The sequence below is a fragment of the Cryptomeria japonica genome, chromosome 7 (genome assembly GCF_030272615.1).
Source record: "Cryptomeria japonica chromosome 7, Sugi_1.0, whole genome shotgun sequence".
NCBI lineage: Eukaryota > Viridiplantae > Streptophyta > Pinopsida > Cupressales > Cupressaceae > Cryptomeria > Cryptomeria japonica.
Window position 1 is genome coordinate 1641746 of NC_081411.1, and position 144179 is coordinate 1785924.

General features: G+C 37.6%; 1 protein-coding gene across 4 annotated transcripts; it reads right to left on the reverse strand.

The window, feature by feature from the left end:
* Positions 1 to 9206: 9206 nt before the first annotated feature.
* LOC131052436 (E3 ubiquitin ligase BIG BROTHER-related) lies at positions 9207 to 86750 on the reverse strand. Of its 4 annotated transcripts, none has more exons than XM_057987110.2 (8): positions 81746 to 82070; positions 73933 to 74175; positions 57783 to 58059; positions 57519 to 57559; positions 50747 to 50791; positions 50493 to 50614; positions 11569 to 11677; positions 9207 to 9525 (listed from the first exon to the last, which is right to left on the reverse strand). In XM_057987110.2, the coding sequence occupies exons 2-8, from the start codon at positions 74131 to 74133 to the stop codon at positions 9472 to 9474; spliced, it is 849 nt and encodes a 282-aa protein (XP_057843093.2). In that variant the 5' UTR covers positions 74134 to 74175; positions 81746 to 82070; the 3' UTR covers positions 9207 to 9471. The 4 variants fall into 4 exon arrangements, with proteins under 4 accessions (XP_057843093.2, XP_057843091.2, XP_057843090.2 ...); XM_057987108.2 differs by lacking the exons at positions 9207 to 9525; positions 81746 to 82070 and adding exons at positions 9682 to 10148; positions 86489 to 86750; XM_057987107.2 differs by lacking the exon at positions 9207 to 9525 and adding an exon at positions 9682 to 10148 and having other exon boundaries at positions 81746 to 82078.
* Between the last annotated feature and the right edge of the window lie 57429 nt (positions 86751 to 144179).

Consider the following 144179-nt stretch of genomic DNA (forward strand, 5'->3'; position numbering starts at 1 on the left):
CAAAGTTGGTGAAATCCCAGTTTGTAGCTCACAAGGCAATGCCAAGTGGACAAAAGGCCAAAGATGGTGGTACATGACCTCTAATTACGTGGTTGAAGGCGCCATTTGTTGTGATGAATTGCATAGGATGTGATTTCTAATATTACAAGACCGATTTTGTAGGTTGCCCTAAAAATTACATGCTATAAGCAACTGAAATGTAAAAAAAACATTGTATTGGTGTTGTATTGTTTTACTGGATAATAAGAAATGGTTGGATGGTTGTGTTTTGTGGATGTAGCCCATCTTGGTTGAACCATGTTAAATCTCTATGTTATTTGTGGTGTATGATTCTTCATATTTTGTGTATTTGAATCTGCATATAATTGTTAATTTGTGTTTGCTCTAGATCTGCCTAAACCCTAACACCTTCACCTCCACCCTATGGCCAATATCATGCTTATATCCTCCCTCCCAGTGGTCATTACAATCACAACATTCCTCCTCCTCCTCCTCCGCCCAATGGCTCAAGTAGATATGGAACAATCCAATGTGGATTTGAAATGTGTGAGAATTACAACAACAAATGGCTAGCATACAAACATGGACCCCTATCAAGAACTACACACTTCAAGATATTTGTCCTTATCCTTTTGATAGGTCTATACCCATGCCACCTTTTCCCCCCAATTTTGATGTGCCTAAATTTGACAAGGATTGGGGAAAAGGTTATTCTAAGGATCATATTAGAGAGTTCTTCACTGCTTGTATAGAGGTGTCTCATGATGACTCTTATTTAATGTGCCTCTTTCCACATAGCCTGAGTAGACAAGCTATGGAGTGGTTTTCACAGTTGCCTCCTAGGATAGGATTTTGGGGTGAGTTGGCTACGAAATTATTCACACACTTCTATAATATTGAGTACAAGGTCTCCATGACAACTTTATGTAACACCAAACAACATAATGGAGAATGCTTTACTTCTTTTTTCACAAATATGGAGAAGTTTGGCTAGTCATCTCCCTTGTCATGTTCCACAAAACCAAATGGTTGAGATGCTAACAATGAACCTAAATTGTGAGATTGTATTTGAGCTTTGTAAATGATGTTTGACTACATTTAGACAACATTGAAAATGACCTATCCATTGAAAATATCCTCCTTGAGCAAGGTACCATCAAGATCTACAAAGATAACAAGGAGTGCCCTAATTCAAGTAATAAGGGAAAACCTCTCTTTTGAAACAACAACAAGAACACCATTAACGATTGGGTTGTAGAGGGCATCCAAGAGGACCACAATTGTAAGTTCAGATGAGGACCCTTTGAGGAGCCTATTCCTGCTCCTAAAACTAGAAGGCCCACCCAAAAGAGGAGGAAAGTTGCTCAAAAGACCTATATCGAGGCATCTTTTGTTGAAGCCCCACATACTACAAAGAACATTCCTACTACAGAGAACCCTCTTGCAACTGAAGCTGGAACTGCCCAAGAAATGAACCTTCAAGAGAAGAACCAAGAGGCTACCCCTGAGAAGAAAATTGCTCCCAAGGCTGCCAAAAGGCCTAGAAAAACTATTGCTAAGGGAGAATCTTCCTCCCAGCCAAAGCCACCGATAAAGTCTACAACCCCTCTTGCTCCAGCAATGACACCCGATGAACTACAACAAGATGTGGAGCATAAATTGGAGGAGTTCGCACAGAGGCAAACAAGGCAAACTAGGAGCCTAAACTAGGACATCCTTGAATTATTTGAAGGCTCCACTATGCAAGAAACATTTAGAACTCCATTCGGAGATAAGGAAACATGATGCAGGGATGCTCACACTAGTGATAGAGGATGGGATATCTTCTACTACTTTTACGACAATAGTGACAAACCCATTCCAATGTCCAACCCCTGGAAACTGAATTTAAGAAAGCTAGTAGAACCTAATATTTTTGTAGAGCCCATGTTAATCAGAGAATTAGGAAAAGCATATGATCCACCAAGCTTAACTGTGAGGACTAAGAGTGGCCATATTTTGGTGGATGTCTCTCACAAGGCAATCATTGAATGTTTTGGTCTAGATGGGTTAGCCCTAAAAGGCATTAACAAGACAACATTGCAGAATGAATATTCTTTTAAAAGAGACAAGTACAAGAAAGAGTTCATCCCCCCATTCATGAAGAAGATTTTTAAGAATTCTCAAAACTAGATTCTGCCTTTAGAGAAAGAACCTTTCAAGTTGGACTGTTTCTGTTTTGAGTCCTACTTCAATAAGACCTACTATGCCTTATGCCAAATTTTTGGAGTGCACTATGGGTTAACTCAGATGCCCATTGATTTTATGATGCTAGCAACAAAGATCCAATACCCCTCCATCAATGAACTATATGATTTTGCTAGTGTAGTGCAGGATAAGATCCATGAGGGATTGATAAATGCAAAGAATAAGAATGAGAAGCTGGATTTCAAGCACTATTCTTTATTGTGCCATCTAATTCTGTATTATAACAAAACACTTTGGGGAGAGGAGTTGAGAATAAGGGTCAATGACCCAAACATAGGCTATAGTTGGCCAGTGCGGAGATGGACCCAAGTTTGGGATAAGGGATCAACATATAGAGACTATTGTACATTCTTTGATCATTTTGTCATGAGGATTTTTTCATGGTTAGGAGTTGTAATGCCAAGATTGCCGCAACACATCATCAAAGTATTGAGAATAAGGAGTTGTGGGGCTGAGGGAGTGGTGTACCCCAAAGGGGCCTTCACCCACAATTTTGGTGACTTTTTCTTCTATGAAAATTGCACCTTGATCAGTGTATGGGTGGGATCAGACACCCCATGTCCTTCCAATTATTGTTTCTCCTCAATTACATTCATTGAGTTCATATGGCAAATAATGTGGATGGAAAAGGATCAAATCAAAACAGACAAGAAGGTAAGCACCTCCCCATGGTCACCACATACAAGGAATTCAATGTAGGCTGTCATACCTTGGATAAGGTGCAAGACTTTTTGGTCAAGAATTAGAGGTTAAAGGTAGCCTGGGCTAGACGCTTTGATCTTGAAGGTTGCATTAATGACCCGAGGGTAAACAAGTTGAAAGAAAGGGGTTTCTTCCACTCCTTTGATGTAAGGTAAGATCTGATAAAAAAATGCCCTCCTAGCAGAGGCAATACAGAGGAGAAAGAAATGGGAATATCTGAAGAAGTTGGAGAGGGAGAGAAAAGAGGACTCCAATTTTGGGGGATTTTATGCAAACCTTTGTAGTGATTTTGGAAGAATGTCATTCATGGTTAGAATGGTTGATGAAATCATCAAGAATGAAATGGCTAGGAGGGAAGCTAAGGAAAAGGGGGTGAAGTTTGAGAAGCCTATTGATCCTTCCCCTAAAGTTTCCAAGATGAAAGGAAGCACAATTGTGATTGAAGAGCTGCCTCCAGGAAGATCTCAACAAAGTGCTTAGAAAGAAGGACAACCCACAACTGAGGAAGTAAAAAAGATTGAGAGAGGGAAACCAAAGATCTCTAACTTTGCTGATGTGCCAGAAGATTTTGATGCAAGTGTGCCACCATCCTCTCCCCCTAGAGATACATACCATGAGATGATTAGGCAAGAGAAGTCTTAGATGACATGGGCAGGGCCATCATCCCAAGAACAAACCTTGATGAGGAGGCCAATGATGAGAGGATCATTGCCTCTAAACGTTTTATCTCATATGACAATTTTGTGAATATCTCGGAGTTTAAATCTTTTTGGCTCAGAGAGAAATTGAAGAACCTTTTTGATGAGGAAATCAGAAATTTTGACAGAGACAACATAAGGTGTACCCCTGAGGAAGGTAGGGAAGTGTTAACAAAAAGTGATATGCTTCTTGTATCGGATTGGGACCTTGAGAAAATCTACTTGTTAGACCAGATCATGACGCAAAAGGATTGATTATTTGCTTGAGAATTTGAAGAACATGGGTCAGGCGTCCATTTGAGCCTCAAAGCATTTGCAGTATGGGTCAAAGCTCCAAATGTTCAAAAGCCCTTCGTCTTACAAGGGGTAGAGCAAAAGAGAGGAGATGCAATAGTTAGGACACTTGAGGATACCACTGCTTCTGAAGCTGCAACCATGACATCCCATGCAACTCAATTCACTCAATTGGTTGTAGAAGACTTGGAGCAAAGGCATGAGAAACTCAAGGACATGCATGTGGCTTTGAATGCAAGTCACAATAAATTATTCATTGCAAATGTAGCATTGAAAGAAAAGCTGTCCAAAATGAGTGCAATGTCTCTAGGAGGCATAAGGCCTGAAGAGCTTGAGAAGATGAAAGAATTGCAGGAGGCTAAATATGAAGTTGGAAGAAAATATTTTGCAGATTTCTAATAAGGTCATGAGCAAGTTAGGAGAGGTTCACACCTCTTATTCTTCAATGTCACAATTGTGTGACAATTGGATAATATTGTTTCATTCTTTCAACCAATTAGAGTCACTTGGTTTCCCAAGGCACAACAATTAAGGGAGGTTTTATTGGCCACTCAAAATAACCTGGGTGCACCCAAAATGATTGGTCTGACGTGCAAAAATTACAATATTTTGATTAAAGAGCTCACTCGTGTTAAGAAAGAAAAGAAGGCAATGAGTGAAAGGTTAGACTCTTTCAAGGGTCTACAAAAGTGGGACATCCCCACAATTTTGACTCGGGAGAAGCAAGTAAAAGAACCTGCCACATGGCAAGCAGATTTTGAAACAACAATCCACAGGGTCCTAGAAGCACTTACCTATTAGCATAACCAAAGAAATGCTCATCACACAATCATTGATAGGATCATGGACGTTGATGCCTTGTATCATAAATTCACCTTGGATGCAGCAATTGTACCAACCCCCAAAACCAAAGATGCAATGGACAATCTGCAGAACTTGAGGTCCTTCACATGGTCGATAGATGATGTGGATGATTGGCATAGAACGTACTAATCTTTTGTAGAGCAAAAGCCCGAGGAAGAAGAAGATTAATTAATGATCATATCCATTTTTGCTTTTCCCTTTTTCAATATTGTTGTAGGTTTCCAATTTTGGCAAGCAGGATGGAGTAAGAATCAAACGTCGTACCCATCAAAGTAAAATTGCTCTAGCATCATAACCAAGGACCACCTCATAAGATTTGAAAAGTACAATGGGACCACTTGAGGAAAACCACCAGAGTTGCAGCTCCAACTTCACGATTAATTCCAAATGGCTGCAACAATTAATGAAGAGAGAATTTTGCAAGCAGTTTTGTCTTGAGCTACGTAGTAGCATTTCGTAATCCATAGTGAATAGGATTTTGACAAGTGTCACAGCTGGCCTGAAGCTTGTTTTGCTCCCTTATGCTTATAAAGGGGAATTCAAGGCCACTGTGAGAGGATTCTGAATTATGAAGTCTAGACTTTGGAGATTGATTGTAACTTGTAATTGGAGCCAGTTTCAGAGCACATTTGAATGAACATTTCCTTTCTACAAATGTCCACTATTTTTGATGTATGCAAACTTTACGAAATATTAATGAAAGAATCGTCTTCAATTTCGTCTCCACTTTCTTATCCATCAGTTGTATGATTTTATATGTCAATGATATGTAAAATTGTCTCTTTCAATGAGGAATGTGTGATTATGAGTGTGGGTTTCTTTCAAGCAAGGAGTTAAATTATGTATTCGTAATTACTGTAATGAATGTTTGATAGAAGTGGTGGATGAGTTGTATGATCTTTTGAATATATTGTGCAAGTCATAGTGTGTTCTTGGAAGTTTCAAAGGTAATACATTTAAGTTAGTGGTGATATTTGCATATTGGACTTTGTTTGCCCAAGATTTAAGCATTTGTCCTCATTCTCCTTCAGAATCATCAAATCATTTCTAAGAATCATTTTCTCATTTGTAAGTAGGAGGAAGTTTTGTCTTAGATTATTATTTGTCTCAAGTGCTAAGTGAACGTTTAAACCAAGGCTTTCCTTGGAATATTTTCATTGAGACATTTGCTCAATGCACAATGTCATTTCATGCAGTCAACATCTGAAGACATTGTTGAGGTATACCCACCTTGGTTTAGTAGAGCCATATAAGTGTAGAAAACTCTGGTTGTGTAACCAGGTCTTGTTTGTTGGCCAAGCCCGGTCTCAAAGTATGTTGATGAGTCAATGGCTATTTCTCTAGGATTTGAGATCTGCTGATTTGATAGCCAACACCTTCAAGGCCTGATTGCAAGTAAAAGAAAATGCAAAGGCATTTGGTTAGAATCAAGTTTTACCACCGTCATCCTTGATTACAATTGCAAAAGAGTAATAAGGATAAACTTGCAATAAAGAAAGTGTGAATGATATACTTGCAATCGGGTCTTAGAGGCCCGATTGCAAGCTAGCAAGAATTGCAAGAAAGGCACAAACTTGCATTTGGGTCTGTGAATAACATACTTGCAATCGAGTCTTAGGCCCAATTGCAACCTGATAAGAATTGCAAGAAAGGCACAAACTTGCAATCATGCTTTTGAGATCCAAATGCAAGTGTGAAAGGTTTGCAAGATAGACTCTAACTTGCAATCGGGGTTTTGAAACCCTATTGCAAGTAAACATATCAAAATGATCACAAAATGGTGACTTGCAATTCGGTTTTAGATCCCTGATTGCAAGTGCAATTGAAGTATGAAGACAAGGCAATGAACTAGAAGAACATACTTGTAATTAGGTCTTAGAAACCCGATTCCAAGTAAAACAAACTTTATAATAATGAGCTGACTTGTAATCAGGTTTCTAAAACCCGATTACAAGTAAAGTTCATTTACTTGCAATGACATCCAAAAGTTCCTCCTCGCAATGAATGCAAAAAGTTTACTTGCAATGAGGAACTCAAAACACAAAATTGCACAAAAAGCTAAGAAATTGAAAGCAAAAACCAACCAAAACTTGGACAACGATGACAAAAACATCCATTGATGATTCAACAATAACAAATACGAGTTTTAAACTTTGTAAAACGTGCGTTAGAGAAGAAAACTGCAAATTTTGAAATTTGTAGGGGTTGTCAGTTTTTTGAAAGTTCAAAAATTGAGACAACAGAATTATATCCAGAAATCAAGAAAATTTATAACAAATAAAATCAAATATAAGGAGCATGCTGATCAAATAAGAAAGCAGGATTTTGAGTTGAAGAACTAGTGTCAACCTATTTATATAGAGAGAAGTTTCCCCAAGGAACCTATAACAAGCGAAAGTGGAAGATCAGGCCAATGCGAGATCTTGGAAAGTCTGCAGAGAATGCCTATGAATTAGGACACTAAATAGTATAAATATTTCACCAATTTTCAACATTACTGATTTATATCATAATTACCAAACTGAAATTGTGAAAAGGTACAGCTTCAGAGGAACAGAAAGAAAGATGAAGGAAAGATGGGTACGACAATTGTCTGAGTTGACAAAGATGTAGTTAAAACTGTCATCGATAATCCAAACAGCCAATAGAAGAGGATAAAAATATACAGAGTTTCTCCTACATTTGGATTTTTTTGGTTCAGTTATGATGGCACAACCTATTCTTTTCCTACCCCTCTAATTCTTGTTATGGCAGGGATGACTTTGGCCATTACCATTTCTATTTTGGGTATCCTACCTGGTGGGCGTTTAATAAGTTATTCTGAGACATTTGAACTAACATCGGTTACAGCTGACAGTGTTTATTTCTTGTAAAATCTGGCTGTCAAAAATAGACTGTTACCTGCAACATACCTTTAGGCAGCATCTAGGATTTAATGTTGATCAATAGTTTAGTCTAAGAATATTTGAGAAATACAAGTTGGAGGTCTGAGTTGTCTAGATGTTGATCAGTAGTTTAGTCTAAGAATGTTTGAGAAATACAAGTTGGAGGTCTGAGTTGTCTAGGGAGGTTGATCGCAGTATGTAGGTGAGCTGAAGGTAAACTGTATATGATGATCTGAGTTAGCTGTAACCTGTAGGCAGATTCGGAAATCAAAAATGTCATTTTGATTTATTAATTATTGTAAGCTAAATGTCTCAGAGTAAGCAATTGGACAGGATAGTTGGTACTAGAATGTTGAACTGTATATGACGAACAGAGTTAGCTGTGACCTGTAGGAAGATCTGGAAATCAAAAGAGTCACTTTGATTTATGAATTATTGTAACGTAAATGTCTCAGGCTAAGCAACCGGATGAAATTGATGTACTGTCAGACTATAATTTTTTAATTCTCTGTTATGTTCATGTTGTTATTTTGGTTCAGTTTTTGTAAGGAGTTATCTGGTTCGTAGCCCTTAACTAATTTCCGTACACCAATTTTCTTCATGTTCTTTTCTAATCACACAATTTTTAACTTGGGATCTCAAAAATCCTCTGAAATGAGGAAAATTTCCTACATATCGCTTCATAAAGGATTTCTTTAAACTGGAAGTTGTTTTTAGAACCTATGTTATACCTCTGAGATGAGAGAAACTTTTGAACAAACTTTACAACTCTGCTTGGTTACTTTTAAGTATTGTATCAACATACTTCAACATATTGAATTTAACTTCTGGCAAGAAAAGGAATAAAATTAATCAGTTATTAATCAGTTATCAATGTGTCAAATCCCTCACACTTTCCTGATTGTCGTTACAAAAAGAATCTATTACACAATGAAAGAAGAGTCTTCACTTTCTGATTTCTAACTTATATTTAACTTTAACCAGTAATTGAATTTCTCACCAGACAAGGCACTTAAGCCTGTGTGAGTGCTTCAATATCTGGATAAAACTAATTATAAGCTGTTCCATAGAAATCACTAGACATTTAAGAAACAAGATGCAATTGTTCAATAAATAAAAAATTTGAGGTTATAGAAGCATATTTGATGTCTGTCCACTGGTGGTTTCCCAGCCACTATAAATGTCCAGGGCACAAACCTATACAATATCTACCAACCATACACAATATGAAAGAGTAGCTAATAGAAAAAGTAAGGATTGCCCATGTATGCTTGAGAATAGAATCAGTGGACACTGTTTCTTGTTTAAGGCAGTTTAAACTTTGCAGTCAGGTTGTTCTATTTTAATTTCAGTGGTGCTTTGCAACACTTTTCTACAGAATATATGATCGAATTTCTGAAATGGGAATAAAAGAGCATGTTTCCTTGCTCTGAAGGCTCTTCATATACCATAAATATACAAAATTGAATAGACATTTCAAGATGCCCACAGAACAAATAAAAAAGAACCAAAGTAATGTCAAAAACAGCATAGTGCTATTAACTTACTGATCTCATTTCTATGATGAAGTAAAAACCAATTTGCCTATGTTATTGGCCATTCAGCCATCCCAATGTACAGTTTCTTTACAGGCAAGCACAGTTATAAACTTCTGATTATGCTTTTGGCAGAAGAATGTGATGTATTTTTCACCTATATTTCAAAGTTCTTGAAAAATTAAATTAAACAATGTAGGCAAACATAGATATGAAAGTTGATTTGCTCGACCAGGCAGCTATTTCTCACGTTGATGTCAATTTATCATTGGAGACCTCCGTGCTACATACTGGGCATATCTGCATCATAAACACAAAAATACAGATGCATGATGTATGTGGAAAGTAAAGTCATTTTCAGAAATCATGCACTTAAACTAGCCTTCAAAGTGTAATGTCCCATCTCTGAAATAAGATGTAATAATAAATAATAATAATAAAATTAAAAAAAAAAAAAATAATGATATTCACTAACATAGCAATATAATCAGAAATAAATGAAGTAATAAATAAATTCATGAATATATAAATTTATATTATTAGAAGAAATTGAAGAAATTATTACATTAAGAGAAGACTTTATTATCTTTGAACAGAAGTAACTCTTTAAGAAGATTCATTAATTATCAGAAAGACAATACACAGCAACTTAATTGGTCAGCATTCATTCATACGAAGGAGGACGGCTTGAAAGAGCATCGATGATAATAGAAAACACCAAAACTATAAAGCAATGACAATGTTTTCTAGTTATATTAGATCGTTATATTTGACTCTTCGAAGGCGACGTTGTTGACCATGATTACATTAACATCAGTAATCTTATTTATCTGACAGCCATGAATTGTTATGCAATGAAACGGTTTAGTAAAAGAGAATAACAACTCGCTCCAAGAATCATTGTTGGCAAATAGAGACATCCCCTGCATGGGCCAATCAACCATAATCTGTGATTAGATGGAAACTCCATGAAGCAGTTATAAGGATAAAGCAGTGATTAATGAAGAGGCATCTGGTAAAGACAGCAACAATCTTTGATAGTAGTGACTTTGATTAGCATTTAAAATAATAATATGCACTCTACGAAAAGAGGTGACAATGTTTAGAAAAAATATGACCTTTGATTATTGATTAGACACAACCTTTTATGAAAGGGTATGTGAAGGTATAAAAAGAGAAAATATAGAAGGGGATATTGATCGAATGGATCAGAAATTATTATATATAGTATGTGCTCATAAAGAAGTTTGGGTTGCATCACTGACAGTCACCATCGATCAGATCAGATCTGTTATTAAGTTCCACAGTAACATCCTTGTTCTTAGTGGTATGCATAGGGATGCATACTGAATATGTGTGCTTAATATATGAAGTCTGTTAGTATTCTTATGCAGAAATTTGTACTAATATAAATAATAATAAAATAGACTGCAATATGTACGACAGTCATAGTTATTATATATGTATATAGAGGACAATTATATAAATATATACACAAGAATAAATTAGTAATCCATTATGAAGAATAAAAGGTAGACAGTACTTAACCAGATTTACAGTGATACAAATACATCAAAAATAAATAAATAAATTCATCATAGAACATGACTACTAACTAATTTAATACATCAAATAAGAGTTAATCAATTATACAAATCAGGAGTTCATATATAAATAGATAACAAGATAAATAAACAATTGATAAACAGAATGTCTTAAACTGTCCTAAACCATAATCAGTTCTGTATTTCCTGTTCCCCAAGTGAGATGGGTGCTGCCAAGGAGGGGCGGAATAAAACCACTTCAATAGGAAGCCCCAAGGGTGAAAGGACTCATGAAATCTGGGCTGCAGGCCCCAAGGGTGAATGGACCGAGTCTCAGTAATCTGGGTTGCATTAAGGAGGTGGTGTCAAGCACCCTAGGTAGCCAAGCCCTCTTCTGGGAATAGGGTCAGATTGGTTTAAGTTAGGCATGGTTTTTAATAAGTTATATTACAAAGAATTAGTTAGTTATGCTCAATTAATGGCAATAGAAGGTAGTAACATAGATGTTGCTCTTGGTAATTGACAGTGTATGAATAGGGGACATTACACAAAGTACTAGTTACATGCAATAATCTCTAACAAATTAATAGTTTCTTCGTTTGAGATCCCCACATTAAGAACTAATATATGGGAAACCATTTACTTCAAACACAAAAGGAAAAGACAATTTATGTGTGCCTAACAAATGCTTAAACAACTCCTAATAATAGGCCTTTATGTTAATTATAATGAGTTTTCGAGTTCATTCCAAATAATGCATTGAATAGCAATAATATTCTCTCCAGAAGTTTTGTATCACCTTATTTATTTTAAGCCAATCTTTGATGCAATCAGAATGGTACCAATGCTTGCAGGGAAGTGTCAAGATTGTATCTTCTTCTTCATATTCCACACGACAAATGACACACCTGAAAAGGAAAAAATAAGTAAGGTTGTGCAAAACATTAAAGAGCCTAAATAAAACTTCAGATTAATAACATTACTAAGATTTATTTTAATGTAACCCAATTCAATATGGCAATGAAGGTCTGAAAAATAATGCTCTTATTGCCAAATGAAAGCTAATTTTTTTAAGGAAGGTGAAGCAAAAAATGACATCATGTTTACTCATAAAACTTCAGCAGACACTCATACCCATGGAATGTCAACAGTAACTTGATAAGATATTAAGGTAAACGCTAGAACAGCCGTGATTTAAACATGTGAACAAACGCAACTTCTTAGTTGCAGCAGAAAGGATTCTTTAAAGGTTGGTGTCATTGGTACTTCACATACTAAGGCAGTGGATAGTCATTTGGAGCTTGAAAAAGATGTAAGGTGATTGTGTGGCACAAGAAGATAACTACTGGGAATCAACAGAGATATCAGACCGAGGTTAAGTGGAACAGAAGACATTTCCAACCTATAGGTCCTTTACCATGGTGTAGAAATCGAGCAAGTAAACTCTAATTAAGATACTCAGTTTAAGTGTCTGCTGGTAAACAGATTTGTCACCACCAATTCTATTTAAAATTGACTCTAAAATGCCCAGTAAGTAGTGGCAAATGAACTAACAGTTGGAAAAATAGTTAATATTTAACAACTTTCCCCTGAATTTCAGAGGGACAGCCCCCTCTTATGACGAATTTTGGATTTTTGAGGTTTGCTTCCAACTAGAAAGAAGAAAAGGCAAAGACTCAGCTACAACGAAAATAAAACAAAGATGCAGAAAGAAATAAAACTCTAAGTCTTATTCTTTCTGAACTTCAGAGTACAACACGCAACCAATATAAAATTTTCAAATGATAGTTAAGCTCACAGACCAACAGGGATAATAATCCAATTCCAAATTACATAAACTTCGAGAACAAAATTGCATACCAATCAATACAGAAAATTGAACACTTAATATAGCAATCACACCCACATCAGAAGGAATAATAACGTCACAAAACAATTGTCAGCACACAAACTCATACAGTTTTCCTATTTAAATGTTCAAAATAGTGAAGCACACAAACTTTCCAACTTCCGTACCAAAATTATCCAGTCTTTCAGCCACTTTATGCTAAACTAAGTCATGCTAAAAAATATCCACCTTTTTACAATTTGTAGTGTATATATAGTCTTTGCAGTTGTAACTGATTCTTTTAATAAATGATTAAATAAAAAGGTTAAAGTTTCTTTAAAATTTTGGAAACTTAAAACACTTCATTAACTTTAAAAAGGTCGATAAAAAAATTGTGTCGAACTTTGGGGGTATGATATCTTTTTCTATGTTGCATTACTTTTGAAATCTCTTCTCCATAGTCATCAGGATGCCTTTGTAATTCACTCTCACAATTCTGTCTGCTCTCAATGAATGCTAGCGAATGAGCTCTTTTATATTACAAATAGTAATTGGTAAAATATTGGATTTATTATTTACAAAGATCCAAAGATCTTATAGAGGTTACAAAGACGACGTTTCTTTCTAACATTTTAATTCACCTATCGGAGGTTTTGAGGTGTTCTTGAAACCTTGTCGACTTCTGACAATGATTTCAAAACCATGTTAGGATACGGAAATAGTAAATTTGCCTTGTAGCACATCTTCGAAATTGCCTTTTATATCTTTGTTGAATCATCTATGAAGTCTTCCTCTTAACCTTTGCAATGGTTGTGAATAACTTGTTGGTTTCCAAGGGGTTGTGACAACCTAGTCAAAAGCCGATATATGTTTTGTAACCAACACCAAGTATCGAAATCTCATTACAAAATGTTCATCTTTTCAATTAGTTTCACAATCATGTCATGTCTATACTCAATCAACTATGAGCTTCTCTTTCTTCATCTCTTTAGTAATGAAGAAACTATTAAGCTCCAACAAGGATGTGGGAATCTTTTGAGAGCTGACAACAATCTCGAAATCATGATAGAATACTGATACTTAAAATTTTCCTTACAAACATCTTCAAGTCTTTCTTTCAACCTTTACAATAGTTATGAAAAGGTTGTCAGGTTTCAATAAAGCTGTGACAACCTTATTGAATGCCACCATAGGTTTCAAAACACAAACATAAAGTGCCAAAATTCCTTTGCAAGGTACATCCCTTCAAAAATAGATTTTCGGCTCCAACAACGATTTTGAAAACACTAAGAACTTCCAATGCTGCTGCCAGGAAAACCTCTTTGCTTCTTTGGAGATTCTAAACAGTACTTTGCACTTCGAAGATGTGATATCCCCGTTCTTAACATATAAAGTAACAAGCAATGTACAAATACTTGATCAAGGGTGGCAGCCTTGATAACAAAACTTTGAATAGTAAGGAGTAGAAAATAATAAAATATACAAAATGGAATGTAGAAGGATAAGACATAAAGACTTGCAAGCATCCAAACTCAATATCATCATAAGGGCATTGATTAAAGAAACACAATATCAAATAGGAGTTAGTATAGCTAGAATAAAGAGGAAACCGTGAAGTCTTATAAATAAGACGGTTTCCTTGAATAAGCATTCCAGTTATCAGAGGTAATCAGCATAGCATTGATTATGATCAAGTGTCCATAAATCTATAGAGACTTCACTATATTGATTAGCAAGAATAAACATCTCCAACGATTACCACAGAGTGGTATCGATCCATTAAAAGAGATATCGACAACATGAATATACTGCCGCCAATATGAGGAATCGATTACTAAGTAGTGGATTGAGTACAAAGCCAAATATCATTTGTAACGAATATGTTAAGTGATAACAATGGGTATGAGATAACATAATCATTACCGAAGTGATGTCATTAAGTAATGATAATAATTAAAGAGATGAGATGCATCCATTCTTATGCCTTTTCATCTCTTAACGTGGGTATAAGAAGACATTCAGCTTGTCTTCTCAAGGCATCGAATTGGAAACTTATCAACTCTTATTCATATACTTGATTCTGCTCTTTGAGCATCTGCCTATTTGACTATAATTGGTTGCAAGCAAATCAATTACAGATCAAACACAGCATCAGATTGTTGCAAGTTTACAATTCTATGTTTCCTAAGTCTGAACATAAGAAGACATTGCAAGTGGTACCAGAACTTTACATTTTGTGGTTATATTAGATTGTTCCTAAATCAGGACATTACAAACAAGGTTGTGACAACCTTGTCGAGAGTCAAAGATGGTTTTAAAAAAATAATGATTTTTTGACACCAACATTCAAAGCGCTCTCTTTCACATTCAACAAAGAGGTTGAAACTTCATCGACAATTGATATAAGATCTAGAGCCAAGACTGACTTCGATACAAACTTTTCTTTTAAAAACAAAGTTTGTGAGAGGGTTGTCGAAAATAGACAAGGTTATGAAAACCTTGTCGAGAGTTGACAACATTGTCAAAATCTCTTCAAACATTGACACAAGTTTTGCAATCCCTACTTTTGCTGATGACTTTGCACTTAGACAATTTTCCAAAGAGAAACCATGGCTAGAAAATGAAAATGATTAAACGAGAAAAAACATTATGATATTGCTATCATTGACCCATGATTCATGAGTAGTGGTTCACAAGAACCCATATCTCATGAGAATGAATGATACACTTAGCACTCATTGCATCTAGGTGATGCTCACACTGTGTAGTTTTTGAATCAAACTCATTGACCCATGATTCATGAGTAGTGGTTCACAAGAACCCATATCTCATGAGAATGAATGGTACACTTAGCACTCGTTGCATCTAGGTGATGCTCACAGAGGTGAAGCATTGGTCCTTCCCAGGAGGTCACCCATCCCAGTACTACTCCAACTCGAGTGCGCTTAACCATGGAGTTTCCTCCAAGGTTAAACCCACTCAGCTTGCACCCTGTTGTGACCATTTCACACATTGCCCCATTGCAAATGGGGACCCCTACTTTTTGCTTTTTAGGGTTTGTTTTCTAGGTCTTTTAGGGTTTTGTCTGTTAGCCTTTAGCTTTCGAGTGTTGCCAATGGGGTCACCTGGATAGCAGGTTCTGCTTGACTTAGGTCAAGTTGGTGAGTGATGAAGTCCTAATCCTGAGATTTGGCTAAGTCTGGAATGTCCTGATCTTGAAATTTGACTAAGTCTGGAAACTGAAAAACCTCCAAAAACTAGATTTTGCAATATAACTCCTGGAGGTCTGAAACCACTCTCAAACATCCTGAAAGTATATATGGAATATAACTTAAAGTATAAGAAAGACTTCTATCTTTCTTCTTTCTTATACTTAAATGTTATATTCCATAAAATTATCCTGTTGGAGAGTTCAAAAAAGTCAAATTTCGCTCCTGACCCTTGCTGAGGATCCAAAGCGGATTTCGCTCCTAACCCTCTCAAGAGGGTCCAAAGCGAATCTCACCCCTGACCCTTCAAGAGGGTCCAAGGTGAAAATCAACCTAGGACTCATTCCTCACCTTATTCGACCAAATTTTGATTTGCAAAGCATTTTGTTTGGACTTTGGAATTGATTGAACACCTTGAAGAAAATGATGAATTTTGGCCAAGATTAGAAATTTTGCTCCTGACCCTTGCTGAGGGTCCAGAGCGAAATTCATTATGGACATCATATGCCAACTCGCTTGAATTTGAAACCTTGTTCGTGGCCTTGAAAATGATCTTACCTTGCCCCGTGAAGTGGTCTGAAACTAAAAGATTGAGCAATTTAGCCTAGATTGTAAAAATCGCTCCTGACCCTTGCTGAGGGTCCAGGGTGAAAATGTTGTTCAAGTTTAAATGATTGAAATGAAATGAGGGAAGGTGTGTTTTGCCCGTTGAAGATAATTTGGAGGGCTAACAAAAGATGGATAAGCTTGAATTTGCAAAATCGCTCCTGACCCTCTCTGAGGGTCCAGGGCGAAAAAGTCCTAATAGCACTTTCCTCCTAGAGATCAAATGAAATCAAACTCAAAACTCCAATTAAAAATGCCATTTAAATGTCTAGATGAAGTTTTGGGCGAAAAAAGGGAGGTATGCAAGGTCTAGATTGAAAAGTCACTCTTGACCCTTGCCAAGGGTCCAGGGCGAAATTAGTGATATCCTTCATTTTTACATTATTTGAGCGTGATATTCTTAAAAAATTCACCAAATTTGCTAACTTTGAGGCCTTTGGAGATATTGAATCAAATTCGCATTAAATTAAAGGCGTTTCAATTTAATAAATTAATTTTGTACCTTGAAATAATCAAAATAAACATCTTGGAGGTATTAAAATTAATTTAAATAATTAAAAGATTAAAGGTTGAGCACACAAGGCATTATTTTGTCTTCATTTATCAAGTCGGCGTTCTTCTTGGTGGTTTTTTATTTTATTTTAAGGCTTAATTGCTAGGTCGGCCTCAACAAGAATCAAGGTAAGCGCTCTACATAATGGGAGAAGTTCTTTAGCAAATTCAAATCATTCTTGCATTATCTCTCATGCGAACTTAAAGAGCATATTTTGAGGAGCGAAATCCAGAAGATTGAAGGTGAAATTAAGCAAGTTTGAAGGTGAATTTCCAGATTTTGGAGAAGCTAGTGGAAGGTGAAGCTCTTTTGAAGGCTAAAGGAGGCGTACTTCATCCAAGGGAGGACTATAAATCTTGCCCAACAAAATCCGGCCTTCTTCCTTCATTTTTCAAGGTTTTGTACTTAAGTACTCAAGGGAAGGTATGAAGAATTACTTTTTTGAAGATCTCATTCAAGACTTATTGTGATCCCATTGCAATTTTGTAAAATCTAAGTCTTGAAAATCCAATTTCCATTAATGATTAGTTTGAAAATGTATAATTCTTGATTTATCATGACTTTTTTCAAGTTAATATCTTAAGTTTTACCTTTGAAAGGTCTTAAATTTCATGCTTTGAGGTTTGATGCTCAAAAGACTAGCTTTAATATTTTGTGTAGGCATCAAATGGAGATCCCGGAGTTGGAAAATAAAGCAAGGATAAGGGCGACTTCCTCCAGTCTAGCATTGACAAGGACGACCTTCTTCGATCCAGCATCATCAAGATAAGGGCGACCTCTTACAGTCCAGTATTCCAAGGCGAGGTACATCATCATCCTGCAAATCAAGGACACAAGAAGTCAAAGCAAAGGGTTCGTTGAAGAAGCAGATAATTCCAAAAGAGTTAATTAAGGCTAACTTCTCAACATTACCAAATTGAGTATCAACCAAGTGTCAAATGAGGTGGCATCCCAGTCATCACTCCTCCAGTCGGATTGATCCACCTCAGCATGTCCAGATTCAATGTACCTAACTCATGGGAGACGGCACAAAATTCGATGTACCTACCCCGACTATTCATTGGTGGAATTTTCCAAAGAGGACATGTGTCCAAGCAATACAATTATTTCATTGGTCAACATTAAATTTTTTGTAATAAACCCTAATTAGGGTTTTCATTGTAAAATCTTGGCCATTGATCTCGAATTGATCTAAGCCATCGAATTGTATTGAGGGCACTATATAAGCCCCGACTCTTCATTTGTAAAGGCTAATAGAAGAGAGTTAGAAAGGAGTTAGTAAATAGAGAGTAGTTAGAAGGTGATTAGCCAGTTAATAGAATAGCAATTAGTGTAGAGTAGAGAGAGAAGGCAAAGATTGTTGCCAAGATGTTGTTGTAAAAGACTTGTAAAACTTCATTGAAGAAATGGTGAAATTTATGGGTCGATTCGACAATTTGCATGGTCTCTATACTTCTCATATTTGATTTCATGTTATTAGATGAGTGGAAGAAATGTGCTTGATTGATGGTGAAATTCGTATATCCATACTACTAGCAGTTTGTTAATTGCAGACTTGCCTTGTGTAGTCAACTGGAATCATTCAGCTTAAGCTTAACTTCAATTGTCGCTTCTTCATTGATATGCATCAACCTGATGGTGTCTATGCCTGTAGTGATGATTTGAACATCATAAAGCTTTCCTTCGAAGATCGCACTAACCTTGTGGAGATGGTCTTGTGATGTCAAAACAAGACTTAGTTAGAATTTCATCAAAGATCATTCATTGCTCCTACATTCTTAGTATCAGAATTAGATCTTTTCCTCACCCTCATCCTTTTTCCCTTTTTTTCAAATCTAAGCCAGTGAAAGCCTATGTTCCAGCAATATTCAAAGCAAATCAGACGTTCAGTCGACAAGTGTAAGTCCCCTTGTGATTCCAACAAATCCACAAAGAGCTTATCCACACGTAGAGATCCTACAACAAAGAACCTTGAAGTCACCCTGATTGATCCTTTTTGCGATATCTTCAGCATTCAGAGGCTTTATTCAAGAGAGGATAAGGTACCCTTGGGTATTTTATTCTGTGTTTGATAGTGTACAAAATACATGTCAACACAACCCCATTTGCAAAAATTTCAGCAAGTGTTGTGCCTTATGAACCATCCATTATAGAGCCCCTTTAGCTCATCAAGTGATAAGAAGGAGATATTTTCCACACCAAGTCAAGTTATGATATTGCTATTAGAAAGAACATTGACAAAAACCAAACAGACAAGATCCAAGACACAAGACGACAATTTTTGACAAGATGTCAACTCGCTATTGGTGTCAATCAAACTAATAAAATATGAATATTATAAATGTAATGTCCCCTCTTTCCTAGAAGATCACTCAAATATTGAGATTTGCCTATTACCCATCTTCGTAGGCAAATCTAATGGATAGGAGATGTTATTCCCAAGTGTTCCACGGCCATTGGGGACGGGGGATGTGGGGATGGGTTTCAAGGACGGGGGGGCAAAGGGCCTAAGTTTGGGGAGGGCAAGGGGGTGGCGTGGTGGTGGTGCTGATATAGTTATACATATACTTATAGTACTTGAAAAACTAGTTGTGAAAAGATGTGCAACAGTATAAGAATTACATTTCAAATGAAACTATAGAAAATTAGTAAAATTATAAAATACCAAAATTTGGAATACTAAAACTAAATACGAAGATTTCTAAGTTTTTTTCCCTCTTCAACTAGCTAGTAAAAAAAATCAGAATTAGAAATGTGAATGAAATCAGTAGTTTTAGTGGTTATGTATTGCATTGGGGGAAGGGGTGGGGCCCAAGTCAAATTAGGGTTACCCCCCAACCCCCAAAAATCGCTCAAAATTAAACAAATAAAAATTTCAATTGCTTTTTGACGTGTTCAAACGGGAGTGAGTCTCCCCACCCCTCAAGAGATGCCTGGGAGTTTCCCAAGGATTCTTGAAGACGTCAAGACATCTCTAAGTCCCCGTCTCCGACAGAGCACCGATGGCGGTGGTGAGACAGCAAGAGATGCCACATCCCCATCTCCCTATCCCGAAAACGCAGGTCCGAGGGAGGGGGACGCATTCCTGTGGAACATTGGTTATTCCTAGCATGGGAGGACTTTATACACTAGAGATTGTCTTTTTGATGCTTATTTAATGAGCAAATAATGTTATTTTATTATAAAGTTACTTTTTTCTAAAATGGAAAATTTCATTAAAGTAACTTTATGAAGTTAAATTATAAAGTAAAATTATTTAATTCCCCTAATTTGGGTACACCCCTTCTTGGACACACAATTGGATTTGAAGAACAAATACAATATGATTTAGGGAGGCATTGGAGTCCAAAAGTGAAGGGAGATTATTAATGGTGAATTCATTCTCTTATTTGCTCATTATGAATGTGCATTTTTCAGAATTCTCTCTCAAAGCAGCTTGCCAGGTATTTTACAAAGGACGAAAACCCATGGAGAATCGTGAATTGGACGATAACCCAATTCACCATTGAGGGAAATCTACTCAGGGTTTCCATTTGTGCTTCATTGAAGGAAATTTTAGGCAGATTTCTCAGATTTCTTTCAGCAATAAAACATCAAGGGTTTCATGCATTCAGATCGGTCTAATTCAATAAAAATATATGCTTCTTGGAGGTCGATTAGACATTGTTTGGTAATAATTTCTGCAAGGGACTCATTGGAAATCGATTGCAGCAATTATTGGTTGATTGGTGAGCAGATTTGGATGATAAGAATCCTCTTTTTGCCAGCCGCACTACTCCCAACCTAGCAATACCACTTCTAGGCCAACTGTACCATCTCTTTGTTGGTTGTAACATTCAAGAGGGGCATTGGGATTTGTGCAAGCTTTCTTGATTAGTAATTATCAGCGGCAAATATGGAATTCATTCAAGCATCAAGAGCATTCTTTGATAAGTTGGTTTAGGCACATTGGGGATTACCAATTTGATGCAATAATTTTGCTTGCAGGCCAGGCGTAGGACTCAGTAAATCCTTTGTTATTTTCAGTATTTGTTTTCAGTAATTATAGTTAGGCAAATAAGGCCAGATGGCACCATTGTAGCAAGTTGGACGCATCATTACTGTGATCTTGAATTCTTCAATAAAATACCTAACCTAGTTGGGCACTGGACTCCAGGTATACTATTCCTCATTTGCGGTGTCTCAATCTTTTACCGTTGAGTATATGTATTGCTGTTCTAAATAAATCAGATTCAGAAATTTTATATCAGCCCTTCATAATTCCTTCATTTGGATTCAAAAGTATTATCTTTGTTTCATTTTAAAACTCAATACTATCATTAGCATTGAAACTCAATCCAAATTCTTGCAAACAAGCATTAAAAACTTCAACCAGCAAACCAAAACAAATCAGAAATAATTGGATCATATTTGGGTGGGGATATTTCAGTGGTATCAGCAGAGCCATGTTCCTGCCAGCCTGAGGGTATTTTGATCATATCTACATATCCTAGAAGGATTGGACCATACAGATATTATACTTGTAGAAGAGAACAAGTGGAATTAAATTTTGATACGGGTACTCCACCAGGTGCAAATATGGGTGATATGTAGGATAGTAATAGGAGTCCTCATTAGAGGGAGAGATAGAATCAACAAGATGACCCTGATTAAGAGTTATTTAAAACTCTTATTAATACACAGCCACAGATTGCACAAGCATTAGAGTGGATAAGTGGAGCCCTTGATTGATTGAATTTGGACCAGCATAGGGATATGTGTGGTAGACATGACAGGCGTCATAGGCATGACAGGATTGATAGGTCTGTGTCAATTGCAGGGAGCCGTGGGGGTAGCAGAGCTCCATCTTCAATGACTGGGCATTTGACTCTCCTCCATGTGATAGGGCACGTACTCAAACAATTGATAGACCTATGCAACCACATTTCCTGCCTAGAGAGGAGCCACCACTAGTTGACCCACTTGAGGGTGTGGGGTTTCAGGATTTTTTATGGCAGCTAGTGAAGAGTGGGCATGCCTTCCAGAGCATGTTAGAGATGCTTTTCCTCTACATCAGTATTGTTTATAGCGTAGAGGCAGTATGACAAACTGTGGTGATAGATGGCCTAGGCAGCAGCATATTGGTGACCTAAAACGAACTACTAGCAAGCTCACTTTACTTCCCTTGATGGAAGTGAAAAGATCAATGCACAAGCCTGGGTGCACAAGCTTGACATCTACCTTTCACTTAAGTTGATGCCCGAGGACGAAGCTATTCAGTTTGCAGTTCTACATTTGGAGGGTGTGGCTTATGACTGGTGGCACCATGGTTTGGTTAACCAAAACCATGGACTCATACATTCTTATAGGGAGTTCATTGAGCAGTTGATTGCCAGATTTGACCGTAAGGGTCTTGAGTTGTACTACAGGGATTTATCTTTGTTGCGTCAGAATGGACAAGTTGAAAAACTTATTAGAGTTTCAATGCATTGCTGTTATGGTTAAAGAAATGCCTAATAAACGTGTGGCGATGTTGTTCATTGAGGGTCTACATGATAGGTTGCGAGGTTTGGTCAAAGGCTCTTAAGCCTAGGAATGAGGCCATTCAAACTACCTTGGTCCTTGATACTTCACCACCTCCTACTTCTTATCAACAAAATAAGAAGTTTCCTAGAAACTCCAAGCCATTTCATGGATCTTCTACATAGCACAAGAGTACACCAACTCCTCCCAAGATGGATCAGAAGACACGTAATGAGTTGAGGACGAAGAAGCTATGCTTCTCGTGTAAGGAGCCTTGGGAGCCCGATCACTGATGCCTTGGAAAAGGCAAGATGCATCTCGTGGAGGTTATGTCAGATGTGGACGATGAGCATATACAAAATATAGGTTCTAAGGGCAGAAGTGGTGAGGATGAGCAAGAGACCCCACAAGTAGAGCTTGGAGAGAATGATGAATTGAATACATCCCATCCTACCATTGCCACTCTTTCAGGAGTCCCTAGATACCATCCCTTTCACTTGAAGCGAGTAATTAAGGGATAACATGTGACTTGCCTTGTTAACAATGGTGCCATGCACGATTTCATTGATGAGGGATTGGTTGTTAGGCATGGATTGCAGGCAAAGGATATTCCCGGTTTCAACGTGACATTAGTAGATGGATTTTCTATGAGGTGCACCAAGAGAGTTCCATAGCTTAGCATACAAATGAGAGATCACACCTTGACCAATGATTTCTATGTTGTAGGTTTTGATGAGATTGATACAGTGTAGGGCATCCAGTGGTTAGAGTCACTTGGCAAATACATACAAGATTTTAGGAGGATGGAGTTAGAGTTCATGGTTGATGGTAAGAAAATTGTGTTGAAGGCTCTCGAGAGGCATACAAGAAACACTAAGAGAGAGGGGGTGAATCAATGTTTCATATTTTTACACAATTTATTAGAAGGATCCCAAAAGATATGAAATAAGATAAATAACACAGTAACATAAAATTTCTCGTAGAAAACCCTTTCGGGTAAAAAAACCACAGCATAAAGACATCATATTAAACTTGAACAACTGGGCACCAACCCAGATTATAGAGAGAACAATTAGAGAGAGCACCAACTGAGAACCACAGATGCACCAACCCCACAACAAAAGAGAGCTCCAACTCAAATGCCAACCAAAAAGGGAAACTCACGGCTCCTTCAATACTTTGCTAAAAAAACATCTGTTCTTAAATTGGAATTTTTAAACCTCACACACACAAGCTGTTCTCATATGGTTCTTTGCAATCAGCTCAACAAAACAGCGACATAATTCTGTCCAGCAGCAACACAAACAATAACTTGTCTCAATTCACCTGAATCAAAACATAAGCCAAATCTCCGACACGGATAACCTTAAACAAAAACTCAACTAAGGAACCCAAAGCAAAAATCCGAGAAGAATATTTCCCAATAGTACTATGCCAATCTTCTATTCAGCACACACTCAAAAAACTTATGGCTTTGAATCCTTTCCATGCACATCCAAGGATGCGATGCCAATTCACACAAACTCTTACTTGGATAAGAAATATGAAGGCTTCTTAGACAAACCATATACTTTCAGAACATTAAAATATCTTTTATATATCAATTGAAGGCACCAAAATATCATATTTATCCCACACATCTGCAACTTACTATCGAACTTCAAAAAAAAAAAGCACACACAACACTTGCCGACTAATATTTTTTATTCATCATTTCAAGAAGACCACACTATTGTGACCAATTCACACATTGCCCCATCACAGATGGGGACCCCCTATTTTTGGCTTTTTAGTGTTTTTTCCTAGCTCTACAGTTTCGTAAATCCATTTCTCTGAGAGTTTTGAGTTAGAGTTTCTGAAGTCATCCTGAGCCAAGTAGATCATGCTCAGAATCATATTTGAAGATTATCAAAATACTTATAGAAGGTTTGAAGTATGAGGATTGCGATTGCTTTGGGTCATTTCTGACAACTTTCTATTTTGAGGAATTTATGCTTTTTTGCTTTTTTCTAAATTTAGAAAGTTTTGTTTTTGGCTCTTTTGGGCCCAACCTAAGAAGCAGCTTTTTTGGCTTCCTTTTTTGGCTTTTTGCTTTTTTTTAAGTAATATTAGGGTTTTATTCCTCATGTCATATCATCACTGCCCATGTCCTCAGAATTGAATTTTTTGCCTCTTAAAATGTAAAAAGAAGGGTAAAAACGCTATTTAGGGTTTTGTTCCAGAAGATCATTCCTTAGATCATATGATCAATGCCCATGTCCTTAGAATTGAAACATTATGTCTTCAAGTACAAAAAGCAAGGTGGAAACCCTAATTAGGGTATTGTTCCAGATAAACATGGCATGAACATGGCTGATCAAATATAAGGGTGACAATGGAAGTGGGCACATGGCTGTCCAAATGAAAAATTCGCTCAAATTGGAAGGCATGGGGTAAGAGGTTCAATCAAGCAAAAAGCAAACATGTCCAACATGATGCACTCAATGCCCTCAAGGCAAGATTGGACAGAGAAATTGAAAAGAAGAATGAATACATAGCAGAGAATATCAGACTTATAGAGTTTATTACAGGGATGAGGCATAAGAATCCCGCCCTTGTCTCTCCCATTGTAGTTGATCGTGGACTACATGCTGATTATGAGGCTGCAAGGAGTACACATGCAGAATTTATTGAATGGATCGAAGATGTAAAGAGACAAGCGGATGATTTCCTTACTTAGTTTGTTTAGACATTTGATCGAGCTACGGGGCTTACATTCAAAATCCAGTATCAAGAGGAGTAAGAGAAGAATTCTGGTACACTCAAGAGAAGACTATTCCTTGCCTCAGAGTTTTGAAGAAGATTCCAGTGTCCACACTTGTTCAGGAAAAGATCATTCAGGATAGAGACAATTACGATTTCCATGGATGGTATTGTTCATTGATTATCGGGAAATCCACATATGATACTGCAGGGAAGGAATGTGAAGTGATGCAAGGATCAATTCAAGAGATACAATCAAAGATCCTTACTTCTATTGAAGAATTATTGGGTATTGATGCCAGTGTTGCTAGTGGCCTACCCTTAGCCGAGTTGAAAGATAAAATGAAGATTATGTATTTCAATCAGTTGGATTCTTTTAAGAAGAATCAAATGAATGATTTGGTTTCCTTGCTAATCCATGTCCACAATTCACAGAAACTTGCACCAGATTGGGAAGAGACTTTAGATGCTTGTGTGGATACTTTGGATGCGATTGATATGCAACATGATACTTTGCCTAGCATCTACATGGAAGAATTAGATTCAGTATCGTCTAGATTCATGGAGTATGCTATGAGAGAGAAAGATGTAGGGAGGAACCTTCTAGAAGATTCCCTATTTGATGATTAGGCAATGTTTTAGTGGGTCACATGTTGGTGGCTACCTTTTTTATGTAAACCCTAATTAGGGCAATTTTAGGGAAGTGTTGGCATGATCTTGGCCCTTGATTTTGGTTTGATCTTGGCCATTCATTTCTGTTGAGGCTCTATATAAACCCCATTGCCTCTCATTTGTAAGAGAGATTTTTGAGAAGCTGTTGGTATATGCTACAATATTTGAATACAATCATTATTCAATTTGTTGGTGATTTTGTTTAGTTTTGTTTGCATTCATGGTTCTCATTGCCTCCAAAGTTAGATTAGAATTTTAGATTTAGAATTTATTTCGAAGTATTGTTAGATTGAATGAGGAGATTTGTTGAACGTATTTGTGTGGAATTCATTAGTCCATACTACTAGCCTCTTACTGATGGTAAGTGTGCCTTGCGTAGTCAACTGGAATATTTGTATGCACTTAATTTCAATTGTTATATGTCCACTCTTTATGCATCAACTTGGATGATGATTAGTGTGTGGTGGTAACAGTTTGAACATCTTTGAGTATTACCTTAGATAATTGCACTGAGCTTGTGTGTAGTTGATGGTGAAACCTTGCTTGGTTGGATTCCACTAAGTCATTCACACTTCTTTTACATTCTAGGCTTTAGAATAGATTTCCTAAACCCTATCCTTTTGTCCTTTTTTTAAAATCCTTGTTACAAGTAAGTCAAGAGCTTTCATTGTCAAATCTAAGTTATCAGGATACCTATTCCACACTTGCAATCCAAATGATATGAATCCGAACGATTACTTAAGTCCCCAAGTGAAAACAGCAATTCGCATCAATCATTGAGTTACCCACATGTCAAGACCTGACCGTATAAACCTTGGAATCATTTTAATTGATCTTAGCATTAGCATCTGAGATGATTATGTTCAAGAGAGGGAAAAATACTTTGGTATTTTGTTCTAATGTTTGCATGTGCCTAAAACACACATCAACACTGCCCCTAATCTTGATCCAAGTCAATGTCACTGTTGCTGCCCCTAATCTTAAAATAATAATAAATTTTTGAATTTTTTTTATTGTTGTATGAGGTGGAAATGGCTAGCCATCCCCGAGGAAAATGTTGACCATCACCGAGTTTTCAAGACGGCTTCCGAAAAAATTTCGGGGATCGGGGACGGCTAGGAAACGTTTCTTCTGTCCCCAAGTCCCCGAAACCGGGATGGCTTAGGAAACGGGTGCCTTGAAGCCAGAAACGCATTTTTGGGTAACATAGTATTGATGAACTTCAAAAATTTGGCATAGAACAATCATGCATTGTTCTGATAATGAAGATTTAGAAAGAAAAGAGGGAATTTGGAGAGCAAAATCTTGAAATTTAGCCCTTCAATTGCTTCAGACCTGCAAGAAATAAAGGAAATTCTCAAGAGTGTTGATGATTGATCCTTGAATGCCTTGAATTCCTCTTGAAACTTGCAATAAAACTCCTAAATTGCCTAAGAAAAACTTGGAGAGACTTAGAAAACTTGAATTCCTAGAAAGAAGGGTGAATAATAAAAGGCCAAGGCCCATACTTACAAAAAATTGGAATTCATTCCTGAATTATTTTTTTGTTTTAATGGATTTTAAGGCAATAAATGTATTTAGTCACAATTTGGCCTCTAAATCAAACTTTCCCTGCTTTATTGTTTTTTTTATTTTAAAATTTCTTCCAATTCTTTTTTTTCTGAAATTTTTGCCTATGCGGACTTTGATGCTAGCCAAGGAACTTTTGACCATGGCGTGGGCGGACTTTGCAAGTGTGCAAGGAAGATTCACCATGATGTAGGACAGACTTGAGGCTGGATTAGGAATTTTTCACTTTGCTTGGGAAGACTTTGCTCTTCCAAGTGCCTGTAATTAATCACCTTTATTACCCCTTCTTGGGGGGACTTCATTAGAAGTTTTCCACTTTGCTTGGGAAGGAATTTAAATCATAGATAGAGAATACAGTAGTCTGGTAGTATGCAGTGAGGACAGACTTTAATACAATTACTGCAGTGAATATGTGTTAATTTTGATGAGCATATAAATATAATAATTAACCTTCAATGTGATATCGACAGTGTTGCTGGTCTTTGAACTGCCGCGGTTATTGGTTCTTTCCCAGCAAGTGTCGATGGTCATATGTAGACTGACGGAGAGTCATGTCCACGTAGGGGCATGACTTCTACGTGGCTTATGCCACGTAGAGTCATGTCCCTACGGGGACATGACCCTTCGTTGATGTTTCGGATTTCTACCAACCCCGATAAGTATTGGGATTATCCCGCTTTATTATTCTTTGAATCATGTCAATTTAATAATGATTATATATATATATATATATATATATTTGTATGTATGTATGTATGTATGTATATAGTATTTGCTTCAATCCGAATGAAGCTATATCCTTAACATTCCCTCCTAGCAAAAGAGGATTGAATTTAATTAAGTTTAAGGAGCAAAACATTCTAGATATACATATTCGTTTGACATGATCATTCACTCAGTAACACTTACTAGTGAAATGCTTCATATCTCAAGGAGATATGGGATATCTGATATCCAACACACTGGGACACCAACTACTTGAAGTCTTATCAGATTACAACCTTGATTCTATTGACAATTGTAACATTTGTCATAATCACAGGTGAAATAATTTCAGTATCATGATATCCAGCACATTTCGGGACAGCAATTTAATGTAGTCAATCATGACATGATTGTTATCATTATTTATGGCATATTTCAAAATAATCATTTAATGATAACAATTCAATAACTCATCACAACAAATTTAGTATCAAGATTTCCGGCACATTCCGGGACAGCAATTTAATGTAGTCAATCTTGATAACAGATCAGGCTATTGTGAAAGTCGTCACCTTACAATAGTGATCTTTACATCACATGGAAGATCATCACCTTCCATAACACATACATGCAATATTGCATTCAAGATATTCATGAATATATCAATTACATATGATTTAAAATTGATGCTAGAAATTTCCATTATAATTTAGTCTTACCAAGTTTACCTCTAAAGTACTCTACTTTCAACTTTGCGAGAGGTTTGGTGAATATGTCGGCACTTTGCTCTTCAGTGCTGATGTAGGTCAATTTGATGACATCTCTATCTACCATATCTCTTATGTAATGATATGGGATTTCTATATGCTTTGATCGATTGTGAAAAATTGGATTTACAAAAAGTTTGATGCAGCTTTGATTATCACAGTGAATCACAGTGGGTTTTAGGGGCTTCCCAAATAGTCCAACTAGTAATTTCCTTAACCATATTGCCTCATGTGCTCCCATGGAGGCAGCTATATATTCGGCTTCAGTGGAACTCTGAGCAACTGCTGACTGTTTTCTGCTAAACCAGAATATCATAGCTAATCGAAGACTAAAGCAACACCTTGTTGTACTTTTACAATCAATGGAACTTCTTGCCCCGTCGGAAACAGAATACCCTTTGAGTTGTAGCTCAACATTTTTATACTTTAGGCCAAGTCCAATAGTGCCACGCAAGTATCTCAGAATATGTTTAGCAGCCATTAGGTGATTTTTCTTAGGTTCACACATGAATTGACTCAACGCATTGGTAGCATAACAAATATCAGGGCGAGTATTTACCAGGTACATAAGAGATCCAATAATTTGCCTATAGTATGTAGGATCTGTAGGTTCTGAGTCTAGTGCTTCACTTTTGAGCTTATGAAGATTTGTTTCCATTGCGATAGATAGAGGCTTACAATCTATCATATCAAATCTGGTCAGAATATCAGTGGAAAATGTAGTTCTCTTTTTGCTATACTTCTAGGCCCAAAAAATAGTGTAGTAGACCTAGATCCTTCATATCGAATTCAGCCACAAGATCTTGTTTGCATTTTGCAATGAGATGATCTTCTCCTGTTATCAATAAGTCATCAACATAAAGAACAAGTATTAACATGTCACCATCCGATATTTTGAAGTATATGTTGGAGTCTACTTGATTTTTGGAATATCCTAGTTTGGATAGATAGTTATCTATCCTTCCATACCATGCCCTGGGAGCTTGCTTAAGGCCGTAGAGAGCCTTTTTTAGTCTACACACAGAGATTTCTATCATGTGTAGCAAAGCCTTCAGGTTGTTCTATATGAACTTCTTCCTCAAGAACTCCATTCAAAAAAGCGATCTTCACGTCCATTTGGTGTATCTTCCACCCTTTGGAAGCTGCAATGGCAATGATGGTTCTTACAAAAGTATATCGGGCAACTGGAGCAAAAGTCTCTTCGTAATCAATTCCAGCTTTTTGAGAGAACCCCCTGGCAACGAATCTGGCTTTGTGTTTTTCAATACTACCATCTGGTGCATATTTGATTTTGAATAACCACCTTGATGAGACAACTGATTTGTCTCTTGGTCTAGGTACAATGTCCCAGACATCATTTTTTAAGATAGATTGGTATTCTTCAATCATTGCATCTTTCCAAGCTTGACAGGTTAAGGCTTCTTCAACATTTGATGGTTCAGATTTTGCGAGTTTAGTCATGAGTGCAACATAGCATGATTGACTTCTTGTTTTCTTATTCTCTTTGAAGATTTCATCGGGTTCCACATTATTTTCTTCAATCATCTTCCTTGCCCATAGTGGTCTATTCTTGTTGTTAGGATTTTCAGCATTCTCAAAATTAGGTGATTGAAGTTCATGATTTTCTATGCTATTATCCCTCTGATTTTCAATTGTAGAATTTTCATCTGATTTTGCGATTAGATCATCTTCTACACTTAGAGATAGTTTACAAGCAACATCTTCTTCAAATTTGACATCTCTACTGATTTCAATAGATCTTCGTCCCGGAATATAAACTCTGTATCCTTTAGTGGTTTCACTGTAGCCAACAAATATGCCTTTCTTCCCGGAGGGTTCTAATTTGGATCTCTTTTCTTTAGGAATGTGAATATACACATGACAACCAAAGATTCTTTGATGGCTTAAATCTGGTTTATTTCCTGTAAAGGTCTTATTCAAGTGTTATATTCTCTAGGATTGAATGAGGGCATCTGTTTTGAATATATACAACAGTATTTGAGGCTTCAGCCCAAAATGAGATATGCAGATTTTGATCTTGCATCATTGCTTTAGCGGCTTCGACGATGGTTCTATTTTTTCTTTCTGCGACTCCATTCTGTTGAGGATTATAAACAATACACTCCCTCTTAATCCCAACAGAAATGCAGAATTCTTTAAAATTTTCAGAGATGTATTCACCCCCATTATCTGATCTTAGTCTTTATTTTCTTCCCAGTTTGATTTTCCACTAAGGCTTTAAATTCTTTGAATTTGATAATACTTCAGTTGATTCCTTGAGTTTTATGAAATAGATCCAAGTTTTTCTAGAGTAATCAACAAATATCACATAATACAAGAAACCCCCTAGTGATGGTAATGACATTGGACCACACAAATCAGTGTGGACAAGTTCTAGTACAACTTTTGATTTGTGCTCACTTGAGGGAAAGGACCCTTTTGAGTTCTTCCCTAGAGCACACATCCTTTACAAGTTCCAACATGATCAGATTTTAGATTTGGTAATCCTGTGGTAATCTTTCCTATAGAAAGTAGGGCACTAAATCGAAGATGTCCTAATCTTCTATGCCAAATTTCATTAGAGTTTGATACTTCAAGATTTAGTGCTTGTTTTTGAATATTACATAATTTGTATAAACTACCATCTCTAGATCCTATAGGAATAGCATTTTTTATATTAGAATTTTTAGGCTAGAGTAGGACTTTATCTTCATGGAAGGTAACACGATATCCTTGATCAGGTAGTCCTGAAATGGAGACCAAATTCGTTTTGATACCTGGTACAAAAAGAGCATCTTTCAATTGTAGGGTAACCCCTGTTCTTAATTGAATTGAGCAAGTCCCAATTTCTTTCACTAGATAGGTAGAATTGTCTCCTATTGTAACTTCTTCAGTTGAGTGGCCTTCAAAGGTTTTGAATTGATCTTGAAATCCGGTTATGTGTCGAGAGGCTCCACTGTAGATTATCCACATATGCTTGTTTGAGTTTAGTTCACTTGATAAGGCTAGGAAAAATAGAGGATTCTCTACTTCCTTGACTTCAGCTATGGTTGCTTGAGCTTTCTTTCTTTCTGGATAGAATTTGTGAGTGTGTCCAAATTTATCACACTTGTAGCATTGAATCTTGGAGAAGTCTCTTCTTTTGTGGTTATTTCCTCTCTTCCGTTTGGAAACCTCATACCTCCGCTGCAGGTGGTTCCGGATCAATGGATTCAACCGGGTAAAATACCCGCCTTTGGTTCCTCATACCTCCGCCCCTTTATAATAGTAGGGGGTGGTCAACGGGTTAGGGTTCAACCTTGTTGGCTATGCGCTTTGCTCCCGTGCTCGCAGATAGGATAGATAGGGCCCTTGCTTTCTTCGTTGCCTATGAACATTAATAATATGTGGGAACATTACATCCAGGAACCGGAACTTATGCGGGCTAAGGAACTGGACTTGGAACTCAATATCGATACAGAACTGGTTCTGGATCCATTCGGTCAATGAAGTAAACTGGCTATGGAATTGGATCTTGAACAAACTATCGAGCGGGAATGGATGCTGCCTCCTATAGATGGAAATATAGAAGCGCTCCCCCTCCCCTCTGCTTTTGGCGTTGTCGATGATGTAGCTTTCAGACGGTGGATAATCAACCAATATGTACTACCGAGTGAAAAAAGGCCCAATTGAACCCGAATCACCAAGACAAAAGGCGGGGAAGTTTTTAGGAAAGATAGGAGCAAAGGCTTAGTGAACAGAGGCAAAGGTAGTAGTAGAGGCGGTGAAGGTGGATGCAGTTGAAAGACCGGATATAGATTATGTTGATCCCGTTGCTCGAGCGTATTCAAATCCAAATCGAGATGCACATGCCCTACTATTATAAAGGGCCGGGAATAGAGTCAGCTCAAGTTCGACCAGCATCTCGCCTAGCATATGAAATGCAATCTGCCCCCCCAGCCCCATTTGCCTCTTTCCACTGTGCTGCCTGTTGTGACGTTTTCACACATCGCCCCATTGCAAATGGGGACCCCCTCTTTTTGCTCGTTTTGCTCGTCCTTCTCTCTGCTTTTTAGGGTTTTGGGTTAGTGAGTCAGTCGTCTGGACTAGGGTTAAGCCTTTGGGTTTCCGTTTTGATGTTTTCAAGCCAGAGTCCAGTCCAATTTTGAAGAATTGATGAGCATCCTCGCATAGATGCAATTTTGAAATAAGGTGAATCTGTCAGCGTTCAAGAAAGTTGGTCTAGGTTCAGTCGGAATCTCGAATGCGAGTCCAAATTTTGCCTAAGTGTTGATGATGGGATTATGGAATTTTGTCTGATTAAATGATTTTGACCAAATTTTTGGAAATTTTGATAATTGATTCCGGGCATTGGAAATGGCTTAATTTTGCCTTGTCAAGTGACCAAAGCCTTAAAATCTTGATATTTTGGCTTGTGGAAGCAAGTTCGCTCCTGTCCCTCAGCCAGGGACCAGGGCGAAATTGATGTTTTTATGCATCTTGGTCATTAATTTGTTTCACTTTTCTTGTGCAGGATTGCCAGGAGATGCAGTTGAACGTAAATTGGAAGCTTTGAAGATTTTGAGATTCGAAAATGGCAAATTTTTGAAGTTTGAGGCCAAATCGCTCCTGTCCCTCAGTCAGGGACCAGGGCGAAATGTCTTGTTTAGACCACTTTGACCTCATTTTGATCAAACTAAAGCGTTAAGGACATGATGAAAGGTGAACTCAACATGATGGAACATCCAGACTTAGTCGTTTGCGACGAAAAGATGAACATTTGCCCTCAAGGACAAAAATCGCTCCTGTCCCTCACTGAAGGACCGGAGCTTAAAATCCAAAATTGCCTTGTCCTTGAAAGATTTGAACAATTTCGTGATTTGAGGAGAACAAAGGAGGTACATTTTATCAGTTGAATATAACTTGAAACTGCCATCATAAGGAAAATTGGCCCTAGAAGCAAAATCGCTCCTGTCCCTCTGCCAGGGACCAGGGCGAATTTTAATGTTAGCTCCCGTCCCTCTCCCAGGGACCAGAGCGATTTTCTTTATAAGACAAGTTTTGGGCAAAGATCAAGTAAGTGTTAAGTTTGAGGCAAGCAAAGGAGGCGTAACGAACCCATTGAAGATAATTTGGAGATTGCAAAACGCCAAGTGAAGCCCATGTTGTCCAAGGCGCTCCTGTCCCCCAGCCTGGGACCAGAGCGATTTCTTCCTAAGGAGAATTTCTCACCAAGTTGAAATGAATTCCATGCCAATGGTGAATGAAAGGGAGCATGACGAGTCCGTTGAAAACAAGTTTGAAAGTTGGCAAAGCAAGAATGAGCTTACAAGTGCAAGATCGCTCCTGTCCCTCAGCCAGGGACCAGGGCAAAATCTTGGTTACTTTGCCTTCCATCCAAGTTTAAACCACTCCAAACCAAGGTACAAGGGGCAATGATGTTTGGAACGCCTTGAAGAGAAATGAAGTTGCAAAGACCGCAAAATGTGATGAAATTCCCCAAGTTCGCTCCTGTCCCTCTCCAAGGGACCAGAGCAAAATAGTCAAATATGCTTAAACTTTGAAGGCCACGTTCGTTTTAAATGTTCAAGAAGGAATAAAGGACATCATTCTACGCCTTGAAGATTATTTGATATCAATATGATGGAGGATTTGCACCATAGATCAAAGTTTGCTCCTGTCCTTCAGTCAAGGACCAGGGCGATATTCACAAAATCCATCATTTTTCTTCCTAGATCACATCAAAGCAAAGTTATACAAGGTTGAAAATGTCATTTGAAAGGTGATAGGCAAGAAGTGAATGTTAAAGGATCACAAATTTGAGCTAGAAACTAAAGTTCGCTCCTGTCCTCCAATCAAGGACCAGGGCGAAAACCACTTGAAGGACAAATTTGCTTTGCAAAGAAGAAGTTTGGCGTGTGTGAAATAAACAAGGGGATCATTGCCTACCTCACGAATCAATTTGGCAACTTAAAGAGACAAAGGCCAAGGGGAAATGCAAAGTTCGCTCCTGTCCCTCAGCCAGGGACCAGGGCGATAATGATCTTAAGAGGCATTCATCTACAACATTGATCGATCAAGCTCAGGATTCCCAATGAAGATGCCAGTTTCAAAGTAGAGGAAGTGATTTTAAACGTAAAAGGCGAGGAATTCAAGAGCAAAATGATAAATCGCTCCTGTCCCTCAGTCAGGGACCAGAGCGATGTGGTTAGTGTCCCTTATTCCTCCCATGCTTATGCGCCAATATTTTCGAATTACATTAAAATGCCAAATTCGATAAAAATGTGAAAGATTTAATTAAATTGGTATTTAAAAATAGCGCATGGACATTCAATAATTAATTTAAAGCCTTTAAAAAATCGAAGTTTTTAATTACAAAGGCATTTAATTAATTATTATTAAATTAAATTTTAAAAAAGGGAGCGCTTGGGGTATTATTTTGCAAGGTCGGCCCCCTCTTTTATTAAATTTTATTTGTTTTTTGGGCCTATTTTCCAAGTCGGCCTAGGGGCAATTATCAAGATGAGCGCCTATATAGGAGGGGTGTGTTGAGCATGTTAATCCATCTTTCAATCATTTGTCCAAGTGCGATTTTGAAGGAGCAATAAAGGAGTGCGAAATCTGGTCCAAGAAGGAGTGCGAGTTGAAGGCTAGAGGTGGAGCGAATTTTCCTCAAGACGTTGAAGGCTAGAAGTGGTGAAGTTGATAGAAGAAGCACATTTTGAAGACTTCGATCCACATTTTGCCTAGCAAACTTGCTTAATTTTGCATCTTTTCTTAGAGTTAATTCCCAAGTGGAGGTATGGCGAGATTCTCCTAGTCTCAATTTTCAATTTTCAATTTTCAATCTCAAGTGGCTCAGTTAAATTTAGGAAATGATAATTCAAAGATTTATCATGAGGTTTCCTAATTTAAAACTTAAATCCTCTTTCTAGTCTATATTTCCACGTTGCAAAACATGTTACTAATTTTGAAATGTTGTGTAGGTATCAAGATGGCGACTCCCAAGCTCGAAGGATTTACAAGTCGGAAGGCTCTCATCAAGGAAAATCAAGCCAGATCAAGGACGATCAAGCAAGGACAAGGGCGACCTCCTCCAACCTAGCATCGACAAGGACGACCTCTTCCAATCTAGCGTTCCAAGGCGAGGTACATCAATCATCCTGCAAATCAAGGACACAAGAAGTCAGAGCAAAGGGTTCGTTGAAGAAGCAGATAGTTCCAGATGAATTAATTAAAGCTAGCTTCTCAACAACATCAAGTTGAATATTTACCAAGTTACAAGTGTCAGACGAGGTGTCATCCCAGTCATCACTCCTCCAGTCAGTGTGGTCCACCTCAGCATGTCCAAATTCAATGTACCTAGCTCATGGAAGGTGGCACAAACTCCGATGTACCTACCCCGACTATCCATTGGTCGAATTTTTTAGAGAGGACATGTGTCCAAGCAATACAATTTTATCATTGGTCAAGCATTAAATGTTATGTAATGGTTGTAACAAACCCTAATTAGGGTTTTCATTGTTGAATCTTGGCCATTGATCTCGAATTGATCTAAGCCATCGAATTGTATTGAGGGCACTATATAAGCCCTGGCATTTCATTTTGTAAAGGAGTCAGAGAGTTGAAAATAGTTGGAAGCAGTTAGTAGATAGAGAGTAGTTAGAAGGTGATTAGAATAGCAATTAGAATAGAATAGGAGGACAAGGCAAGAAATTGTTGCCATTGATTGTAAACAAACTCCATTTTCATTGAAGTAATGGTGAAGTGTGTCGTTTCTTGCAATATGCATGGTTTCTTGTTGAATCTTCAATCCTAGATGGTAGATGATTAGATGAATGGAAGAAATGTGCTTGATTGATGGTGAAATTCGTACATCCATACTACTAGCAGTTTGTTGATTGCAGACTTGCCTTGTGTAGTCAACTGGAATCATTTAGCTTAAGCTTAACTTCAATTGTCGCTTCTTCATTGATATGCATCAACCTGATGGTGTCTATGCCCTGCAGTGATGATTTGAACATCATAAAGCTTCCCTTCGAAGATCGCACTAGCCTTGTGGAGATGGTCCTGCGATGTCAAAACAAGACCTAGTTAGAGTTTCATCGAAGATCAATCATTGCTCCTACATTCTTAGTATTAGGATTAGATCCTCTCTTCGCCCTCATCTTTTTTCCTTTTTTTTCAAATCTAAGCTAGTAAGAGCCTGTGTTCCAGCAAAGCAGATCAGAAGTTCAATCATCAAATGTAAGTCCCCTTGTGATTCCAGCAAATCACATCATACCACTGGAGCTTATCCACACGTAGAGACCCTACATACAAGAACCTTGAAGTTTCTCCGATTGATCCTTTTTGCGATATCTTCAGCATTCGGAAACTTTACTCAAGAGAGGATAAGGTACCTTTAGGTATTTTATTCTGTGTTTGATAGTGTACAAAATACACGTCAACACTGCCCCAGTCCTGAGTATAGGTTCCGGAGCTCCCCCTGCTCTAGAGAGCCTGCACTTGAACTCTGCGGTTCCCCCCGAAGGGTAGATTAACAGAGAGCTTTTGCAGGCAAACTAGAGCGTGGGTCCCTTCAGTTTGTCCTTCCCAGTCTGAGTATAGCAAGAGTTGCCTCTATCGAAAAACGATATCCCATAGAGGAGGCCGATATATATCTATCCTCGGATTTCAGGGAAACTTCTGCTTACACCCGAGGAGTCGCGTTCAATATATATCTAAAGATCACATGGGACTCGAACCCAACCCTCGGAAAGGAGGTGTGCCTACCTGATCTAATAAGTAATAGATTTATCCCTTCTCCTTCCTATTAGTAATAGAGAATTATTGTATTATCCTAGTCGGCCTGCCCTGATGGCTGAAGGGAAGGGACCCTCCCAAGAGGGGCCCTTACCTGAAGACGAAGGGCAGGAGCTTGTCCGTCCCTTCCAGCCAAAGAGAAAAACTCGTCCCTCGTCCCTTCCTTCCAGCCAATAAAAACAACTGGTCTCTCGTCCTCCAGTGGGGTCCCTCGTCCCTTCCTTCCTATTAGCCAATAAGAAAGAAAGACCACTTGTCCCTCGTCCTTGTCCTTTATTAGACAATTATAACTATTCTATCCATATGTAATGAATTGTTGTCCCTTGTTCTTGTCTTTGTCTCTCGTCCCTTGTCTCTTGTTCTTGTTCCTCGTCCCTTGTCTTTCTTGTCTGTGTCCCTGTCCTTGATTAGACAAGTCTAAGTATTCTATTAATATGTAATGAATTGTTGTCCCTTGTTCTTTGTCTTGTTATTGTCCCTTGTTCCCCGAGGCCAAATACCCCGACTTTAGGAGGGGGATTGGTTAGGCCTCGTCATTCTCAAACTTTGTTCTTTGTTTAGAGGCCGGACCAAGAACCCTCCTTCCGAAGGAGGGGGATTGGTTAGGCCTCGTCTCCAACTTTGTCCGTCCGACTATGTTCTTTGCTGAGAGGCCTTAGTTGGATTTTTAGGATGAAGCAGAGCTAACAGAGTTAGATGCTAGACTAGTCATTTATGATTATGATCTAGTTGATGCTGCAGTTGGTTTAGAATTTCTTGATAGTGATCGAGGTTCTGACCTTAGTGACCGAGGTAAAGAGTTTGAGTGTTATGGTCAAAAGATATATTAAGTCTTTCAAGATTGAGATCTAGACCTTACTAATCAGGGTTCAATCTTTTAGGATCGAAGGGAGCAAGACCTAGTTTCTTATGATGGGCATGGTCTAGACCTTCATGATTGAGAACCATTTCCAGAATGAGACCCAGTTGTTGAGAAGCGTGATGCAGCTGATCGAGACTAAGACCCAACTCCAATTCAAGTAGCATATCCTCCACCCCCTCCAGCTTATCTACTAGCAACACCATTAGTAGAACCATCAGCATCAGAGCCATCATCTCATCTAGATATATATCTACGAGTAGCAGATCCAGAGATAGTAGCAAAAGTAGGATTAATAGCAATTGCAAAACCAGAAGCATATCTAGTAGCATTAGCAGTTCAGGAGCTAGAAGTAGTAGTTCCAAGTTCACCAGCATAGACATACTAGTGATTTTAGTAGCCCTCATTTCCAGACCCATATGTCAATGTAGTATCAATTTTGAGTTAGTATGTCAGAATAAAGCACAAGGGTAGTGCTATTCGTGGGTACCATAGGTATGCCTATTACCATGGACACAGAAGCTAATCATCTCATGAGTATGCATCTATCACAAGTACATTTCCACCTATAACAGCAAGTGAAACTCTTTTATCCACTGGGTAGCAAAACCCATTACAGAGCCATGAGCATTTCCAGGTATAGATGAAACAACACGAGTAGGGGTAGTTCGATATGTAGGAGTAGTTTTAAGCAAACATCTTAAGCTAGTCATTTATGATCTAAAACCAGTTGTTTCTGTTGCTTTAGTCGATGAAGCATCAATAGCACCAGTTGATTCAGCAGACGATCCTACAGACTCATGCATATCCTACAGTTCCAATTCCAGGTACAGCAGTAGTTCCAGCATAACCAGTCAAAGTACCAGTAACAATAGAGGCAAGAGTAGCAGCACAAGTAGCATATCTATAGGTACCTTTGTTGCTTGTGTTAGCATGTAGTGCTTGAATTTCTCCCTCTTTGTTTGGACCCAATCCTCTTGTGATTAGCCGAGATTCTTCTTGAGTGCAATCATTCTTGAGTTGATCGAATTTTGGTAGTGTCAGATGAGTACTAATGCCTTGAATAAAAGATTCCCAACTGGATGGTAATCCCTTAAGTGCTATTAGAGATAGCTCCAAGTCATCTACATTATTTCCAATAGTTGATAATTGGTCTTTTAACTCTGAAATCCTCATGAAATAGGATGTAATTGATTCTCCTTTGTTCATGTAGATATGCATTAATTGCTGCTTTAAGGTGAGCAACTTGCTTGCATTATTTATTTCATATGAGTTTGAAATGGTCTTGAACATATCATAAGCTGTAGTAAGTTTTGAGATGGTGGGAAGAATGTGATCTTTAATAGCATCAATTATGATTTTCTTAGCCTTGTTGTTGTGTCTTTTGCAATTTGTTTTCTCTAGCTTGTCTTCGGGCATCTTAGTGTCTTCTTCTATGTATGCATCTAATTCAAGTTCTTGAAGAATTGTTGTTATTCGAATTCTCCAAGAGACAAAGTTGGATGCGCCTTCAAGTCTATCCTCCACTCTAACGCTGTTCACCATGATTGTTTTCCTTTGATTCTAAATGCAAGTCAGAAAAGAGTTGTCTTTTATTGTTTTTTTTATTTTATTATTTCTCTACCAACTTGGCTCTGATACCATGTTAAGGAATTTAAATCATAGATAGAGAATACAGTAGTCTAGTAGTATGCAATGAGGACAGACTTTAATACAATTACTGCAGTGAATATGTGTTAATTCTGATGAGCATATAAATATAATAATTAACCTTCAATGTGATATCGACAGTGTTGCTGGTCTTTGAACTGCTGCGGTTATTGGTTCTTTCCCAGCAAGTGTCAATGGTCATATATGTAGACTGACAGAGAGTCATGTCCACGTAGGGGCATGACTTCTACGTGGCTTATGCCACATAGAGTCATGTCCCTACGGGGACATGACCCTTCTTTCCAATGATCACCGTTTTGTTAACAACGATGATGTTTTGGCTTGCTAACAACCTATTGTGACGTATTCACACATCGCCCCATTGCAAATGGGGACCCCTACTTTTTGCTTTCTGGGATTTGCTTTCTTGGTCTTTTAGGGTTTTGTCTGTTAGCCTTTGCATGATGAGTGTTGTCAAGGGGATCACTGGATAGCAAGCTCTGCTTGAGCTAGGATGAGTCAGTAGGTGCTTCAAGTTAGGGTTTCTTTCAAGGTCTTCCTTAGGCTTAGTTTTGGTGGTTGTGTCCCGTTTGAGTTCGAGGAAGGCAGTGAATAATTTGAGCAAGTTTGGCTAAGACATGGAAGGAATGAATCAAGGATCTAGCCTAAGGCAAAGTCAAGTGGAAAAGGAGGTGAATTAAGTCCAAAATAGGAATTTCACTCCCGACCCTTCCAAAGGGTCCAGGGCAAATTTCTCTACAAGACACTCCACCTCGACCCGGGCTCTGAGCTAACCCTTTCCTAGGTTTGAATGAAAGAAAAAGCACTTGTTTGAATGAGGAAATGTGGAAATGGAGTTAGGATTTGAGCCCAAAAGAGAATTTCGCTCCTGACCCTTCCAAAAGGGTCCAGAGCGAAATTCATGTAAAACCTTATTTTTCACCAAATTCTTGGGCTACATGTCCGCTTGAAGAGCAAATTCATGTGATCATGAGGGAAGGAGGCCTAATGAAGTTTGTCCAAGGTATGAAGAGGAGAAAATAAGTGAGAAATTAGCTCAAAAGGTGAATTTCGCTCCTGACCCTTCCAAAGGATCCAAAGCAAATTCCAAGGACACACCCATTCTTCACCTTGTTTACACTAAGAGTCTTGTTCCTTAGACATGTGGCGAAGGTTTTGATATGTTCTTGCCTAAGAAGTGTTTGAAAACATTTATGGATGAAGATTATGACCTAAGGCATGGATTTCGCTCCTAACCCTTCCAAAGGGTCCAGAGCGAAATCCAATTTTCCTCCACTTTGCTCCAGGATATGACCAAAATTGTAGACTTTTGAGGCATAATTGAGAGGGTTTGATGCAACTTTGCCTTTGAAAGGAGATTTTAGACCTTGGGATGATGAAAGCTAGCCTCAAAAGAGAATTTCGCTCCTGACCCTTCCAAAGGGTCCAGAGCGAAATCCTCCATTTTGCCTTCCTTTGGCCTTGAAAACCTAGTTGGACCTTGCCTAGACCATGTTGGATGATGGATTGTCTTGATTGTGAAAGGAGGAAGTTGATTTGATGAAGTTTGGAGGAGAATGAAGTGAACCTAAGTGAGAAACTAGCCAAGAGTGAGATTTTCGCTCCTGACCCTTCCAAAGGATCCAGAGCGAAAATCCTTGAAGACCTCAATTTCTTCCTTGTCTAGGCCAAATTCTTAGTTTCTAAGGCATGTTTGGAGGTGTTTTTGAATGTTCTAGCCTTAGGAGGTGAGTAAAGGTGGATGAGATGAAGGATTATGGACTTAAAGAGAATTTCGCTCCTGACCCTTCTAAAGGGTCCAAAGCGAAATTCTTGAAAACACTCCTTTTCCCCTTAGCCAAAGTCAGGTTCTTGGTGGAGATGCAAGAGGAAGGATCTATGTTTGCCTCCCAAAGAGGATTGGAGTTGGAAAAGTCAAGAACCAAGCTCAAAACATGATTTTCGCTCCTGACCCTTCGCGAAAATCCTTGTAGCTCTTAATTTCTTCCTTGTTTTGGCTAGGCATTGGCATGATGGAGGATGAATTGGTGTGTTCTTGCCTTGAGAGGGAGTTAGACGTTTTGAAAGATGAGGACTTTGCCCAAAGGGTGAATTTCGCTCCTGACCCTTCCAAAGGGTCCAGAGCGAAATTCACTATAAACCTCATTTGCTACCTTGAATGGGCTTAGAACCTTGTTCCTTAGGTGGAAAATGATCTATGTTTGCCTCCCAGAGAAGATTGAAGTTGGAAAATGAGCAATCAAACCTAAATCATGATTTTCACTCCTGACCCTTCCAAAGGGTCCAGAGTGAAAATCTACCTAGGACTCATTTCCTCCCTAGTTTGACCAAATTTTAATATCCAAGGCATGATGAGAGGGAGAATGGACATGTTGTTGCCTTTGGGAATGTTTGAAAACGTTGAAGAGTGAGTGTTTTAGCCAAGAAAGGAAATTTCGCTCCTGACCCTTCCAAAGGGTCCAGAGCGAAATTCCTTGCAAACCTATTTTTTAACCTTGCTTGAGCTTAAAACCTTGTTCCTTGGGTGAAGAGGGATGAAATTTTACCTTGCAATGAAGATTGGGATTGAAAAGATGAAGAATCAAGTCTAGAAAGGGAAATTCGCTCCTGACCCTTCCAAAGGGTCCAAGGCAAAATTTCACAAAACCACCTTTTTTTTCCCAATTTTATGCTAAGTCAGATGTGGCTGGAGTATTGTCAAGTTGGGAGATGTTTTGAGGCATGACTTTGACTTATTGGTGATCATTAAGTTTGGAGGAATTGAGCCAACTAGTGAATTTCGCTCCTGACCCTTCCAGAGGGTCCAGAGCGAAATTCCTAATATCACCCACTTTCCTGGCAAGGTGAGTCAAACTTTGTGTTTTTATAGCTTGGATGAGTGAGGAGAAGTGTTTTCTTGCCCTTTGAAGATGATTCAAGTTGAAAGGATGGAGGAAGAAGACTAAAAAGTAATTTTCGCTCCTGACCCTTCCAAAGGGTCCAGGGCAAAAATCCTAAAACCCATCCTATCCTCCAAAATTTGTGCCAAGCCATGCCTAGACCAAGGTGAGGGATACCCTTGAGATTGCCCTTGAATTGATTGTTGTCTCCAAAAATGATGATTTTGGGCTAGAGGAAGAAATTCGCTCCTGACCCTTCTAAAGGGTCAGTCTTGTGCCTGGCCATGATTTCTAGCGAAATTCTCTTTTCTAGTCATTTTGAGGTCAAAACTTTGGTTCCTATGGCGTATATGGAAGTGGAGTGATGTATTTTTGCTTGGCAATGTAGATTGGAGTTCAAGAGATGAAATTTCAAGCCTAGAGTGTGAATTTCACTCCTGACCCTTCCAAAGGGTCAAGAGCGAAATTCTCCAAACCTCTCTTTTTTCCTCAGTTTTATGCAAGTCTAGTGTGGATCAAGATTAAAGGTGTCCTTAGGCATGTCCTTGAATTGCCAAGAGTCATCAAATATGAAGAAATGAGCTCAAAACAAGAAATTCGCTCCTGACCCTTCCAAAGGGTCCAGAGCGAAAAACACTAAAACCATCCTTTTCTCCAAATTTTGAGTAAGGTCAGGCCTAGACTAGGGAGAGAAGCTATTTGGAATGCCTTGGAAAGAATTTTGACCATTAAAAATGCAAATTTTGTGCTAAAAGGTGAATTTTGCTCCTGACCCTTCCAAAGGGTCCAGAGTGAAATTCTTCAAACTACCTATTTCCTCCTTGTGTCAAGTCAAGACTTTCAGTCCTAAGTCGTGGTTGAGGTTGAAATGATGTTATTTTGCCCTGCAAGATGAATTGAAGTGAAGGAGATGAGGAATTGATACCTAAAACTTGAATTTCGCTCCTGACCCTTCCAAAGGGTCCAGAGCGAAATTCCCATTTCACCTAAATTGCTCATGATGATGATCAAGAGATGAATGCTTACCTTGGAAGGAAGAGAAGACCAGTGTATGCTTGCCTTGGAAGGTATTTTGGAGTAGAGGCATGATAGATTTTGTCCTAAAATGTAAATTTCGCTCCTGACCCTTCCAAAGGGTCCAAGGCGAAATTCTTAAAACCTCTCTTTTGCCCCAAATTTACATCAAGCTTGGTGTTGGTTGAGAATGAGGGCATCCTTGGGCATGTATCTAAGCAAGTACAGTCACAAAGTGAGAAGAATTTGAGCCAGGAATGCAAAATTCGCTCCTGACCCTTCCAAAGGGTCTAGGGCGAAATTCTTATAGGGCCTATCCCTAGGGAGAATCTTGAGCAAGGTTATTTTTAATATCTTCTTGTTGATGATTTAAGGTGAAAAATGCTATGTTGAAATAAATTTATTATGTGTCCTTAATCATCTTTTGGTTTGTTTTGCAGATGAAAGAAGACCAAGCCAAGGCAAGGACGACCTCCTCCAGTCCAGCATCATCAAGGACGACCAATTCGCCAGCTACCTCCATAACCTTCACTTCGCCACACTAAGGAACCACTAGATGACAAAGAAAGGCGATGCTAGCATTTCAAGGAAAGGTACACCATCCATCTAGCACATCAAAGACAAAGGAGGTCAAAGCAAGGGTCCATTGAAGAAGCAGATAGTTTCAAAAGAGTTAATTAAAGTTAGCTTCTTAGCATCATCAAAATGAACATCTACCAAGTTACAAGTGTCACACAAGGTGGCATCCCAGTCATCACTCCTCCAATTGGATTGGTCCACCTCAGCGTGTCCAGATTCAATGTACCTGACTCATCAAAGATGACACTAACTTCGATGTACCTACCCCAATTATCCATTGGTCGAATATTCCAAAGAAGACATGTGTCCAAATAATGCAATTATTTCATTGGTTAGAATTGAGTTTGTTGTAACAAACCCTAATTAGGGTTTTCATTGTAAAACCTCGGCCATTGCCATTGAATTGTATTGAGAGCACTATATAAGCCCTGGCTCCTCATTTGTAAAGCCTAATAGCTAATAGTTAAGAGTTAGTTCATAGAGGTTAGAATAGCTAATGATCGATAGTGAATAGAATAGAAATTAGAGTAAAGTAGGAAGAGGAGGCAAGAAATTGTTGCCTTGATTGTAAATGAACCCTTTTTTCATTGAAGATATGGTGAAATGTGTCATTTCTTTACAATACGCATGGTCTCTTGTTGAACCTTCATTGTAGATGGAAAATGATTAGATTGAATGAAGATAATTGTTGAATGCACCCGTGTGGAATCCGTCTAGTCCATACCACTAGCCTCTTACTGATTGTAAGTGCGCCCTGCGTGGTCAACTGGCATAAAATGAGCTTAATCTTAAGTCCTTACACATCTATTGTTCATGCATTATCTTGAATGGTGATCAGTTTCTGATGGTGTACGATTTGAACGTATTGGAAGCATCCCTTTGAAGATCCCACTGAGTTGGTGTCAGATTGTTCAAGCCTGATGGTGAGAGCTAGCCCAGTAGGACTCCACCTAGTCGTTCATCCATCTTCTCGCATTCTAGGTAGTAGAGTAGACTTCCTGAACCCTGCATCTTTTACCATTTGTTTGTCTTCCAGTTAGTAAATAGGACTTGTGATTCCAGCAAATCAGACGTTCAGGTCATCGAGTGTAAGTCCCCTTGTGATTCCAGCAAAATCACATCATACCACGAAGAGCTTATCCACGAGTAGAGATCCTACATAACAGAACCTTGAAGTTTCTCCGATTGATCCTTTTGCGATACCTTCAACATTCGAAAACTTTATTCAAGAGAGGATAAGGTACCTTTAGGTATTTTATTTTGTGTTTGGTCGTGTACAGAAGACACATCAACACAACCCCGATAAGTATCGGGATTATCCCGCTTTATTATTCTTTGAATCATGTCAATTTAATAATGATTATATATATATATATATATATATAGTATTTGCTTCAATCCGAATGAAGCTATATCCTTAATAGAAACTTGTGGACTTCTTTTGTTGAAACAAGGAATTTTTTCGAAGGAAACAAGGACTTATTCTCGAACAAAGTTATTACATACTCGATTTGTTCTGGATGAATTCTCCTAACTTGACACATCTTTGGAACCTAAAACCATAGTTGAACTACTCGCCGAAAACTTAGCGAGTTGCAAAAATGTATCCGGCGAGTAATAACAACTTTTACTTGCCGGATAACTCGCCGAGTTTTTGGCCAAAACTCGGCGAGTCTGAGTCAAAAAGTTGCCGCCTATACCTGAAAACGCAAAACGAAGGAAAGGTTATTCATTTTGTGTTTTTTTATTAGGTTTTCGGCTGAGAAGGGTGAAGGTTGACTCGGAGTGACTTGCAAGGTGATTTGGAGTGATTTCTGAGTGATTCCAAGTGGATTTGAAGGGGATTTGAAGGAAAAATCAGATTCCCAAGTTTGTTTTTTTATTTTTTTCCTATGCTTTTTTAAAACATTTTGTTTATTTTTTGTTGAATTTAGATGAGTTAGAAATCATTCCTAAGTAGTCTAAAAAAAATTTAACTTATTTGAACAAGATTTAACACTAGTTTTGACAAGTTTTGTAGATTTTTTCACTATTTTTTTGAAGAACATCTAGTTTTCAAAACCAAATCAAACCCTAATAGTTTTTTTCTTTTTGTAATTTAAATGATGTCTAAATGTTTTTCAACTAATTTAGATAGTTTGCTAAATTGTTTAACTAAAATGTTATTGTTAACATTTTTTTTTCACTTCGTATGTGTAGGTTAACTAAGCATTAAATATGGCAAGTCATGATTGGCCACTAGAACCATGCCCATCCGGTTATATAGGCACCCATCCTAGAGGTGCTAGAGATAGGGCTTGGAGGTATGCATATGAAGTTATTTGCATAAAGTGTGAAAGAGAACTTCATGGAGGCATCAACTGCCTCAAATACCACCTTGCTGGCATAGACAAACATGATGCTAGAGAATGCATAGGGACCACTCCTGAAATAAAAAGAGAAATGAATGCTCTACTTGCAGCTGGGGAAGAGAAGAAATTGCAGAGGGAGAGGGTAAAGCTAACCATGAGATCAGCCATAGCTGAATCTCAAGGTGCTTCTATTGATATTGAAGAGGAACAAGAAGCACAGGAGCAGCTTCCATTGTTACAGTGATTGGATGATATAGATACTTACAATGATTGGACATCACAGAAGCAACCTCCATTGTTTTCAGAGGGTGAGATCACTGATTTGGAGAGGCGGGCTATGGAGGGGGAGGGAGGTGGATTTGGTTTCATGCTGGATGACATTGAGGAGGAAGAGGATGAGGATGAGGAGTCATTGTCAGTGACACAAGAAGGTGGAGACATAGCATCAGCCATGTTGGAGGATGAGCCAGCCATACCGATCGAGGAGGCACAAACACTCACACGCCCACTGCAGACTTCTAGGACTAGACCCTCTAGATCTACCTCTCCCATATTTTTTGCTAGAGTTGGGAAGAGGAAGTTGTAATTGTAATTTGTAATGATGTATTTACTTTTGGTTTTACAAAAACTATTTACTATATTGCTTTGAGGCTTCCAGCCATCAGCATTCCTCATGAGGATGCGATTTTGTAGACACTGCACATTTAAATATATCTAGAATCAACTTGTTTCTTTTGTGGTCATTTGTGTCATTAAATTTTGCAAAAAAAATGCATTTTTTATTAAATTTAAGCGTGTTTTTATGTTGCCGAGTTTTTCCGAGTTTTAGGCGGGTTTTTTTTCCTAGGGGCTTGGGGAGTTTTGCCGAGTGGCGAGTAGTTCAACTTTGCCTAAAACCATCCAAAACCCCAAAAAAAAGCGAAAAGCAAAAAGCAATTTTTAAAAAAAAACTTTCTATTTTTAGAAAAAGCAAGTTTTTGGAATGGCCCCAAAACGCCAAAAAACAATTTTTTTTTAATTTAAAAAAAAACAAAAAGCAAAATTTCCTAAAAAAGCAAGTTGTCAAAATTGACCTCAAGAAATTGCGATTTTAATCCTTCAGCCCATTTGAGACCAACTATAGCATCCAAACATTCCTTTGATCGTTTCTTCATTTTCCTCCAAATTTCACAAAACTTGACTCATTTTAGAGTCTTAGAGACCTAAGACACCAAAACCCTATTCTAAAAAAGTGAAAACTAGGGGGTCCCAATTTGCAATGGGGTAATGTGTGAAAACATCACAACACTAGGTTTTCACAATTTTTTCCAAAAAATTGTCTATTGGTTTTGATCCATTTTTTCCTCAAAAATCGTGTCTAGTTTTGATCGATTTTTCCTCAAAAATCGTGTCTTGTTTTGATCGATTTTTCTCCTCAAAAATTGTGGTTGCTTGCATATGTTATGGGTCACACCTAGAGTTGCTAGGACAATAGTCTGCATAAGGGTTTGCCAATTTTTTTCCAAAAAATCGTGGCTGTTTTTTTGAAGCAGTTCGGGTTTGGTGATTTTCTCCTCAAAATCGTGGTTTCAATTTGAGAAATTGTTCTCGGTATCTCTGGCTACAGGGAGCGACAATTTTGTTGGACAAATCTCAATTTGTTTTGGTTTTCTTGGTCATTTCTAGAAGTTTTGCAAAATCGAGGAGGGTCTCAACAACAAGCTCATTTTGCAAAGCGATCTGAAGAGAAGGGGGCAGCCTTCTATGCATTTGTAGCCAAATTAAATGCAGATTGTCTTTTGTAGAGTACTTAGAACGATGACCATTAAGGGAGGGTATTAAAATAATGTAATTTGTTTTAATGGTCGTCTTAGTTAAGTTTATGTAGTTTCTAATTCTGGGTTGTATTTACGATTGTTTCATTTAGAAACATCGTCTTTGTAAATCTATTTAAGGAGCCTTCGTCTTCTTTGTTTAACAACATCGATTTATCATACCAATACCACTAATATAATAAGATATTAAACAAAACGAGTTATTATTTTATGCATCCTATGACATTCCCAACAATCTCCTTTTTGTCTATCAAATTGCTCATAGTAGACAAGGTAAATCAATTGAGTTCACTCTTGATTATGTCTATATTAGGGGCATAGAGATTAGAGAGATCACTTTGGGATGCCTCATCATTCATTGTTTTTGTATTCCTTTTCTCAGTTTGCTCCTAATGATGATAATGTTCCTTTAACTAATGTATGCACCCTTTCATCAAGGGTGAATCATGTTTGTGAGTAGAAGTTTGGTCATTTGTATCTTGGTGTTCTAGAGACCAATGCTAGGCTTCCTACTCCACATCCTGCTTGTTCAACTTTCAGTACTTCTCTTTAGCAAGTTGATCATAGTTTTTCAAATCTCACTTTGTGGAATGAATGTTTGACAGGGATTTCAGACTTGTTTGTGGACTCTCATACTGCAGATTTGGGAGACACACTTTGTGGATTTCACTCCTCTTTGATAAAAGTTTCAGCACAAATGTTATCTCATCTTCATTGTCTTTGGAGATTGACATTCATGAGATTCCATAATTTCTTGAATTGTCATGTTTCTTGATTATGGTGCGTCTCATTCAAGCTTGGAGACTCCTACTCAGTTTTCAAGGCCCACATTTGGAGACTTCCTTCCTTTTCAGTTGGACATGGAGTGGCATCTTCATCATCCTATGGACTTGTTTCTTCCAAAGGGAAGACTTGTTGCTTGCAGGCATTGCATGATCTTTTGTTTCCAGGCATACTTCAACATTGGAGCTTCTTCATTATGGGGGGATATCTTGCCTCTCTACTTGCTTCCTATGGGGGTGTCATTGATTGTATATTCATGATAGATGTAGTCCTTGTGGGTATCACTAAGTCCTCCATACATCATGCTTTCTCACAGAATTGATACCAATGCCAAATCATTTCAAGAATTATGAACATTGAAATCATTCTTACAGAATTGAAAATTGCATTCCATATAATTTCATGAATTATGAACATTGAAATCATTCTTACAGAATTGAAAATCGCATTCCAGATAATTTCATGAATTATAACCATTGAAATCATTCCACAGAATTGCAAACCATATTCCACTCTTTTATGATACAAATCTATCACCAAAGTTGCTTGCAAATTAAGAACCAACATCTTGCCCCAGCATTTCTTGCATTGATTTTTTCTCACTATTTTCATTCTCTCATAGGAAATAACAAAGCTTGTTGGGAATCTGGTAACTAAAACACATTTATAGCTTTAGGTAAATAGAATCAATTGACATTATCCAGTCATATCTGCAAACAACAATTTTTCACCCAAAATCTTTTTCTACTCTGAAAAGCAAAGAAAAGATGCTCAGGTTAGGTCAAACTAGAACCACAATGTTATTTAAAAATGCATGACTCTGGAAAAATTCTTACTGCTCACAGTTGCTTGAACTTGGACTTTGTTGAACATATTTGGACAAGGGTAAAGAAGAGATTGCATCTGGCTCAAGACCTTTGCTTTCAGTCCCAACCACTTCACCTAGTGCCACTAGTTCCTGCCAGACATAAGTTATAGACATAAGCTAAACAACTATAAAGCATTGCCAGAAGTTCCTGACACTCAACTTACCCAAGATTATTTATATCTTGTTTGGACACACAAAGCATATAACACAAAAGCAAACTACCTCATACAACATATTGTCCGGATCAACATCTTGCCATCGATCATCCTGAAAAAGCAAGTGTGGAAAATAAGAAATTAAAAAATTTCAGGTTAACCTAGCTCACACGATTAGGAAAAGGACCTATAGTGCATGTAGAAAAGCTAGAAATAGCATAACCAACATCATTTTTAACCAGAAATACAAAAAATACACAAATTTTGAAAGCAATATATATTGTATCCTCAATGCTCAACCATCGTCAAACTAAATTATGACAGATGCATGTTCTATAATACAGTATATTTAATAGTCTACCACTCAGTGTGTCAAAAATAGCATATATATCTGGTTTTGTGTTTCAGACACAACTACTACCAGCTTAGATATTCTAACCATGTTTTTTCATAATTATAGCTATATATTTAAGCAAATGAAATTATCTTAACTCCCTAGAAGGCATAAAAAAATCAACAGGAAAAATAATATCAGAAAATATGCAATTACTTATGAAAGAAACTATATGAATATCTACAAATGAAAATTATAGGTCAAGGGGGCATGAGAGAGTGTAATATCCCCTTCTCCGCAGTGATTACTCCAGTTGGCCATTAGCCTATTTCGAAGGCCCGTAGGCTAGATGGGAGCAAAACTTAGGGTTCCCTATTTTCTAGGAGGATTTTTTGGTGTTTTCAGGGGGTGTATGTGGGAGTTTGACATTAAGGATTCTAGATTCCTTCTGGGTTTTCAGAGAGCTTCAGGATGGTTCAACACGCATCTGCATCGGGTGACTTTTTCCAGACTTACTATTTTTAGTAAGTGCGGCGACTGCTCAGAATGTGGTTAAAATCACTTTGGAAACACTTGCTATTTTTAGCAGTTCTATTTTTAGCAAGATGTCAACGGGCCTATTCAGATGGCTATTTTCGGCAGGTCAATTTGAGCAGTTGGTCTTCTAGCATTTTTTGGTGCTATTCTTTGCAAGGGTTCCTCAGCTCAGTTAAGTGACTATTTCTATGTAATATCCCTTGGCTAATCTGACCCTGTTTCGCTTATTTGAACCCCAAGGAATATTGTCAAACACTTGGCATACAATGTTTGAAACCACTGTAGTGAATTCTTTATTTGTCTTCTTTGGGTTTGTAGGCTGCAAATGAAGTTATGGAAAGCTTCTAACAATGCAAAGTTGTTATAGAAATGATATACTAGCTGTTTTAGACCTTTACACACACATGTAATGACTGAAATTAACTAGTACAACTAGTTGACATTAAGACAAACACTTGTCATGCATCCCAATGTATACCTACAGCCATTAGGCATTTAAGCAAACAATTGGCATGAAAGCTAAGTGGCTGATCGATGTTGAATGTTACCATGAATGTGGAATATGCAACTTATATATCCATTAAACATATGCAACCTCCAAGTATTTCATGATATAATCATAATAGAAAATGATGCAATGAAGTAATGATTTTCTAATACAATGACCATAGATAGAAAACCTGGAATTTCAATGGCTGCCTTGATATATTGGTTTGATTCTCTTCATACGCAAAGCCCTTGTCAAATATATATAGCTGTTCAACCTTTCTAAATCCCCTTCTATAGAATTCAAACTACTGTAGCGCACTGTTCATGGCACTATAGCGCACTGTTCACGACACTATAGCGCACTGTTCATGCGCACTGTTTACGGCACTGTAGCGCACTGTTCATGCGCACTATAGTCTCTTTCAATTTGCAAACAAAATCTGAAATAAACCCTCCAGTCAGCTCAATATTGACTTCTGAATGAAGCCAACTCTCACAAGCATAATCAGATCATATTGCACACCCTCTATATGCTGTTACAATGAAGAAGCCACGCTCTCCAATGCCGACAAGCCTTGAATCCTGCAGAAACCCTTGGTATTCTACACTTCAATGCTTCAGAGAAACTTCAATCAAAAACTCCAATCACACATAATCAATTCCCCCTTCTCTTCTTTTCAAAAAGCCTTATATATATTTCCCATGAAGGTTCGATTTTCTCCAATAAAGCATTAAATCAATTAATGATATTAAATGACAGTTAATGATATAATATTTTCACTTTGTCATTTAATATTTCACCTTGGTAAAAAAGCCACAATTAATTAATTAAATGGTCCCCTTTAATGATACTTGGACCCTTACTTAAGTTATAATATAAAATTATATTATAACTTAATAATATAACTCAAAAAATTAATGTTTATTTAAACTAAATAAACATTAATATCTCCATTAATATTCAACATTTTTGAACGTCGTCTGAACTGGGAGCTAACATGATGAAGTTGCATATGACCATACCCCCTTTACTAAAAAAAGCAGGGGTCCATCTCTAACATCCCAAGACTTACTAAAAATAGGAAGTAGAGCAAATGATGTCCAAATGATGCCAAACGAAGACCAGACTGAAGCACTCAAAACACTGGAGATGATACCAATCCTCAAAAGACCCTCTATCCAACACATTAGCCTACGAGGGTCAGGATAATAGGCTAATCTCACAAAATCCAAGTCTGCTAAAATGGGGACATTACATTCTAGCAGGGATTTTCTCTCAGCTTGTTTCCCCATATCCTTAGAGCTTGTTTTGGCAGGTTCAATATTTGATGAAAAATAGTGTTTTAAATTAAATTATAACTTAAGGCAAAGGTTGGACGATTTGTTTTAAAGGGATTGCTTAAGTTATATTGATATCTAAGTCATTCCCTTAATTATATATTGGGAGATTTATTGTCGAGGAAAAATACTTTATAAAGTGAAATATTAATAAGGCAAAATGGACGCCTTATGGAGAAATAAGTTAAATTTATAATATATTTCACTTATCTACCTTGGATGCCACATTATGATTTTATTGTCATTTTTATAAAGTATATTTGCTCCTATGAGAAGGTCGATTTGGAGAAAGGAGAAATGAAATGTAATTTCAAAATAATGTGAAGTGAATGTGCATCCGGGTTTGACGTTCATTTGGAGGGAATGTGAATTTGAATTTGGAGACACAAAGTCTATAAATAAGAGTATTGGGCTCTTGTTTTTGGTATCCAAGAAATTTTATCATGAAATGGTGCCGAAATGCAGAGTGAAAGCTTCAGGGAATGCTTACCTCCTAGCCATAGCTTGATTTCTTGCTTGCAATACAACAACTAGTCGAGCCAGAGACTGCTCTTCATTCAGAGGAGTGGATCGAAGATAATGTTGCAAATTTATATATTAGATTTCTGATTTTTGGGAGTTATGTAGTGTGTTCTTGTTGTTTGGGTCGCAGGTCTCAATGTGTTATTCTCAATGTGTTATTCTCCTCATTTTGGGTATTTAATCTATCTTTCTTTTTGGTTTAGGTGATTCATTTTGCAAGTTTATAGAGCTTAAAATGGTGCTTTGGATTTTATTTTTGCAAAATCGTAGCTTAGCTGGTCGTACCATGTGGCTGAGCGCTTTGGAATGCGTGCATAAATTATTGGGGTCGGTTTGCCATGTTTTGTTATCCTAGGAATGATCGCCTACCTCCTAGTGATCATTTGCTTTTAGTTTTGTGTCATTTGGTTAAGAATTGGGTGAGTTGTGAGTGCTTGAGTGGGATTTGGTGTTGCTGGTCTCTGTGTTTTCAGCGTGCTGGGAGTGTATCAGAATTAAAGTTTTTGGTGTTTGGAGTTGGTTTTGGGGTGTGTGAGTTCATTGGTGTGAAGAGAAAGGACTTGGTTTCATTTGCAGTTGTTGGTCATGTTATTGCACTTGGTTCATCACTCTTATATGCTATGATTCATATTGTAATGTTGGTAGTAGTACTAACAACAGTTTCTATTGGTCTTTCTTGTCCCACTGCATAAGTGGAAGAGGTTGACCTTGCCGCCTATCTTTGGAATAGTGATTTCTCTTAAATTGTAATCCATATTGTGCATTGTAAAGCTGGTTAGTAGTACTAACAGTTATCTGATTGGATTATTGCTCTTAGTTCCACTGCATAAGTGGAAGAGGTTGGCTTTGCCGCCTGTTTTGAATATTGTAATACTGTCCTCCCGCTACATAAGCGGTAGAGTTGATTTGTAATCTCATTTTCAGTCCTCCCACTGAGTAAGCGGTAGAGTTGATTGCTATTTCATTTCTAGTCCTCCCGCTGAATAAGCGGTCAAGTGACTGTTGTTCTTACAATTTGTAATATTCTAATTGGCTGGTTGCACCGCCACACTGCTGTAGAAGTTCTTACACCCGCTGGATAAGCTGAAGGGGTTGGCTTGCCGCCCAATATTGTATTTGAGATTTCATTTCCAGCAGTTATTTGAGCTAACGATCCCCTTGACACTGTATGCTCTCACCCTCCCATGCTGGGCTCTCGATGATTAGAAAGTGAAAGGGTTACTTTCAGCATTCCCTTTCTGCACAAGTTTGATTATTCTAACCTTAACGCGTGAATCTTGTTGTGGAAAAAATTTGGGAAAAATTAAGGGGGATATTACAGTGGTATCAGAGTTGGTTTTCCTGCCAGCATGTGAATTCAGAGTGATCAGAGTTCTCCATGAGTGACAGAGAACAAAGAAGACAACAGTATCATATTCTTGCAGTGTCAGTTGAAGAGACCTTTTCAGAGGTTTTGAGAAACAAAGAGAAAGCAATTGATTCAGCTGATTCTATGGCCAAGAGAACTACAGAACAGAATGAGGCTCCTTATGCTAGAGTGGAAAGAAAGCTTGAAACCATGATGGACATGATGTCCCAGTTGCTGGCCGAACTTAATCAGAATTATGGTGGGACTCCTGATCAGCCCACTAATGGACCTGAAGCTAGCACTTATAATAACCTTGGAGGAAATGGAAACGGGAGTAACCATGGAAGCAACAATGGAGGAACACCTAGAGGGTCAATATCAAGACCTTTGCAACCCGTCTCCCTACCCAAGGGATTGCCTCAAGCTGAAGTTGAGATATCAACAGTGAATGAAATAAGGAATAGTTACATGGAGTATGCTTCTCTCCCTGCAAAGATCCGGAATATCCTCACCTTTGACTAGTTTATGAACCAAAAGAAGAGAGGTGGAAGATATGATAACTGCCCTTTTGCTACACAAGATTATCAGCGAGCCCTTGGAAAGATTACTCTAGCACATTTTGATATGAGTGATAAGTTTTCCGCTAGAGCATGGGTGCAAAAGATAAATAGGCGAAGCACAAATGATAAACAATCAAGGCTTTCATAATGGAGACCGGCGTTCAAATCCCCAAGAGACATGTTAAATGCTTAAAAATGCACCCATCTTGAAGGTTGAATCAAGTAAGCAATCCCAATTCTACAAATAGTGTTCTCCAACAAACAAGGCCAACCGCAAATCCTAAGTGAATTTGTCAAAGTGGATCATGAAAACTCGTAATAAAAGTGACCACACAAGACTATATTCTAAAGCTATCAAAAAAATGATAAAGCTTCTCACTGCTGTTACTGAAAATCAAAACCAATAAACCCATGACAAGTTGTTTCAAAACAATATTATCACAACATTATTATTAAAATATTTCCCTAACTTTATTCCTTGACCTACAGGAAATAAATAAAAAAAACACAGATCCCCCAATTATTTTACTTCTGAAAAGGGGACATCACAGTGATGGACCAAATGGGAAGTTGCTTAAGTTTTGAACAAAGCTATTCTACCTAAGACTTGTGTAATGCCTCAATGAGGTTTCCCTTATAGACACATGTTAGATCTAATACAAAAATTGCATGCTAGTTTTTAAAATTAGGAGATTACAAAACTAATATTCTCATTCAAGCCACTCTTTCCACCACAATGTTTTCACCTACAATTATTAAACTCACTAACTCTTCCTATCAAACTCAGTTCTTACCACTGGGTTTGTATCTCTTAATTGTATGAACTTTGGGAGTGTCCTTTCATGCAATAAAGAATTTCCAATCAACTGTAAAACTTTGTTTTCTGTCATTACTCTACTTATTTTAAACTTACAAAACTAACATATATTTTAGAAATCAGGATAAAACCACTAAATGGCGAAAGGAACACCATGCCACAAGAGGAAAAATCATGATAATACAAAACTGCTAGAAAGCAAACAAAACTACAACTAAAAATGACGAAACTGCCACCCATGCAAAAGTATTTGATCTCTGGTTGGATAAAGTTAACTGATACTAATCCCTATGGATCATCAGCACATAGCTATGACTTTCAATACATTCATTTAATCCTAAAAATGCATCCCCTTGAGTTCAGGCACTAGATTAATACCACATTAAATATGACTACAGAGCAATTGCATTTTGAGTTCAGGCACCAGATTAATACAACATTAACTGTGAATAAAGTGTCAGCATTTATCATGAATATTCACAGAGATTGTTTCCTATATAGGAGGTATCATATAAAGATTTTGTACTTTGCCAGCCATTTTTCTTTATGTTTGATTTCCTTTGTTCTTTTTAAGCTTAGAATCATGTCACATGGTGTTCAGTGATTACCTATTCCATTGTTGTATATGACATTTCTGCAATCCAACTAGCCGGTTTAAGCTAAAATTCCCTCCCACAGATGCTGATCTAACATATTAGAAGTTGCCTTTTGAAATACATGTTTATGCATGTAAATACTACCACCTCTATTCCTTCTATATAATGTCCAAATTCTTTTTTTAAGTACTTACAATATCTATTGATGCATATCAGCATAAGGTGTACATTTCAACAAAACATCAATAAATAAAATTCATACATCAAGTCTAACCAGTCATCCTACAAATTATTGTACCTGAGAGCTTCCATCATTGTCTTCATTATCATCTTCCTCCCCTGAAACAAATTTTCTTCAGAAAATAGCATTCAAAATTGTGCAAGGATAAATATAATAATATATAAATACATGTGTGTCTGAGTGTTGAGTGTGTGTGTGCGTGTGTGTGCATGCGTGCATACACATGCATGAGTGTGTGTGGGTGTGTCTATATGTATAGCTAGAATCAACTACTTCAAATCACAAAATGTTCTAAATCAACTTGATACTGCATAAGCTTACACTGATTAGCCAAAGCCATCATACGGGCAGTCATTTCACGGTCTTCAGCATCCTGAAGTGCCCTTGCATAAGCTTCATCGCTATCAAATAATGAAGGATCGATCTCTTCATTTGGATCATCAACCAATGCATGGGCCTCAAGTTCATCAGCAATGGCATCAAACTCTTCATTCTCACCACCATCATTGATATAGTCTTCATGTTCATAACTGCCACTTCCAGATGTTTCATGGTCACTAGATTCTGCATTCATTTGGAGCAGCATATATGCCCGTTCCTGAAATATTCAGCTCATCAGACACAGAAGCAATTGAAAAAGTCCTTATAGCCAAACAAACAGTAAAGAAAAAACAATAGAGACATAATATGGATTCTGAATATCCAATTAAAGATGAAAAGAAAAGGATTGTTTAACAAAAACAGAGCAAATATTACAATGATGAATCTCTGCAGAAATTGTATTTGTTAGGATAAGCCCAACAAAGGTGAGTAATAAGTTTGTGGATCAAATTTTGTTGTTTCAAGTCGTTAATTTATTAGACTGCAGCCTATTTCATGAAAATCAGTAAAAAAAATTGTTGCCTAACATAAACGTTTTGAACTTTGCCAATTTCATTTATCCTTTTATGCATCTCATATCATTAAAATTGTTGCAGTTTATTCGACGAATATCAACTGATTACCTGTGCTTAAAAATATCATCAAACTAAAATAAATAAATAAGCTGCTCTGACGCTGCATTGTGGAAGAAGGCTAGGGTTCCAACTGTAAAATGCTGCAAGGCTGTATCTGGTGCCATGTCAACATGGAGCTGTTCAGACTGGTGGGTTTTGGTAAGATTTTTCTCAGACTTGGGGGTGGGAGGATCCATTCCACATGTACAAAGACAAATGAATTCTTAAAGGAAACATCAAACTTTCTTGGCCTTGCTCTGATTGATTCTCACTCTTGTATCAAAGTACAATGGGGATCAGCCAAATCAGGACCCCCAGTAGTCTCTTGAATACATACTCATAACTGCCAATGTTACGTAACTGATTCTTTTAAAAGAATGAATTTTAAAAGTCTTCTGCATTTAAAATAAAATGTCCCTTTTTTAAAAAAATGTAGGGAACTTTTAAAATATGAAGTCTATCATTAATTATCCATCTACCTCTATGTCAGCCATTAATGCATTCCGTACTTCTGTAGCAGCATCAACAATTTAAATCATTTTGCTAACTTTTTCGGCCATATGAATGAGTTCGCAAACTTTCTTAAGTTACAGTTTCTCACTTTCTTCATGCTTCACTTCTCTCTTCCTTTTCTTCTTTGTCAGCAATTTGTTTGGTTCTGCTAACCACTCGACTCTCTATCATATTTAGTTTTCTGCCTCTCAAGTTTCATCTCTTTTTCTTTTGCCTTTGGAAGGAATGTTCTCCTTTGTCAGGACTTTATGTACTTTTGCTAGCTTTGTTGGCACTTTGTGTACTTTTGCTAACTTTGTCAGCAATTTGACAAGTTTTGCTAACTTCGAAAAGTATTGTCAGCCTTAGAAAATGGCCTAGTATGGAAAATTTTGAGAAAATGAAAGACGGACTTTGTAAAGACACTCAAGCAATCTAAAACATCATTTTGTCAAATGAAGTAAAATTTTAGGCTCATGACGAAAATCCACCTAGAGTGGAAACTCTAGCAAGGAATAAAATTACATTGGTTGAAGTACAGAACGAGCTTAGACAAAATTGGATTGAGGCAAGACCAAATTTTCAGCATGATATGCCTAACAAGGACAATAGGGAACAACATAACGACTTGCACAGAAAGGTTGGGATACTTAGCGTACCCTATTTTGATGTATTCAAAATTTCGATAAGACATCAATGAGAGCATGGGTCCAAAAAGTGGACATGTATTTCAGTCTTAACCCTATGCCTGAAGAAGAGTATAAAAATTATGATGTTGTGAACTTAGACGGGGTTGCTCATGAGTGGTACCATCATGGTATGCTCACCATGGGACATGCACAGATCACATCCTATGTGGAGTTCACTAAGAACTTCATCGAGGGATTTGACAAGAAGAATCCAAAGCTACATCTTAAGGAATTAGCGCAATTGGAACAATGGAGTTCAATAGATGCATATGTTGCTGATTTCTAAGAGGAAACTCATTGTACTTTTTATAGATGGGTTGCTTGAATCTTTGAAGCAATGGATTGTAATGTCCCCAATTTTTAAGCAACAATTAATTAAACTGATTTTTATTAAGTTGTCAAAAAAATAAATAAAATATTCAAATAATAAACATTAATTAATTTAATTAAATACTAATAAAATAATAAAATATTAATGGGATGACCTTGTAGCGTGACGGTAAGCCACGAGCCCTATGATAGGATGGTCACGGGTTCAAAACTTGTGCCTTTCATCCTGCAGGCACCCCCGACAAGGCACACGCTGGCAGCATGGAGACAAATGATGATGTGGAGGGAACCACTACCGGAAGTGACGTGCGATGGATGGGAGTTTATAAGGAGAGGGCACTAACACCGTGGAGAGATAAGGTGACGCCTGCGAGTAGTGATGGAGAGATAAGGTTTCGCTTGAGTGAGGTAAAGGAGATATAAGGGTGAGCTACCATGCATGTGCAACGGAGTGACAGGGTGGAGATGTCATGCGTGCACAATGGCAAAAACCATCTTTGAGGACGAGGTCCATCAAAAATGTGCCCCATTGGTTCATAGCTTGTAGAGACCCCAAGTCTCCTCTAATCTGTGCTGATGTAATTTTGTTTTGTTTTCTCTGACTTATGTGCTTTCTTTGATTTTTTTGCAAAGATAATTAATGCACATGACACACACAGAGAGCAAGAAACTAATAATTCATATTTATTGCATTCAATAATGAACGCTACAATGTTAACATGTGAATGCTTTTATGTAATGTTCCCTTTTTCCTAGCCTTTCATGAAGACTTAGCCTTTTGGCTAAGTGGAGGAATAAGAAGAAATTAATTAAATTAATTTCTTATAAAGTCATTAAAATAAATTTAAAATTAAAAAGTGACTATTTAATTAATTTAATTAAATAGTGACTAAAGTATAAAATTAAAATAATTAAAAAGTCACTTAATAAATAATAAAGTGTACCTACCCTCTTCTAGAAGGAATCTAATGATGGGTTATGAAAAGGATAAATAGAAGAGGATGATTGATGATCAGGCAGATTGGAGATTGGAGATGATGAAATGACTGATACGTGGCATTAGTTGAATCTTTGAGGACGCAACCCTTCAGCAGATTGATAGGACTGGACGAAACCCTAGTTTCTTCTTTTGGGAGTAGGTTCGTGACGCGATCTACATTGGTGCCTAATTTGTGAAGTCTTCTTTGAAGACAAATTTGTGAGAAGAGAGTAGAGAGCATTCAGCTTTTCACATCGAGCATAAGGAGACTTTATAGCAGATCATGGTAGATGCTTCAAACTTGCAGACCTTGTGAATTCGCCTAGTGTTGGAGAAGGCATCCCTTCGGGCTTTACTAGACAGTGATCTCATTTGGGCATCTAGGCGATACCTCTTGTTATTTTGTGAAGGCAAATCGAATATATAAAAGGCTGCCATTATCACAGTTGCAGAACTTGGACTCCACGTTTTTGTTCATGTCACCTTCTACATGCATCGATTTTGACTTGCAATGATTCTAAAAATCATAGGAGGTGAGGCGATATGATTGAGACTGTTTATGAGGTATTTTGGTTTTCATTTCAATTTATTTTGAGAATCAGATCTGAGGCAGGTCGTGGGCCTTAAGACCATTGATTTTAGCTATTGGTTGACTGTAATAGCTGGAGACTCCTTTGGAAGTAAGGCGCTACATTTGGGAGGAAGGTTCGATTTGTTTGGAGGAATAACAAGACATTAGATGCAGATTATACATGGTTCTCAGACTTCCTTTGGCAGCAGCAGGGACGGCATATAGTGGGCTTCGATCTTGCACCTAGAAGACATCATAATTGAGGATCCTGACTTGCATCTTCATCGCAGTACCTGGGACATTAAAATCAGGTTCTTAGCATTCCATCCCCTTTGTTACAGATTTGTGAGTCTATATCAGTCCTTAATCCTCAGAATTATGAGACTTGGTCCTTGTAATCGGTCCATATAATGGTACTCTAAATGCATGTTGTAATGACCTCAATGTGGATTGGATAAGTGTAAGGACTGCTTCTTAATTAGACAGTATTCTGAAGAGGTATGCCAAGTGTTTGACTAAATGACAGCGAGTTATGACACATATATGAGCCCGATCTGCCCTTAATATGTTGTAGTTGTTGTTTAGGATTATTTCTATGATATTCAATCATTGTTGAGGCTCATCCTTCATTAAAAAATTGTTTCACAATGTCCTTGAAGTCTAACTGAAACTGTGAACAGCATGATAAACCATGACAGCCAAGTGTTTGTTGAAATGTCTTAGGGAAATATATTAGGATTTCATATCCGAAAATTAGCAAGGACATTCAGTGGTACCAAAGCGGTTTCCCGCCATCCTATTGGGGAAGTATAGAGGGAAAGATGGATTTCGACAAATCTACTATTGATTTGATAAGGAACTTGCAAGCTTTGTTGAATGATCCAGAAACAAAACAGGGATTTCTAGGAATGTTTGGGAAATCGAAGAAAAAAGAAATTTCTCAGCCTACAAGTGATCATGGGAAAACATTCAAACAGGAGCATAGTATGAGTAGGAATGAAATGAGAAAACAAGGTCTATGCTTCACTTGTAAAGGTCCGTGGGAGCTGAATCACAAATGTATGGATAAAGAAAATGAAGTTCATGTGTTTTCAACTAATGGGGAAATGTCTAAAAATAACGAAGTAATAGCAGCCACTTCTATGACACCAATTAATGATGAATTTTCCAAAGGAAGCAAAGAGGAGAAGGGTAAAATTCTGATTTTGGACAGCAGTTGTTTACTTCCTCATTCTTATGAGATTGCTACTCATATACATGGAGGAACTTGTGAAGACAAGTCACCAAGTGTTAGCTCACCAAATGCTAGTGTTGAGGGTGAAAATTCCAATAGAGATGCACTTGTGAAGCTTGAAGAAAATGACAGGTATGCTGATGACAGCAGACACATATCTTCACTTCATCATGAGAATGATGATACCTTGGAATCATCTCTAGATGGTACTCAAGAATTAGGAGTTAGAGATGAGTTTGGAGGGATGAATTTAAATTATGAGCATTCTGATTTTCTATATCAGACTTGGGTAGATGTGGAAATTGACCCTCTTCATAGTAGAGCAGCCACTAATGTTTTGATTACACATGACGAAGGACACACTTCGCAATGGCATGATATCATCACCGATTTGTTTGAGGATAGCAGCATTATGTTCCATGCTATTCATGAGATTACAGCCCTTACACATGGAAGAATTGGTGAAGATGAATCTACAAGTAAAGAGGATGAACTTGCATTGAAGAGGTAATTGGAAAGGGCGAATACGGTACTCAATGGTAAGACTCTGATTTTTATCACAGCAGTCATACTTTATTTCATCATAAGGTAACCACATTGTCATATGGAGATTTCGAAGGCAAGGACAAACAAGTTAACATCAGTCCTTATTTCCTATGCATGAACAGCAGTAGTATGTCTTCACTTTTTCATGATATGGGAACCTTTGATTGTGGTAAAGGAAGTACTATTGTTAGTACACATGATGCAAGTGGAGGACATAAAGATTTTGGAGATGCATCTCATTTCTAGATAAGTTTCAGGCACTTTGGAGCAGCTGATATGGAGCAATCCCAAAGGTTGATTGATGGATGCCTAGAAAGGACAAAACAAGCCAAATTGTTAGCTCAACAAACCAAGCTCCATCTTCAACACATTCATGATAGACAAAGCTTGACTAATTTTGAAGGTGATGGAGATTTTTGTGATGACACTTATAGTGGATCAGCTATTCAATAGTTGTATCCCTCTTTGGATTCATATGAGATGGCAGCTAACTGCTTGTTGATTGGTGATTTGATTTTCCTTGATTCTGCCTGGGTTAGTGGCTGTCGTGTTTTGTTTTCCAAAGCACTTTCAGATTTGGCATGGTCTACACCAGCTATTCAGTGGCACAGAAGAGTGTGGGGACATACCTATTCGTTGGGCAATGAGTATGAGATGGATTTCTTTGGATTACATTGGTATGTTGACATTTGTGACATCATTCACGTTGCTGATCTGAATTATCTAAGCAAGGTAGGGTGGCCGTTTGTGTTGCTTTATTGGCATGTGGGAGTTCATTTCCACATTTCCTTGATGGTCAGCCTTCATGGATGGGTGATTCATGATGATATGAGGAGTTATTTCATCTTCATCACATGTGGTAGTGTAATGTCCCCATTTTAGCAGACATGGTTTTTTGGAGTGATTAGCCTATCATTATGACCCTCGTAGGCTAATGAGTATGGATAGAGCATCTTCCGAGGCTTGTATCATCTCCAGAGTTCAGTGTGTTTCGATCTGGGTTTCATTTGGTATCATTTGGACTTCATTTGCTATACTTACTATTTATAGTAAGTTTGAGATGTTAGAGATGGCCCCTTCTATTTTTAGTAAAGGGGTATGATCATATGCAGCTTCATCATGTTAGCTCCCAGTTCAGACGACGTTCAAAAATGTTGAGTATTAATGGAGATATTAATGTTTATTTAGTTTAAATAAACATTAATGTTTTGAGCTTATATTATTAAGTTATAATATAATTTTATATTATAACTTAAGTAAAGGTCCAAGTATCATTAAAGGGGACCATTTAATTAATTAATTGGGGCTCTTTTACGAAGGTGAAATATTAAATGACAAAGTGAAAATATTGTATCATTAAATGTCATTTAATATCAATAATTGATTTAATGCCTTATTGGAGAAAATCGAACCTTCATGGGAAATGTATATAAGGCTTTTGAAAAGAGGAAAAAAAAAAGGAAAAAGATATTTGATCATTGTGATTTTGAACTCTGAGAAGGGTTTACAGCTTTGCCATTGGAGAACGTAGTTCTTCTATGTGATCATCATTTGAGCCAGTGAAATACTTGGTGAATTTGATAATTCTAAGAGAATCTCATACAGAGGTTCTGATTGTGCTACAACAGTATTTATTTCAGTATTCATCGAATTCACAAAATAAGGGAGAGATAAGGTGCAGCTGTGAATGGTTATTTGCTACAATGCGCGTGAACAGTGACACGTGAACAGTACCCATGAATAGTACCCATGAACAATGACGCGCTACAGTACCCCGTGAATAGTAAAATGCTTCAATTCCAGTTGAAGGCAAAGAAGAATCAAATAAAAATCAGGTTCCATGTTGTTGCTGCCATTATTTTTATTATTAAAAAATTAATGTATTTTCCCATCCTATTGAGAAACAAAGATACATTACAGCAGTAGTTCAGTTGTTTCAAAATTTTCAGATTATTGTAATTAGTTTCAGTTTTAGATTATTTGTTTTCAATAAACCCTCAAAATACAAAAAAACAATATATCTATTCAAAACACCCAAAACCAATTCAAACAGGGCATTTAGTAGTAGAGCAGTATAGAAGCAGAGAACCAGTAGGGTTCTTACAGGTAGGAGTGATGGATTGGGTTGGGATCCGGTTATTGTCAACGTTGAGGCCTATACTCCTGTGGCACGTGATAAGGTGATTGTATTGATTCAGCAATTACAATTGATGTTACAGGAACTTTTTGACAGAGACATTACACAGTTTTTCATTTGGGATCCAGGTGGCATGATTCTTCAGGATGTTTTTGTTGAGCAGTGGAGATTGCTTGGGGACAAGCAATTTCAGGAGGGGAGGATTGTAATGTCCCCTTTTTCCTAGCCTTTCATGAAGACTTGGCCTTTTGGTAAGTGGAGGAATAAGGAGAAATTAATTAAATTAATTTCTTACAAAGTCATTAAAATAAATTAAAAATTAAAAAGTGACTTTATATTTAATTAATTTAATTAAATAGTGACTAAAGTATAAAATTAAAATAATTAAAAAGTCACTTAATAAATAATATAGTGTACCTACCCTCTTCTAGAAGGAATTTCATAATGGGTTATGAAAAGGATAAATAGAAGAGGGTGATTGATGATCAGGCAGATTGGACATTGGAGATTTGGATATGATGAAATGACTGATGCGTGGTATTGGTTGAAAATCTGAGGATGCAAACCTTCAACAGATTGATAGGACTGGACGAAACCCTAGTTTCTTCTGTTGGGAGTAGATTCATGACAGAATCTACATTGGTGCCTAATTTCAATTTGTGAAGTCTTCTTTGAAGACAAATTTGTGAAGAGAGTGGAGAGCATTCAGCTTTTCACATCGAGCATAAGGATACTTTATAGCAGATCATGGTAGATGCTTCAGACTTGCAGACTTTGTGAATTCGCCTAGTGTTGGAGAAGGCATCCCTTGGGCTTTACTAGACAGCGATCTCATTTGGGCATCTAGGCGATACCTCTTGTTATTTTGTGAAGGCAAATCGAGGATATAAAAAGCTGCCATTATCACAGTTCCAGAACTTGGACTCCATGTTTTTGTTCATGTCACCTTCTACATGCATCGATTTTGACTTGCAATGATTCTAAAAATCATAGGAGGTGAGGCGATATGATTGAGATTGTTTATGAGGTATTTTGGTGTTCATTTCAATTTATTTTGAGAAACAGATCTGAGGCAGGTTGTGGGCCTTAAAACCCTTGATTTTAGCTATTGGTTGACTGTAATAGCTTGGAGACTCCTTTGGAAGTAAGGCGCTAAATTTGGGAGGAACGTTCTATTTGTTTGGAGGAATAACAAGACATTAGATGCAGATTATACATGGTTCTCAGACTTCCTTTGGCAGCAGCAGGGACGGCATATAGTGGGCTTCGATCTTGCACCTAGAAGACATCATAATTGAGGATCCTGACTTGCATCTTCATCGCAGTACCTGGGGCATTAAAATCAGGTTCTTAGCATTCCATACCCTTTGTTACAGATTTGTGAGTCTATATCAGTCCTTAATCCTCAGAATTATGAGACTTGGTCCTTGTAATCGGTCCATATAATGGTACTCTAAATGCATGTTGTAATGACCTCAATGTGGATTGGATAAGTGTAAGGACTGCTTCTTAATTAGACAGTATTCTGAAGAGGTATACCAAGTGTTTGACTAAATGACAGCGAGTTATGACACATATATGAGCCCGATTTGCCCTTAATATGTTGTAGTTGTTGTTTAGGATTATTTCTATGATATTCAATCATTGTTGAGGCTCATCCTTCATTAAAAAATTGTTTCACAATGTCCTTGAAGTCTAACTGAAACTGTGAACAGCATGATAAACCATGACAGCCAAGTGTTTGTTGAAATGTCTTAGGGAAATATATTAGGATTTCATATCCGAAAATTAGCAGGGACATTCAGTGGTACCAAAGCGGTTTCCCGCCATCCTATTGGGGAAGTACAGAGGGAAAGATGGATTTTGACAAATCCACTATTGACTTGATAGGGAACTTGCAAGCTTTATTGAATGATCCGGAAACGAAACAAGGATTTCTAGAATGTTTGGGAAATCGAAGAAAAAGGAAATTTCTCAACCTACAAGTGATCATGGGAAAACATTCAAACAGGAGCATAGCATGAGCAGGAATGAAATGAGAAGACATTCACTTGTAAAGGTCCTTGGGAGCTGAATCACAAATGTATGGATAAAGAAAATGAAGTTTATGTGTCTTCAACTGATGGGGAAATGTCTGAAAATAATGAGGTAATAGCAGCCACTTCTATGACACCAATTAATGATGAATTTTCCAAAGGAAGCAAAGAGAAGAGTAAAATTCTGGTTTTGGACAGCAGCTGTTTACTTCCTCATTCTTATGATATTACTACTCATATACATGGAGGAACTTGTGAAGACAAGTCACCAGGTGTTAGCTCACCAAATGCATAGAGGAGAAGTCACCGACAGCCACATAGGAACAGTTACATTACCAACAGCCACATAGGCAATTCACCGACAACCACCATAGAATTAGAATATATGATAGAAGAAATTCGAATAGAAAACAGTAGCCACCAAAGCGGTACACGAAGAATAAGAGTAACGGTAGCCACCAAGTCGAAGACAATTATAATATAAAAGATTACGATACGTAAAAGCTGAGAGACGTTGGAGAAGATATGGTTATGCCCAGGTAAAACTTTGAATCAACAGAACAGCTCGAACATAATAATATCCGAATACTTCAAACATACGAACACAGCAACAACATAGGGGACATAAAGTATTGAAGAGAACCACAAATGACATGAATCTTAAATCTCTATCACATCTATAACTTCAACAATAATTACCTCATTACTAACTCTCTAGCCTTGTATTTATGCGCTTACAGAGGATAATGAAATACAATAATTTCATTTGATTAAGATTTACATCACTTTTGGACAATTAAGGCTCATTTCCTTGTTAGAATAATATTTTATATTATTATTATTAATGGTCAATATGTAACTGGCTGTTAGACATCTTAAATGTTTACAGTAATAGGTAGTTAGAAGTAGGTAGTTTATTAAATATCTACAGTGTTTTGTAACTTCTATAAATTGTAAACTTTAATCAGTTATTAAAATTAATCTAGTTCATTGCTGAACATGGTATCAAAGCCTTGGGCAAATTTTTTTGAAAAAAATTTATAATTCTAAATCCTTCTTTAGTGGAACTTTTTTTGAAGGAATTTTTTCAAAAAACCCGAATAGGTTTTTTTGTGGCTCCTGTCATTTCGTGCGGGTCTGTTCGAAGGCTTTTTTCCCCTACCCTTGTCTGAAATTTCGTGTTTGAAAATCGCGATTCTGGGCGAAAGCTTTTTTTTATAGTTTTAAAAAAAAAACCTGCAACCCACGATTTTTTGGTTCCCGTGTTTGAAAAATTACTGTAGCTCGTGAGTATTTTCGGTGCCATTTTTATTCTGTAACCGGTAAGATTTTCATGACAAAAAAAACGTGATTTTGGGCACAAAGGTTTTCTGCATTAAACCTGCAAATTGTTTACGGCCTAAGGTTTCTGCATTTTCAGCTAGGGTTTTAACCCTTTGTTTCAACTCGAAAAAAAAATTGATTACAGATTCTTGGTGGGTTTTTTGAGAGCTGAATTGGGTTGTCGTCGGATTTTTATGGGTGCATCATTTTTTGTGCCTCAATTTTTGAGCCATCAGATTTGCATTCCCATTTTAGATTCTTGGTAGGTTTTTCAAGATCTTAACTGGGTTGTATTTAAAATTGACCTTGAGGTATGTGATGGCATCTCTGACAAATATTATGCTCGAAGGCAATCAAAAATTCAACGGCCGCAACTACAACACCTAGAAGCAGCGCATGTTGACAATCTTTGAGTATCGATGTCTTGATGCAATTGTTTTGGGCACGTCTCCACATCCAACTACTGCCGAAAAAGATCAAGACAAATGAGATGAGTGCAACCAGGAAGCCCTCATGCTCATTAAAGTCTCTGTCACAACAAAGCAACTACCTCAGGTACCATCCGAAAAAACTGCAAAGGAGATATGGGATCATTTAAAAGATCTTCATGAAACCTCTAACAAGAGCAGAGCGTTCTTTCTCAAGAACATGCTCTTTTCCGTCATGATGGATGAAAAAGTGTCCTTACAGTAGCATCTGACAAAGATTAAGGGCATTCATGATCAATTGGAGGCAATTGGCCGAACAATGGAGGAAGAGGACATGGTCATCATCACTCTGAAGAGTTTGCCCAAATCCTATGAGCATTTCATTGAAACGCTGAATATTACTTCCAAAAATGTTGATTTGAAATTTCTCAATCTTTGTAACAAGCTCTTGCAGTAGGATCGTTGGAGGCAACAGTTTCGAAGTAATACCAGTTCCACCTCCACCAAGCAAGCATTCTCTGCCAAATCTTCTTCTAAGAACAAAGGGAAGGCTCAATCTTCTCAACCGAAAGGCTCTGGTTCTTTTCAGGACAACAAGAAGAAGAACGTTCAGTGAAATTATTCTCATAAGTTCGGCCACATGAAGGTCGAGTGTTGAATTCGATTGGCTTCTGAACAAAAGAAGCAGGGAGGGTCTCAACAAAAGGCAAATGTCACAGAACACTCAGAGCAGAAAGAATCTGCATTCTATGCTTTTATGGCTAAGCGCACAGCAGATCCAGTACACTCTTCTGCCTGGTATATCGATTCTAGGGCTTCACGGCATTTTACTCATCATCGGGATTGGTTCACGAAAATTGAACCATTCTCAGATTCAATGATCTTCGAAGGAGGAGAAGAGTACACAATTGCTGGTAAGGGCACTGTCCAGATTCACTCGGGAGGTAGAAATTTACTTTTTCTTGATGTCTACTATGTTCCAGGCATGGAACATAATCTCCTCTCTGTCAACCAGATCATGAGGCATTCTCCTTAGATGTTATCTTCAGTTCGTCCACCTTGTAATGTCCCCTTTTTAGCTTGTTATATTTGAACGATTAGCCTATCATTCTGACCCTCGTAGGCTAATGAGGTTGGGTAGAGGGTCTCATTCAGTTGACATCTACTCTAGGATTCAGTATGCATTGGGTTGGCTTTCATTTGGTCTCCATTTGCTATACATTTGCCATACTTACTATGTATAGTAAGCCAGAAGCTCATTGAGAGGGGACCTTTCTATTTTTAGAAAGTGCATTTGGTCACATGCAGAAAAGCAGGATGAACTTCTGTTTCAGACGACAAATCAAAATGTTGAGTATTTTGGGAGTTATGAAGATTTTAGTGGTCAAATTAATATTAAATGTGGCTTATTATAAAGTTATAATTTAACTTTATAATTTCACTTATGTTGAGGGTCAAGTCATCATTGGAAGGGGGCCATTTGAGGAATTAATTATGAATGCCAATCTTAATAAAATATTAAATGTTTTCCCTAAGTCTTAATGAAATAACATTTTAAATGTTATTAATATGTTTTTTTATGGGTAATCAAGCCTTAAGGAGGAATTAAAAGTAAAGGAGGATTTATCCCACATTGAGTGTGGAGATTGATTTGGTGTTTGAGGAATCTTTATAAACAAACCTTGTCTTCCTTCAAGAGCATGTTATGAGATTATTTCATTGAATCTATTTTTCCATTGTTGCTGATATTCAGTGGCTGACTTGATCATTACATCCGCCAGCTGGTAGAAGACAGATCAGTTCAGTTGCAGTATGTTCCAACAGCGGATCAGACTACGGATATTCTCACCAAGTCTTTGAACCAGGATAAGGTTGTAAAATTCAGGGGGCAACTTGATGTTTTCAACAGATTGACCATTAAGGGAGGGTGTTAGAATAATATTTTTTATTATCATTGTTAATGGTCAATATGTAACTGGTTGTTAGACATCTTAAATGTCTGCAATAATAGGTAGTTAGAAGTAGGTGGTTTATTAAATATCTACAATCTTTTGTAACTTCTATAAATTGTAAACTTTTTTCAGTTAATAAAATTAATCTAGTTCATTCTTGAACATTCCTAACTTTTAGTAACAATAAGTGACGTAAGTCACCTTTACAAAAAGGCAAGTTACTCCTAGTCCTTGATTTCATCATTCAATCTCTAGCTTTCTTGTCCAACTAGAGAAGTCTATTTAAGAATGCATGTCCAAAGGACATCATCATCCATCATTCATGTTACTTACATGTTGCCAAATTAGGTAATCTCAAGCAAAGAGCACCTCCATTTCTTCACTACACATTCATTCAACATTGGAGCACATCAACAAGGTCAAATGGAGGTATAATGTTCTTATTTTGTTAAATTTGCATTGTTGTTTAACTTCCATTTTTTCTCTAACTAAAGGTGTATGAGTTTCATTGTTGTGAATATTTACAAGATTAATACAAAGGGAGTGAACCCCACGTCGACATTTACATATCAAAAATATAAAATCAATTGTCATGCTCATATCGTCTTAAAGTCTGGCTCAAGCAAACAAATAAAAAAGAAAGAAAGAAAACATATCAACGTCCACAAATGACCAAAAATAGATCAACGAGATTGGAATGTATATTAGGTACAATAGCAAAGGGATAGGGCAAAAAAAAGGCAATAGACATAAAACAAACAAAAAAACAAGGGCTAAACAAAAACAAAAAACACTTAGGGTACAATAAAAGGGGGGGTGGGGTGAGCAGCTAAAATCCACAAGCGTTTGCATTCCAAGATGCACTAGAAAAGTAAAGATCAATGTCATTGATCACAATGAGAATAACAATGCAAAGCCTAAGAATGCTCTTCAAGAAAAGGTTTGCATTCCAAGATAAACTGGAGAAGCAAACATCAATGTCATTGATCACAATGAGAATAACAATACAAAGCCCAAGAATGCTCTTCAAGGAAAGTCTAGAGCTAAAAAGGTCAAGCTAGACAATCCTAGACAAATGTCAATGTTGCACAAAAGCCCCTCATGTTCAAGGTCAAAGAAACATAGATAAGGAGGAAGAAGCTAGTAATATGAGCCTATTGCATCGTGGAAAGGATGTGCAAGAGGGCCTCAAACATCAAGATGATATAAAGACACAACCACTAGAGAGAACCAAATGTCCAAAAAACCTAACCATACTAGAACACAAGAAAGAGCACTTAGCAATCTATGCTTGTTCACATACAAATCAAAAGCATCCAAAGTAACCTCCAACAACAGTAACGAGCTGAAAGAAAGAAATAATCAATCTAGTAGGCCTAGGATTACCACAAAGAGAATTGTGCCTGATCCTAGAGATCTCGTGAAGAGGGAGCAAGCACCTATGATAAGTGTAGCATACAAAAGTGACAAGGGATACACCAAAATCTTTATATGGGCAGTAGAACCTACCACAGATTTCATAGTAGCTAGGGCACCAGAAATTATAATGCTCCTCAAAACAAGAAACTCTCACTGGGTTTCTTTGAAAATATAAAAATGATGCTCAGCTACCTGATAAATAATTTTAGGCATACTCTAAAACTGAAACCCTAACATTAAACCAAGAGAAAAAAAAATTGTAATATTACTACATCCTCATAGGCTTATATCATTCATATAACAGAAGAAATATATGGCACCTCATTTGTAAAAGCTAGTAATGAGTCTATTATAAAAAATACCAAATAGCTGTAAAAGACAAGAAATAGTGGATTTCTATATGCATGTATGAGTTTTCATTAATCACTACTAAGCCAAACATTACTAGCTTATTGTAATTTCCCTTGAACCCCTCTCTGCCGCATAGGATTTACTATTTTTTGGAATCACCATATTGTACTTATATTGTATGGCTTTCTTCAATATATAGATAATGGTTTTGCACCATGAGTCATAATTGCAGTATTCATAAATTATATCCTCATTTTACAGCTCCATTATAAACCTGATGCTGGCATCCCATGTGCAGTTGAGGTATTTCGGTTCTTACAATGCTTCGCAGTAGTCAAGATTGAATTCACTGCAGGTCGTGTTGTGTCACACACATTATCGTATCCATTTCAGTTTTTAGTTAGGTAATAAATTTTTAGATTTTCCCTCTCCGGGACTGAGACAACCCTAGAAACTATAAAATTCAATATAAAAGTGATTCATTCCTCCAAGAAGAACAAAAAGAAAACCTCCATCTATCTTTTGCCAGTATTGTGCCCCCAACCTGATCAATGTATTTTCAATTTGATTGAACTACAAAAATTAGAGATAACAAGCACCATGGCCAAAAAAATAAGTAAAAAATTTAAGAAAAAAAAAAGAATGTGAGGAACAAAGAGATACTTCAAAATATCAAAATTGATACAGCATATATTTCAAATCAATGAGCAGTATTAAAAAAGCTCTCTGATGAGCAGCACGATTCCTGCATAGTTTCGAATATTTGACAAAGTGAATGCCCTTTGTAATGTTAACCTCAATGGATAAGTGTAGTATAACATATGACGGTACAATGACAACAGTCCCAGTGGAAGCATACAGTACAAAAGAAAAAATACAGTAAACAAATATTTAAAGCAATATAGTGTTTCACATTAAACAAACAAAATGAAAACTATGTGGTGACACATATAGAGAAAAGAATTTTGATTGAGGGACTATCAAATAACCTGTTCTTGCAAAGCCCGAGCAAGAGCCATGTCTGAATCTTCCTGGCTGAGGGAAGTGAATGGCCGCCTTGAAGATTGTTCTGATGGTAAATCCAACTCAGTACTTACAGATTTTTCTGACTCTGACACTCGTCCATTCTCTTTTACATCTTGTGTTTCTCCTTCTTCAACCTTAGCACTTGCTCTCTTATCATCCTCCATGGAACAAGCTTACTATTAAAGTTAATTTTCGCACACCAATAACTGTCACAAGTAATTGTACAATAGTTGTTATGCCATTCCACAAGACAGAAACAAAGACTTAATCCATAAACTTACATAAAAAAAAAAAGTATCTCCCAGCAAAAAAGAAAATTTTAATGAAAATGTACAGTACGAATACCACTGGATATAATACTTTAAACAAGACATCAAGGAAACAAAAAAAATAAGTTCATGCTTGTTAATTTCCTATTTCCTTCCTTTTAAAATTTCCTTTTTTATCTAAAAAGCATTACACTTGTAACTCCAAGAAGTTGCCTCCACCCATAGAGCTGCTCTCACTGCTACTGAACATGTCCATGCCCATATATAAAGTTACCAAATTGTTTCTAATCACAAATAAGGTTGCATGTATTTCAACCTTGAATAAATCAGCCTATTAGGAAACTATAAGCATCCCTTGTATTCTCAAATATCTCATCATGTCTCTCACAGTAACTTGTAGTTTAATCAAATCATATGGTCCTAATAAATTTTCAAACAGCATATACCTTATTACACATATACATACATATATATATATATACATGGAGATGTATATCTAATTTTTTCCAAGTGTTAAAAATAAGCCAGATTTATGTACATGATATATGATTTTACAAGTAAAACAAAAATATAGAGTAACCCAAATTTTCAACAAGACCTTTAAAGAGATGTTTCTGCACACTGTACCTACTCGAAATTCAACTTAGGTCTTGTAAGTTGTAACACTAGGATGAGGAGAAAAAATATAGCTGTAAAGAGTTTGAAATTAAATCACACAAGTTCCTTATAGAAAGTAGTCTTGGGTCGTGTTGTGACCTTTTCACACATCGCCCCATTGCAAATGGAGACCCCCTGTTTTTGCTTCTTAAGGGTTTGCCTTGGCATCGCAACTGCTAATCAGCAGTCTTTTTACAATGAGGAATTAGAGTTTTAAGGTGGTCATTAAGTCAGTTAAGGAAATCATGGTCAGAACAATGTCTTGACACCATCAATGTGCCTAAGGGGGCCAAAGGATGAAAAATGCAATTGATTTGGGTCAATTTGGACAACTTTCTATTTTTGGAAAGTTTTGCAAATGGCTATCTTTAGAAAGTTTTTCCTATCTTTTAGGGATTCTTGTTTTTTCTATTTTTGGAAAATGGAATCTAGGGTTTGGTTGGTTTGCTCAAGATCATGAAGTTTTGTGTCAATTTGGACAACTTTCTATTTTTGGAAAGTTTTGCTTTTTTTGCTTTTCCTTTCGCTTTTGGCACTTTGGGCACAATCCACAAAATGGCTATCTTTAGAAAGTTTTTCCTATCTTTTAGGGATTCTTGTTTTTTCTATTTTTGGAAAATGGAATCTAGGGTTTGGTTGGTTTGCTCAAGATCATGAAGTTTTGTGTCTCCGGGTTGGAAATAATGAGAAATTCTCATCCAAAATCCAAATTTGATTCAAAAAGGCATCAATCTCCTAAAATTGTGAAGAGTTGAAAGGATTTGCAAGCATGACAAAGAAAATGATTTTCAAATCCAAAATCATGAAAGGCAAAATTTTAGTGAAGTTTGATTCGCATTGAGGAATAATTTTGGTGTTGTCCGATTTTGGAAGAGAAAAGGATTCTTTAAAGTCCGCCCAGCCTAGCAAGAATTAATTGCTAAGTTTGATCGGCAAAGGGAGAAAAAGAATCCATGAAGTCCACCATGACTAGGAATTTTTTTCCTAAACTCCGCTCCATCAAGGAAAAGAAATGGCAAAATCCACCCAGCCTTGGAGAGGCTACGTTGGAAAATGAGGAAAGAAATTCTCAAACTCCGCCTTGAGTGAGGAATGTTTTTTATGAAGTTCAATCTAATGAGGAAGAGTTTTTGTCAACTCCACCTGCAGTGAGGAAAGAAGTCCACCAACTCCGCCCAGCCTCCGAAATGTTTTTCACAAAGTCCACCTTGGCTATGGTAGGAAAATTTGTGAAGTCTAAACAGAAAGGAAAAGGTTTGCCAAAGTCCACCAGCCATAAGGAAAGAAAATGTTGAAGTTCGCCAGCTCATGAGGAATGTTTTTGACCAAGTCTACCACACAAAAGGAAAGAAACTCTCAAACTCCGAATTGCCTTAGGAAAGAAATTCTTAAAGTCCGCTCATGATGAGGAAAGTTTTTCTTAAAGTCCGTTTTTGGGACAAGATTGGAAAGTTTTACAAAGTTCACCAAACACTGGGAATACTTTTTGCAAAGTCCGATTTGGAACTAATTTTAGAAAGTTTCCAAAATTTGGAAAAAGAAAAGATAGAGTTTGATTCATGAACTCAAATTGAAATTGGAAATTTCATAGTAGACTAAACTCAACTGAAAAATGAAATCAGAAATTTCTTGAAGGACCGAGTTCAACTGAAATTTAAAATTGGAAACTTTCTTAAGGGACTGAAATCAATAAAGAAACAAGATCATTTAACAAAAAACCATGCCCAACTTGATTTGTGACTAGATTCGATGAATGAAAGGAAAATAGAAACAACCCAAGTTCGAATTGGGAAAGGATGAACTGAGTTTCTAATTGCAGAATTCAAACTCTTTAAGAGTTTTTACTTATAATAAATCATTCATTCATTTCTCTCATTCAAGCAGTTTGAATTTGGAGAGCAAAATATTAGAAGAGGAGAATATTTCTGGTTTTCTAAAAGCATTTTTCAGAGCCTCAGGAACAGTTCAAAAATTTTCTAAGGTATTTAAAAGGGGGCAAGTTCGAGATTTTCAGCATCAAGCAGCATAATTGTTGAGTTTTCAGTTTGCTTTTCAAGTTTTTGGGTGGAGTTTTCACAAAAAATGAGTCTGATTTTGACAACTTGGTCAAATTTTCCCATCATTTACCAATATTCAAGTCTGATTTTAACATTTATTCACAGATTTTGGGACTAAATTATTCATTTTCAGATTAATCAAGGACAAATTTCAGTCCCAAACCTTCAAATCAGATTGCGTTTTTCAAGCTTTCCTAAAGCTTTCCCAAATTCCTAAGTGCTTGCAGCCTGTTGAAAGCTTAAGTGTTGAGGAATTGAAGTAAAAATTAAAATCCCAAAAATCAGGACACGCTTTATTGCCAAAACTTCGAATTTACACTCAAAGTTAGAATCCTAACTCAATCTTTTTTTTGTTTTGCGGATCATAGATGACAGCTGAGGCGGGATCATCGCAGAAAGCACAAATGAAGTTTCAAGCCAAATTCAAAATTGAAGACAAGTCCACAAGCAAGGTTTGTCCAAGCATAGAGATGGCCAAAATTTGGCTAAGTATGAGGAATAGTTCATGGAAAAAATTCCAATTTCCTCCATTGTGGCAAAAGCATAGAGGAATTCTTCTCCAAATTCAAGGCACTCGAAAGAATTTCAAGGCATCAAGAAAGAAAAGTCCTCAGACTTGGTGAAAATATATAAAAAAAAAAAATCAGACACTTGGGGGATTTCATCTACAAGCCCGTACCTATTGAAGCAATTAGGGCAGCCTCTTGAAGGATTTCATCTCTTGAAGAATTAAAGACAAGCTCCAAATCAAAATCAAATGGAGACAAGAAGAGTATTCCAAACAAATTTCCATACTTAGACAATTTATTGACACAAATTGGAGAATTCAAGGAGGACATCCAACACGTTGAGGTGGCACCACATCATCTTCCAACCAATCAAATTGTTCCAAGTCAACATGACTAGGTTCAATGAACCTAACTTATCCATGGAAGCTTCTAGAGGGCACACTCCACAATGCAACAACTTTCTATTTTATTGTTGGTTTATATTTAGCAGAAGGACAAGTGTCCCCAAATGTAATTTTCTCATTGGTCGAAGGGTACTTAGTTGTAACAAACCCTAATTAGGATTTTATTTTGTAATATCGATCATTGATTCGAAATCAATCCTGGCCATTGAATTGTAATTGAAGAGCCTATAAATTGAGCTTGCCCCTCATTTGTAAAACATGGGAGCATGTTGCAAAACATGTTGAGATAAGCAAATTGTTGCTTACGACTACCAAAGTAATAAGTTACGCATTGTTTGAATTGATGGTGATTACTTCTCTTATTTTGGAGTTTGCATTGTTCTTACCCCTCATCATAGTTTAGATTTTATTTCATGTATGTTAGACAAATGCAAGATCTGATAAATATTGATTTATGGTGAATCTTTTGCTCATACTTTTGATGATCAGATGATTTTTGTTCATTGTGTAAAGTTAATCTGAGCTTACTTTGTGGATGCTTAACTTTTGTCTAGATAAATATTGTTCGATTTGATGTTAGTTATTCATAACGTGAAAATTATAAGCACACCCCTTGAAGATTGCACCCACTTTGTGTAGTTGTCCTAGCGTGGTGATGCAAAGCGTGGAAATTGGTTTCACTGAGTCAATACTGTCTCTTGAATTCTTAGGAGTAGATTAGAACTTCTAAACCTTATCTCCTTTTCAGTTTTCTTGAAGTCCATGATCCAAGACCCAAACAATAGAGCTTCATTGTCTAAATTTTCATTGTGAATCAAACAAACCAAGCGTAAGTCTCTTTGTGACTACCAACATATCACAACGCCCATTGAACTTATCCAAACGTCAAGACCAAACAAAAGAAGCCTTGCAATCGCCATATGATCTTCTCGCAATCTTAGCATATTCAGTGATTTTGTTCAAGAGAGGATAGAGTGTCTTTGGACATTTTATTTCATGTTCGGTGGGTAATAAAATGCACACCAATAGGTCAGTAACCTCTTGTAAAGTTTCCAGTGTGTCAAAAATGTGGTCCAAGGCATCTTAGATTCTCATTATTGTTAATCTGTCAAGTCACTTTTAATTGCGTAGAGAATTTTTCCTCTTGTGAATTACTGATTCACTATAACATTTTGGAACTGGAACACTATTCAGTCAACAGTTCCACCTGTCTAAATTATTTGTGTTGAAGACAGTTCTGAATCATATTTACATATGAATACTGAGAATCGTCCACAATAGAAAACAAGGCAACTGAAAACTATACAATGTTTCCTAAAACAAATATCAGATATATACATGTATGATTTGGAAATCATGTTAAAGAAAAGAGACAGTTAAATAATTCCCAGACTATTGAAATTATTAAGCAACTAATCCATCTTACATGAAAGAAAGCAAGGGTGTTGAGGAATGACTTCATTTTATATGAAACTCTTCCCCATAAAAACATATGTGGATACCCATTTGCCATTCTACCTACCCAGCCACTATATGCAATAAATAATATGCATAAACCAGCAGCCAATTGTGTGAGCTACCGTGCAAGCCTAATATCAGTTCACCCAGCGTATTTTCTTGAAAGATGCATCTTACCTGACGATGCACACCCAAATCAGAGAATCAAAGTAATGTAATTCCCGATGCAGAAATAAGGACTTAATCTGAATTTGCATTCTAGGGAGACTTGTCAAAAGTTTACTCCATCCTTAGTTTCATTCAACAATTCTTTCAGTTGCCTCCTCTCAATTAGTAAATTGTCTTGGCTACCATTCAAATTCAAATCATAAGTACAAAAGTACATATCTGTGTTTCTTTCATCTAGAACTTAAACATCATGCACAAACACAAACTCAGTAACCAGGTAGACAGCCTTACAAGGAATTTCATAGAAATCTGTTTATTCAGAGTAGCCAAATACATCTATGACCCTCCCTGGGCATGCATATCCCTGTATCCAATAGGGATACAGATCCAATACGACACAGATACATGTCAGAACCATACGTGCACGTGCCATAAAACCTTAGTTCTCCAACCATGCTGGAAATTGTGTGATTTGATTTTTGAAAATCTAACGTAAAGCTTCCTAAAGTTAATTTTAAAAATCTTCAAACATACAATTTCTTAAAAATTGGTATAAACAAAACCTACACCAAATGAGGCAGACAAATGAAATACTTTTCTGTTTCAGCGACCCATTTTTTGGGTTATCTTCCAATGCAATTCTATTATACTTTGCATATTGTAAATTGTTAAATCAACTTATAATTATTTATGTAGTAATTATGTCTATATTGCTTTTAAAGTAATGAAAATCTCCTCTATTAACTTAGAAAAATGAGTTAAATATATGTGTACGTGTTTTTCATGAATATCGTATCCAGCCATATCCATATCCAATACTGTATCCATATCCAATACTGTATCTGTATCTGTATCCGTATCCGTGTCCATGCAGCTTTGCAATAAACTACATTTTCAATATTCAACTTGTAATAGATGTGCCCAAGATGAATATTAATTGGATCACCAATTTTGATTGATAATGATGACGATATTAAGGATTGGAAACTTCCATAGTCCACAAATGTTGCAAAGAAAAGCTTCTAGAAAAAAATGTAGATTGAAAGGGAGTTCTTCATTTCAACTGTGACAACTTGGAATATAAGACTTCTGAATTCATGTTATCAGGATGAATTGCCTACCCATAGTGACCCGAAATATAGATCTTATACTCTGTCTACAACGTCTTTTCTCTTACATTTTGTTTACAATGATATTATTGTTTGAGGAGTACTTGGCATAATCAGTGCACCCACAGTGTATTTGTTCTTGCATATCAGCTCAATGACTGTCACTTGTAGATTTGTCTTTTGGAAATTCTGCCTGATAACATAGATTGAATTGGCTTCTTGAAGTCCGTCTCTTTGGTTAAGAGTTCAGGTGGCTTCTTGACGCTTGTCTCTCTGATTACAGATTCAAGTGGTTTCCTGTGGCTTTTCTTTCTGGTTACATGTTCAAATGGTTTCTTGAAGTTTCTCTCTGGTTGCAGTTTAAAGTATTCTTCAGTTTAAAAAGACAGTACACAACAGCATTAAGAACAAAACAAATATATTTATGTTCAGAGTAATCCAAAATAGATTGGTGCAACTCGAGGAGAAGAAAGAAAATTAAGATCCAGAAGGCCTGGCACTCCACACCTATCCTGTTTAGCTTACCGCCGTCATTAAGCATGTAACACCTGCAGGTATCCAAGTCTTACTCGCAAAAGGACCTTAACTCTAACTCTTGACTCTAATTATATGCCAAAACAGAAAATGAGCAGAATCCAGTCTGAAAAAGCAGAGCACTAGTAATGACAAACGAGTCCTAACTTAACTCCTACTTTGCATTAACGACAAAGCAAATAATCAGCAGAGAGTGCCTTCCCCAGAAACAGAGCATTGGAGTGAAGAAAGCATCCTGACCCGTACTCTAAGTTAACGTTAACGCCAAAGCAGATGATAAGCAGAGACTCTACGCTGAAGAAGCAGAGTGCCGGCAACGAAAAGCACCCACAACCCTACCTCGACTTTACATTAATACCAAATTAAAAAGTAGTGGCAGCGGTATGAAGAAACATAGCATACAAGACAATTACCAGAAAACCTCGGCCTCTCAAAACATATTTTCTTTCTCCACAGGTGTGAGACCAAAGCATTTGTAATTATTTCTCTCCATCGCATATAACAGCGAGAACCGATATAAAGATAAACCGCAAAACATCGACGAATAAAAAGGAAAAAAATACAGCGGACCTATGATGCAAAGTGCATATCTGAGAAAAACTATTAATTACCTGAGCAGACAGAACTGAAAGATGCGCGCGCTTCTGAAACCCTCCCTCACTACAGTACTTAAGTGCACCTTGTGGTTATGTGTTGGAAAAGAGAATATGACCTGGATGTGATCAATCCCCAATTCCTTTTAATATACGGCCTCCTTTTGTATTTTGGGCCCCATTTACAACCACGTTACACCGCCGCTTTTACAAACCTCAGATTGGATATTCAAACAAAATTTGTCTGGATTGAAATCCAGTACCGAATGATTCCGTTGCGCCGACTTTCTTGTTTTTCAACTTTAAATTATTGAAAAGGCCGGAATGACCCTCAGTTCCCGCTGATGTTTAGGTTGTGTAAATCCATGTCAAATAATTGGATATTAATTTTGAGTAATCGAGTGTATTGAGTCTCTTTCATCTTGTGAGGAAAATTTTCTATACATAAATTTGTAACGGAAAAACCGTTTTTCATAAATTCAGCTATCTAAATAAATTGAAGTGTAGTTAAATTTAATTTAATTAAATTAAAGATAGTTGAAAATGTTATTTTAAAATTATGTAATGAAGATTAGGTATTTAGTTCTAATAGTAGTGAAAAATAATTTGATATGTAAATTTCATTTGTTGATGGTAGATCAAATTTGCTTCATGTATGGCTTTTTGCAATAATTAATCTTGCTCTATATGATACTAACTCAACATGTGAAGGTGGTCTTAAATACATAGGATTAAATTAATTAATTCAAGATTATTGAAATTAATGTCACACTTGTCTTTAGTGTCTATACCCATGCATTAATGGTGAGCCAAGTTTTGTGGAATAAGCTCTCACTTTTAAAGAGAAAATTATTGGAATAATGTTACGAATGAGAGACAATGCAATTGAAGCACTAGGTATAAGACTTGGGACTTAGTTGATTTACCTAATGATATAAAATTCATTGGCCGAAAAAGGGTGTTCAAGAAGAAGTTCAAAGTATATGGATCTCCTATTTCTAAGTTGAGTTCTATTAGAAAGTTGTTATCTTCTGCTATGAGACTTGATTTAGAGATTGTGAAGTTAGATGTCAATACAAAATTCTTGTGTGGAAACTTATAGGAGGAATTATTCATGGAATATCTCAAAGGATACATGAGAAAAGATAACAAGAAAATGGTTTGTAAGTTAAACAAGTCTTTGTATGGGTAAGATAACCCTTGTAGATGTGGAACTAAAATCTTAACACATATGTGTTAGAATTAGGTTTTGAAAGAAGTGATGCCAATCATTGTATATTTTAAATAGGTAAATGATGATATTTTGATTATTGTTATATACATTGGTGATATTATTATCATTGAAGACAATAGAGCATTAATCCAAAAACTTAAACTTACCTTTTTAGTAAGTTTGACACAAAAGACTTGTTATCTAGTCAATATGTTCTAATTATGGAGATATATCTATAGGGAATAAGAAATGAGAAATCACGACTTAAATAGAGGAAATGTGTAATGGATTTGAAGGACATTAGGAAGATTCTTTAACAGGTGTAGTAGGAATTCTCATGTATGTAATGTATAAGCCAGTCTATTCGTTGCCCAAATAGTGAACATTATAAGTATGTTCATGGTAAAGATAAGTATACAACATTCTACGTGTGTGTAAAGAGAATGTTTGTGTGCTTGAAGGAAACTCTTGATCGTTACTTAATTTGTCATGAAACTAGTGATATGGGTGTATTTTTTAGTGTACATTATTTTTTTCTTAGAATAGATTAAATATACTAACAAAAAAAGGTCTACAAGAAAATATACATTTATTCTATTTGAAGAAGCAAGAGGTAGTAGATGGTTGCCTTGTCATCCATTGAAGAAAAATATAAGGTTGCAACACATACTTGTAAGGAAGATGGTGGCAATTGTTGTCACTACTTGTCATATATAGAATATAGATGGATGTTGGTTGCGTATGCTTTGTGTTGTAGATGTTTGCCTTCTTGGTGTCTAATGTCTACATTTAGTATGATGCAGGTGATGAAGCTAATAATGTGCTTGATAGCAAAAATGATATAATGATGATATCACACTAAGATGAGGATTAGAAGCATGATGATGATAGCATATTAAGATGAGGATTAGATGTATGATAATAATGTGGATGTGATTTTGATGATCTTATGTATGCTAAAGGATGGTGGTTTATCTCTTGTTTGCTCTTGAGTGAGAAAATGATATTTTTGGGACATTCTGGTCCTTGGAAGATTAATGGAATAAGTATTTGTGAAAATATATGTTGGACACAATTTAGAAGAATGTTGATGTAATAAATTGTCCTTTCCTTTCCTTCATCATGTTGAGCCAAGAGGACTCCCAAGGATGAGGTAGTCACTAAGATATACAATAGTAAAGGTTTTCCCTTAATAGGAGGCATTAATACTAGTGAGGAAAGTAGATAGTATTTTGAGTAATCGAAATGCTTGTTGGCATTGATCTAACCATTTGAAAGGGACTCCCTTCTAGAGAAAATGCTAAAATGGATGACTCATATCTGCTAACTAGGCAATAAATTTTTGAATAGACCACAACTTTCCTTTAGACTTTGTAGCAAACTTATATTGGAAGGTGGGGGCATGCCCATGATAGTTTTGACCTTGGTTAGATCTACCTCAATCCCTTGGTGAGAAAGAATAGATCCTAAAAAAATTCTCGAAGTGATGTTGAAGACACATTTCTTGGGATTTAGTTTGACCTTATATTACTCCATTATGCTAAAGATTTTGGCAAAGACATCTAGATGACCACCTTGGGTAACTAATTTTGCTAATAAGTGATCGACATAATCTTTCGTTATAGTATGCATCATGTCATGAAATATTGTTGTCATTGCTCTTTAATAGGTTGCTCGTACATTCTTCAAGTGAAATGGCATGGCGTTCCAGTAGTATGTTCCCACCAAGCATGTGAATGCAGTCTTATGTAGATCTCCAGGTGCTAGTTTGATTTGATTATAAACAAAGAACCCATCCATGAGAGATAGCATTTCATATCATGACCTAAGATCAACAATCATGTCTATATTCGATAAGGGGAAATCATCTTTGTGACATGCTTTATTTAAACCCTAGAAGTTATTAGATTCTTATGCCCTATTGGTCTTAGTATCTAAAACTAGGTTTTATATCCACTTTGTATAACAAATTGGTCTAATAAAACACACATCTAATAACTTTTTGAGCCCAACTTTGACTAAAAAGGCAATTTGTGGGTGCATCTTTCTCAACTTTTGCTTCAGTAGTTGGGCCCATGGATTAAGAGGTAAATGGTGGAGGACTAATTCAGGGTCTAGCATATCGATGTAGGAACATGTAAAGTTGATTTGCCTTGAATAATTTTATGAAGTTCTCTTTCTCTGTTGGTGCGAGTGGCCCCATTAAGTAGACCATTTTTGGACTATCATTGTTACCCAAGTTGACTTATTGTGACTTCCATCTTCCACAAATGTTGCAAAGAAAAGCTTCTAGAAAAAAATGTAGATTAAAAGGGAGTTCTTCATTTCAACTGTGACAACTTTGAATATAAGACTTCTGAATTCCTGTCATCAGGATGAATTGCCTACCCATAGTGACCCGAAATATAGATTTTATACTCTGTCTACAACGTCTTTTCTATTACATTTTGTTAACAAAGATACTATTGTTTGAGGAGTACTTGGCATATTCAGTGCACCCACAGTGTATTTGTTCTTGCATATCAGCTCAATGACTGTCACTTGTAGATTTGTCTTTTGGAAATTCTGCCTGATGTTATAGATTGAATTGGCTTCTTGAAGTCCGTCTCTTTGGTTAAGGGTTCAGGTGGCTTCTTGAAGCTTGTCTCTCTGATTACAGATTCAAGTGGTTTCCCGTGGCTTTTCTTTCTGGTTACATGTTCAAATGGTTTCTTGAAGTTTCTCTCTGGTTGCAGTTTAAAGCATTCTTCAGTTTAAAAAGACGGTACACAACAACGTTAAGAACAAAACGAATATATTTATATTTAGAGTAATCCAAAATAGATCAGTGTAACTCGAGGAGGAGAAAGAAAATTAATATCCAGAAGGCCTGACACTCCACACACCTATCCTGCTTAGCTTATCGGCAGCATTAAGCAAGAAACACCTTCAGGTATTCAAGTCCTACTCGCAAAAGGACCTTAACTCTTAAGTTCTTAACTCTTAACTCTAATTATATGCCAAAACAGATAATGAGTAGAATCCAGTCTGAACAAGCAGAGCACTAGTAATGACAAAAGTGTCCTAATTTAACTCTTAATTTGCTTTAATGACAAAGCAAATAATAAGCAGAAAGTGCCTTCCCAGAAGCAGATCACTGGGCTGAAGAAAGCATCCTGACTCGTACTCTAAGTTAACGTTGACGCCAAAGCAGATGATAAGCAGAGACTCTAGGCTGAAGAAGCGGAGTGCTGGCAACGAAAAGCACCCACAACTATACCTCGACTTTACATTAATACCAAATTAAAAAGTAGTGGCAGCGGTATGAAGAAACATAGCATTATCTCTAATAATCTTACAAGACAATTACCAGAAAACATCGGCCTCTCAAAACATATTGTCTTTCTCCACAGGTGTGACCCCAAAGCATTTGTAATTATTTCTCTCCATCGCGTATTATAGCATGAACCGAAATAAAGATAATCCGCAAAACATCGAAGGATAAAATGGGAAAAAAAAACTGCGGATCTATGATGCAAAGTGCTTATCTGAGAAAAACTATTAATTACCTGAACAGCCAGAACTGAAAGATGAGCGAGTTCTGAAACCCTCCCTCACTATAGTAGTTAAAAGCACCTTGTGGTTGTGTGTTGGAAAAGAGAATATGACCTGGATGTGAACAGTCCCCAATTCCTTTTAATATACGGCCTCCTTTTGCAATTTGGGCCCCGTTTACAGCCTCGTTACACCGCCGTTTTTACACAAAATTTGTCTGGATTGAAATCCAGTACCGAATGATTCCGTTGCGCCGACTTTCTTGTTTTTCAACTTTAAATTATTGAAAATGACGGAATGACCCTCAGTTCCCGCTGATGCTTAGGTTGTGTAAAAGCTATCAGTTCCTTTTGTATTAATGGATGCCCTTGCCTGGTGTGATGCATAAATTTGTAACGGAATAAAAACTTTTTTTCATAAATTTAGCTATCTAAATAATTTAATTAAAGATAGTCGAAAATGTTATTTGAAAATTAAGTGAAGAAGATTAGGTATTTAGTTCTAATAGTAGTGAAAAATAATTTGATGATGTGCAAATTTCACTTGTTGATGGTATAGGTCAAATTTGCATTATGTATGATTGATCTTGCCCTCCATGATACTAATCCAACATGTGAAGGTGCTCTTAAATACATAGGATTGAACTAATCAATTCAATTCTATTGAAACTAATGTCACACTTGCCTTTAGTATCTATGCCTATGCATTAATGGTGAACCAAGTTTTGTGGAATAAGCTCTCACTTTTAAAGAGAAAATTATTGGAATAATGTTATGGATGAGAGACGGTAGCATTGAAGCACTATAAGACTTGGGACTTAGTCGATTTACCTGATGATATAAAACTCATTGGCTACAAATGAGTGTTCAAGAAGAAGTTCAAAGTAGACAGATCACTTGAGAAATACCAACATAGTTGGTGGAAAAAGGATATCCTAATCAAGGGAATTAATTTTTAGGAGATATTTTCTCCTATTTCTAAGTTGAGCTCTATTTGTCCTAGTGCTTTCATTGCAGCGGGTAACTATAGCACATGATTTATCTTAAGTCTTTTGTGCCCCTTATAAACGTTTAAATGTCTTGCGCCTGGTACTTGCCCCATTTCCATGATGTCTTAGGGACATGACTTTTCTGCATGTGCTTCACGTTGTTTTCAAGATTGGTCTCAATTTTAATTATTCCTGCCACACGCTAAGATGTTCTAAATGCCTTGTTGAATGTCCGAGCTCCATCTGATGTGGCAGCGAGGCAATGTTCCAAGGAGTAACTCGAGACTCAATGAGACAAAGAGAAGTGTCTCACCAAGCTTTGAGCGTTGTTACTTTTCACAAGGACAAAGGCAATGTCAACTTGAATACTTGGGGAGATGGTTTAAAGCTCTCACCAAGTATTCTCATGGATAAAGCATGGAATTCAAAGCACTCGAAGCTCGATAAGGTTTTTCTTGTGTTTGAATGAGTGTCTGAGGAAGGTGGCCACAAAATGAAACGTGGAATAACATGGTACTCGCTAAGAGGTTTCCCCTCTCTTGAACGAGTTCTCAAGTAAGTATCAAGATGGATTTTTGTAGCTAATGAAGTGTCTAGTGTGTCAACTCAGGACTCGGGGAGACTTCTTTTGTGATTTCAACGAGTGTTTGAGAAAGAAAGGGAGAGAAAGATTGGTGAAGTTGAGACCGAGAGTGATTGAATATACTCAATGAAGCTCTAGATGACTCTCATTAAGCTTAAATGATAAAATCAAGGAGATTCAAAGCTTGTCGATGATCATCAATTCTTTTGATTAACGGGTAAGATTTAGAGGAATAGCATGCAAAGGTGTCAACAAAGCAATAAGTTGGGAATTCTAGTTGTGTGGCTAGAAAACAAGAAGATCCTAGTAAATCACATGTAGAAAGATCATCACCAATCTGGATAACCAAAAGACCTTATGTGTGATAAGCTTGAGAAAAAGTTTTGGCGGCATGAAAAGTTGCATGGGTGTGGATGATGGATGGTTCTTGAAGGAAGAATTGAACTAGTGATTAAGTAATCATGGAGGATAAACTCAAATCTTTCAAAAGGACAAAAAGAAGAAAAGATGTTATATATGCAATGGTACGGTGTGCTTGGCTATATTTAGAGCTTCTAAATTTGCAAGCATCAAGATTTTTCTTAAGTTGATGACTGATGAGTTGGTCAAGGAGCATTATAATTGTTTCCCTCTATGCTTGTTTGAAAGTAGTTTTAGAAATGGAATGCTTAGGTGCAAATTCAAACTATGTGCTTACAAGACGTAAGTTCAATGACATTGTGTGGAGAATGTCACAATAAATTGTTTCGTAGCTAAGAGAGATTGAACATTTAGAAGCTAGCTAAAGGGATTTTTAAAGGCAACTATAGTTGCAAAAGGCCTTTCAAAAGCTACTTCTCTTCATCCCTTCATCCTCTAATGACTAAGAGGTAAGGGGAGTGGGGAGGAGAGCTACGAGGATAGGGGAGAGTCATCTCTAGCAAAGAGCCTATTTAGTTTGAATTGAAAGCTAAAGCTCGACCCCCTATTCTGATTACAACATTTTTCTTCTAGCTTCTCTTCTAGTTCTATGAGCTCCTATACTAGTTTGTATAGTGAGAATCTTTTTTTTTAAGCGAAAGGTCATAGCCTATAATATATTAGTAATAAAATATGGATTACATAAGTATTACACTTTGAGATACTAACTAACATCCTACTAACTCTATGAAGCTACAATCCAAAATGGACATCCACATTCTTTGGATGACCCAAGTAAACATGCTTAATAAAGAGAAAAATTAGCATGAACAAAGGAAGTACGACAATGTAACCTTCCTCCCATACAATTTTGTTACAAAAAACATACTATACATAATGCCCAGCTAATAATTACCACCGAGAACATGAAGTTGCGGAAGTTACCTCACTATCCCTAACTTGTCGACTGGTAAACCAAAAAAACTTGGTGAATTCTAGATGTTATGTTGTTCTTGATTCTTGAGAGGAAGCTACTTCGCTTGGAAGTGGGAAGGAGGTCAGAAGCCCATAGGGGTCGAACATTGCATACTCCCTCAAGATCCACAGAGCTGAAAACTTAGCCACTACTATTGACATCAATGGTTCTCCAATTATCGTTGCATAATGTTGCACCCAAAAAAGAAAAGGTTGAGGGGAAGGACAACTTATGCCATAAATGAAGGAGATGCAAACTACTCTGGGGATGGTATCAAACAGGAAATAATTCATGTTCAGGAAGCCTCCCCACTGAACATATCATACTTATCCAGCTAGGAATTCAATTCTTCCCAAGTGTAGGCAAAGGAGTGAGCATAATCTCAAATTAACAACTTTGTGAAATCTCTAGACTAAGTTAAATCCATAATCATAGTTGCAAATTTGGAAGCCACGATGTTTGGCGAAGCCAGTGGATTTGAAGCAATCTAGTCTTCCCCAATAACAGTCCTTACTGCCCATGTTATTGTTCCACTTGGAAGTGGAAATGTGTATGTCATGCTAATAGGGTGAATGAATGCAAATCACATTGGTTTGTTGGGTCTCCCCTACAAATGGATACGCAAAGCCATGTATAATCGTAGTGAAGGGAAGCACAATAGATCTCACCAATAATAACCAAAACTTACCACAAAACAACCCTGAAAAGCTACATAATCAACACTCAGCTAAAACCTTCAACTTATAAAGAACTTGACCTGATTTGATGAAATCGATAACAAACTTGCAATACTAGAAAAGTTGGATTATGGAAATGCACATCTTGTCTTTGGCTTCGTATTTCAAGAGCTTTCCCATGTGCAGAGTCCTATGTAATTCCACAAGATCGTGCAATCAAACTGAAAGTCAAAGTTTGGAATGACTTTAATTTGAAATTTTTGTATTGTGCAACGAACTCTACCCTGTATTCGTAACTAATCAACTTTTTTTTTCCTTAAGGCTGCCAATTCAATAAAATACAAGTGGGGAATTATTATTCTAATTTAATTGCAGGCCTATCCTAAGCTCGTGTAAGCTTTCAAGTTGGAATTAAAAGATCCCTTCACAGGCATGTCAAAACCATCATCATGTGATAGTCTTTTGCCACATAATCTCCCTTCATGAAACACCATTATAATTTAAAATGACAATCCCTTAGTGTATGGATGTAGATCTCAGAGTTTTATATTCCTCCAGTGTGAAATACTCCTTAATTGATTGCCATCATGATACCTGGTAGAAGGCATGTCTAGCTATCTTTCTTAAAAAACACTCTTGAAATCAATCGCACTTCGGCCTACGGATTCCCACACTGTCGTAGAAGAAGAAATTGAGGTGGCTCATGCAAACTTTCTTATTAGAGCACGGGAGATAGATTCACTTATGAGATCAAACATTTTTGCTTACCTATTCCTCATCTTTTTTTTAGTAAGTCATTAATAACTTGTCCCACATGTAACAAAACACTGATAATCCGTGTCTGCAATCATAAACAAAAAATGTTAGACTTAATACAAATCCCTCTATGATTGCTCCTTTAATAATCTAATTTCATGGAATTCCCTCTGTGAAAGGACAATCATTTTTGCTTCTTACTCACACCCCATATTTGCCAAAGTATCTGCTAGCCTATTGGCTTCTCTATAACAATGCTCAATTTGATAAGAATATAGAGAGGAGATTAGTTCTCTTGCTTCCTGAATGATGTAGTCTAACTGCCAGTTGGGAGTTTGTTGCTTCAGAAGGGTAGATATGATATTCTAAGAGTCCCCTTCTATTACTAGATTGTTGACCTTAGATTTGATTGCTAATTTGACACTGAGAATAAGAGCCCTTGCTTCTGTCATATTGTTAGTACCATTCAGGATCCTCCCATAACTTGCTACCAAGACTTGACCCTCTTGATCCCTTATGACACAACTAATTATGGGGTTCCCACAAGTTGCACCATCAAAGTTCAATTTTAGTAACCTATCCTTGGGGGGTTTCCATCTAATTTATTTTTCGTCAATTCTAATTTCCTTCTTGCACATCAAACTCCCCTTGAATGAAGCTTTATGTAGTTCCATTTTTTCAAGATGTTGTCATCCCAAGAGGAGAAGAGTGAATTTAATTTCTTCTTCCTAGTTGTGTAGGCATTGAAAGACTCTGATATTGTTGTCTCTATTCTGAACGTCATATCTGATATCTTATTATTCTCCTTTCTGAATATATGTTTGTTCCTTTCCCACCAAATATTCTAGATCAAGACTATTGGGGCCACTTCCCAAATGACAACAAAAAAGGACTCTTTATGGAGCCTAGGCCAAGCGTCAAAGACTTCTGAGACTGAATTCCGCAGGGGGGAAGGCCAATCTAGTTTGTGGAGAAGCCAATGTCAACATTCTTGAGCCACTTCACACTCTAAGAGAAGGTGATTTGATGTTTCAATATTTTTATTGCATATAATGCATTGAAAAGGGGGGGTGATTCTCTGTAAAGCCAACCTGTCACTAGTCAAAATTTGCCCTTTCAAAGCATGCCATGCAAAAGCACCAGCCTTTTGCAAGCCATGATCTTTCCAACAAAAGGTAAACTTCCTTGACGAAAGGTTGGAGTCATGATTAGAGACATCTTTGAAACCTTCCTTGACCGTATATGCTCCTAATTTTGAGGGAGTCCATACAATTATGTCATCTCTATCTTTGTAGAAAAGTTGTCTGATCTTTAATTTTGATGATAGCTTCTATTTTTGAAGTTGTGGAACTGGCAAATGTGCGAAGGATTTCTATTTTTCTCTCATGATGCCTTTGATAGAGAGGACATTAAAATAATCCCTCGTTGTGCATCCCCATACATCTTGCAAGTAAATTTTGATGTCATCTAGCCCCTGAATTTTGTCCAAGGTCGGTTAATTGTTCCATGTGTCCTCCCAAAATCTTGCTAGTCTTCCATTATGCACTACCCAAGATAGTTTTGATAACATATGCTCTCTACACCTTATGATAAAATTCCATATTTTTTATCCTTTGGGGGGGTCTAATAGAGTGAAAATCCTTTCAGGTTAATTGGAATCAAGATATTTGCCTCTAATAATAGAAGCCCAGATGGATGAGGTATTTTCATAAAGTTTCCATACCAACTTTGCACCAAGCGCAATATTCTTGTCTTCAAAACTTGGAATACCTGCTCCCCTGTACATTTTAGGAACACAAACCTTTTCCCAAGCTAGGAGTTGAATTTTAGTTTTGGGATCTCTATTGCCTTTCCATAGGAACTTCTTGAGATGAGACTCAAGTTCACCTCTAGTTTTAGAAGGCATAGGTAGGACCGACATGATATTGTTGGGGATAGAGGACAACACTATTTTGATCAGTAAAATCCTACCTGCAAGAGATAACCATTTATTCTTCCAAGAGTCCATCTTATTCTTAATAGTTGAAATAATTAAATCCCAATGTTGGCTTTTGTTCACACCAAAGAATAATGGGATACCCAAATATTTACAAGGAAGCTTGGCCTGTTTGAATCCTAGGGTGTTGATCAATTTATTTTCCAACAAGGGAGAGCAATGAAATAAGAATACTTTAGATTTGGCCTCTCTCACTTTTTGACCAAACACTTCACAATATGACTGGAGGACTATCTTGATGTTCTTGGCTTCCCTAACTGAGGCTTCTATCATTAGCGTATAGGCAGTGTGTAAGGACTGCTTGTGTTTGAGGAATTTGGATCCCCCTCCATATTATGGTCTCCTATCTTGATGTTACCATTATGTTGAGGGCTTCGACCATTATAATGAAAAGAGATGGAGATAAAGGGTCTCCTTGTCTCACACCTTGATATGATGAGAAAAAACCCACTAGAGACCCATTCAACAAAACTGAGAACTTTGCACCTGAGATGCAGGAAAGTACCCAATTACTCCATGCTTTTGAGAACCCAAATTTGATAAGAACTTGGTGTAAGAAGTTCCAATTTACTCGATCATATGCTTTCAGCATATCCAGTTTGATCAGCATTGCTTCTAGTTTATACTCCATAATTGTGTGTACTACTTCATGAACAACTAATGCCCCTTCTGCAGTTTCCCTTCCCGGGATAAAACCCCCTTATTGATTAGAGATAATCCTGGGAATAAACTGAAGCAATCTCAAAGAAATGGCTTTTAAGATAATCTTATAAATCATGTTGCATAAAGATATTGGTCTAAAATTTGCAAAAGTTGAAGGATTGGACAACTTAGGGATGAGTACAATGAGAGTGGTATTAAACTAACTAAGCATTTTGCCATGTTTTCTTGATTCCTCAACCATATTCCAAATGTCTGATCTCATAAAACTCCAGTATTTTTGGAAGAAGAGGGCAGGGAATCCATCAGGCCCTCGAGATTTGTCAGGATGCATAGAGAAAATTGTTTGTCTTATTTCTTCTAGTGAAAAAGGTTTCATGAGGAGAAAGTTATCTTGATCATTGATTAATTGGGGGATATGTTGAAGAATATCCTGGGATTTTTGTCTAATATCTTCCCCCTCAGGAACCCCATTTGTAAATATTGAAGTAAAGAAGGATAATGCTTCTTGTTGAATCTCTTCCTCGTCCACAATGGTATCACCAACCTCATTTATGATTTAGGATATTTGATTTCTTGCTCTCCTTATTTTTACCAAAACATGAAAGTACTTTGTATTTCTATCTCCTTCTTGTAACCACGTCTCTCTAGACTTTTGTTTCCAAAATAGTTCCTCTCTTGCTAAGATCTCTTGTAGCTGAGAATTTAGGTCATTTTGAATGTTGTATGTGTTCTCATCTATTTCATAATGAATGATATGTTCATTTAATTCTTTGATATTATTTTCTATTTGGCTTTTGGAGTGAAAGATGTTTTGGAAAGAAGATTTGTTCCACGCTTTAATTTTTTGTTTTATCCATTGAAGATTTTTACAAAACTGAAACATCCTGCTTCCTTGAACAAAAGGTGCAATTTGCCACCAGCTCTAAAGTTGGGGTAAGAAATAAAAATCCCTTAACCACATTTGTTGAAATCTAAAGGTTGGTTTGCCTCTCCTCAAAATAGGAATTAATGGTACATCAATCTGTAATGCAAAGTGATCCGACCTTGCAAGTGGCAAAATATTGGAATTGGGAACTCCAAATACTGAAATCCAGATGGGGTTTACAAAAAATCTTCAAAGTCGTTCTTCTATATGTGTGAATCCTTGTCTTCTATTTGTCCAAGTGAAAGTGCCATTAATAGGGATGTTGTCCTTTAATGCATAATTTGAGACAAAATTATTGAAATCTTGCATACATTTTGGTGGAGGGATGATACCCCCAAACTTATCTTGAGAAGACAGTACCACATTAAAGTCTCCACCTATAACAAAGGGGTCAAGAGGAAAGCTGAGCAGCATTTGAGCAATGCTGTCCCAAACTGCCTTCTTACCCGTTGTTGAAGTTGGGCCATATACAAATATAAGATGGAAAAACCCTTTGGTTGACTAAACAACAATATGTATGATATTTGACTTTGTTGCTATGACTAATATACTGCCTACATTCAGTTTCCATAATATGGCCATCCCTCCGGAAGCACCAATGGATTGAGATGTTGCGTAATTCCAATTTTGCCACTTTTTGAATGGTTGTTCTTTAATATATGAAAAATCTTATTTCTTGGATGAGAACAATGTTTGCCCCACAATTCTCAATTTGAGATTTTATGAGGCGTCTTTTGTCAGGGGCATTAATACCCATGACATTCTAGGTAACTATTCTCATTGTGGGCTAAGAGAGTGAACCACTCTCCTCAGCCCTAGCTTCCCCTCTAGAGTGGATTGCAACCTTACCTTAATTTCCTCACTCATCTTTTTTGCTATTCTCCTCTATTTTGGTGGCCTCCCAACCTTCCCTTTTGGTTTAGCTATCTTCTTTGGTGTTTTTGATCTTGTTTGATGTATAGAGGACACCATAACTGGTGTGTCTTGTTGCTCCGGATAGGTGTTGGTGTTGTGGTCTAGTGAAGTTTGTCCCTGATCCTACTCAATTGATCCATTCTTTTGTAATAAAAGAAAAAAAGATTTTGGATTCTAGCTTGTGCTTTTCTTGTTTTGTGATATGATCATAGATTCGGAATTGATCACCAATATCAAGTGAGTTTTCTTCTTGAACCAATTGTTCATCTAAGAACAATGAGAATGATCTATGAATCTGCTCTTCAATAATTTTACTTTGGGAGCCCAGCAGGTGTGAGGATTTAAAATACAAAATAAATTCTTTGTTCCAATCTAATGGGGAATGCCTCTGACCACTTAAGGAAAAGGGAAGACATTTTACTAGATTTGTCACAATAGTTATTGACAACATTTTCTGACTATTGATCCAACTAACAACCTTTATGGGCTCTCCTACAACAGAATATTGAATGACTATCTGATCTTGCTTCTGTTTATCCTCCTACAAGTTCTTCCCCAACAATGTGTTACCAAGATAGAGGGCTTGGTCTTGTGCACTATTCAATATGAATTTCTTGTCTGATAACTTAGAGAGGCTTGGTCCATAGTTTCTCTTTTTGTGCAAGTTACTGGTATGAAATCTCGTCATGAATCATCTTAACTCGAGACTTTTTAAGACTACTTTAGGATCTGAAGACAGGACCATTATCCAATCTATGTAGTTATACTTTTTGTTCCAGATGCTTCTATGAAATCTTACCAATTGGTGTCTCAACTCAGGACAAGTTAAAATAAATTGTTGATCTAGTGGAAGAGCCACCTTCTGATCTATTTGACTATATGCTACCACTAAAATCTCTCCTGTCTGGGATAACAATTCTTGATTAGTATTCCCATCCTTATTCAAAACTAGGTTTGGATTCCCCATCCCTTCCTTTGTGTGCAGATTTTTTGAGTTGATGAAGAACAACAGGAGGTGGATGTACTTTGCATTGGAGGGCATCTGAGGATAGGTCCTCACATACAACATTGTTTTGACAATCCTCACCTTGACATGAAAATGTCAAATGCCCTAGGAACTCCGAGTGATCATCAACTGTGTCTGGGTCATCAATATGAATCTATTGTGAACACCTTCCAAAAGAGGAAGAGATGAGAATTGTTTTGGCCAAAGGTTTTGACAGATTGAAGAGAAGAAAAACCCTTAGAGGGAGATGGGGTTCTCAAATGGGATAATATCATGTTTAACAAAGATTCTCAATTTGTTAGCAAAGATATCTATTAGGTATAAGTCCCTATATTCAAGAGGTAAGCCCAAGAAAGCAATCTAAAATGGGGCATATTTGATGATGACACTCCTAGGGTCAAATTTTGGGTACCATATCATAGTGAATAAACCATACCCCTTATAAAACCAACCAGATTTTTATGTACTTTATCCCTATCAGATTTTGAGTGAAAAGTAGCAATAAAAAAACCTGATTCTTGATTACAGTAAAAGATTTGATCTATACTCAACCAATGTTTCAGGGCTCATAGATTTAAATGCTCAGAGTTGGGGGAATAGGACTAGAACTTACTAATTAGTGCATAGTTCCTCCATGCCAGGATCTGGAGCTCTAACATGGAGTCTGGGAGAGGTATCTTGATGCTTTCTTCCTCCTCTTTCTCTTCCATTTGGTGTGCCTTGGTTTTATCTTCTTGCTGCTCCATTGAAGGCTTCTTTAGCTACCAAATTTTCTTTGAAGGTTGATTAAGATTGTTGCCATGGTTGCCCCTATGATGTTGTCGATGACTGAGGACGAAAAATTTCCTCTCTGATTGCTTACAATCAAAAGCTTTTGGTATGAAGAGAGGTCCCAAAGGGATGTCATTTAGAAACGAGGTCACTGGCCCTGTGTAAGAGATTCCTTTAGCGAGTGGGGCCTTTGAATCCTTTTGCTTTCCGATCAGGATATTATTCAAAAAGGTTAAGAAATGAACCTTGGGAAGTCTCTATTCTAAGAAAAACTTCCCGAGAAACTCAGATTGGTTCTCCTGTTGCCTGGCCTGAAAATCTCATGAGGCAAAAGATCATGGACTTATGGGCCTGTCATCTTGGCAAATGTAAAAAATAGGTTGTTTGTCCTTGTTCAACCGGGGGAGGAAGGGTTTCTAGTTGGGCTTTGAGAACCTGTTATAAAACTTGGAGGGCATCCCCCAGATATCTTGTCGAGTCTTTTCTTGATCATATTGGTTAAGGATATGGTCTCTGGCAAGGCCTCTGCTATATTGCTTGAAAAGCCCTCTGTTCTGCCCAAATCTGTGAAACGGGTGTTGATGGAAACTTCTGACTTTCTCTAACCTTGTCCGTCGATCTGCACTTGACCTCCACTAATTATTTTTTTGGAATTTTTTTTTCGCCCAATAATCTCCTCCTCCGCTCGAAGCGCCCATGTTTGTATAGTGGGAATCTTGCATCCTCAAAAGTCATCAATAATATAACGGTGGCATGTTTCAAGCAGTTAGACTTCAACGACATTTTATTCTTCACTAGGATGGCTTCTAGTGCACATAGTCTAATATTTGTCCTTTTCTAGTTTTGTAGTGGGAATATTTCTTATGCATATGATCCAAATACGTGTCAAATAAAACCATGCTAGTTGTAAACAACTGTTGGTGTAAATAAATATTCATTATGGATATTATTACACTTTACTTAAGTTAACTTAAGATAATGCATCTCTTCGTAGTTTGGATTTGAGACACTTAGGGAAGTGTGCACATAGGGATAGAGCTTGTAGGAGAAATTCCACCTTTTGTGGTCTTGTTTTGCTATTACACTCCACATTCGATGGGTCATCCACCTCTTGTGGAATATTATATTATTTTTCCTACCTACCCCTAGTATTTCTTACCTGCCCTTGTTTCTCATTGAGACACATGTCATGATTGTGTGCTCGTACATCCATATGGCCTTGCCTATATAAGCAGGCCCATATTCGTTGTATCTAGTTGATCATTTGCATATTGATGAGAATATAGTTTGTTCTTGTCATTTTTTTGTCTTTTTTTTATACTTTTCATTGTGCCCTTGATCTTGGCAAAATCTCACATGGTATCAGAGCCATTGGGGCTTCATTGATTGGTTTTTGGAGACATTTTGGAAGGCTTTTATTTTCAGATCTAAGGGACAAGCATTTTTTGGAGGCATCTTATAGCATTTTCGACCTCACCATTGCATCCGGGAGGTCGTTTCCATAAAAATCAAGTATAAACTCGACTTGTTTTGGCAAAAATCATTTTTCGAGTGAAGAGGAATTTTTTGCCCAATTCGGGTGGTACGGTACAAAATTTTCGGATTTAAAAAAATATATATATTTTTTTCTGAATTTTTTTTTCTTCCAGTTTTTGAAAAGAATTTTGTTTTGAAAATAAAACAAAATAAAAAAATTCGAAAAGGGTTTTTATTTTTAAATTTTTATTTTTATTTTTATTTTTTCAGAATTTTGGGGGGGTTCCCGTGACCCACCCCCCTCGGTACCCGTATGCAGTGATTGTAGGCCATGTGCAGGTGTCAGCAGTAGCCACTGTTGTGCCATCCCTTCGGTGAACCCGCAGCAACTCCCTAGCCGCCTCCCACATTTCTCCCGCCATAGCAGCCCCGACCACCGACCGCCCCTCGCTCCGATAGCCCCGCGACCATCGACCGCCAGTTACCACCACCGCGACCCTTTGACAGCCTTCCCTACGCCTCCCTCTTGGTGGCTCTACCCACGTAGGCCACTCTGGCCCTGCCACTGCTGGCGCCACCTGCTAGCTACCATCGCCGGCCCCGCCACACCGGTCGCTGCCACCGACGCCTCCTGTCGGCCCAGCCTACGTCGACAGTCCACTTTCTGGCTGCCGCCTGTCCATTTTTTGGTGACCGCCAACAGAAGCCAGCCTGCCTGCCATGTCAATAGGCCACGTCAACCACCTCTGCCTGACATGTTAGCAGATCTGCCTAGTCAGTGCCACCCATATTTTTTGCACAGTCAACTGCCACGTAAGCACCCAATCAGCCTAGTCCAGGGGCGACGACCATTTTGACGGTCATACAACCATCAAATTTAGCACAATTTTTTGCTGACATCAACATTTTTTGGAAATTTTTAGACCCCTCTCTGTTGAGCAATTTGGATTTTTGGGTCAACTTTGGAGGCCCATAACTTGCTCAATTTTGCTCCTTTTTGGGTGCAATGTTTTCTTATTTGGGCTAATTTTTCGTGCTCTTCGTAGTGGCGTGGTTATTTTCTAATTTTGGTGCCCAGGTTTTCCAGAATTTTTGGATTCTCTCAGCTGTACTTGTCCAATCCTCAATTCTGCAACTTCAAAGGCCTTGTTCGAGCTCATACGACCTCCTTTTCAAGTGTTGTTTTTTTTAAATTGCATGTTTTTTCATCTAATTTCATAATATATGATCAGATTTTGAGTGAAAATTTTACTTTCATATATTGGTCTTATTTGGCCTATTTGGTACTTGTAAATTGCTTGGATCTTTGTTTAGATCTCTTGCACTATTAGTTTGAGTCTCTTTTGACCTTCTTGAGGCAGTTGTAAAATTGAAATCAGAAGTCCACTTTGCCATTTTTTGCAAGTGGCCCATTGTACACGCACTAAGTATAAAGTGTCAAATCATCACTTTTGGGGGGGTTATTTGATTGAGTGAATTTTAGGGGGTGTCTTGTGTGATTGTGCCTCTCTTTCCTAGTGCTCTTTCATTTTTGTTGCAATGAGTCCTCATAAATTTCCACCTTTAACTCCACATAATTATGCATCATGGAAAATTAAAGTATGGAGCAAATTAATGGAAAAAGGTCTCACACATTACATAGATGGAACAATAGCAACACCACCTGATCCTAAGGATGATCCTAATGCTCAGTTAGAATAGCTTGCTAAGAATTGCATGGCTCTTGGAACTTTGCGTAAGTATGTATCAAATGACCCCATCTTTCATATTGAGAAGTGTACTACAATCAAAGATGTTTGGGATATGTTTCAGAAATTGTATGGTCAAGTTGATGAAATCAGAGGTTAGAAGATTGACAATGAGCTCACCAACTTGGATCCCAAGAGTTTTTATACAATCCAAGATTATGTCACCAAAGCAAATGAGTTAAGAGCAAAGGTTAAGGATTGTGGAATTGACAAAAAGGATGCTCAGTTGATATTCAACTTGTTGGACAAGCTTGCACCAGAATATGAAACATTTGTGTCTAGCTTCCATACTCATCGTTTGATAGTGGGGAGTTCCTATGTTATGCCTTCATTTGATGCTTTCACAGAAATGTTGATATTAGAACAATCTAAGTTGCTGAACATGGGGCTTCTCAAGTCTTCAAAGTCCAAGGCTTTGGTGGCTAATCAAGGGAATCAAGGAGGTCAAGGCAAAGATTCCAAGAAGAAGAAGAAGCACTCTAAGTCAAAGCCACAACAGGAAAAAGGACAAGCATCCTTTCCATCACAAGGCGATTTTTCATCCTCTTCCAAGAAGGGGACACCACCTAAGAAGGATAAACCAACTTGTGCATATTGCAAGAAGTATGGTCATGATGAGCATCGATGCCACACCAAGCAAGTTGATGAGTTAACAAATCTTCTTAAGAAAAACAACATCAACTTGCCATCCGCCTACACATAGAAGGATTCATCTCCTTCTTCTTCCTCACAGTCTAAGGGAAAAGGACAAGCATTTGTGGCTACAACAAGTTCTTCATAGCAGTGGATACTTGACTCGGGTGCCTCATATCACATGGGTTCTACAAAGGAGTAGTTTTCTTCGTTGGAGCCATCTAAGGTACCTCACATTTACATAGGTGATGATACATGAGTAGAGGTTGAAGGGAAAGGTTTAGTTGACATGGATGATGGAACATTTGAGAATGTTCTTTATGTTCCTAACTTGTCTACCAACCTTCTCTCTATCTACCAAATCACTCACTATGGGAATGGGAAAAAGGTTGAGTTTACACCTGATTCAGTTGTGGTAAAGGAACTTGATGATGATGCCTTGGTAGTAGTGGGACAAGTCAATGACAACTTAAGGCTTTATTCATTCTCCCACTTTGTGTCAAGTTCTCCTTCTAGGGCCTTGCTTACTCATTCAAATTTAGAAAGTAAGCTATGGCATGAGCGGTTTGGTCACCTCAACTACCGCTATCTTCAACATTTCAACACTAGAGACATGGTCATAGGTCTACCTTGAATCAGTTTTTCAGAGGGTGTATGTTCAAGTTGTTCCATGGGCAAGCATCCCGAGGAGAAGTTTGATAAGGGGAAAGCTTTCAGAGCTTTGGAAGTTCTTCAACTTGTTCACAGTGATGTAGCAGGTCCATTTCCAACACCTTCATTTAGCAAGACCTGCTATGTCCTCACCTTCATTGATGACTACTCTCGCTTCACTTGGGTCTACTTTCTCATTCATAAGAGTGAAGTATTTGACAAATTTTAGGACTTCAAGACTCGTGTGGAGAAGCAATCCAGGAAAGTGGTCAAGATTCTTCATACAGATAATGGAAGGGAATATGTGAATAAGAGACTTGAGGATTTTTGTACATTTGAGGGGATTGATCTTCAACATTCTGTTGCATACACTCCACGATAGAATGAAGTTGCAGAAAGCAAGAATAGAACTCTCAAAGAAATGGCTGGTTGTATGATACATGCACGTTCTCTTGATCCCGCCTTTTGGGCAGAGGCTATCAGTTGTGCCACACACATCCAGAATCGGGTTCCTCACAAAGCTTTGTAAGGTATTACTCCTTTTGAGGCTTGGGCTGGTAGGAAACCGATTGTCAGATATTTCAGAGTCTTTGGGTGTCCAACATGGGCTCGCATACCTCTGTAGAAACACAAGGCATTGGAACCACAAAGTCAGCCTTGCATATTTGTTGGATATCCTGAGGGTGTTAAGGCATATTGATTGATGGATCCTGAGACACATGAGGTGTTTATTGAGAGGAGTGTTCACTTTGAGGAAAGCTCTCCTAGCTTAGCCTCTCTACCTCCTCCACCTTCCTCCATTGTGGATAGTGATGCTAGTGATTCATATGATGAGACTCCTTCGACTTTGAATCATAGGGTTACACCTCCGTAGGGTCCACTTGCAGTTGAGGAGCCTCTTTCTCCACCTCCACCTAGACCTCGTTGGGCTCGACAAACACTTGAGTCCGCAGGCTCTCTTGTTGGGGATCCTTCAGATACACAGAGGACTCGATCACAACATCAGGATCTTCCACATGCATTCATTGCTACCACTTTCGATCCATAGACATTTCGAGAAGCATCAGGGGTTCCTAAGTGGGACCATGCTATGTAGGAAGAGTATAGTTCCTTGATGAGGAACAACACATGGGATTTAGTTCATCTCCCTAAGGGGAGAAAGATGGTTCGATGTAGGTGGATATATCGTACCAAGTTTGTAGCAGATGGTAGTGTGGATAAGTATAAGGCTTGGCTTGTTGTGAAAGGTTTCTCTCAGGTTGCAGGTGTTGACTATACTGAGACCTTTGCACCCGTAGCCAAGATGAACTCCATTTGCTTGACACTTGCTATTGCTGCAGCTCATGGTTGGGTTGTACATCATATGGATGTGAAGAGTGCTTTTCTTCATGGGGATCTTGATGAGGAGATTTATATGGAGCAGCCATAGGGTTTCATCTAGGATACTTCCTTGGTTTGTAGACTAAGGAAATCTCTCTGTGGCCTTAAGCAAGCCCCTAGGGCTTGGTATGCCAAGATGGATTCCTTTCTTCTCTCAGCAGGGTTCACCAGGTGTCATTTTGATCCGAATGTCTACATTTTGTGACAGGATGACTGTCATTTGATACTTGTGCTCTATGTTGATGATTTGATCATTACTGGGAGCACTGCATCCATCATTAGCAGGGTCAAATATGCTTTCCATGACATATTTGCTATGACTGACTTGGGTCTTTTGCACTACTTTCTCGGGATAGAGATTTCACACTCACCTTCTGGGATTACACTATCGCAGCCCGAGTATACTCTTGATCTACTTGCACACTTTCATATGGTTGATTGTAAGCCTGCCCGACTCTCTTTCTTTCAGGAGTCAAGCTTGAGGCTTAGTGTTCTTCTCCACTAGTTGATGCCACATTGTATCGTTAGCTTGTGGGTAGTCTCATCTACTTGACTCATACGCACCCTGCTATTTCATTTGCGGTTGGCATGGTTTCCCGCTTCATGTAGGAACTACACGAGCTTCATTGGAAAGCCGCCAAATGGATCCTCCATTACATCTAGGGTACACATCACTATGGGATTCACTATGCAACAAGCACATGACTTCGCTTGGTTGGTTACACAGACTCCGATTGGGTTGGCGATCTTGATGATCGTAAGTCTACTTTAGGTTACAGTTTTCACCTTGGTTCGGGCCCCATTTGTTGGCATAGCAAGAAGCAGTATGCTATTGCTCTTTCTTCGACTGAGGCTAAGTATCGAGGAGCTATTAACGCAGCGACTGAGACCATTTGTTTCAGCAGATTCTCACAGAGTTGGGGTTCACCACTCCACGACCAACAGTTCTACATTGCGACAATCAGATTGCTATTGCAATCTTGAATAACCCGGTCCAGCACCAGCGAACCAAACACATCAAAATTCATATGCACTATATCCGAGAGCTGATTCAGGAGCAGGTCATTGATTTGTAGTATTGTCCTATATCGGAGCAGGTTGCAAACATATTCACCAAACCTTTCACCAAGAGTAAGTTCCAGCAGTTGAGAGCTCTCTTGGGGGTGCGGGATGTATCATTAGGGGGGGTCATCTAACTTCTCCTTCCTCTCTTATGGGGGGACTTTTTCCTCTTTGAGGTTTTGTCCTTCTTCTTTGAGAGTCTTTTGTACATTAATCTCTCTTTTGGGGGGGAGTTTTTTCCCACTGGGTTTTCACCCTTTCTTCATTTGTGAGATATTGCATTGCATAGTTTTGCTTGCATTTGCATTTTGTACATGGGTACCTATCATGGCCTAGTAGCCGAGACCCATCTTGCATTGTTAACTTGAGTCTTCATTCCCCTAGGTTGCACTTAAGGGGGGGTGTTGGTGTAAATAAATATTCATTATGGATATTATTACACTTTACTTAAGTTAACTTAGGAAAATGCATCTCTTTGTAGTTTGGATTTGAGACACTTAGGGAAGTGTGCACATAGGGATAGAGCTTGTAGGAGAAATTCCACCTTTTGTGGTCTTGTTTTGTTGTTACACTCCACATTCGGTGGGTCATCCACCTCTCGTGGAATATTATATTATTTCTCCTACCTACCCCTAGTATTTCTTACCTACCCTTGTTTCTCATTGAGCCACATGTCATGATTGTATGTTCATACATCCATATGGCCTTGCCTATATAAGTAGACCCATATTCATTGTATAGGTTAATCTAGTTGATCATTTGCATATTGATGAGAATATAATTTGTTCTTGTCATTCTTTTGTCTCTCTTTTATACTTTTCATTGTGCCCTTGATCTTACCAAAATCTCACAACAACCTAAATCTTGTTGCATTCCTTTCCCTTAAAAAAGTAATTTTAGGGTTGTATAAAAGGGATTTTGGTCGATAGGGAATTTTGAGGTGTTCTTCTAGAAAGGTAGAATAGCAGCACATAAGTTAGATGAAGAATCACTCAAAAAGAAGTATGCAAATATTTCATCGGTAACATCAATTAGTTTATGAACTATCATGAAAATTTTGTAGAAATGATCTCCATAGTGTATTTCTTCATCTTATATGAATAATAATATCAAGGATTTTGTTATTTATCTTTGCAGAAATCTTGTGAATTTGTAATTTTATTTGTGGGCTTTCTTCAAGGAAGAAATTAAATTCCTGCAATCGTATGAAAAATTAGGTTTAGGATTACAGTATGGATTTGTAAGAATGATTTTTTTGATAACTGCAAGGGTTGCATTAGTGTTGGGCATTAATGCCATAAAGGCTCACTAATGAAGATGATTGTTGTTTGGTGTTTGCATTCAGACATGGGTTTAAATCAACACCCTGGATTAGGTACTAGTCTGTGAAACCTCTAAGATTCGACCCGAAATCATTCAAGAAATTTCAAAATCGCATTTCCTTTATGTTCTTTTTTTTCGTACTTAAGTTATTTCAGTTTTGACATCTCCAAGGCATTCGAAGGTTAAAGGAACAAAGTATGAGAATGTTGTCATTTGTCCATTTAAATGATAGAAATGGGGATGCGTATTTAATTATTCTTAGTGGTTATTAGAAAGAAATGGGATTAGTACTGGATAATGGTGAAATATGAATACCCTTTATTTATGAATATGTGAATTATCCATCGGTAACAACCTGCAGTTGATGTTTAGGAATGAGCTAATAATATTGTATGAATCCGTGAATTTGGAATACCCTCCTAAGTATGGTGGAGTTCAAAGTGAAGAAGAATCCTTGTTAATGTTGTGTTTTCTTTTCCTCAATCTGAGGATAGAGTCAAATATAAGACCTAGATTCCTAATCCCATGTTTAGGTTCTTATAATTTCTCTTAGGATTAAGGGTAGCAAGAAAAATCAACAAAAAGGTGACTCTTTTGGGGACTCGATGCTAAATTCATTGAAAAGAAGAGTCCAGAAGTTAAGGAATTTGGAGGTTTGTTTCAGATCTTGAGTTTTTAGACCAAGAAGAAGGTTTTATTGTAGCTAATTTGAAGAAGAATGTGCGACTCTATTGTTGAGAGAAACCCAGAATGCATATATGCCTCAAAAAGCTGCCAACTGTTTGAAATTTTCCCTCCACAAAGGAGGTGGAGACTCTGTACAAAAGGAACTTGAGATGCAAAGAAGGATTTTAGATTTATAGTCAAAAGATAAAGGAGACTAATAACTGCAAAACTTCTAGGTATTCTTCCTACTTTTATAAATAGAAATGTTCCCTGCTGGGTAAAAATAGGACTAAGGAATGGAATTGTTATGCTAATTTCTACATACTTCTCAAGCTTCTCTATGTATTCTTCGTAATGAAAGGAGATGTATGTGTTATCTCTAAATCTATGGTTCTTGAATAAGGTATTAAAGTGATGTAATTGCATGTCATGCATCATGTGGCATGAGAGACCTCTTGTTTTGAAAGAGTATTTGTAAATGCATAGATGTCAGGATGTATCAACATTACGTGCATTCACATATGGTTCCTAGTGCAACCAGTTTTTGTAATCAGCCTCAATTGTGTAGTCAAAAATTTGATTTCAATAATAAGAGGTATATATCCATATATTTTAGTGGCATTGATGGTTTCCCACATGTGAAATCATCTGAGATCAGAGATAGGTTTCCAAGGTTCAATGGTAATAAAAATGAATCAACAAATAAACATTTTTAGCAATTTAGTGATTTGATAGATGATTATGAAATATATCATGACGATGTAATCATGAGATTGTTTGTACAATCTTTGAAGGATGAAGCTAGAGAATGATTTTCAGATTTGTTACTAGGTTTAACTAGCTCTTCGAAGGAATTTCAATTAATTTTTAATGAGTAGTTTGGTGAAACGATTTGTGTATCCTTGGCGCTTGAAGATTTCATGGACATTAACATTAGAGATGAAGAATTGGTGCCTAAGTTCAACCTCAGATTCATGAAAGCATTAAAGAACATTTTCAAGAATTATAGACCTCAGGATGCAATGGCATTAGATATGTATTTGGGCGCATTTAACACAAATATGAGCTATAGACTGAGGAAAGAAGAGCCAATGATTTTGCATGAGGACTTTTAGATTACAATAAATATTGATAAAGTCTCTAAGTATGGGATGATTAGGAGTCTCAAACCTAGAAATAGAGTTCTTCACATGAAAATAAATGGTATAATTCAATGGATAGAAAGGGTATTTCTAGCAATTACCAACTTGTTGCCCCAAATTTTAGTTTATCCTAAGATGTTGATAGTACCCTTTCAAATGTTACTTATGAGTCACATAATGATGGAATATACATGAGTGTATCAGGCATGTTGCAAAATCTAGTCAACTCTTATATGCCAATCTAGAGTTGTGCATACTGTAGACGTATAAAAATGACCATATTCCTAAATGAATATCTTATGTTCATTTCTCTATTTAATTAAATCCAATTTAATTAAATTACTCACATTCCTCTATTTAATTAAGTAAATTACTCCATTTATTTAAATTAAATTCACTAGACCTCTTTTACCATTTAATGGGAGAAATCATTTTTCAATTAAATCCCCTATCCACCTTTTAATTAAATTCAAATTTAATTAAATAGTTTATTCTAAATTGAATAAATCTAATTTATTTAATTTCCCCAATTACAGCTGATGCCCTACAAAATGGATAAGGTTAACAAATGACAAACAACACAAGAAACTAGAAAATCGTTAGTGTTAGTCAATCAAAAACTAATCTAAACAGGCATATCAAAAGAGATGCTAAAATCATGCTAATATATCTAACAAATGAAACAAAGATAATGAGACATCTCCAAATGCCTTTTAGCATGCTCTTAGCTCCTTCTCCTTTGTTCCTCTTTTCTCCAAGTTCCAAAATAGTGTAGCTCTCAGCAGCGTTTTGCACTATGGATGCTTATGGAGGATTGAGATTGAAATATTGCTCTAAATGTAAATAAAGAAGCTAATATTAAGCTATTGATACTAAAATGATTTATTTTAACCAAAATGACAATATAGGAGTTTGCTATGCTAAATGCTCTCTAAAATGCCTATAGGTTAAATGCATACAAGTTTTCAGGATCTGGAGTATGAAGGAATGAGCTCTATTTATAGGAAAAATGGAGCAATGGATGGTTGAGATTGAGTAATCTCAACGAGGGTCGGGATTGAATGATTTCAAATCCATGTGAGGGCTTTCAACCCAATCCCAGGATGACAAGTGTCAATGTGAGATAGGTTGAGAGGAGAGGGAATAAGCATTAAATGATTGGCATGACCTTGGGAGTTAAAGTCAAGGTTAGTTGAATGAATAAACTCTTTATTCAAAGAATAAAGCTTTTATCCAATGGATAAACTCTTGTGCAAATGTGAAATGGATGAATATGGTCAAAACAATAAATGTTTGGGGGGACAAGTTTGAAATAACCATAAATGGTTATGTAAGAGCCATAAATGGTCTTGGAAGACTTTGGAGGTTAATTTGTTGAACACACAAAGCATTAAATGCTTTTCAAAGACTTTTGAAGTCTTTGAGAAGTGACTCCATTTTGCTTAGGAATGTGACAATAATTAGGGGATGGATTAGGCTAATTAGGAAGGGGTTAGAAGAATCTAGAAGGGGTTTAGATTTTGCAAGTGGATTTGGTGGGTGAGGGCAAATAGGATTTTATTAAAAATAAAAATTCATTTATTTCAATAAATGTGTGCAAGTTGCATTTGTAAGAAAATGCAAGTGGGGGGGGGGGGGGATAATGATTTAAATAAATGTTTTTATTTAAAAGAGGAAAGGGGGGATTTAATTAAATAAATAGATTTTATTTATTTAATTGATTGGAATTTGGTTTAATGAATTAATTAAAATAAATTGAATAATTTATTTAATTAATAGAAGAATGTTTGGGGATAAATTAATTTAATTAATTGATGGCTAGTGGATTTTTAATCAAATAAATAGTGAAATATTCATTTAATTAAGCTGAACAGATTTATGTGACTACAACAACCAAATTGAATTAAATTCATTTTATTCAATAAATCATATTATCCCTTCATCCACTTGCAAAATCCTACATCTCCCACTTGCTTCCTAAACCCTATTCCTAACCCCTTCTAGACTCTTCTAATCACTTCTAAATTAACCTAACCCATCTTCTAAATATTGTCACATCCCTAAGCAAGGGGAAGTCACTTCTCAAACCCTCAAAGTTTTTGAAAACCCTTAAAAGCTTCAACCACTTAACTTTGAAAGTCTCCCAAACCATTAATGGTTAACTCAACCCCCTAGCATGATTAAAGAATTTCCCTAAACTCAGCCTCCATGTAACCCAATTGTCTCATCAAGCATTTATTGCTTTGACCATGGTTATCCTTGATCCTTTGCACAAGAGTTTATCCTTTGGGTAAAAGCTTTATCCAATGGATAATCCTAACTTAACCATAACCCTTACCCCCTAAGATAACCATGAGGTCTTCTCAAGCATTTAATGCTTCTTACATCTCCTCTCAACCAGTCTTATGTTGACATTTGTCACCATTTCATTGGTGCAAATTGCAAACATGGATTCCCAACTTTCAAACTCAACCCTTGATTACCTCTTTCAATCCTGGCCATTCATTGCCCTATTTTTGCTATAAATAGAGCTCTCATTCCTCCATTTTCATATCCAAGTCTTTAACATAATACTTATACTAAAATCCATCCAAGCTTTAATATATCATTTTATTCTCATCATTTAGCCTCTTTTTTCAATAGGAATTAATCTAAATATGCATGTTTAGAGTATTTTCCTTATCATTTAGCTTAATCATAGACTAGTATATCATGCTAGGATAGTCTTGCTACTAATCTTGTTATCTTATAATCTAGTTTATTGCACTTATGGGATCATGCATAGCTTAGGATGCAATTCATCTAAAAATCAACCAAAGCATCCCTCATTCTTGCATTTGTCATCCCTAAACCACTTTGCTCAATGATTTGAGAGCAAAGACATTGGTTTGAGGGACCTTGTGAGATAGAGAAAAATGGAACCAACCTTGGGAAGCTGAGCCATACTTCATGACTCCATAGCTTGCACCAAGAAGTCCTGTGGGTGTGTGAGCAAGGCTCCTTAGGCTTCATTTTTCACATTTTAAGTTCTATCGACCCATTTTTTCCGCATGCATTTCTGGCGCGTACCGTGGGGCCCGACCCCATATATCAAATTGGTTTTTGAATTTAACCCCTTTTGCAGGTACACGGGAATTAAGAATCAGCGCATGGGAAGCATTCCCTAGCGCATCTGGTTAACAGCCTAACGCATCCTGCTTACTGTTCAGCGCGTTAGGTCTTTACTATAGCGCATCATCCCACTAATATTTTCCTATAGGTCTCGACATGGGAGAAAAACATAATAGCGCATCCGGAAATCAGCTTAGCGCATCTTGAGAACAACCTGGTGCATTACTGTCATTTTGTAGCGCATCACTGCCATATTGTAGCACGTACAGTTTGTTCTATAGTGCATCACAGACCAAGACAAAATCAAAATTTGTAACCAAAACCAAAAATGTTTCTAACAGTTTGACTGACTTTTGTAGGGTTTTAACATTTTCTTGTATGGGGAGCTTAGATTTTATTGACAAAATTGCAAAGAAACAATCAAAAAATTTCTTGCTTTCATAGGAGAAAAACTTTATTTTGGGCTATAAAAAGAACAAAACAAACTTTCCTTTTTGCAAAAGTAGCTTTAAAAAGAACCTCACCATCCTTTCGTGTATAAAAAGATTCATTTTAAATTTTTGCAAGGAAAAGAACCACACTTAAAAAGTTTTTGTTTACAATCAAAAAGGAAAGTTCTTCCCCTTTTCCAATTTTCTTTTGTTGACCAAATCGAAGTTTTGCTTTGTTGACCAGGTTCTTTGGCTAGATTAGATGATCGTTGCTTTAAGGAAATAAAAAGAACACCATGTTTTGTGGGGCAACATCTCCATATAGATCTTAGAAAATCATTGACTTGAAAGGTAAAAAGAACTTTGTTTGCCTTGTCTCAAAAGTGGAAGGTATATGCTCTCCCCTTAACTGGGTGACCAAAAAGCCAAACCACTCTTATGCTTTCAGTATTTCAAGTAATAAAAACCTTTAGCAGGCTTGTCTTCCTGAGGAGTTGAATTCAACTCTTAAAGCCATTTATGGCCGGTGTGAAGGGAACAACCTAAGTGGGAAATGACTTTGATGCCAAGTGTTCCAACCCACTATAATCAAAAGTGGAAAGTGACGAAAGTCCTTTTCAACGGTTGCGCACAGCGATTAGCCTTCCCCCAATATCCTTAGATGCGTAAAGCCTTTGTTTTAAAGGTTGGGAAGCCTTCTGAGGGAGTTTATCAATGACGGTCGAATAGGAAGCCTGATTACGAACCTTAGAAGTAGAAACCTTGAGCCGAGTCAGTAACCAGACATTTATAATATCAAAGTGCAAGGGTGGGGAAGAATCCACCCCCAAGATCACTCACCATATATCTCCCAAGATAACTACTCAATTGTGAAGCAATTCAATTTGGGTTAATTTCTGGCAAAAGGCAAAAAAACGGGCGCCCCCTAGGGGGTGACACGACTGTTTGAGCTAACGGAGTATCGAGACTAGTGGGCTATGGTATTATTTATGACCCTTGAATAAAGAGTCTTTCTGAAGTGTATTATTTGTATCCAAACCTGTTAAAACATTGGGGATTTGGACACATCCTCGCAGAACATACACTTATTGTTAGATTAAGCAAAATGGTTGTCTCTTTGGTGTTGTGTTTGCATTTATTACTTCAGAAAATCATCTATCAGTACTGAAAAACTCAAAACAAATTTCCAAAATTGCAACAACCAAAATATCAGGGCAGTCTAGTGCGTGAGAGCAACTTCTTAGCACGTGTGATACATCTTTTAATGCATCAAACCTTCACTTTAGCATGTCCAGTTTTAACAGTAGCGCTTTACCAAAATTTAGAAACAACGTTAAACAGTTAGCACGTTCGAAAAATAGTCTAGCGCGTCAAAGCATCAGCTTAGCGCGTGGGAGTCAATCTCTAGCGCATCAGGTTTATCAATTAGTGCGTGGAAGGCCCATACTAGTGCATGATCTTTTAAGTAAAAATAGAAAACAAATTTTAACAATCTCGACCAATTAGTGCGTAGACCGGGGCAGCCTAGCGCATGGGGTCTTTTCCCTAGTGCATCAAGAAATTTTTGTAGCGCATTCAATCTCTGTTTTAGCACGTGACCAAACCCAGAAAAACAGGGGGCAAACAGTGGAAAATTTTGAAAATTTAGAAAGCATTTTTGGGAACATCCTTTCATCAACTTCATTTTTGTCAAACCAGAGTATAAAAAATAGAGCTTTAAAAACTATTTCTTGAGCAAATTTCGTGTCAAAACAAAAGTTGTCCAGAATCCAAAATTGATCGCACGATAAACATATCTATCCTATCAAAATCAGGAAAATCATCGCAAGTGACGAATAGGTCCTTTATTATCTCATGGATTATATCTCAAAAACACTTGTTCAAAATCTTAGGTTGTCAAATCAAGTTTCCATATCAGGAGACTTTATCCATATCATTTGACATGCTTTGTCGTGAGGGGGCATCTAAACCTTCACTTTGATAAAGTAAAAACTTGAGTTTTCAAAACAAGATCAAATAAATCCAAAACAATTCAAAGGAAACCATTAAATCACTTATGCATGACTAATCCCCATATTCTGAGAAGAAAGAATATTTATCGTAACACCATGTTGAAGAAACAACAACCAAGTTTTTCCAAATTTGTCAAAAGAAATAAATTTTTATACATCAATCGTCAACTCTTCAAATCTCATCGTACATTCCTTCATCACGTCAAACTTTATATCTAGAACAAATCCAACGAATTTGACAAAGAACCTCTGAAGACTAGGGCATATTGTCAAAAATTCGCATTCAGTCAAATCATAAACCTTGGAGGAAAGATCAATCCGACATTCTTTCCCGACAAGTGCAACACTTACAACACACCCTGGTTTGAACCACCAACCCCCGAGCAACATATCGAAGAGGATTTTGTCCCCTCTATCACAGAAAGCTTCTACTAAAATGCCTGTTACTCGCTCTCAACAAAACAAACAAAGCGAGGCACAAGCAGAATCCAGTATGAATCAGAGGTTATCAAATCCTTTTGAAGGTCCACACCTAGAGGATACTAAAATGTCTGAGGAACTTTTTCAGGAATGCCAAGAAAGTGCTTCATTCCAAAAATTTGTGGAAAGACTCATGGCAAATGACAAGGAAAAATACTTGCTCATGCTCACAAGAAAAGGAGTTAAAATTCCTGAGGACCTTGACCCAGACATTTTTCGAACAAGATCTCAAAATTACGAATATCAAAAAGACAAAGAGAAGAAGATGCACGTGACCCTGAGCAAGAAATTCCTGAACAACACATCCCTGAGACAAAACATATTGTTCCATACACCATTTCAACCGAGGATTAATGCAAGGGAAGAACTCTTCCCTCGGCAAAACAATGCGCCTTTGGTTGCCCTTACTCAAAAAGTGCAAATGTTACAAAGACAAATGCAAGATATGCAACAAGGGACAACAATACAATACTCACTAAATGAAATTTGTCCTTATCCTTTTGATAGAAGATTGCACATGATCCCCTTTCCTCCAAACTCAGACGTCCCAAAATTTGACAAATACGATGGAAAAAGAGATCCTCATGATCATGTTCGAGAATTCTGCACCATGAGTCTTGAATTTGCTCACGATGACACCTATCTAATGAGGTTATTCACAAGAAGTTTGGGAGGACAAACAATGGAATGGTTATCCAAAATCACACCTCCTGTCAGATCATTTGATGAACTAGTCAACAAATTTATCACTCAGTATTCCTATAACATTCAACATGCTATAACCATGCTAGACGTCTATAACACCAAATAGAAAAACAATGAAACATTCATGGTATTCCTTCAACATTGGTGACGTATGGTTTCATGATATCCTCGAGATATTCCTGAAAAAGAGAAAATGGAAATTTTCATCGACAACTTGAATGGTGAGATGAGTTACAGGCTCAAACTCCAATGCATATCATCTTTCGTTAAACTGATTGAAAATGACATTCAAGTAGAAGAAGCATGTATCAAGAAAGGAACGCTCAAATTCTTCAAAGAAGGAACAGGTTCATCAAACTACAATAACCACAATAACAATAACTTAGACAAATCTAGATTCTGGACTCGAAACAAAAACAATGGAAATGAAGGAGGCAATGAATCACATGATCCAAAATATAAACAAACAGTGCTCGCATTATCAGGAAATCCTCAAGCTACAAAGAACCCCAAAGGTGCTAACCCGGATGCTAACACATACACACCGAATACCAATCAAAGTCAACCCAACACAAACCACACCAATAATACTCAAAACAATACCACAAATCAGGGACCTAATAACAATTCACGAGATGGTACCAACAATTTCCAAAAATGTGTCTACACACCACTGGGACAATCACTGGAGTCAGCATTAAGAGAACTCCTAGCAAACAAGATTATCTCTTTGCCTGCAATCAACAACTATGAACCACAAATCAAACCACCTTGGTGGAATGACTCACACTTTTCTATTTTCATTGCAACAAAGGTCATCAAATGAACGATTGCATGAGATTGAAAAACATTGTTCAAGACATGATCGATAGAGGTGATTTAACAGTGGATGGTCTCAAGACAAATGGTGACCATGGAGCCTTTAAAAATCTTCTTCCAAACTATAACAAAGATGGAGCTTCAACCTCGAATGATACACGTGGAGCTCGTATCAATCACATCTACAATAACACCATCAATCACATATCAGCTAAAGACAATCATGTAAACGTCATCACAATCTGAGACCAGCATAATCATAAATCTGTCAATGTAACAACCAAAGCTCAGAAATATGTCTTGAAGGGCCATACACCAACAACAAACACTATACCAAAAATCCAATATGATTTAGTTAGCCAACTACGCAAAACTCCTGCTCAAATATCTATACTAGAGTTGTTGAAACTTTCACCAAAACACAAAGACATACTGGAACAAGCGTTGTTGGAAACCAATGTACCTCAAGATATGGATGTTGACAAATTCCAAGCCATGGTCGCTCATATGATAGGGCCTCATAATCTCACCTTCTCAGAGCATGATAATACTTCCTTAAGTCATCTGCATAACACTTCTCTGCATATTGAAGTCATCGTCTATAAACACCAAGTAAAACGAGTATTGATAGATGGAGGAGCTGTACTTAATATATGTACCTTAAAACTTATCCATGCATTAGGCTTCTTAGAGGAGTCTATTGATCCACGCAAAAAAATTACTATAAAGGCATATGATGATGAGGAAAGATCCTCTAAAGGGACAATATTGTTACCAATTCAAGTTGGCCCCATCCAAAGAGATACTATGTGCCAAGTCTTAGACATAGACCTCACATACAATATTTTATTAGGTCGACCTTGGATACATGAAATGTAAGCAGTGCCTTCTACGTATCACCAGTGTGTCAAATTTCCCTATAACGGATAAGACGTCTCTATATCTGTTGATCACAATCTATTTCAACATTGTAATGCAATGGGGGCAGCTCAGGATAGTTTGGTTCCCCATAATAGGGAAAAATAGAAATCCTCAACATCAGATTTACAGAAGGCAAAGTTTGAATCATTACCTGGAGATTTCAAGCAGAAAATGCAAATCAGAGAACAAGGCATGGGGAATACTCTTTGGAAACTATGTGTTTGGCTAACTTGCCAACATCACCCAGATATCATGGATTACCTACAACATCAACACATCAGGTAACTCAGCCCATCACCAAATTTGATGGTACCTTCATCCAACTTGACACGCTAGCACATGAATCAGAGGAAAAGGACATCCTTAACTGGTTATACAAAGATGAGGAAGAAGATAACAGAGCAACTACTTTGGAAATAGTTCTACCAACACACTTATATGGAAAGGGCTACTTAATCATGCAACAAATGGGATATAATGGTAAGGGACCTATTGGAAAACGCAAAGAAGGAGTCACTGAACCAATAGACCTTCCTTCACAGCTTAGTAGGGACAAAACAGGATTGGGTTGTAAACTCACTTTTCTACTAAGAAAGATACCATGCACGAATCCAAAACCTCAATGGAAAGCAAATAAGAAGTACAAAGAAGAATCCTGGTAGGAAGCACTATTTGAGTCAGCCGAAACACTCCGCAAGGACTGTGAACATCAAGAACAGAAGCAACATCAGGAGAAACTCCTCATTCACAAGAAGGCCATATCTGCAGCAGTAGCTCATATTCAAGCACCAATATCTCAAAAAATAGAACTACCTCCTAATATCATTATTTCTCCCCAAGGAGGAACAATATATGAGAAAATACAAAAGGTAGAAGCAAGATCTGACATAGAATCAACAAAAACTATCAAACTGGTATTAGTCATCAAAGATCTATTTTCACCATACAACTTACCTGTTTACAACACTGAAAAGATCTAGGATGATAACTCTGAGACTGATTCCAATGAATATGAATGGGGTAGCTGCTCAAATGCTACTGAAGATACCGCTGAAAATACTAGTTCCATATCCCTTTCTCAAGAAGAGCATAACATAGAAATTAGACTACCTGAATTTGGACCATAGAATATCTATGATGCTAAGGAAAGAGAGCAGAAACATTGTGAACAAGTCTATACGGAGGATGATACCCTCGAAGACCTCAATGGAATCCTGAACTTCTTTAACACCTGAACCAATCACGATGAAACCTCTATCTTGACACTTATAGTAGCAGAACTTGATCCACCAAACGATTCCGTACCACTTATCTTTCCCAACCTCATTGACTGGGATGAACCCGAAATACATGATATACCAATTTTCCCAGATGATGACTCTATTATTCACTACCTATGTATCGTTAACCCAGAAACAAGCTCTACCAATGAATACAATAACGATGTCTACAACCAAGGGAATGCCAAGTTTCTTAGTCACAAAAATAAACCAAATAAAAGATCTGATGTTGAAAACCAGTCAATGGCAGCTCTAGATCACAAAAAGTAAAAATAAAGGATGCATCTGAGGGTGAAAACCTTTTTAAGGCACCTAAAGATGGGAGACTTGACACTCTTCCTAAACATTTTCATGAGCGATCGCCCATATTGATTGAGCCCACTCAGTCAATCAACATTGGTACTACAGAAGCAGCCAAAAACATACACCTGGCAGAATCTCTGACAGAGGAGGAAAGATCAACATTTATCATTTTTTTTAAAGAAAAGCAACTTAACTTTGCTTGGTCATATGTAGATATGCCTAGAATTGATCCACACTTAATCATGCATCACTTGTCCATCTCTCCAGGAGTTAAGCCAGTCAAGCAAAAACTACGAAAGATGAATCCACAGGTGGCACTCATGGTTAAAGCTAAACTAAAGAAACTATCAGATGTCGGATTCATTCGACCCATTGACTATGCAAAATGGGTTTCCAACATAGTACCAGTATCAAAACCAGATGGCAGTATCAGAATTTGCACTGATTTCAGAGATGTCAACAAAACCTGTCCAAAGGACGACTTTCCTTCGCCCAGTATCGACATAATTATAGACCTCACAACGAGCCATGCAATGCTCTCTCTAATGGATGGTTTTTTAGGCTATAATCAAATAAAAATAACCCCAGAAGATCAAGATAGAACAACGTTTACCTGTCCTTGGAGAACGTATTGTTGGAATGTTATGTTTTTTGGCTTAAAGAATGCAGGAGCTACTTATCAATGAGCAATGACAACAATCTTTCATGACATGATGCATACTTCATGGAAGACTACGTGGATGATTTACTAGCTAAATCCTTCACCAGAGCAGAACACCTTAGCATCCTAACAAAGATTTTTGATTGATTGGAAAAATTTCAAGTCAGGCTCAACCTTAAGAAGTGTGTCTTCAAGGTTACATCAGGCAAGTTACTAGGCTACATAGTCTGAGCTAAAGGTATTGAAGTGGATCTAGCAAAGGTACAAGCCATTATGGAGATGCCACCACCAAAGAATATCAGTCAGCTTCGCTCTCTACAAGGACGACTTCAATCAATCAAGCAATTCATCTCTCAACTAGCTGATAAAAGTCTACCATTCAATCACTTACTACATAAGAATGTACCTTTCAGATGGGAAGCTAAGTGTGCAGAATCTTTTTATCAAATCAAACAGTATCTAATAAACTCACCAGTTTTAGTACCACCAATAGTAGGAAAGCCACTCATTTTATACATTTCAACAACAAATATATCACTGGGGGCACTATTGGCACAAGAAGATCAACAAGGAAAGGAACGAGCCATATACTACATCAGCAGGACATTGAATGGCTATGAACTCAACTATACATTGATTGAGAAGGCTTGTCTAACAGTAGTCTTCGCTTCTCAAAAGTTTCGACATTATATGCTAGCACACACAATTAAGCTAGTGGCAAAAATTGATCCTCTCAAATATCTACTCAGCAAGGCAGCTCTTACAGGCCAATTGGCTAAATGGGTCATGATTCTCAGTGAATTTGATATCCAATACATAGAATGAAGAGCTATCAAAGGACAAGCAATTGCAGATCAACTAGCTGAAGCACCGCTACTAGGAAAACAAACTATAGAGATTGAATTTTTGGACAGAGATGTTCTTGCTATTTCTACCAAGCAATGGACCCTATACTTTGACGGATCCTACACACAACATGGTTAAGGTGCTGGCATTCTATTTATCACTCCTGAAGGACACACTATACCACGATCATATAGGCTGATGTTTCCATGCACAAATAATGTGGCTGAATATGAGGCATTGGTTATAGGCATGAAAATGGCCGTAGAATGGAAAATCATGGAGTTAATGGTCTATGGAGATACACAACTAGTCGTCAATCAAATCAACAACGACTATCAAACAAAAGATGACAAGCTACTACCCTACAAATGAATGGTGGATGACTTCAAGTAGTATTTTGTACACATCACCTTTGAGCAAATACCAAGGTTAAACAACAAAGCAACCGATGCAATGGCTACTATCACTTCATTACTACAGATTCTAGAGCAACAAAGTCGTTACGAGTTTCTAGTAGAGCAACTGTTCTCCCTAGCCTATGACCATTCTGAATCCCATGTTATCTATGCCTTGACTAGTTTGAATTCTCCTTTGTATGGACCAATATATGATTATCTGAAGAACAACATCCTACCCATTGACCTATCTCAAACCAAAAACATAATTTTATCTGACAAGCCGCCCGTTATACCCTTACTGCTGATACTTTGTACCGTCGAGGTCTAGATGGTACTCTTCTTTGTTGCCTTGATCGTAATGAATCTGATTCTGCTTTATACGAACTTCACGACGACATCTATGGCACACATTCAAGTGGGACTACTCTTGCTAAAAAGCTTCTAAGAATGGGATATTACTGGCTGACAATGGAAAAAGATTCTTATCATTTTGCAAAAAAGTGTCCTAAATGCCAGATCCATGGCAATCTGATACATGCACCAGCATAGGAATTGCAGCCATTTACAACATCCTAGCTCTTTTGTCAGTGGGGACTCGACTTGGTCGGAAAAATTCTTCCTTCATCTTCAAATGGACACAAGTTCATTATAACTGCAATAGAATACTTTACCAAGTGGATAGAAGCAGTCCCCATGACCATAGTGACTAGAAAACAAATTACCTCTTTTATCCTAAACTATCTGATCTGCAGATATGGTATTCCAAGCTCCATCATCACCGATAATGGATGACCTTTCAAAAATCAAGATGTCCGAGAACTATGTGAACAATTCAAAATACTACATCGGTTCTCTACACCATACTACCCACGGGGGAATGGTCAAACAGAAGCATCCAACAAAACAATACTGAAAATCCTAAAGAAAACAGTGAATGATGCAGGCAAAGATTAGCATGTACAACTCAATCTAGCACTTTGGGCATATAGAACTAGCATCTGCACACCTACAGGAGCAACACCTTTCTCATTGGTCTATGGATCAGAAGCTATTTTACCCCTGGAGGTAGAAATTCCATCTCTCAGAGTCTCTCTAAAAGGCTTAATCCCAGATGAAGAGTATCGAGTCAACCGACTAGAAGAACTGGAACTATTAGATGAAAGACATCAGCATGCTTACACTCATCTCAAAGCATATCAGCAATGCATGTGCATAAGCTACAATCACAAGGTCATTCCTCGAAATTTCAAAATTGGTGACCTAGTCCTCGAGGAAAATCCAAAAATCAGCAAGATCGAGAAAAGAAAGGGAAATTTGAACCTAACTGGTTAGGTCCCTATGTCATCATATCAGTCTATGGATCAGGTGCTTATCAGCTAACAACTTCAGAAGAAGATGTGCTCGATGAACCAACTAACAACATTCATCTGAAGAAATACTACACTTGAGTAGTCTAATGCACAGAAAAAGTAAAAAACAATCAAAAAATCAAAAAATCAAGGAAAAGCAAATAAAAAGGTACAATAAAAACAACTGGTGAAAACCTGGTAACAGGCGCTATTGTGAAAGGACAGCTCCTTTATCTATATCCACATCCTTATCTCTATAGTAAAACACTATCGACCATCGCCCAACACTTAGCAAATATCCATTCAGGACATACTTAGCATAGTCACTATCCTGATTTATCCATCTATCCTTTCACCACACTTTACCATGGCTTGGTACTCACTGTACATACCCGCATCAAGAGGTACACTTAGCTAGGGACAATAATCATAAAAACTTTCAAGCATGTTCAAACCATCGAGACTATTTGCAAAACTCAGAGCATCATATCCAACAAACAAAAACTTACACAAACCCAAATCAAAACAATCAATCGATAAATGATTCACAAGAGAAATACGATGGATGATTTTCTAAAGTACCAAATGTTGCATTTTGCATAAAGTCTTGATTATTTTGCATTTAAACTTTTTGAATTATTGGATTCTCTAAATTTTCTCAACAATGCTTCCAAGCTAGAGAACATCGAGAAACTCCAATATTTTCTTAGTGTTCTGTCTGTGAGGCGATCATTTGTACTGTGTAGATATTTGTCTTGAGATGTGATTCACAATATATCACTAAAGACATGATTCCACTTTATGCATACAAATGGTTTAATCTTGTCTGTTTATACGCAATCCACACTCTGGTCGTCCTGGTTCAATTATACCTTGACGCTTGTGCTATCTTACAAAATCAAACATCATGTAAATTTTTCTCAGGTTATCATGGTTCAATTATACCATTATGCTTGTATAAATTTTCAACATATCCAAAGATAAATCCATGCTCAATGATGATACATATATCGAAAGCAAATAACATGTGGTTATATCGGATGACAAATGCAGAATGAGAATGCTCCAAAAACAATTAGTTGCATATCATTTGACAATTAGTTGCATATCATTTTACAATTAGTTACATATCATTTTACAATTAGTTGCATATCAAAAACAATTAGTTACATATCATTTTACAATTAGTTGCATATCATTTTACAATTAGTTGCATATTAAATCGTACATCTCATTTTCATGATACATCTCACAGCATATCAAATCACACATCTCATTTTCAAGATACATCTCATGAACATCATACATTTACATCATTGCATTTCACTTCATCATATCATCTATCTAAGCATTGCATTGTCATAAAATAAACACAAGCATATAGAAAATGCATCCATAACACATCACATGATCAAAGAAAATGGTGTCATATATATATATATATATATATCAAAAATGATCAAAATGTACAATATATGTCATGTCTGTGCCCTATACAACAAAAATAATGATAAAAAATACAATAGAGACAATTTCTCTCAAGTATGACTATCTCCTGAAGGAGATGGTCTCGCCACAAAAGTCCCTGCCCCTAGATCTCCAGGAGGATCCTGTCTATGTGGCCCTGTCATGCCTCTGCTCTCTAACCCCGAACTAGTCTCTCAAGATCAACTCGATCTTGACTACGTAAAACTCTGCACTCGGTGCTCCCTAGGCACCATAGCCTCATAATGTGGACGGTAGTACTCCACCTCATGGGCTCTCAAAGCCAACTCTCTCAAGGTGTCTCTCATCGGACCACCTACTGCTGCTCTCTGCATGCTCGCTGTGAGCTCCTTTGCTCGACCCTGTCGCTCTATCTCAGTGTCACGCTCAGTGGTCAGCTGTGTAATCTAACACTAATGCACTAATAACTGTGCCTACAGCTGCTACACTATCACGTGTAAGGTCTTAATCTGGGCGTCCTCCACATGAGTCAGAATTCGAACCCATAGGGGCACCTGTGAAGGGGTACCCCCTGTCCCTCTCCCTATCCTCGATGCTGGTGGAGGTAGCACATCAGTCCTCCTTCTCTGGACTGGCCATCTCACCTCATCAGTCCCTCCCACTACTGCTATCACCTCTCCTACCATCCCCTCACCCCCTGCTCCAATAGCCAAACCTCCTCTACCTCTATCCATCACAGCTCGTCAAACTGCTCTCTCCACCCGCACCCCTCTATCACCCCCATCTCTACCTATGTCTCCTATCCTCCCCTGATCTCCTCTCCCTCGTCATCCTCCTCCACCACCTCCACCATCTCCCTCATCCCCATCTCCCCCTCCCTCATCCTCATCATCATCAAAAGCGGGTCGCGTCTCCGCTATATTTGATATCCTCGCCATGACATGAGTTGCGAACAATTTGGCAAACTCATCTGTCATCCAAGCATCCAAAATCTTCGAGGCATAGTCCCATATCTGGCCTGCTAACTGCACAAACTCCTCTATGACCACTGTACTGTCAATAGTCAGACCCTAATTTGGTATGTCTTGCCTCCGGCATGCATACAAACAGGTCGCCTGTGGTATCCCTTGCTGCCGACCAAACTGCCGCAAAACTCTCGTAACCAAAAATCTCTCGATCACAAAAGAGGTCCGCCCTATCAAAAACTAAGTCATGAAGACGTATGGCATCTCCAACCCATCCTCAGCCCAAACCTCGCAACCTGTGTATGGTCGTCATACGACTGTATCAATGTCATCCAATACCCTCCTCCAATGCTCCAGCTTGCCTAGCTTCCGCTCGACAACTAATCCCCTATATCCATATGCATAGGCACGTCCAACGGGCTTATCTCTATCCACTAGTGGCCTAGCTACAAGAATGAGCTCCCAACACCATACTTGTAGTAGTGTAACGCCAGCTGACAAACTGTCGTAACCCAGGTAGACTACCTCGTGCAAGTCCCTGTACAAATGGGCTAGCATAGCCGATCCCCATGCGAACTTGCGGCCCTGTGTCACCATCTCCTCCAATACCAGTCCCCATCCCACAGATAGCCCCTTTGACCTACGATCGGGACATAGAAAACCACCTACAAAACCTGCCAGTACCGATGGAAGAGGCACATAGTCCAAATCTAGAAACTCCTGCCATGAAATCTCATATCCACACACTGTATCATCATGAAATATCCAACGAAGTGCCTCTATCCCATCCTCCTCTGACTTCTCATAAGGTAGTAGTGCACCTACTACAGGTATGTGTAGGATCCGATAACAATCCTCTGGGGTCACTGTCATCTCCCCTGTGGGAAAGTGGAAGGTGTTCGTGTCACTGTGCCATCTCTTTGCAAGCGCTGTAAGTAAACCCCAGTTCACAGTAAACCGAGGCATATCCAATAGGGAAGACAGGCCGCATCTCTCAATAATGTCTAGATCAGCCTGTGCCAACCATGGTATCAATGCCCATGGTCTCGAGAATCGCTCGCGTGACTGAACCACTCCCAATTGCTCCTGTCAAATAGCATAACAAGTCCAATATCAGTTTCCTCATCAAAACATAGATATCAAAATCAAAATCACATCATATCTATCCATATCAACTTGTAACACAACTCAAGTTTTCAAAAACCATATCAAACTTGTAACACAACTCAAGTCCCCAGATCACATCAACTTGTAACACAACTCAAGTTTCCAACCCATATCAACTTGTAAAACAACTCAAGTTCCACAATCATATTAGCTTGTAACACAAATCAAGCTCCACATATATTAACTTGAAACGATGCAAATCAAATCAAGTTTATATCAAAAACACATCAATATCTATGAATAACTTGAAAAATCGCAAATCAAACCAAGTTATATTGACACTTATATTGGACAACTATCAAAACCATGACATCAAACATAGAAACGAAATATTTACACCTCTCCCAGCAAAACTGACCTTATCCTATCAATTTTCCTCACTCTCACATTATCCTTTCTCGCTAAACCGACTGCATGCACTAACTAAGTTTGGCTACGCGCTAACCTATTTTCTCCACGTGCTATCCTATCTACCCGACGCACTAGATTGATTCTATGCACTACCTCTTTCTTCCAATGCGCCATCTAATCTACCCTAAGCACTAAACCTATCCCATGCGCTAACCTATCCCGCGTCTGCGCTACCTATCCAACCCTATGCACTAGGTCTAACCTATGCGCTACTTACCCCTACCCATGTGACCCTCTATGCACCCAATGCGCTAGGTTTACCTGATGCGCTACCTATTTCACCTTTTGCGCTACCTTGTGTCCCTAATGCGCTAATATACATTTATGCACTAACTTAGCAAATATGTGCGCTAACCTATCAAATTTATGTGCTACCCTAAGTTTTCAGACGCTACCCAAAATTGAAACCCCTATGCGCTACGAAATTTTTTGTATGCGCCAACCAACGACCCCTATGCACTAAACTGAAAAAACCGCGTGTCAAAATTCAAAACATGACCAAAAATGACAAAATAAAAAATCAAAAAGGGGTAAAAAAGTTTGACTTACCGGTTTTCCATATGCGGCATTCCTCTGATACCTCCGAACGCACTCAAATCGATTTGTAGAATATAGGATAGGCATTTTGTCTTCTCTCCAAAAGTCTTTCTCTCCAAAGTCAACAAGCACAAATGAGACAAAACAATGCACTTTTCCCCTTTTATAGGGTGAAATAAAATTAGGATTAGGGGATTGAGCATGTAATTCGCTCGTGGTCTCCTCGTATCCTCACACACATCCATATCGAGAGATGAATCAATTATTAGCATTCCACATAGCCAACATTTTACAATGCAAACACAATTATCCAATCAAATCAAATTTTCCAAAATTTTGATTCATCTCCTGAGGGGGCATTATCAACATCAATTATCAAAACTGGGGCATGGCATATCTCAAAATGACATAAAATTTTTATTTTATCATAAATCACGACGACACATCATTTTCTTTGAATTAACATGTGCACACACGTCACTTCAAAGAGGGGCAAAATGTAGACGTATAAAAATGACCATATTCCTAAATGAATATCTTATGTTCATTTCTCTATTTAATTAAATACAATTTAATTAAATTACTCACATTCCTCTATTTAATTAAGTAAATTACTCCATTTATTTAAATTAAATTCACTAGACTTCTTTTACCATTTAATGGGATAAATCATTTTATTCAATTAAATCCCCTATCCACCTTTTAATTAAATTCAAATTTAATTAAATAGTTTATCCTAAATTGAATAAATCTAATTTATTTAATTTCCCCAATTACAACCAAATTGAATTAAATTCAATTTATTCAATTAAATCCTATTATCCCTTCATCCACTTGCAAAATCCTACATCTCCCACTTGCTTCCTAAACCCTATTCCTAACCCCTTCTAGACTCTTCTAATCACTTCTAAATTAACCTAACCCATCTTCTAAATATTGTCACATCCCTAAGCAAGGGGAAGTCACTTCTCAAACCCTCAAAGTCTTTGGAAACCCTTAAAGGCTTCAACCACTTAACTTTGAAAGTCTCCCAAACCATTAATGGTTAACTCAACCCCCTAGCACGATTAAAGAATTTCCCTAAACTCAACCTCCATGTAACCCAAGGGTCTCATCAAGCATTTATTGCTTTGACCATGGTTATCCTTGATCCTTTGCACAAGAGTTTATCCTTTGGGTAAAAGCTTTATCCAATGGATAATCCCAACTTAACCATAACCCTTACCCCCTAAGATAACCATGAGGTCTTCTCAAGCATTTAATGCTTCTTACATCTCCTTTCAACCAGTCTTATGTTGACATTTGTCACCATTTCATTGGTGCAAATTGCAAACATGGATTCCCAACTTTCAAACTCAACCCTTAATTACCTCTTTCAATCCTGGCCATTCATTGCCCTATTTTCGCTATAAATAGAGCTCTCATTCCTCCATTTTCATATCCAAGTCTTTAGCATAATACTTATACTAAAATCCATCCAAGCTTTAATATATCATTTTATTCTCATCATTTAGCCTCTCTTTTCAATAGGAATTAATCTAAATATGCATGTTTAGAGTATTTTCCTTATCATTTAGCTTAATCATAGACTAGTATATCATGCTAGGATAGTCTTGCTACTAATCTTGTTATCTTATAATCTAGTTTATTGCACTTATGGGATCATGCATAGCTTAGGATGCAATTCATCTAAAAATCAACCAAAGCATCCCTCATTCTTGCATTTGTCATCCCTAAACCACTTTGCTCAATGATCTGAGAGCAAAGACATTGGTTTGAGGGACCTTGTGAGATAGAGAAAAATGGAACCAACCTTGGGAAGCTGAGCCATACTTCATGACTCCATAGCTTGCACCAAGAAGTCCTATGGGTGTGTGAGCAAGGCTCCTTAGGCTTCATTTTTCACAATTTAAGTTCTATTGACCCGCTTTTCCCGCATACACATACAACCAGTCATATAGTATGCAAATGCCTGAGAAGATAACTCTAAATTGACATCAACTTGCTATCCCTAGATATATGGAGTTATTTGAGATAAATCAGATTGATACATACCTTTTACCAGCAATCCACCGATGTACTTGATTCTATAGCCAATCTTCAAGCATTCATTGACCAAAAGATAAAGAGGTTCTTAAAAAATAGAGATATTACACCAACGAAGGTTCAAAAGCAGCCCTGTGTTAATAGTGATGCAAAAGGATAATGCAAGGAAATTAATACAATTGAGATGATGCATCCTATGATAAGTAGGTAGGATTTTATTAATAATGATTTTGTATACACCATTAATGAGAACCTTGATTGTGAACTTCTTGATTCACCTTGTGTGACTTTACAAAATGATAATGGTTTGTATGAGGTGGAGATGGAATCATTTGTTGAACATGAAAATGATATTTATATCAAAATGATTGACAATGCTTGTTTATTGATGAGTGATTCAAATGTGTATGTAGACAATGTTGATCAATAATTAATGTCAATCTCCATGGAGGTTTCTAGTAATATGGAAGGGTTTTTGGGCCCTGAATTTTCAGATTTGAATAATGAAGAGTCAACTGACATAATAGGGAATGATTCAAAATATGGATGCTTCTTTGCTAACCTTGAAATTAAGGAAGTGGATATAGCGATGAACCTAAAAATATGGATGTTGCTAATTACATGAGGGTATTGGGTGAATATGTGGAGGCCCATGCATTTGATGAAGTTATATGTGATAGTGATGCAGAGCACAAAATAGTCCATGAGGAAAGGGACTTCCATGAGAATATGTGTGAATTGTATGGACCAGTATTTGAAGTTTTTTATGAGGACATATCTCATGCTTAAGAAGTAAAGGATGATTACATTTTGAAACCAAAATTAGATGTATTTACATATGGTGACAATTTTGTTGATATGGGCATTCTGTGCATGCAAAATATTGAAGTGTGCAATGAAGTGGTTGAGTCCAAAAGTGAAGGTATATACTCTTGCAAGCATGCCATGATGCAGATATAAGATGGACTAGCATATGAGTGATTTTCTTTTGATACTTTGGGTAGTTCAGACCCTGGTTTGCAACAATTTATTGTTGATGAATGCATTAGTTATTTGCAAACTAATGATGAAGATAAATATGGTGAGGATAGTTGTATGGTAGAAAATGAATGATTTAATTTTATTCAGCTAGATGATCATGTTACAAGAGATGACATTAAGATGGATAGAAAATAATGCTCCGTTGAGTACGGAATTGTTCTATTTGATGGATGCAATGAGGGTGTGTTGTATGAAAGTGTCTGTATTCAGTTTTGGCCTAATTATACCTTGCATAATTATGGAGAAAACACTAATGATGATGAGTGCAATACTATTTTGGAGAGGGTTGGTTATTTTATGTGCACTCATGTATTTGTCAGTAATAACTACAAGCTAGTGTTACTAGTGTGTGATGAAAATCAGATGTTTGATAAAAGAAAAATTTTGGGTTTTCATTTTTGGTGCCCCAAGGCTGCCAATTGAAGATTGGATCTAATTTATATTTAATTATGAATAAGGTGCCCAATGGATAAAGTACATGGTATGATTCTTCTAGAGCTCTAAATTCTTTCAATTCCCACAAGGGGTATTCATCTCCAACCAAAGCTATTGTTAGCACCCTCAAATTTAGTATGAATTTTCAGTGCTTCTGTGAAAATATGATAAAGGCATACCGATATACCCTTGCAAAAGCTTATGCAGATTGCCTTAAGGTTTCCTTTGTTTTAAGGTGCTTTAAAATTTCCCTTTGGTTGGTTTTGTGTTTTCTTAGTGACCTCTTATTCCAATCACTCATGGCTTAAGTTGTTATTTCATGGGTTTTTAATTGTTTACCATTGACCCCATGTCCTAGTGCTTTCATTGCAACTAGTAATTACAACACATGATTTATCTTAAGGATTTTGTGCCCCTTATATACATTTAAATATCTTGTGTCTAATATTTGCCCCCTTTCCATGATGTTTTAGAGACCCGACTTTTCCACACATGCTTCAAGTTATTTTTTGGATTGGCCTCAGTTTTAATTGTTCCCATTACACACTAAGATGTTGTACATGCCTTGCCAAGTGTCTGAGTTCCATCTGATGTGGTAACAAGGCGATGTTCCAAGGGGTAACTTGGGACTCAGGAAGACAAAGAGAAGTGTCTCACAGAGCTTCAAGCAGTGTTACTTATCATAGGGATAGAGGCAATGTCAAGTCTGATACTTGATGAGATGTTTCAAATCTCTCATCGAGTCCTAGGTCTTATGGATGAAGCATGAAAGTAAAAGCACTTAGATCTCAATAAGGTTTTCCTTGTGTTTGAGTGAGTGTCTGAGGAAGGTGACCGCCGAATGAGATGTGGAATAGCATGACACTCTCTAAGAGGTTTCCCCTCTCTTGAGCAAGTTACCAATTAAGTATTAAGATGGAGTTTTGTAGTTAATGAAGAGTCCAATGTGTCAAATCGAGACTCGAAGAGTCTTATTTTGTGATTTCAATGAGTGTCTGAGAAAGAAAGAAAGAGAGAGACTGGTGAAGTTGAGATCGAGAGTCATTGAATATACTTGGTGAATCTCTAGATGACTCTCATCAAGCTTAAATGATAAAATCAAGGAGATTCAAATCTTGTCAATGATCGTCAATGCTTTTGATCAATGGGTAAGATTTAGAGGAATAGCATGGAGAGGTGTTGACAAAGCAATAGATCAATAATTCTAGTTGTGTGGCCAAAAAATAAGAAGATTCTGATGAATCGCCTAGAGAAAGATCATCACTACTCTGGATATTCAAAAGACCTTATGCGTAATAAGCTTGAGAAATAGTTTTAGTAGCATGAAAAGTTGCATGGGTATGAATGATGGATGGTTCTTGAAGGAAAAATTGAATTGGAGGCTAAATAATCATGGTGGATAAAATTGGATCTTTCAAAAGGACAAAAAGTAAAAAAGATTTTTTATATGCATGGTATAGTGTGCTTGGCTATATTTAGAGCTTTTGAATTTAAAAGCGTCAAGAATTTTCTTAAGTCGAGGTTACTAATGAGTTGGTCAAGCAACATTATAAGTGTTTCCCTCTATGATTGTTTGAAAGTATTTTAAAAAATGAAGTGCTTAGGTACAAAAACAAACTACGTGCTTACAAGACATAAGTTCAATGACACTGGGTGGAGAATGCCACAATAAACTACTTTGTAGCTAAAGGGATATTGAAAACTCAAAAGGTAGCTAAATGGATATTGAAAGGTAGTTTCAATTCCTAAAGGCCTTTCAAATGCTACCTATCTTCATCCCTTAATCATCCAATGACTAAGATGCAAGGGAGTGGGGAGGAGAACAATGAGAATAGGCGAGAGTCGGCTCTAGCAAAGAGCCTATTTAGTAAAAATCAATACCTAAAGGTCAACCCCTTGTTCTAATTACAATATTTTTCTTCTAGCTTCTCTTCTAGTACTATGAGCTCCTCTGCTAATTTGTATAGTGAGAATCTTGCCTCCTCAAAAGTCATTAGCAATGTGATGGTGGCATGGCTCAAGCAGTCAAACTTCAATGAAACTTTATTCTTTACCAAGATGACTTCTAGTGCACATAGTCTAATATTTTTCCTTTTCTAGTTTTGTAGTGGGAATATTTATTTTATGCATATGATCCAAATACGTGTCAAATAAAAACATGGCATTTGTAAATAGCTGTGTAGGGGAAAAAGCGAGACTAGGTTAACATGCCCTAATCCTACCTTTTGACACACATTACGGAATACGAAAGAGCCTAGAGATATCGCACAATTGGCTACTTCTTTTGGTGAAAGAGAGATCCACAGGATATCTATTAGGATTTCTATTCCCTTGTTGAAATTGTAAGATCAAGTAATGCAAGTTCAAACCCTAATCCCAAAATGCAAGTATGAACTAATAACAAGATTGCAGAATTGAGATTAAACAATGAACAGCTGTAAATACAAGGATGAAATAAGAATGCAGATGTGTACCCAGAGTCAAAATCGGACTGAAAATGTTCGGGACGGGAGCGCGGGCGCCACTGTCCTGAAAACTGCACCGGAAACTGTCGTTCCGCACTCTGAAACACTGTCGGGAAGCTGTCTGTCCGGAGGACTAGGGCGCCCAGCGCCTCTGTCCCAGGGACCAGGGCACCCAGCGCCCCTATCCTGGCAGGACCAGGGCACCCAGCGCCCCTGTCCCAGTCTTCTGCTCTGTAATTTGATACAGAGTGCTGTCTCGACCTTCTCTCTCAGGATCTGTATCCCGCGGCCTCGTCCGAATCCCGAAACTTGCAATGATATCTGAAAAAGGGTGTATGGGCGGCTATATAGGGTTTTGCCTTAGTCAAACCCCCACTTCGGTGATTTCCACCTCCATGAATAGCCAAGTTGTTTTGTAAAATGTATTGTGTGTGCAGACCTAGTGTGTGTGCAAGGTCTTAAAACGCAAGAAAGCAAACTAGAGCAACCTAGAAAGTAAACCCTAATTGCTTGTAAATGACAATGTAAATGCTCTAAATCAAGATGCAATGTGATCTAAAGCATGAATAAATGATGTATTGAAGCTTATGTAAAGACATGAAAACAACATGAAATCATACCCAACCCTCAAGGGAGGAGTACAAGCCAATCTTCAGTCGGTAATCTCCTATTGTTCTTCCATGTCTTCCAAGCCCTAAGTGAAGGAATGAAATTAATAGATGCTTGATAGAAGGATGTTGAATGTTGTTGAAGTCTTCAAAGATCTGCTCTTTCGCTGCATATCAGGTTCCCTGAAAACAAAAATCCGATCCCTTCAAATGAAGAAAGAGAGCTCTTATGTAGGAAACCCTAGATCGTAATTTCGTCTTTTGGCCGACCTAGAGATTGAATATCCTGCCAATTTCTTGGGGTTAAGCTTTATTTTATGATTGGATCGTACTCCCAAAATTTCAGGAAAAATGTCCAGGACCATGTGCACTCCGGGCGCCACGGTCCCGACAACTTTTCACCAAATTTTCAGGGCCGTCGGATATGATGATTTTAGAGAGAATCCCGAAGTTACAGGTGATTTCGAGATGTTTTGACCCTGAAACCAAGCCCCCAAGTTCGAAATAGGACTTAATTAGGGTTTTTGATTAAGTGGTGTTTTGGAGGAATAAAATGCGAAGGGCACGCTTTAGCGAAAGGGCCCAACTTTATGATGCAAAGGACGATGAAATAGGACCTTAGACCTAATTAATTTGATTAATTAAGTGCTTAAGGAGAAATGCAATGCAGAATGTAAAATGCACTAAGGCAGGTGCTAAACTAGGTGTGAAATTGTACCACCCTAGCGAGTGCGTACAATTTACGACACTACATTTAGCCCCCACTTTAGCGGTCATATGAGTACTACGTGCATATGCAAGCTAAAGTACAGAAAAGTAAACATTATTTGAAAAAGGATATATCCATAAGTTGTCGGACGAAGCCCCCAGCGGTATTTGCAGTACACAGTTAGGAACCGCACCCTACAAAACACACGTTAGATCACAAAATCACCTAATGCTTACTAAGGAAAATGATGAAATCTATGAGTAGCTATATGCCCCCCCTGTTTCAACTTGCTTATTAGGGAGGTGAAACAGGGTAGCATGTTTACTTGTGACAAATTGTATAAGAGAATATTGATGAGGGGTGTTCACTAAATAGGCTTCATCAGAGCACTTTTTGGAACATCCCGAGAGTAGGGGAAGGAAAATATGATTCCAACGCAACAAACGGCTCAAAAATCGCATCTCTCAAACCCAAGTTATGATAAAATGAATGATAGAGGAAAATTAGGGTTTCAAAGGTAAAGATAAAGAAATGAAAGTATATACCTTGAAAGTGACATTTGCATTTGTCACTTTGTTGATTTCTGAATACTGTTCATTGCAGCGGAGCCCACATAGCCATCATCATGCCTTCACAACGACCGGAGCGTCCCACGAGGATTGAGATCCTGCGCCAGGCCGTGATTGACGACGAGCCACTGGACGAGGTGAGTTGACTGAACGTTTGACTTTTGATTTTTTCGCATTTTGACTTTTTTGTGATCGTATGCGGGCCTTGAAGGCTGACCGGGGCCCACCCAGGGTGCCATGGTCCCTTCAGGGTGCCATGGTCCCTTCAGGGCGCCATGGTCCCTGACAGGGCGCCATGGTCCCTAACAGGGCGCCATGGTCCCCAATCAAGGCTTGGCGAGGGGTTTCAGGGCTGGCACACGATGTTCGACAGTTTGCATTAGCGATTTTGATGATCGAGTACTGATTACGGTTATGTTTTTGTGTTGTAGGGTCTCCCGTACATGAGAGAGCATACAGCGGGACATATTCTTCGCAGTTTGCGAGATCAGATTCCGCGGCTGACTCAGGCAGAGAGAGACACATTATCGATCGTGGGATTATGGTATGTGATCCTCATGCTAGCCATTCGGTTCCATCCTGCGATGCTGATGGCATTGATGGAGAGATGGGATCCTGACACATGCACATTTCATCTTCTAGTAGGGGAGCTGACGGTTACACTCAAGGATGTGTACCGTATACTTTGTCTTCCTATCAGAGGAGCGACTGTTACATACACGACCGATCGGTCAGTGGAGGATCATCAGAGAGAGCAGGTATATTGCATAGGGAGAGTCATGCCAAGCGAGACGAGAGGTCGCATCATGGTCAGCTAGCTCTTACATCCTACAGGGGAGGTACCCCTTCTGAGACGCCTTATGATCGCCATCATAGCACTAGCCGTCTGCCCTAATGGGTGAGGTATGTACATGCACGGGGGTCTCACATGGTGCATCAAAGCGATGGAGAGACATAGGAGAGTGTATGCTTGCACATCTCTATCACGACCTTGAGGAGTACGTATTTTGACAGGGTTGCAGTTTGATGACATGCACACTTCTGCAGGTGTGGATTTTAGAGCACTTCACATGCACCAGGCCCGTTGGCTTTCCACTGAGTACAGCGAGTGAGCGACCTAGGGTGTTCGCTTATCCACTTACCAGCGAGTGGAGATTTGGAGATTTGTTATATTGGAGAGTGATTTTTGACAGACTGACAGCCGAGGTGACAGTGTGGAGACCTTACCTACGGATGCACAGATGGGATGGGATGGAGAGACAGTTAGCATGCCTATAGAGGAACCGCCTACTGCAGGGACGATATTCACACATCATAGTCCCATTCTACTTTGACCGAGTACGGAGGTAGTTTGGGCTAGAGCAGTGTGTTCCAGCCGATGTGCCCATCTATACTCGACACTCACAGGTCCTTCCCAGACCAAGAGCAGTAGCGAGACCGACGATAGATGACATCGAGACTACAGACTTAGAGGGATCTGATCAGGATGTAGTCACTGACTACTCTGCAGAGCCTGGAGCATAGCGCAGGTACGTCTCATGGTTTATGAGATCATATCCAGGTCCTATCTTTCCACCAGATCATCCGACAGGCTATCCAGGCCCATGGAGACATGGAGACCGAGACGAGGACCAGGGATCCAGGTCAGAGGAGCCAGAGGAGGGAGAGGGTCATGAGGAGGCGGGAGATCCTGATCCACCTATAGGCAATCAGCCCAGTGCCGAGGAGGAGGAGGAGGAGGATACAGATAGAGAGGAGGATGAGGAGGATGCAGGTGATGATGCGGATGAGGACGAGGATGAGGATGATGAGGAAGACGACGAGGAGGAGGATAGAGATGATGAGGAGGAGTCGGATGCAACTCCCCACCATTCAGGAGACAATACCATAGCTCTGGATCCACCTCTTATTCCCCAACAGGGGGAACATGAGGCGATACGGAGACCTGTTCCTAGTACCGTCCAGCCTACACCCATCATGCACAGATTATTTGAGCGAGGGGAGCCTAGCGGTGCCCAGGCACAGATGCTACCATATCATGATCCCTACTGGCATGAGGGAGATCTAGGTATAGTAGGTTTATATTGATTGATTGATGTTTTGATGATATAGAATGGTACTAACAAAAATCTGTTCTACTGCTACAACTAATGTGCAGGAGTGGCGTTCCCTGATTCAGCAGGCAATGACAGACATTTCCATGATAGCATAGATCCCTAGTTCCTCACAGATTTCCTATAGGCCTCAGGGGAACGCGGGTCAGCATGAGGATTTGTTTTCCCCATTCTGAGTACAGGTAGATATATGGAGGGAGAGAGAGAGAGTCCTATCAGAGGACCTTCAGCAGGCGTGGCGAGATCTAGCAGCAGCTTAGGCCGAGGCTACCACCTATTGCGCGATCCTTATGGATAGGGATCGTAGGAGTTCCTCTCGGAGTCACTCATGGTCTGTATCACGCTACACACCCATGGGTCTGCCTTCACGGCCAGATCAGGAGGGAGCATCCAGTCGACACTCTCCAGCCACTAGCCCTAGGGATAGGAGATGATTTTATGATGTAAAAGAGAGGTCACATTTTGGATATACAGTGACCTATATTTGTATACGATCCACACACACACACACAGATATATATATATATATATATATATATATATATATATATATATATATATATATATATATATATATATATATATATATATATATATATACACGTGCTTCTCTTTTGTCTCAAATGTGTTATCTTTAATGCCTAAAACAATGTATATTTTGTTTTGATTAAATCTAATACATTTGGTAAATGTACATGTATGTTCAGAATTTAATTTCCATGTGATTGATTTCTCAATGCTCCATGATTAAATTGATACATGTGTGACTTAATTAAAATATTTAATCAAGTACTACATTGATGATAAGGAAGAAATATGCATTAAGTCTAAGAATCATATAACTAATGTGATTTAATTTTGAAATTAAACACAACATGATACGATTCTACTTAACACATAAAGACACTGTATAATATGATAGCATAATGGAATGTAAATCTTTCACAATTTACATAAATGAATTCAAGACAAACCATAAAGTAAGAAGACACGCTTGTCAGGAATGAAGCAATATAGATTAAATACCATAACATTTAATTCTATTTTGCTCTAATTAGGAGATACTAACATATTATCCAATGTTGAAGAATTGAAAAGAAGATAGATGAGGAACGAAGAATTAAGCATAATATCTATGCAAGTGCATAGCATTGATAGGTTCTTTAAGAGGTGTACCGTCTACATCTGCTATTTTGTAAGCACCTGATCCATAATCCTCAATAATGATATATGGTCCAAGCCAATTAGGACTAAATTTTCCCTTTTCTGCAGGTAAGGCATTCACATTGTGCTGATTCTCATAAAGGACTAAGTCACCTACTGAGAAGGAACGTTGAATGACCTTATCATTATAGCTTCGTTGTAGGGTTTTGTGATACGCTTGAATATGCTCAAGAGCATTTATACGCTGTTCATCAAGCATCTCAAGCTGTTGAAGTCGTTGTTCTCTATAAGAGTCATCATCTACTATACCTTTGAGAGAAACCCTAAGTGATGGAATCTCTAACTCTAAAGGCATAATAGCGTCAGCACCATAAACAAGATTATAAGGAGTAGTTCCCGTAGCAATTCGTACACTCGTTCGGTAGGCCCAAAGAGCATAGATTAGCTAGTTACTCCAATCCCTACCATGCTTATTTACAGTTTTGCGAAGAATTTGTTCAATTATCTTATTGGATGATTCGGCTTGGCCATTTGACTGAGGATAATACGGTGTAGAAAATCGATGTTTGATATGGTACTTCTCGAGGGATTTCTTCACGTCCTTGTTCTTAAATGATGTCCCATTATCTGAGATAATAGTGGAAGGTATCCCAAATCGAGAAATGATGTTTTCTAGGAGAAATTGACAAATCACTTCAGCAGTAGTAGAGCGAAGGGGAATAGCTTCTACCCACTTCGTAAAGTAATCTGTTGCGGTTATAATGAAGGTGTGTCCTTGAGATGAAGGAGGAGAGATTTTTCCAATAAGATCCAAACCCCATGTGGAGAAAGGCCAAGAAGCTACTTGAGAATGGAGTTCTTGGACAGGAGCATGAATCAGATTATTGTGTTGTTGACATTGATGACATTTCTTAACAAATGAAAAGGAATCCTTCTGCATAGTTTGCCAATATTTTCCCATACGAAGCAATCTATGAACCAAGGATTTGCCCCCAAAATGCCCCCCACAGGCACCTGAATGTGCCTCTTCAAGAGCAACGGGGATTTTTGATTTGTTAAGACAGCGAAGGAGAAGACCATCATAACCCCTTCGGTAAAGAACATTAGAAAGAATGATATACCTAGCAGACAGCTTGTGGATTCTAGCCCTAGTGTTCCTATTAGCGGAATCAGGAAAGGTACCATTGGTCAAATATCTTACGATATGCGAGAACCATTCATCTGAATCTACAAAGTCACAACATGTTACCAAGCTAGAATCGTCTACAATAGCTGGAGAAATAAGGTTGTGAATAACGAATTTAAGATCGACCACAGGGTCCTCTAAAGATACAAGAGAAGCCACACATGCCATTGCATCCGCATGTCGATTATCTTTTCGAGGAACGGGTTCCATGGTATAAGAATCAAATTTTTGTAATAAAGAGATAGCAAGGTCTTTATATTGTGATAATTTGTCTTGTTTTGCTTGATACATTCCTGTTACTTGTCTTATAATCAATTGTGAATCTCCATAGATATGTATGTGTTTTATATTCAGAGCTAAGGCTGCTTTTATTCCCGCTATAAGAGCCTCATACTCAGCAATGTTATTGGTACACAGGAAATTTAGATGATATGATAAGGGAATAGGTTTCTTTGTAGGAGAAATCAGAATAACACCTGCCCCCGATCTCGTACGACACTTAGAGCCATCAAAGTATAACTCCCAAGTTTCATCTTTCTCTATAGAAAGAATGAAGTCATCAAGAAAAGACTCAGGGTTAGGGAAGGAGAAAGGTGAAGGGGCCTCAACTAAGTGATCGGTCAACGCTTGTCCTTTAATTGCTCTTTGTGAAACAAATTTAAGGTCAAATTCAGTTAACATCATAACCCACTTAGCTAGACGTCCTGATAAATCAATTTTAGAGAAAAGATGCTTCAAAGGATCAAACTTACCATGACGTGGACTTCTGAATTTAAAAGATAATGTCTTAATTTCTGAGTCGCAAACACCAAGGCCAAGCATTGTCTTTCTATCGCAGAATATCGGGTCTCATAATCGAGTAAGGTACGACTTATGTAATAAACCGGACATTCCTTACCATCTTTATCATGTTGTGCCAACAATGCTGCGAGAGCATGAGAGGAAGCAGCTGTATACAGAAGGAAGGGTTTAGAAGGTTCGGCAGGTTGAAGAATAGGAGGACTAGCCAAATACACTTTTAAATCTTCAAATGCTTGCTGACAATCTTCATTCCATTGAAAAGTGATATCCTTTTTAAGAAGTTGAGTAAAAGGAAAGGTACAATCCGCAAGCTGAGACACGAACCTACGAATAGCTTGAATCTTTCCTTGTAAGCTTTTAAGTTGAGACACATTTCTAGGAGGTGGCATGTTAACAATAGCATCTATTTTCTTAGTATCCACCTCAATCCCACGATGCGAAACTATGAACCCTAATAGTTTTCCACTATCCACACCAAAAACACATTTTCGGGGATTCAAGCGCATGTGATATTTACGAATTCTTTCAAAGATTTGACGAAGGATTTTAACATGATCCATGCGAAGAAAGGATTTGGCTAAAATATCATCAACATAATCCTCTAAAATCTTATGCATATAATCATGAAAGATAAGGGTCATCGCTCGTTGATAATTTGCACCGGCATTTTTAAGTCCAAAAGGCATCATTATCCAACAAAATGTACCCCAAGGAGTGGTGAAAGCGGTTTTGAATTGATCTTGAGGGTTAATAAAAATTTGATTGTAGCCTGAAAAACCATCCATGAAGGATAACAAGGCATGTCCTGCCGTAGAATCAACTATCATGTCAATGTTTGGAAGAGGGAAATCATCTTTTAAAGAAGCCTTATTTAGATCTCGAAAGTCAGTACACATTCTTATTTTGTTGTCTGGTTTAGCCACAGCGACAATATTTGAAATCCATGGGGAATATTCAATAGGGCGGATAAATCCAGCCTCCAATAATTTTTCAATCTCAGCCTTAACAAGCAGAGCCACCTTAGGATTCATTTTTTGAATCTTTTGTTTCATGGGCTTAGCATCAGGAACTAAGACAATATTATGAGTAACAATCTTAGGATCTATACCAGGCATGTTAGAGTATGTCCAAGCAAAGATCTCACGGAATTCATGCAATAGTTCTTCATATTGTTTCTGTTCCTCTTCATCCAAACATTTCCCAATTTTAATAACTTTCTCTTTATTGCAAGGATCCATCTTAACATCAGTGGTGTCACTTATGAGAAGATTACTTTGTTGAGGAGTATCCTTTAACTGAGGGAATTCTTTCACAATCTCATCGTTATCAATCTCTTTTCCAAAATAGGCTTCAGTGTTCAAACAATAAGGGAGTCCCCTATTGTGATGATAACGAGGAAGAGTGTCATAGGCTCCCAAGAACTCAGCTAAAGCATCGTCGGTAGGGAAGATATCCAAAGCACAATCAGCTGAAGGATCCCCATCAATATACTCAGGGTGTTGTATTGATAGAGATGTAGAGATAACATTAACACTAATGCATGGTCTTTTAGAAGATTTAGTACGTTTGCAGGGATTATAGCCAAGTCCAAAGGCATAATTGTGAAAATTAGTCTCTAGAGGAACTCTTATCCCTTGTTCATGAGCACCACAACCTTTTCCATGATACCCATGCTTAGCAAAAATGCAAAAACTACGACCATAACGATCAGCCATTTCAGGAAGAGAAGGTGGTTTTTCATAAGACAAAGAATCAAACTCTTCATAATTAGAGGTGTGAGGAGAAGAAGTTTGAGAAGCGGCCACAAAATTATTACTCATAGATTCAGGTAAGGTTGATTGATTTTTAGCTTCTTCTTTCTTTTCAACTTTGTGATTTTCAGCTTCTTCCTTCTTTTCAACTTTAATTTCTCTAGAAGGAACCTTATATTCACCTACAAAAGTAGGGTTAAAATCAAGAGATCCCCAATCATCTTCTGCAAGAACCTTCTCAGGATCAAAATCCTTTTTATGTGTAATTTCAAGTCGAGAAGGATCTTCTTCAGGAGCCCCAGACTCATCCCAAGAATTTTGATCATTGGAGAGTGAGGATTCATCGATAGGTTTCTTGTTTAAAGAGTCATCACTAGACAAGGATGGCTTAGAAGAATCTCCTTTGGAAGTAGATGTTTGTAGACAAGCTTGAAAATTAGTATCACCTATCAAAGTATATGTCTGATTGTTATAAATGAATTTAACTTGTCTATGCAATGTAGAGGGGACAACTTGCATGCTGTGAATCCAAGGCCTCCCTAATAATAAGTTATATGTTAAATTTCCCGGCATAACATGGATAGGAGTAGGCAAAGTAACAGGTCCCACTGTGAGAGGTAAGGTGATGATACCTAATGAAGTCTTAGCCACATTGTCAAAGCCACGAATGGGACGAGATTCAGGCTCAATAAGAGACGTATCCACATTCATCTTATGCAATAGATTAATACTACACACATTAAGGCCAGAGCCATTATCTACTAGTGTTCGTCTTATAGCAGTATCTTTCATGATAACCACAATCATCAAGGGATTATATTGTTGTTGAATTTCACTTGTAGGCAACTCATCTTGGGTAAACACAATTTGAGCTTTAGGATTCATCACAGAGTTAACCAAAGATGCTATATTATTAGATGTATTCGGTGGAGGAACATTCAAATCTTTCGAGGTATCTTGTAACATTCCATGATGACCGGAAGAAGTTTGAATCAAATCCCAAAGGGATATCTTAGTAGGGGTAGCTTTAAGTTGTTCTATGAGATCATATTCCTTACCCATAACTTGCGAAATATGGGGAGCTTGAGGAAGAATTGGTTGAGGATTAGGAAGAGAAACTGGAATAATAGGAGGAGGATTAGGTTGCTTATTATTTCTGGTATGATAAGTATGGGCAACCGCATGATAACTCTTTCTAGTTATTTGCTTAGCATAACTGTAAGGACTGATAGGTTTTCTTCCTTGCACAGTGATGATTGGTTTATTCGGAGTACGAAAGGAATCATGATCATACCTTCCTTGGACAGTAAGGAGAGGTGATTTAGGAACTTGAAAGGTGGGAGAAGGATAAGCACCTTGGACTTCAAAGAGAGGCTTATTATGTTCATTTAGGTTTATCATGTTAACCAATTTAGAGGTCTTGTTCTTGTTTAAAGATTTTGATAAAGCCACAAAGTCATCAAGAGCATCATCCAACAAAGCATGATCATATCGGTTAAAAGGTTTGTCTTTTGATTCAAAAGGAGACATCTCCTCATAGAGGGGATTATTGAAAACAACCATGTTACTAGTTTCAGGGGAAGAGTTGATAGGAATGTATCCTTGAGAGGAATCATTCGACTTATCTTTCTCATCACACCTAAATGGCATAGTAACAAGGTTTATGAGTTTTTGGTAAAATGAAGGTTTGGCATCTTTAGGGTTTAAAAACTCATCTAAAGCTTCATCTAATTCATCTTGGCTATACTCATAATAATCATCAAAAGCATAAACATTTTGTAAATAAAAATCTGACATTTTGAAAAGATATGCATAAAATTTAAACACACAATGCAAAGAAACACACTTTTTTTTCTTTTAATGAAAATGAAATGAAAACACACTAAATCTAGATCTAGATCTAACAAATGCAATGCAAGAGGAAGCAATGATAGATTCACATCGGGTTCACCAAAATGTGTAGGGGAAAAAGCGAGACTAGGTTAACATGCCCTAATCCTACCTTTTGACACACATTACGGAATACGAAAGAGCCTAGAGATATCGCACAATTGGCTACTTCTTTTGGTGAAAGAGAGAGCCACAGGATATCTATTAGGATTTCTATTCCCTTGTTGAAATTGTAAGATCAAGTAATGCAAGTTCAAACCCTAATCCCAAAATGCAAGTATGAACTAATAACAAGATTGCAGAATTGAGATTAAACAATGAACAACTGTAAATACAAGGATGAAATAAGAATGTAGATGTGTACCCGGAGTCAAAATCAAACTGAAAATGTTCGGGACAGGAGCGCGGGCGCCACTGTCCTAAAAACTGCACCGGAAACTATCGTTCCGCACTCTGAAACACTATCGGGAAGCTGTCTGAAAGCTGTCTGTCCGGAGGACCAGGGTGCCCAGCGCCTCTGTCCCAGGGACCAGGGCACCCAGCGCCCCTGTCCTGGCAGGACCAGGGCGCCCAGCGCCCCTGTCCCAGTCTTCTTCTCTGCAATTTGATACAGAGTGCTGTCTCGACCTTCTCTCTCTGGATTTGTATCCCGCGGCATCGTCCGAATCCCGAAACCTGCAATGATATCTGAAAAAGGGTGTATGGGTGGCTATATAGGGTTTTGCCTTAGTCAAACCCCTGCTTCGGTGATTTCCACCTCCAGGAATAGCCAAGTTGTTTTGTAAAATGTATTGTGTGTGTAGACCTAGTGTGTGTGCAAGGTCCTAAAATGCAAGAAAGCAAACTAGAGCAACCTAGAAAGTAAACCCTAATTGCTTGTAAATGACAATGTAAATGCTCTAAATCAAGATGCAATGTGATCTAAAGCATGAATAAATGATGTATTGAAGCTTATGTAAAGACATGAAAACAACATGAAATAATACCCAACCCTCAAGGGAGGAGTACAAGCCAATCTTCAGTCGGTAATCTCCTATTGTTCTTCCATGTCTTCCAAGCCCTAAGTGAAGGAATGAAATTAATAGATGCTTGATAGAAGGATGTTGAATGTTGTTGAAGTCTTCAAAGATCTGCTCTTTCGCTGCATATCAGGTTCCCTGAAAACAAAAATCCGATCCCTTCAAATGAAGAAAGAGAGCTCTTATGTAGGAAACCCTAGATCGTAATTTCGTCTTTTGGCCGACCTAGAGATTGAATATCCCACCAATTTCTTGGGGTTAAGCTTTATTTTATGATTGGATCGTGCTCCCAAAATTTCAGGAAAAATGTCCAGGACCATGTGCACTCCGGGCGCCACGGTCCCAACAACTTTTCACCAAATTTTCAGGGCCGTCGGATATGATGATTTTAGGGAGAATCCCAAAGTTACAAGTGATTTCGAGATGTTTTGACCCCGAAACCAAGCCCCCAAGTTTGAAATAGGACTTAATTAGGGTTTTTGATTAAGTGGTGTTTTGGAGGAATAAAATGCGAAGGGCACGCTTTAGCGAAAGGGCCCAACTTTATGATGCAAAGGACGACGAAATAGGACCTTAGACCTAATTAATTTGATTAATTAAGTGCTTAAGGAGAAATGCAATGCAGAATGTAAAATGCACTAAGGCGGGTGCTAAACTAGGTGTGAAATTGTACCACCCTAGCGAGTGCGTACAATTTACGACACTACAATAGCCTAAAGCTTGTTGTGTTCCTTTCTCTTATAAAATGAATTCCAGGGTTATAGAAAAGGGATTTTGGTTGATAGAGAATTTTGGGGGTTCTTCTAGAAGGGTATAATAGTAGCGCCTAAGTTAGATGAGGAGTCACTAAAAAAGAAGTATGTAAATATTTCATCAGTAACATCAATTAGTTTATGAATTGTCAAGAAAAATTTGTAGAAATTATCTCTATAGTGTATTTATTCATCTTATATGAATAATAATGTAGACGTATAAAAATGACCATATTCCTAAATGAATATTTTATGTTCATTCCTCTATTTAGTTAAATTTAATTTAATTAAATTACCTACATTCTTCTATTTTATTAAGTAAATTATTCAATTTACTTAGTTAAATTCACTTATGTCATTTAAATTGAATAAATCATTTATTCAATTAAACCCCCTCTCTCTACTTTTAATTAAATTTATATTTAATTAATAGTTTACCCCAAATTGAATAAATCTAATTTATTCAATTTCCTAAAATTGCAACCAAATTGAAAAAAACATTTTATTTTAATTAAATCCTTTTATTCCTCATCCACTTGCAAAATCCTACATCTCCCACTTGCATCCTAACCCTCTT

Bases quoted from the DNA above. Each gene is read 5' to 3' on its own strand.
- LOC131052436 (XM_057987108.2), bottom strand. From the start codon at position 74,133: ATGGAGGATGATAAGAGAGCAAGTGCTAAGGTTGAAGAAGGAGAAACA. The intron at 50,792-57,518 runs GTACAATAATTT...TTGCTTTTTCAG, and splicing joins ACAATGATGGAAGCTCTCAG to GATGATCGATGGCAAGATGT. The intron at 50,615-50,746 runs GTAGTTTGCTTT...TATGTCTGGCAG, and splicing joins CGGACAATATGTTGTATGAG to GAACTAGTGGCACTAGGTGA.